Here is a 141,635-nt window from a genome sequence, read left to right as displayed (position 1 = left end):
TTCAGATTTACACTACCCTAATGGCAGGTACAGAAAGGTTACTCATATACAGCGGTATTCCTTCTCCCTTATGTACTATCCTTGTTATATACATTATGTCTCCTATGTCACCAGCCCCACGCCATCCCTCTAGGAGTGCTCCCTAGCAAGAAGGAAGGGGAGGGGAGGGAAGAGAGAACTGTCGATTAGATCTCCTGCCTCCCTCCAAAACTGTCCCAGACTCAAGAGCTAACCGCAACCCTCTCTCCAAAGAACCGAAGGAGGTCCTTGTCCCCCAGTCACCATGCACACAGCCCATACTGGCTCAGACAGGTCTGGGCTGCCAGTGCTCAAGACACCCTCCTTTAGGGCCTCAACCTGCGGCTACACTGTGCCCTTGTCCGAGGTTCCCCTTTGACATTGCAAATCCCTTTCCGATCACCCCCGTGCCTCAGATGGGAAAACAAAAACGTTCCCCCACCTCCGAGGCTGATTTGGAATATTAATAAATAACATTCATTGAGAGAGCATTTGCATGGATGTTTGCACTGAATCCCTCACGAAAAAGGGAATTGTCTTACGGATGAGAGGAATGAGGCTCTGGGAGGTTAAGTAACTGAACCAGGTAACATAGCTGGTAAGCGATAGAGCTGGACTTTGAACCCAGGTGGTTCCAGAGCCAACAGGTGTGATCACTCCCCCATGGGGCTCCCTGGAGGTGGTCTCTAGAGAACCCATTTTCTCCTGCCAGCAGTAAACGTTTAACATCTCTAAGAGGAAATCACCCTGTTTGTACCAATGCCAATTTCCACAGTGTAAGTACTCTCCCTGTTGCTGATTTCAAGCTGCAAATACGGTGTTGCCGAATGCAGCGTTGGCAAACCGGCACATAATCAGCTCTCCCAGGTTGGTGTGTCTCACTAGCCAGGCCAGACCGAAAGCCTGGGGCAGAGCCTGGGGCAGAGATGAACAGGAAGTGGGTGAGGGAGAATGGAGCGTCTTTAAAGAGAGGTTACCTGCTCACTGTTCACTGGGGCCTCCAGGGATGGGAAGCGCTGTGACTCCTGTCCTACAGATGAATACGCTGGGGCTCAGTGAGCCACGTGCATTGTCCAACAATTACTGAGCACACACCCTGAGTGGGTCCTGGCTGAAAAGGACTGGCCCTGGGGATACAGAGATGACACAGGCCAGGTTCTAGCCTGCCTGATGGAGCTTGTGGGCTGACAGCGGACACACAGATGTGGACCCATGGCTCCCACGGGGTTTCCGTTCAAGCGGGTAGCAGGACAGTTAAGAGGTTGGGTTCTGGTCCTAGACTCCTTGGCTTCAAGTCCAGGCTCTACCATTCACTGGCCGTGTGGTCACACAGACCTTGGGCTAGTTCCTTAACCTCTCAGTACCTCCGTTTCCCCATCTGTAACAACAGTACCTACCTCAAAGCATTTCTAGAAGGATGATGGGAATTAATGCAGGTAAAGGGCTCAGAACTTTATTTATTATTATGCATAATAAATGTTCCATAAATGGTAGCTATTTTTATTATGTAACTTCAGCAATGCAACTGTGTGTGCCCAGAGAGAGAGAGAAAGGAGAACAATGTACATAGCGTGGGTGATTCTGCCTGGACATAAGCCCAGCAGTGAGCAAGATGCAGGGGGTGTGGGCAGAATCCCGCACATCTGAGTGAGAGCTGAATGGAAAATCAGCGTTTGCAAACCTCTATGATCGCTGCCACACACTGCCTGTCTTTATGTCCAGTGCACTCATTACTGCAAAGGACTCATTCAGAAAACTGTACTTTGTGGGTGATATAAAAGATTTTTTGGAGTTTTAGAAAATGGTCTATTTTTATCATCTTCTCCTCACATTAGAACCTAATGTCCATGTTAAATGCTCTCCCTGCAGTGACTATATTCAAAATGATAAAGTCTAAAATAAATGGGTAAGGATTTTCCAAAGGTTGCTCTGCTGGTGGTTGGGAGAGCCAGAGTGAGATCCCAGCCTGGGGATTCCCAGTCTGGTGCCCTTCCTTCTTCAATCTGGGTCCTGGGGGACAGCCCTGACATTCTCCCCAGGACCCCAGCCTCAGCTCCTGGCTCCTCTCTAAGTAAGGGGAAGGGTAGGTCCAGAACTTGAACTCACCCTAGGAGGGTGTTTGGAGTGGGGGACAGGGGATGTGGATGTGAACCCCAGGTCCCCAGCTTCACAGCTGGTTCTGCATGACCTTCCTTGAGACTCAGTCTCTACAGAGAAAGGTTGACACCTACATTGGACACACACACACACACACACACACACACACACACACACACACACACACGCAGCCCATGCTCAAGAACATATTCCCTTCCCCTCAAGCAGGTGGTCGGCTCTGACTGCAATGCAGATTTTGGCCAGCAGGAGGAGCTGCAGCCCAAGAAGCGGAAATAACGGGGCAAGAAAGGGGTGTGCCTGGAAGGTGGATCTTTTGGGGTCCTGCAGAAGGGGGCGCCATTCAGAGTGGATATAAGAGTCCAGGCCACAGGAGTGTCTCCCCATGGCCACATAGGCAGCTGCCCAGAGGCTCCCATACCAACTTTGAACCTGAGGGAGGCCTTCCCAAATGGCATCTCCTTGAATCCTCACAACAGCCCTACCGAGAGTACCAATATGATCCCATTTCACAGGTGAGGAAACTGAGCCCAGAGAGACAGTCACCTGCGCTAGATCACACAGCATGTCTATGGCAGAGGTGGCATTTGATCTTTGCCCATAATAATATGAAGAACCAGCCATTATGTAAGTCCTGCGTGTGCTTATACTGTCCCAACCCTTCACGTATTAAGTCAGGAAATCCTCATCATGGCCCTGTGAGGTCTGTATGAGTATTTTTAGTCTCCTGTTATATAGAAAAGGCAATAGAGGCACTAAGAGGTTAGACAAATTGCCCGGGACCACACAGCCGGAACACGAGAGCGAGAGCCGTGCTCTAAACCACCGCACGCGCCCCACCCCGCCCCTCCCCACCCCTGCTGGGAATGCGCAGGGACACACCCCCTTCCCACATGGGCGCTTAGCAGGGCTCCAAACTGTAGGAAGTACAAGCCCCCCCCCCCTCCCGCGCTATGAAGTGACTCGGACCACGCCTGGCCTCCGCACCACCCTCTCTGCCCTGCACCCTCGGGAGCCACTCCTCCGTGTGGGGGAGAGGAGACCTCCCCTCAGAACGGCCCTAATAAACACCCCGTTTCCCCAAGGAGGCCTCCTCCTCAAATGCTCTTGTAGCCCCCCAGAAGCCACGGGGTCACCTCTCATGGCTGTGCCACCTATGCAGTGAGGGGCAGGAGGGAGGCAGGGAGACCAGCGGGGAGGCTTGGCAATGACCCGGGAGAGTACCGATGGTGGCCGTGGACCTGGGTGGTGGCTTTGGAGGTGGGAGGAAGTATTCGGATTCCAGACATGTGTTGAAGGGTGAGGTACCAGAACTGGATGAATCCGATGCGTGGGTGTGAGAGAAATTGTCATGAGATGTAGGAAAATGTATTATATACATTCCATGATAAGGTATTCGTTGTCAGGTGCTGTGTAACAAATTAATTCAAAATGTAATGACTTTCCCTGCAAATGAACACCCTGCAAGCTGAGGCAAGTCACCCCGTGTGGCTCTCCGCTCTCTCTCTTCCTTCTTCCGCTCCTGCTGAGCACAGCCCTATACGCTGGGGCTGCTGTGGGGAGCACACCCGAAGGTCCTTGCCCCGTAGAGCGCACCCCGTGGGGAACTGGACACGAACCTGGTATCAGATGGTGACAGAGCGGCTTCCACACCAGGGGACAGCCGCAGGCAGCCCCAGGCCCCACCCAGCCCTTAGGCCTGGCATGTTAGCTCCTCGCAGCCCATTCTAGAAGTCTGCAAGAGTCTCCAGCCCTTTAAAAAATGAGGAGACAACTTCAACATCTAGATTCACAGCGAGTTTAGAAAAATTGAAAGCCCTGACCACGTGGGCCTGCTTTCCCCCCTGGCGGATGTCCCCTGGATCAGGGCACCAGACCCCACATGCCTTCAGCGTGGGCTGCTGATGGTTCGGGGGAAGGGGCTGCTGCACCCAAGAATTCCCCTCCCCCACGGGCAGCCACTCCAAAGCCTGGTCAAGGCAGGGTGAAGAGGCCTGACCTCCCTGTCTCACAGTGTGACATCTCTGAAGGGCTGTTCCAGCTCCAGAGCTCCTGACGGGACTGACCGGGGCCTCTATGGCAAATGCCTGACCCTGCTTCCCTCACTCCCCGAAGATCCTAAGGGCCCCTCCTGGAAAGCCACCGGCACTCAAGCCTCTACCTGGCTGTTTCCTGCAGACCCCGACCTTCAAGGTGGGGACGTGCCTGCCAGCCCCCCAGCGCCCCCGTGTCGCCCAGCTGGCCCGCCTGGCCTTGGAGTTTTGCAGCGACGGTTATGGCCTGGCCTCCCCACAGTAGTAACGGAAGAAAGAGCTGACATTTCCCAGGCAGGGAACACACGTCTCGATGGGAGGCATCCTTCCGGGCAATATACTCCTTCAATCCTCGCAATCGGCATTAATGGCCAAGACAATTTTTTCATCTGACAATAGGAGGCGCTGGTGGGAACGCGAAATGCTGCGGTCCCGTTGGAAAGGTCCACCGGTCTCTTGTAGAATTATAAATATACTTACATCACGACCCGGTAATTCCACTGCTAGGTATCAACCCTAGAAAAAGGACAACTTATGTCCCCGCAAAGACCCGTGCGCACAGGTTCATATCAACATTATTTATAATCACCCCAAATTGGAAATGACCCAAATGCCTTCCAACTGGTGAATGATGAATGAGTCGCTGTGTATCCATTTGCGAGAACACTATGGGGCAGCGCAAAGGAGCAGACTTCTGAGAAACGTAACATGAATGAATCCCAAATGGCTTACGCCGAGTGAAAGAAGCCAGACCCGAAAGGATACATACCGTAGGATCCCATTTATCTCACATTCTTGCAAAGGCAACACTACACAGACAGAAAACAGGGCACGGCGGCCAAGCGTATTCACTCTTTAGAGCTCCTATAACAGAATACCACAACCTGGGCTAAAACAACAAAAATTTACTCTCCGACAGTTCCCAGGCCAAAAGTCCGAAATGAAGGTGTCTGCGGGCTGCAGTCCTTCGAAGGGTCCATGGGACAAGCTGTTCCTTGCCTCTTCCAGCTTCTGGTGGCCCCGGTCGGTCCTTGGCTTGTGGCCACATCCCTCACGCTCTGCCTCCATGGTCATCTGTCTCCCCCTCTGCAAGTTTGCCTCTCTGTCTCTCTGTCTTTTTAAAAGTAAGCTCTCTGCCCAATGTGGGGCTTGAACTCACGACCCCAAGATCAAGAGTTGCACACTCTTCCGACTGAGATGGCCGGGCGCCCCTGCCTCTCTCTCATAAGGACCCATGTGATGGCACTGAAGGTCCACCTGGATAATCCAGCCATCTCTTCACCTCAAGATCCTTCATTTAATCACACTTGCAAAGATCCTTTTTCCAAATAAGGTAACATTTACAAAACTCAGAGACTAGAATTCCCTGTCTTTGGATTTGGGAGGCCATTATTCAACCAGGGATTAGCGGAAAGGGTATTGACCCCAAAGGCACAGGAGGGAACTTTCTGGGGTGAGGGAAATGTTCTATATATCCGTTGTGGTGGTGGTTGCATAAGTGAGACATTTGTCGCGACTCCCCCAACGCACCCCAGTTCTCAGTGGCAGAACTGGGGATGAATGATCTAGGCTGGCGCCCAGGCTGCTCTCAAGGTCATCAACACACTAGTTATTATTGGGGGAGCACGTGAGGTGGGGGTGGGGGCTCGGGGTTCCGATGCTAATAATTAAGCAAAAAAGTTTGGAAGCAACAGGAATAAATGAGCTCCCCCTCCGCGGTGACATTTCACGATTCTGCGATTCTTTGACTTTCAGACTGTGCTTCAGAAGGCTGAAGATGCTGCCCACTTTGGAGCCCAGAGGGTAGTTGTCTGGGATGCTCTGGCTGGGAGGGGAGGGGACTGGAGGATGGGGACGGATGGAAATAACAGCAGGGGGGAGGGCTCTGACCCCTCTCCCCACAGAGTACTCACCCTGTCCCCAGGGACAAGGCCTCTGTCCCCTCCATTCACTCACCCCAGCTGATGCCACACGCCCCCACCAGAGGCCTGCCCACCTCCCCCTCATTGTGTGAAGGGCTCAGATGGAGGGGCAGCCCATTAACCCCTTCCTGGCCTCATTGCTTCACTCTGCAGCTGTCACACCCACGGCCTCAGGCCCAAGCAGGGAAGGGGACCCGGTAGTTAATCACAATTACAGCGCTGAGTGTCAGCTGTGAAGCTGACCTCCTCCATCGGCTGCCAGCCGGCCCGGCCCAGGGGTGACCTGCATCAGCCCCACAGCAGGTTCTGAGACCTCCAGAGGCAAAGACAGGACAGTCCCTTCATGCTTCAGTCCTGGGGACTTCCCCAAAGACCCCAGCAAGGTGTCTGCCATTGCAGGCCTGCATCCAGTAGCTTTCAAACCCGCCAAGCCTCGAGCCTGCCCCCAGCACCTCCGCCTGCTACTTACACGGTGGGGTCCTCATCTTGTCTGTCTCTACTGAAACATCACCTCCTCCAAGAGGCCCTCCCTGACCACCCTGGCTAAGGTGATGCTGTTCCCAGTCACTCCCTATCACAAGCCCTGTTTCCATGTTTTATTTTTCCAAAATACTCGTCGCTACCCGTAATTGTCTTAGGTGTTGACTGGTTTAGTGTATATAAAGTTTCCTAGGGATGAAGTCACACATTACTGCAAAGTGGGTGGTTTAAGGCAACAGAAATTTATTCTCTCCTAGTTCTGACACGGGAAGTCTGATATCGGGGTGTCGGCAGGGCCTTGCTCTCTCTCAGGGCTCCAGGGCAGGACACCTCCTAGCTCCTTGAGGGGATTGCCCGTGGTCCTTGGCGTGCATGGGCCTGTAGGCCCGTCACTCCGCTCTCTGCCCCCATCACCACACGGAGTCCTCCCTGGAAACGTCTGTGTCTGTGTCCAGATTTCCCTCTTCTCGCAAGGACACCAGCGCATGGATTAGGGCCCACAAGCACCCAGCACGACCTTATACTTTACATCTGCAAGGACCCCATTTCCAGAGGTCACATTCGCCGGAACCAGGGGTTAGGACTTGGACATATCACATAATCCCACAACGATGTGTTTTCCTACGTGTTCTAAAAGGCCCTGTTGGCCTTTGAAACGTATTCTCTGGGCAGTAAGCACTTACTTTTAAAACAACACATTTAACCAAGGGATCTGGCCTGGGGAGCGGAGACTGTCAGAATCCCTGGGCCGGAGAAGCCCTCTATCTGGTGGAGAAAAGACGTAGAAGCAGGTTTGTCTGTCCCTAAAGATGGCTCCCATCTGTCCCTGGGGACGCCGGGGCCAGCTCGCAGTCAGCACCACTAAACACGGTGGTCTGGATAGATGAGGAAGAGGTGGGGCAGAGTGCAGCAGAGCCATGAGGGACAGGGGAGCACACGCAGACTGGGGGCTGGGGAGAGCTTCACCAGCAGCTGAGCCTCATGGGAAAGGAGCGGCTGAGGGCACAGCATGGGCACAGAAGACTAAGAGAGCCTGGCACTGAGCTGTCTGTGGGTAGTGGCAAGTAACTGGAGAGGGTACTGCCTGGGGGGGGGGGGGGCAGGTGAGCCGGGAAGAGCGCAGAGTCTGAACTTTGCCCTGATGGCAAGGGGAACCATCCAGGGATTTAAAGCAGGGGCTTGTCAATGTCAAATTTGCTCATAACCGATCTCTTCCTTTTCAGTTTCTATTTACATAGTACATTGGCCTGTGTCTTGCAGGGTCAACAGGTGCTACAGGATATGGAGAAAGGTCTCCCTCTTTCCCAGCGCCAGCCACCAGCTCCCCTCCCATAGACAACCACTGTTACCAGCCTGTCCCAGAGTGTCTATGCAGATACAAGCAAATTTCTTTTCATTTTAAACATAAAGGATAGCGTGATTTACTCACTGTTCTGCACCTTGCTTTTTAAAAATACGGAGGTATAATTCGCATACGGAGATACGCATTTGTGTAAACAACACCCAATCGTGATACAGAACGTTTCCAGCTCCCCAACTTTGTTCATGCCCTTTCCCAGTCAAGCCCCCCATTCCCAGAGGAAGCCACTGATCTGGTTTCTGGCACCGTGGCTTGACTCATTTCACCTGTTCTGGAATTTGATCTAAATAGCATCTCATTGTAGCAAGTTGTGTTTTGTGTGCAGCTTGTTTTTGCTTACCATGCTTTGAGATGCTTCCTCTGTTGTTGCCTGTGTCTATAGTTCCCTCATTTATCCTGCAGTGTAGCGTCCCAAGATACGGATTCATCAGTAGGCTTATCCATTCACTAGCTGATGGACACTGGCTGTGACACAGCTATTGTCTATTACAAACAACTGTTACGAACATTTGCGTATAAGTCCTTGTGGGGACATACATTTTTATTTGGTGTGGGGGGAGCAAACACCTAGAAATGAAGTTGCTGGTCATGGGTAGGTGTATGTTTAACTTTATAAGAAACTGCCAAACTATTTTCCGAAGTGGGATATCTGAAATACCATTTCATATCAGTACATAGTCAGCTCGGTCATTTGTGTTCATGGCTGCACAGTGCTCCCTTGCACGGCCGTCCCTGGATTTGTTTAACAAGTCCCCTATTGAAGTTGTTTCCAGTTTTTTGCTGTCACCAACAATGCTGCAGTGAATAACCTTGTAGATATGTCACATGGCTGAGTGTACCTGTAAGACACACCCCTAGAAGGGGAACTCTTGAGTGTGACAGAGACAGAAGGTTATCTCCAATATCCAGGTTCCATTTTTTCCTTTGAAAGGGAACTCCAATTTTTATCTGGACACATGATGCCTGGAACCACACCGTATTTCTCAGCCTCTCTTCTAGCTTAGTGTGGCCATGTAATCAAGTTCTGACCAATCGAATATAAGTAAAAGGATCATATATGACTTCCCTCCCTTCTTGACCCCTTTCTCCTTTCTGATGACTGGAAGTCTGTCCATCTGGGATGCAGATGTGATGGCTGGTGTTTGAGCAGCCATTCTGGGCCATGAAATGGCAGTCAGTCACATACTGAGGATGGTACGAATTACAAGACAGGAAATAGTTCCCCAGACTATGGAGCACCATACCAGCCCTAGACTGCTTACCTTCAGACTTTATTTACATGAAAGAGAAATGTCTCTACTTTGTTTAAACAATTAGTATTAAGGGTTTTCTGTCACAGCCACTGGGTTATAAATCCTGTGCATTACTTTGAAAATTAGTGCCACATAGTTTTGCTTTCAGAAAGGTCGTTTTTGGGGAATAGAGTGCAGGCAGACTGAAGAGCAAATTGAAGGGAGACATGGAGACAACAGGACAGTGGTCATGGGGGGATAATGATAAGGTCTAAATCCATAAGGGAGCAATTTAGATGGGGGTGGGGGCAGCCAAATTCCCCCCAAACCTAAAGGAGAGAATGATAAACTGGAAATGATCTGACAGGTATTCCCAGGCCACGCCACCCACAGTCCACACTTTCATCTGACCCCAGCCCACTTATCTACCTCATTGCCCACCTCCACCCTTGCACAGTGCGTTTCAGAATCCTCTCCCAGCAAGCTGCTCTTCCCAGAGTGCGCCTTACTTGCTCTTTGTGCAACCGCTGGCCACCTGCTGAACCGTTTTCCGGCAAGGCCCTCATCTTCTATGCCCCTCCACTCCCTCACCTGGCTAATTTCCACTTGTCACAGGTCTTATCTGAAACTGGGCCTCCTCCAGTAAGCCCTCTGGGATTCCCTCCTCTCCCGAAGGTCCTCCTCTGGACCCCCCATCCCGCGATGCTGCCCTCACTCTAGCATTTGCTAGGCTGCATTATAATTGTCTATAAGTCGGCCTGCAGCACTAGGCTGAGAGCCTTTCGCTGGTGAGAATGGCAACCAGGAGGTGCCCGGCCCAGGACCGGGCATTTCTAAAAATGTGCCCCACTTGCCGCAGGGCCCTGTTCTCAGCACTTATGCCATTGCAATGCTCCACAGAGCAACACACTGAATGGGCGAGGGAGTGAATGAATGAATGGGGGAGGGAACGAATGAATGAGGTACCCACCAGGGGGCGATGGCGCTTTGCCACCGAGCCCCCGGCAGGCAGCCGAGACTGGGAAAAGCCGCTTTCCCACCGCCCCCTCCCTTTCGGGTCTCGCCACCCCACCCCAGCCCACCCCCAACCCCACGAGGGAATCGCCGGCCCCGCCCGCCCCCTTCCCGCCTCAGATAATTAACTCGAACCAATAAAACGCTGATTGCGGCGCCTTTGTACGCGCCGCCTTGGCATTGTCATGGAAAACGGGGTCCCCTCCCCATCCGGGCTGCCCGCCCCTCCCCGGCCCCCGCAGCTGGCCCGGAGTCGGTCGGAGCCACCTGGACGGGACCGGGGGACCCCGAGCCATCGGGCGCCCCGTCCATCTGCTCCCCGCCCCCACCCGCACCGTCACCTGCGGACCCGGCCCAGCCCGGGAGGCCGGCGAGAGCGTCCTGCGAAGCCAGCACCCCTTCCTCCCGCTCACCCCGCGGGACCCCAGAGGGGCTGGCGTCCCGGATCCCCGCCTGCAAGCCTGGGCTCTGTCCCCAGAGACGGCCGGGCCGGAGGGGTGTTCACGGTCCGAAATACTAACGATGACAAGAAGCCAAAGAGTACGGAGGGAACCGGAGGGAAAGCCCACCGCCATTCCTAGTACCTGGGACAAGCTTCCAGAATCTACCATACACTGTATACGTACATATATGACTATATTTTAGAGGGCATACAGGAAAAGAGTAAACAGGAAGACAAGTTGGGGGTCGCCAAGGTAAACAGTGCAGTGCGATCTACAGGACCGTTCCCCCTTCATCCTCACACCCCCACCCCCCACCCCTGCACTGTGACTGTTTGGGGGGGCAGGTATTTCTCCAGAGAACTTTGTCCACATGCACACTTATAAATCAGTGTATCTATACTTATATGTACAAACGCATTTATACTTATAAACGTATGCACACGCAAATGCACACACGCGCGTGTATGGGCTTACATGGGATCACCCCCTCTTCTCGTCTATGGGCTTTTACTTTACTTGACAAGCGATACGCTAGAGATCTTTCCATGGCACGGTTATTTCCACAACAAGGTGGACATAGGCCCCCTGTGCCGGCCCCCCCTTCAGCCTGGGTGGGATCTGCCGTCTGGCCAGTGTTGCCCCAGACTATCAGTTGTGGCCTAGGGCTCTGCCCTTGGTCCCTGTGTGAAGGGGACGGTGGGGTCTGTGTGTTCCTTCTAAGGAAACCGTGAGCTGCCTTTCAGCAGAGAGAAGCCAAATCATAATAATAGCAGTGGTAGCGGTGGTAATAACGGCTGTAAGGAAAATATCCAAAACAGAGGCGTTAGACAAAAGGAAGTCAGTGTGCCCTTTCGAGGTCATTCTAAGACACTGTCTGATCAGCCTGACTGGGTCACCTGACTCTCCAGGAGACGTACCTTTGTTTGACTTTGCTGTTTATTATCGATCAGTTTTCCCACTCGGTGAAGTTACACTTTAACTTGTAAAAGATGCGTAGTTGCAAATGATTTTTGTCCTGAACTAAAAATAAGGCTAAAGCTTATGGTTTTGTCACCCGGCAAGACATTAACCAGGTTTGTGCCTAATTTTGCCATCTTGCCCTCCACTGAAGGAGCTTGACCATCCTGCTGGTTCCCTCATTCATGAGTTAAAGAAACCCTTGACACACGTTCACTGTATCTGCCTAAGATTCAGGTTTTCAAACTTTCTGAAAGGAATACTTTGACTAAGTTAACCCTTCTGGAAGGCTCACTATGTGCCAGGTGCCATCCTCATCGCTTCACGTGGAAGGAGGGGCTGAAAAGGGCTCTGGGGTGAGACAGACCTGGGTGTGAATTCTTCCTTCTGCCGCTCACCCGCTGTGAGACTTCAAGCAAGCCTTTATTAAGCACCAACTGTGTATCAGTCCATTCACACTGTCATCTCGTATTCAACTCAAATTGCACAACGCTGCAAGATGAGATTTGCCTACGTTTCTCCAGTTTTGTGCATGTCCCTGGGGCACGTCCCTTTCCTCATGGAGCCTCGGGGTTTCCGGCTGTAAGATGGGGTTGGTAACAGCGGTCTGCCAGGCTGTGTGGCGAGGTAGTGCGACGATGCTTGAGAAGGCAGTTTCATCAGGAAAGCATCTTGTTTCTTGTGGTTCAGCTAACAGGATGCTCAGGGAGGGGGAGTCATGTACCCAAAGTCAGGAGGTCCCAAAGCCTGGGCCCTCACTCCTGCTGCTTTAGTCATGTAAAATCCCAGAGCCTCCATTTCCACATCTGTGCAATGGGAATCATAAAGCCAAGAGGAGCTGTGGCCAGAGGAAAGCAGATTGGCCCGGCAGCGGGGTCGGCTCCTGTGGCCGCTGCACTGTTCCCTTTGTGGTCGTGTGACACTCTCGAGTGTGCTGGTCTCACATCAGGGTCATTTGTTGAGACACATTTTTTGGTTCTTGCTTTTAGAACTGGCACCTGAGAGGAGAGGTACTTTTCTGTCTTCCGCCCCCAGTAAGGCGAGCGTTTGTGCCCCGAGATCTGGGCTCTTGCTGGGACATCCTTGGCAGCTTCTCTGTGTGTCCGGGGTTTCTCTCCTGAGATGGACCCTACCCAGGTGTAGAGTCAAGGTGGCAGATCTCAGACCTCAGGCTTGGCCGTCGCATTTGCTTTCTGGGGCTGTTGTAACAACGTACCACACACTGGCTTAAAACCACAGAAACTTACGCTCTCACAGTTCTGGAAGCTGGAGGTCTGAAATCAAGTGGGGCCCTGTGGGGGTGGCCGACAATCCCTGGTACTTGGGCTTGTAGGCCTGTCTCTCGGGTCTCTCCCAGTGGCCACATGGCGTCCTTCCTGGATGTCTGTGTCTGTGTCCAGATTTCCCTGTTCGCCTAAGGATGCCAGTCCTCAGACTAGGATCTACCCCCATCCTGGATGACCTCACCTTCACTTGATTGTGTCTGCAGAGACACTATTTCTAAATAAGGTTACATTCTGAGGTTTCAGGTGGACATGAGTCGGGGAGGGGAGGGACGTTATTCAATCCAGCAGCGACAGCGAGCGTCTCTCCCTGAGCTTCTGAAGGGAGTCAACCCGCCTCAGATTTTCTGGATTGCAAAAACCCCAGGACCCCCTCTGGATGAGCAGTATCAGGCACCTAGCCATCCTGTCCACGAGCAGCTAGGAGTCGCACTTCCTCTGATCAGACAATTAAAGCACCCACGTGCTGGGGGGCACTGGCGAGTGCCCATCACCCTTGTCTCTCCCCTCAAAGCCATGTGCAAAGGTGCCGGGCTCTGAGATGCCAGCGGGCCAACCTCCCCTCTCTGGTCCATACTTGACTCATCTGTCCAATGGACACAATGAGTACGATTGCACTTACATGAATTTTGAGAACAAGCAAAATTTGTGGCGATAAAAATCAGAGTAGTGTACAGCACAAACTGCCATAACATTGCGAGTCAACTCTACGTCAATAAAAAATATCAGAAGAGTGGCTCCGTGGGGGATGGGCAGGAGGGAGCGTGCTGGCGCCTGGGAATGTTCTTCGTCTTCATCTGGATGGTAGTCACACAGCTGTGTACGTGCATAAAAATTACTGAACTGCACACGTTTGATGTGTGCGCTCCAGGTACTTTATTGTATTTTCTATCTTACTTACAAGTCGGGTAGGCAGGCAGGTAGGAAGGAGGAGAAGCCAAGGGAAGGAAGAAAGAGGAGCACAGCGATCCCTGGCAGGCCTGGCTTCCAGCACGCGGCAAAAACGCCTGTGCCCAGGCCTTTCTGCAAATGGTGGGCAGAGGGGCACCGGGGTCTGGCGATGGCAGCAGAAACAGAACGGAGAGGTGGCGGCAGGCATGCCCCTGTCTTCGCCCTCCCACCCCAGGCCTCCACGTTGGGAGCCAGAAAAGTGGGACTTCAGAGTCACGTGTACTGGCTGTGTGACTTCAGGCACGGTCTTTGCCTTCTCTGGGCCTCAGGCTTCTCACCTGGAAAATGCGGGCCATCCTCTCAAAGAACCGTGAAGACTGAGACACTGGCTGCGCCGCCCTGAGCCCAGTGCCTGCTGCTCTTCCCAGCCTCGCCCCACATGAGGAGCCCCCCCGCCCCAGGTCTGAGCACCAGCCCTGTGGGCCTCCCGGCCGAGAGGTCCCAGCGGATCCCTGCCCTCACGTCTGTGGACCGGGACTCATCTTGCTTCCTCCTCAGTAAAACGCCTTCCCTCCTGCAGGTGTCCTTTCCTCCACCCAGCCCAGCTTGAGCGGTTTCCTCCATTTTTCGATGACTCAGTTTGCTCATCTCTAAAATGGGGAACGATCCAGGTCCCTGCCCTGTCCGGTGGCTGTAAAGATGCAAGGCATTTGCACTCACAGCGAGGACTGGAACAAAGCAAGGACTCAGGACAGCTGATAGGGCTGTCCATGCCTACCCGCTGCCTGCACTCCCACCGCACGCCGGGCCGGGCACCAGGGGGCCCTGTGGGGCTGGGCACACCCTTCATGCAGGGCCACGCAGGGGGATGACAAGGGCACCCCAGAGCACCCTGCCTCCCGAGGCCGCTGCCTGCCAGGCTGAGCGTCTCAGCTGTACCCGGGCCAGATGCATGGTTCTGCCAAATGCACCAAGAGAGGCTGTCACTCGGTGGCACAAAGGCAGCCCCTCGCACTCGTGGTGGGCGGGGCCCGGGGAAGAGCTCCAACCACCTGGCTCTGCAACTGCTCCTGGGGCGGCCTGGCCCCGAGCCTGGGCCCCCCTCCTCTCTGCGCAGTGAAAGGATGGGGCAGCGGGGAGGGCAGCAAGATGCCTGGTGGACAGGGTGTAAGCACAGGGCCACAGAGTCTGCAGGGGGGGGAGGGAAGGAGGCAGCATGGACAGTAAGGAGAAGAAAAGGAGGGAGGGAAGAGCATTAAGGGGGAGCAGCAGACACTTAGCACCCACAGGGACCCCGCCCTGGTCTAAGTTACTCCTCAGAGAAACCTCCAAGACAGATACTGTTAGGATCCCATTTTACAGCCCAGGAAACCAAAGCACAGAGAGATTATGTAACTTGCCTGAGGTCACACAGCCAGTAGGTGGCAGAGCTGAGATCTGAACCCAGGGTAGCCAGAATTCAGGCTCTTAATCATCATGAAGATGAAGAGGAGGGAGAGGAGAGGGGAAGGAAGAAAAAGACTACATCCAAAAAAAAAAAAAAAAAAAGCAAAAGGAAGAGAAAAGGGGAGAAAAAGGAGACGAAGGAGAAGAAGAGAAATGGAAGGAAAGAAAGCAAAGATGGAAGAAGAGAGACATGGTGGTGAGAATTAAGGAGGAGAGAAAGAAGTAAGCACCAGGGAGGGGGAAGGAGGCCGCCTCCTGTCCACCCTCTCCCCTCTCAGCCTCCCCACACCATCCCCCAGATGCATGAGCTGTTTCCTGAGTCACACACGGGGCTGGGGACAGCCCTGACCTCCACATCAGGGCAGGTTGGTCCTCTGGAATCTGGAAACAGCGGCTTCCCTGAGAGGGGCTGCTGGTCCAGCCGCTGCCCCAAGGCTGTGTTCTCAACCTCTAGCCTCCAGCTCCAGGCTCCCCTGGGAGGCTGAGCCCTCAGCTTCAGCAGCAGGCAGAGCTGGGCTGGAGGGTCGGCCTGCACACAACCAAAGGCCTCTCTCTTGCTCTTCCTCTTAAACCGGCCTCCCAGGCAGGGTGGCCCAAGGCCCACCAGCCTCGCGCCGGGTCAGCTTGCCGAGAGCACAGAGGAGAGGAGGGGAGAGCCCAGGCCCAGGACTCGGCCTCCACCAAGCCCTCCACACAGGCTACATTACCTACAGAAGCGAACAGCAGCTCAGAGGCTGGGGCACTGTTGACTCCTCACTGGGGCTACACGCCCATGGGGGCAGCTGACTCTTTGGAGTCTGGGGGCCTAAGGTCCGGTTTGGGTTGGCCTGGGATCCCTCTGAAATTGTGCCCCATTTAATTCTGTGCATTTCTGAGCTTCTCTGGAGGAGAGACTTTGGTTTCCATCAGGCTCTCAAAAGAGGTTAGGTCTCCCAGAAGTTCACTGTGAGACATTCAGCTCAAACAGTCAAACAGTGACTTAATGAATTTAGAAAATCACAGAACAGGGGGCCTGAAACTTGGGACTCTGAGGGTGGGAGCCTGATGTGTTATAACCTGTTTATCTCCATTGCCTGGCATACAGTCGATGTCCAGTAAATATTTGTGAATGAACAAATGAATGATTTACAGAAGGCAGAGTATCAGAAGGAGCCAAGAAAGGATGTGGAAAAGCCCTCCTGATTTGATACTGCAGAACAGATCACCCCAAAACTTAGTGAGTCATAACAAGAGTCACTTAGTAGGTCTCAGGATTTCTCTGGGTCAGGAATTTGGGACCCGTTTGGCTGGCTGGTTCTGGGGCTGCACTCATCTGAAGGTTTGACTGGGGCTGCAGGATGTGCTTCCAAGGTGGCTCATTCACAGGACAGGCAAGTCAGCCCCAGCTGGAGGTGGGACTTCAGTTCCTTGCTATACAGGCCCTTCCACAGGCTGCTCGAGTGACTCCACGGCCTGGCAGCTGGCTTCCCCAGTGTGATCGCACCCAACACCAACACAGAAGCTATAATACGTTTCATGACCCAGCCTTGGAAGTCATACTCTGCCATTTGCACAAAACCCTGCTGGTTACCCAGGTCCACTTTATTAGAATTGAACAGGGTTTGAAAATCAGAAGAGATCCTGGGGGCCCTCGCAGGGGCTCTAAGCCACAGAGGAGCCAGAGAAGCTAGAGGGAACCCAGGGAAGTCAGAGCCCTGGAGGGGACAGCTCTCCCGCAGACAGTAGCCCTGCCCTGCACAGAGCTGGGGTCAGGTTTCAAGTCCAGCGCTTGACCGCACTGGCCAGGCCAGACTTCTACTTTCCACCGCATTCCTGGCCACACCTTCCCCTACGATCTCAGCATCCAGACTTGCTGATTCCCCATCAATTCCCTAACAGCAATATGAATTCTCCCACCTGAAGGCTTTTGCTTCTGCTCCTTCCTCTGCCTTGAATGCCCTTTTCACTTCTTCTCCTCTCAGTCTACCTCCTCCAGGAAGCCTCCCCAAATGCATCCTGAAATGTGTCGGCCACCTCTCCCAATCCCCAGTGCAGCCCAATGTCTACGTAGACCTCCTGTACCATGCCTGCCTCCCCACTGCCCCATTAATGCCCTGGGTTGGAGGGTGGGCCCACAGGTGACCATCACTATGGGCCGAATGCGTGAATGATGGGTGGATACTTCCCACACACAACAGGGAGCCCCTTTAGGGCTCAGAGAGGCACTGAGGCATGGCTAGGCCTTGGTGTCTCCACTGGCGGATTGTTAGGGAGGCTCCTTCCAGGCCCCAGATTCTGCTATTATATCTTCCCGGAAACACTCAACAGATGGCACCTTGAAGTGAGAAGAGATGGGTGAGCTTACTTCACTTGCCTGATCAGGGAAATCATGGACCTTTCCATACCTGAGATCCCTCCATTGTAAAAGAGGCTAACGTTCTTCACCTTTCAGGGCAGTTGCAAGGGATGAACACTATGGCATGAGAGGGGTTCAGATCCTGGCTCCACTGCTGGGCTGATCACGTAATCTCCCAGTGCCTCATTTCCCTCATCTATTAAATGGGGCCAGCTATCTTTGAGTTCTCAGGTTGGGTCTGAAAGTGCATCATCCAGGTAAATGCTCCGCCCCGAGCCTGGCGCACAGAAGACACCTGTGGCAGCCATGGACGGGGCGCTCGGTCTCCCTTCCGGAAAGAACGCGTCCTTTAGCTACAGGGTCAGCAGCGAGCTGACAGCCTCCAGCGGCAGCACCTTAAGGATCGCCCTCTGCTTTTGAGCCAGGCCACGTCCTTCCCAGGCAATCCCAGCCGGTGTCCCCGCCAGCACGGGGACCAGGGCCTGGCCGTGGCTGCCTGACGCCCAGCTCCTATAGAGGAGCTCCCCGCTGGGTTCCCATCTCCAGCCCTGCACGGTGGCTGAGGCTCTCCCCCTCTGGCTTCCACAGGCGCTCTGGCCCAACAAGCCTCTGACCAGGCCAGCGCCATCTCAGCGTCTGCACCTAGGGGCACCCAAACAGACCGGGCACGCGATGCAGCGGTGGTTCTCAAAGTGGCAGCAGCAGCACCCCCTGACGACACACAAGTGCGGACTTTGAGCACTGCTCCAGTGGAGGGGAGCTACTGTTAAGACATCACCGCAGTGGGTGGCCAGGGCACGGCTGTGTTTTGTGGGAAGGGGAGAATGCTTTATCACAGTCTCACCCCCCCAGGTCCCTCCCTCCCCCAAATCCAGAGGGGAGAACCAACAGGCCCCCCTCCCCACCCCATTAAGAGGAAGGGTCCAGTCCCGGCCTCCAGCTGGAAACTTCACAGGCCCTGGGTTTGCAAGGCCGCACGCAGCCCTGCCTTCCTCCCTTCTGCTCCCCACCCCTCCTTCTCCCTTTCCTCCCCAGGGGCACCCCAGCCCTGCCCGCCTGCCTCCTCTTTGTCTGCCAATCTGTCTCCATCCCAAGATGAGCCCTGGGCCTCCGCCAGCCAGTCTGTGCTCCACCCCAGGACCTGGAGGGAGAGGCCTCCGTGCTCCCAACTGCCTCTCACTCACCCTGGAGAAAGGTCTGGAAATGGTTTGTGTTATTGGCCTCCCAGCCCCAGCCTCAGCCAACAATCCCCCATGATCTGGAGCCATACTCTCCCCTCTAGGGTGCTGAAAGCCTCATCGTGTGACAAGTAAGGAAACAGGGGACAGAGAGGTATAGAGGCTTGCCCGAAGTCACACAGCAAGAAGGGGGAGCAGCCAGGATTTGGATCTTGCTCTCTCTTTTCACCTCAGCACCCCCACTCCCGGGTCCCAGCAGGTGGCAGGTGACAAGAGTGAGGCGGTCATATGTGACAGGGATTTTGTTGGCCCAAAGGCCTTTGTGGGCTTGTCCTTCTCCCTGATGCCACAGCCCATCAGATAAGGCTCAGAGACGGGCAGACACGTCACACAGCTGCCTTTGTTTTTCTCACCCGGGAGGCGATGGGCTAGGGCCTCCCTTTATGGGTACCCAGCCTGTGCCCTGTCCAGCCCTGCCTCAGGGAACCCTGGAATGCGAGGGCCAGAATCACAGTGGCACTAAGGAAAGGCACGTCTCCTGAGCACTCACTATGCGGCCGGCCTGGTTGGCACGTTCTCTGCAGACACTGTCCTGTGGAACCCTCACCAGGATCCCATGATAGACATGCACCTATCCACAGAGTCAGTCCGAAGCCTCAGAGAGGCTAAGTGTCTTACCCCTAACGGTCTTAAGCTCACCCGTCCATTTCATAGATGGGAAAATTGGGGCCCAGAGCAGTGGCATGATTTCTCTAAGGACACACACCTCGTGAGTGTCAGAATCAGCCTTTCCCCGGCAGCTTACTTAGTGAGAACAGAGTCCATTCATACAGCATCATGGTTTGGGACTCTCATCTCCTCTCAGGAAGGCAAAGGTTTCTGTTGTTCGATGGTTATTTGGGGATTCTTATATGATGTGCCGGTATAGTTCTAGGAGCTTGATAAATATTTACTCATGTAACGCTCACAAATACCTTACAAGGTGGGAGCATTGGTTATCCTGACTTTGCAAATGAGGAAACTGAGGGAGCTAAGTAATCCGCCTAAGGTCACGCAGCCAGGATTCAAATTCGGGCTGCTTGGGGTTTCAAACACTATGATGTCCTGTCCTTCTTTGCAGCGGAACACCTGAGGCTCAGGGAGAGGACATGCCTTGCCTACGACCACAGAGCTAGAAAAGGGTGGTGGCTGGTCCCCTGTCTCCAGCCCAGGGCTGGCCCCCAACCCAGCAGTGTCCCTTCTCGTCCGCATTTGTCGATTAACAAACGCTGTCTGGGAACCTTCTTTGCAAGAACAACCACGGCAGCCGCCTTGCCCGAAACACACCCACAATACGGAGGGATGAACGGCACCAGGAGGGCACCAGAGGTAGCCATGGGGGCACCTGGCAGGACACTGGCCTACCCTGGGAATAAGGGACTTCCAGAAGTCTGATCCTTGAGTAGAGTCTCCAAGTTCAAGTGGAAACTTTGCCAGGGGGATAGGGAGGAACAAGGCAGCCCACACTGGGAAAGCAGCTCGTGCAAAGGCCAGCAGTGTGAGAGCGAATGCAAGTTGTCAGGAACAGTTCTGTTCGGTCCTGAGTGAGGGTTAGGGCGGGAAAGGCTGAACAAGGAGGATGGTAGAAGGCCCCTGAGGGAGGCAGGACACTGGAGTCCTGGCCACAAATCTGCCTGTGTCCCACAGTATGACCTCAGGATCCCATCCACGCAAGGGTGGAGGGCCCTGCCCGCTCCAGCTTTCAGCTGATGAAGTCAGGTTGGACTTGAACAGGAGGACTGTGTTGATGGGGGGCAGGAGGCAAGGAAAGAAGGGAATCCTAGACTGCCACAGGAACAAAGGTCCAGAGGAACGAAAGTGCAGGGCAGGTGTTGAAAAAGGACAGGAAATGGCTTTTACAGAGGTTCCCCGGGATGGTGTACATGAGGAAAGCATGCAAGGAAGTCATATCAGTCTGGACTCTCCAGTCGCAAGTGAAAGAAAGAAAAAAAAGAAATTATTGATTTATATAACTGAGAAGGCCAGGTTACTGGCTTCAGGCATGGCTGGATTCAGGTGCTGACATGTTTTTTTGTTTTGGGGGGTTTTTTAAAGATTTTATTTATTTGAGAGAGAGAGAGCACAGCCAGGGAGAGGGGCAGAGGGAGAGGGAGAAGCAGGATCCCTGCAGAGCAGGGAGCCGACGCCCAGCTCGATCCCAGGACCCCAAGATCATGACCTCAACCAAAGGCAGACGTTCAACCAACTGAACCACCCAGGCGCCCCCAGGAGCTGACATGTTATTGTGAGGACCCTGTCTCTCCTTCCATCTTGACTTTGATTTTTTTTTTTTTTACTTTATTTATTTATTTGAGAGAGAGAGTGCAGGCTCCACATCTGAGTGGGGCGAGGGGCAGAGGGAGAGAGAGACACTCAAGCAGACTCCCCGCTGAGGGCAGAGCCTGACATGGAGCTCAATCCCACAACCCTAAGATCATGACGTGAGCCCAAACCAAGAGTCAGAGGCTTAACTGACTGAGCCACCCAGGTGCCCCTTGACTTTGATATTTATTTGTTTGTTTGTTTGTTTGTTTGTTTGTTTATTTATTTATTTATGGGCATGGAGCCTAACATGGGGCTCAAACTCATGACCCTGATATTAAGACCTGAGCTGAGATCAAGAATCAGATGCTCAATTGACTAAGCCACCCAGGGGTCCTTTGACTTTGATTTCTTCATTGTTAGTTTCACTCCCAGGGAGACTCTAACCTCATGGAGGCAAAGGTGGCCCCCCATAGCTCAAAATCCATCACATTCTCTACACTGGTAAAAAAGAAAAGATTCTCAAACGCTCCCATGGCACTATCCTGGACCCTTTCCTTTCCCTCACATCTAACATTAGATTTATCCTCAAATCTTATTGGATCTACTTATAAAAGAGGCTCAGAAGCCACTCACTTCTTCCCACCTCCACTGACAACAGCCTGGTCATGCCACCCTTATCTCTCTATTTTATTTATTTTTTATTATTTTTTTTATGCAGGCTCCACACCCAGCACAGAGCCAAATGGGAGCTCAAACTCATGACCCTGAGATCATGACCTGAGCCAAAACCAAGAGTCAGTCGCTTAACTGACTGAGCCATTCAAGCGCCCCACATCTGTGTTCTTTTTTAAATTGAGGTATCATGTTCACGTAGATGAGACCACAACTGGACATGTACAACCAGATCCATGAATCTTCACACAGTGAGCACTTGATGTAACTGCCGCATAGACACAGAAGCAAGAGTGCACCCCAGAAGCTTCCCTCAAGCCCCCTCCTAGTTACTAACCCCCTTAATGGTATATCCCAGTCACCATCATCTGTTGCCTGGTTTAGCGCATCGGTTCCCAGCTGTCCCCAGCTTTCAGTCTTGCATCTCTCCATGAATTCAGTTACTTCAGTCAATTCAGAGATCCTGTAAAATGTAAGTCAAAAGATGTTTCTTCTCTTCTCAAAACCTTCCCATAGCTCCCATTTCATTTGGTATAAAAGCCAAAGTGCTTACCACAGCCTGTAAGATCTTACAAAAGCTGGCACCTCTTCCTCCTCTCACCCCCCACTCAGCATCCCCTGCTCCATCTATACTCACTTCCTTCTGTTCCTCAAACATTCTCAGGCACATACGCACAGAACTGTTGTACTTGCTGTTCCCACTGCCTAGAATCCTTTTCCTCCCCCAGCCCCCATATCGTCATGGTTCATTTCATCACCTCCTTCAATTCTGTGTTCAAATGTCCCCTTCTGACATCTGCTCCCACCCAAGATGGAGTATTGGGGGCTGGATTTACTCTCCCACTTGAAACAAACAAATAAGCAAACAGACAAACCAGGAAAAATAATATGGAATGATAGTTTTCAAGACACTGGGCATCAGGCAATAAAGGATAGTGATCTCTGACAGATGGGAAGCAAACAAGATAAGCCCTGTGATGGCCCCAGTGTATGGCCTGGGAGGAGTTTCCAGATCTTAGTGCAGGGAAGGGGAACCTAGGTGAAACCCAGAAGATTCCCTGAGTTAAAGAAATTCAGCTGAGAGTCCTGGAAGACCAAGGGGAACTGAGTTTGCAGGACAGAGTATCAGAGAGGAGAAAGCTGATGATCCCAGAAGTCTGCAGAAAGTCCCCCTGGGGTATTAGGCTAAGCCCTGGTTGGTGCTTTAGTCTGATAAAACCACTCTAGGTTGGGAAAAGAAAATGGGAGAAGACTAGAGAACAGTATCCAACAGTCACACAGGACCAAAAATAGAGCCAAATAGGAAAAAATCTTAACGCATGGGGCACTGGTTACAGTATTCAGGAAGGTCTTTTCTCAGTCTTGGTAAAGAATTAGCCTTCAACAGAGCACTGCTCTGAACCCACCCAACAAATCATACAAGCAAGACTTGAAAGCATCAAACTGTTTCCAGGTCACCTAACTGAATCTCAGAGCAAAATTCAAGAAGATATAGAAATATAAAAACATATAGCATCCAATAAAGGTAAAATTCATAGTGATTGGCATCCAAACAAAAATTATCAGGCATGCAAAGAAACAAGAAAACATGATCCATAATGAGGACAATAATGAATGAAAGGGAACTGACCCAGAACTGACACAGAACTTGTGAATGAGAACATTAAAAGAATTATTACAACTGTATTCTGTATGTTTAAAAGTTAAAGAGACACTTGTCTCTTTTAAGACATTAAAAAATCCAAGTGGAATTTCTAGAAATGAAAACTACAATGTCTGAAATGAAAAATATGCTGGGATTAATGGCTGACTAAACACAGCAGAAGAAAAGATGAATGAATTTGAAGACATAGCAAGTAGAAACTATCCAAAATGGAACACAGAGAGGGATAAAAATAATAATCATTAAAAATAAAAAAGAAGAGCATCAGGAGCTGTGGAACAACTTCAAGCAGCCTAATGTGTAACTGAAATCCCCAAAGGAAATATGTGAAAGAGAATAGCTGAGAGGTTCCAAATCTGATATAAGGTATAAACCTACAGATCCAAGGGGTTCAACAAATCACAAGCACAAGAGACAGGATGCGGGGCACCGGGGTGGCTCAGTCAGTTAAGCGTCTGCTTCAGCTCAGGTCATGATCTCAGCGTCCTGGGATAGAGCCCTGTATTGGGCTCCCTGCTCAGTGGGGAATCTGCTTCTCCCTCCTCCTGCTCTTGCTCTCTCACTCACACACTCTCTCTCTTGTGCTCTCTCTCTCCCCCTCATGTGAATAAATAAAATCTTTAAATAAAATTTTTTTAAAAATGTTTTTAAAAGAGACAGAAAGAAAATTATCCCTCATGATCAAATTGCTCAAAACCAGTGAAAAAGAGGAAAATATTTTAAAAACAGGAAAAAAGCTTGAAAATACACAGAAACAAAGATCAGGATGATGCCAGGTTTCTTGTTGGACACAAGATAGGGGAGAATATACTGGAGCAAATCTTTTAACTCAATGAAAGAAAAAATGTGTCAACGTAAAATTCTATACCCAGTTAAAATATCCTTCAAAAATGAAGGTGAAATAAAAATGTTTTCAGACATACAAAGTTGAAAGAATTCTTCACCAACAGATTTGCACTACAAGAAGTGATAAATGAAATTCCTTTAGACGGAAGAAAAATGATACCAGATGGAAATGCAGATCTATACAAATGAATAAAGAGCACCACAAATGTTAATTACGTGAGTAAATACGTAAGATTTTTCTTATTATTTTAATGTCTTTAGAAGATAATTTACTGGGTGCCTGGGTGGCTCAGTTGGTTAAACGTCTGCTTTTGGCTCAGGTCATGATCCCAGGGTCCTGGGACTGAGTCGTGCATCGGGCTCCCTGCTCAGCTGGTAGCCTGCTTCTCCTTCTCCCTCTGCCTGCCATTGTTCCCCTTGCTGGTGCTCTCTCTCTCTCTCTCTCTCTCTCTCTCTGTGTCTCACTCTTTCTCAAATACATAAATAAAATCTTTCTAAAAAGCTTTTTAAAAAAGAAGATAATTTACTGTTTCAATAACAATAATATTTTGTGAAGTTATAACATCTACATAACTAAAATATAGGACAATAAAACCAAAATCAGGAAGAAAGAAAGGGAAGTGTACTATTATAAGGTCCTTATACACACATGAAGTGATATAATATCACTTGATGATAGACTGAGGCCAGTTAGAAGTATACACTATAAATCCTCATGTAAACATTGAAATAACAAAATGAAGAATTACAGCTAATAAACCAACAAAGGAGACAAAATGGAATAATAAAAATGCTCAGTTAATCAAAAATAAGGCAGAAAAATAAGCAAAAGGAAATAAAGAGCAGTTAGGACAAGTGGAAAACAAATAGGAAGCAAATAAATAGGCTTAAATCTAACTATATCAATAATCACATTAAATGCAAATGGTCTAAACATGCCCAATTAAAAAGTAGAGATTGTCAGGTAGGATTTTTTTTAAGTTTTTTGTTTGTTTGTTTGTTTTTTATTTGACAGAGACAGACAGCCAGCGAGAGAAAACACAAGCAGGGGGAATGGGAGAGGAAGAAGCAGGCTCCCAGCAGAGCAGGGAGCCAGATGCGGGGCTCGATCCCAGGACCCTGGGATCATGACCTGAGCCGAAGGCAGATGCTTAACGGCTGAGCCACCCAGGCACCCCAGCCAGGTTGGACTTTTTAAAAAGACCCAAATATGTGCCACCTACAAAAAACAAAACAAAAGAACAACAACAACAACAAAAACACTTTAAATATAAAGACACAAGTTAAAAGTACAGGATGAAAAAATATACCATGCTAGCACTTATCAAAGAAAACAAAGTGGCTTAGACAACAGAAACCTATTTCCTCACATTTATGGAGGCTGGAAGTCCAAGATCAAAATATCAATAGGTTTATGTCTTCTAGAATCTCTCTTTTTGGCTTGCGGATGGCTGCCTTCTCACTGTGTCCTAATGTGGTCTTTCTTTTGTGTGCACACATTCCTTGTGTCAATTTGTGTCCAAATTTCCTCTTTTTTAAAAAACATTTTGTTTGTGTGTTTGTTTATTAGCGAAGAGCACTCTTGCGCTTGCATGCACGTGCAGGGAAAGGGCAGAGAGAGAGAGAGAGAGAGAGAGAGGGAATCATAAGCAAGCTCCACGCCCAGCACAAAGCCCGATGCAGGCTGGATCTCACCAGCCTTGAGATCATGACCTGAGCCAAAATCAAGAGTCAGATGCTTAACCAACTGAGCCACCCACGTTCCCCCCAAATTTCCTCTTGTAAGGACACCAGTCAGATTGGATTAGGGCCTATCCTAAAGGCTTCCTTTTAATTTATTTACCACAATAAAGGTCCTGTCAACAAAATATAGTCCCATTCTGAGGTAATGGGGGTTAGGCCTTCAACATATGAATTCTGGGGGTACACAATTCAGCTCATAACAGGAAGGGAAGGGAGAAAGGATGGGAAAAAAACCCAAACAAACCCACAAACACACTCAGAAAAAGAAAAGCTGACTTTGAATACCTAGTCTAGAGAAAGCCAATGTTAAATCATTGTGAACTTTTGATGATCCGACCCCTAAAAGGATCGGAATATATATTAAAAAAAAAAAAAAAAAGAACACTGGGTGGCTGTTTAGTATCAAACAAAGGTTCTTTCAGAGCAAAGAATCTTACGAGGGACAGATACAAGGTCATGTTATAATGAATAAGAGGTCAACTAATCAAAAGCATGTAACATTTTAAATGTTTATGTCCCTAATGGCAGAGATTCAAAACACATGAAGCAAAAACTGATAGACTTGCAAAGAGAAAGAAATCCACAATTACAGACTGAGATTTCAAATCTCAATATCTGAAAGAACAAATAGAAAATCAGATGTCACCTTCTTAGTGTGTCCTACCTTGGCCATCAATTTTAATTGCAACCCCTCACTCCCTACCCGTCTCTCTGTACACATCACCTTCTAACAAAATATTTATTTTCATTAATTTATTTGTATAATGCCTAGAACAGTGTCTGACACTGGTTTTTTTTTTGAGAAAATTCTCCAAAAAATCTGTTGAATTAAAACATGATTGAAAGACTGTTAATCGTTGTTATTATGACTAGTATTATGTGACTTTGCATGTGGTCTTGTTTTTTAAGGATTTTATTTATTTATTTTAGAGAGAGAAAGCAAGGGAGTGCGAGCGGGGGTGGGGGGCAGAGGGGGGAGGGAGAGGGAGAGGATCTCAAGCAGATTCCCAGCACAGAGCACACCACAGGGCTCAATCTCACAACCCAGAGATCGTTTCCTGAGTGGAAACCAAGAGACGGACACTTAACTGACTGACCCACGCAGGAGCGCCGTGACTTCAGTGGTTAGAATCCAACAAAGTCAATATTGGAGCCCCAGAATCCCTAGAACATAGGGGCAGAATTCCAGAATGTTTGAGTAAGATGCATAGAATGTCAATAGTGTAGAAAATCAAAAGCCTACGTTAGAATTTGGGGATGTTTAGAGCCAGAACATCAGAACCAGGGATGAGGGTTGACAAGGGATCTAAACCCGGCTGGGGGGCTGGGGAGTGTGGTTTGGAGGGAGGTTGTTCAGAGTTGAGCAGCGTTTTTTTTTATTCTTCTCTTCTGGTTCTGAGTGTCCCCTAATAGTATCCATAAAGAGGTGGAGACCCAGCAAACTCACTCAGCTCAGCAAAGGGAAGCTATCCACCCATGGCCTCAGGGGCTGTGGGAATGAGGGGAGTGAGGGGGGTGGGGCAGGGAATGAGGCTGTATTTCTTATTTCTCCATTTTAATTCAGCTCCTGCTCACCGGGCCCCTTCTGGACAGTGGGCCCGTGAGGCCTTTCAGTCACGCAAGACTGGAGGCTGTCATTATCAGAGGGAACCACCACTTCCATCTCCACGGGAAGAAGGGGGAGAGGCCACAGCCTACTGAGGCCTGCCCGTCATCCCAGGAAATCCTGCCCCACTGCCCCAGATTGGCTAGGGGAGCTGGGTCCTAGGGAGTGGGAGATACAGTGCAGAGGGTATACATCTCTAGGCCCAGGAGTAGAGCTTTCACTGCCCTGGCCATGGGGCCTTCTGCAGGGGTCGGGATGGGAGGGGTCCAGCAAGTGGAGACCGCACACATTCTCAGCTGTTCTGCTTTGTTCTTCTCTACAGCTCTGATCACCCACTGAACCTCACCTAGTGATGCAGCTGTTGGACTCTGCCCCCAGCAAGTGTTCCCTCCGTGTTGCTGGTGGACTACGTGGAGGAGGCTGCTTCTTCAGCCCCCATGCGCAGGGGTTCTTGGAACACGGGGTCACTGCCTCTGTGAGCACTAGTGAAGACTGTGACTTGTCCCCACACACTTGGCGTGCTGGTGCCGACGCTGCCGACGCCTCCCAAGGACCACAGACACTCCCCCCACCCCCCAGCTCTGCAGAGACCACAGATTCTGAGCCCATGCCCAGGCACCACTCTACCCCTCTGCCCAGGAGAGTGATGAAACTCGCGGGCCTCTTTCCAGCACCATGTTTCACCCACCAGTTTTCAACTGTGGCCCTGTGCCCATCCAGGGAAAACCACAGAAAATACCAAGAACCAACACTGGTGAGAACTTGCTGTGTGCCCAGTGCTGCACCAACGTGCTCCGCGCCCATCATCTCCACCACCCCTGGACACAGAGTCCTGCCCTGACACTCACACAGTCTCAGGTAGTGAGTGGGGAGCATTTTTCTGAACTCCATGCTGAACCCCTTGCCATGAGCCTCTACAATAGCCTTGGATTTACCCTCCATTGAGGACCCGGGTTCTCAACATTACCGCAATCAGGCTGCCTTTTTGAGGCTGGGTCAACCGCTGGCAAAACCCCAGGAAAATGCACAAAGAGGCAGGATTTATCAGGCAAATTCCCAGGGACTCTCCCTCCCAGCCCCCCACGCCCCCCACCCAGTCCACCACCACTCCAGCCATTGAAGCCTGCAGACCCCCAAGCCAAGAACCAGGCGTTACACACCTGGGGTACAGAGTGGGTGGCAGGGTCCCCTCTTTTTCGGACACTGCTGGGAAGCTCCCTCCCCATTCCTAAGACCGCTGCTGTGCTTCGCGGCCCCCCTTCTTAATTACTAGCGCGCTGCTTAATTGGGCGGCCCCATGAGCGTGTGCGTGTGTGTGCGTATGTATGTGTGTGTGTCGGGGGCTCGGGGGCGTCACTCCTCACACATGGGGCGGCCGAGTGGAGTGGGGGTGCTGGCTCCCTGCCCAGGAGCGAGACCCCTCCCCCAGCCCCCCGGCCGCTGGAGGATTGCGCAGCTCAAACAGATGGACCGAGCCGAAGGGGCGGGGGCGCGCTGACGGGGTGCGAGACGGCAGCGCGGCGGCCGGGCCTCCCGGCGCCCTGACAAAGGCGGGGGCCGGCGGCGCGGGGCGCCTTATCAGCGCGAGCAGACCGGGCGGCCGGGCGGGCGCCCGTGGCCGCCGTGCAGGCGCACAAAGGCCCGGGGCCGCGCGGGGGGGCGGGGGGCGCGAAGATTAATTGCCCAATCAAGTTGTCGGCGCGGGGCGGGGGCGGGGCCGCGGCCCCTGGGGACGCGGGGCGGCGCATAATGAAGTGTGCAAAAAGTTAATTTGCTCCGCGACTCGCTGCTCGCCACAATCAAAGGCGGGCGACGAGGAGGGGAGGAGTGAGGAGTGTGTCCCCCGCCCCAGCATGCGATGGGGGGGGCGGGCGGGGGAGGGGGGGACCGGGCACCCCCCAGCGCAGGAGGGGAGCGGAGGTCTCCAGACGTGCTTTCGACCCCCCACTTCCGCCTGCCGCGTGTCCCCCGCAGGCCCCGTCCAGTCCCCTCTCCTGCACGCACAATGGTTGACATTTCTGGAGCGCTCGCTCTGTGCCGGGCACCGCGCCAAGCGCTTCCTGGTGTGATCTTCTTTGGTCTCACAACCTGAGGAGGTAGGGCTAGTGAGCTGAGCATCCCGTGTTGCGGGGGAGGAGCCCGGGGCACAGAGATGCTAAGGAAGTGCTCCAAGGTCACACACAGGACCCTTACAGGGCCGGAGCCCTAAGTGGACAACGTCACTGTGGAAAGTGGCAAAAACAAAATACACCGGACAATGTGGGGGATGATTTTACTCAAGCCATTGCAGTTGGGAGGGCACCGGGGATCCCAAGATCAGGATGTCCAGGCAGAGGGCAGTTGTCTTAGACTTACAGGGAGGAGCACAGGGGTTACAGGTGGGGGATTTAGAGCTGGGATTGTCTTGCAATCAGGCTCCTTGGTCAGTTGAACAGGAAATGTTTGTTTCTCCTTTCAGATGGGACAAATAGTTCGGATCTCAGCGAATCAACCATGAGACAAAGAATGGGAAGAGGCAAGTCTTCGGCTTTAACAGCAGGTTCAGGTAAAAGAAGAAAGGTCACAGGCAAACAAGGGAATCGTCCAAGTCTTAGGAGAGTCATGAGAAAGATGGACAAGAGTCTTATCTAAGTCTGATGAGGAAGGTGGTTGCTTGTGGTAAGCTATTTCTCTGAACACAGAAGAGTAGTGGGATTTCAGAAAACAAAAGATTGGAGGGATTTCTTAACCATCACTGTTTTCTAGGAACACAGCAGGGCTTGGGTAAAGTTTAACATTGTCAAAAGCTTGGCTGATAGCATAGGTTGGGGCCTGGTCCCCTGTAACAGCAGCTTTGCTGAGTGGCTTGGAGCCACTGCCCGGTGAGGAACTCATCCTCGGTGAATATAAATGCCGTTTTAGCCATTCCCCTGGGCATGCGACCTTGGACAAGTCATTTAACCTCTCCTCCATAAAATGGGAGTGATAGTATCCCACTTTATAGGATACTATTACCAGGGACAGCATAAACAGCAAGCACAAAGCAAAGCCCCTGGAACGTGATAGGAGCTCAATTCATGTTAGCTATGAGTACTAGTGTTTTCCCCAGTAGTAGTGGTGTCAGGATTTGCATTCGAGCAGCGTGTGAGTTTCAGAGACTGCAAGCTCACGGCCAGGTACACTGGCCAGATCTCCACGTATTGACCTTGTCCTCAAACTCCAAACACATCCCAAACCTGTGGCCCTGGTACCGGGGCGTCCTGAGAAGTAAAGGAAAGACCCGGCCCACCCTGGACAGCTGATCCAGTGAGGCAGGTCAGCCCTAAATGGCCAGGGGCACAGAAGACACGGTGGCCGTGAGAGCTCAAGGGAAGCACCAAACCTGGGTGTGGGGACAGTCTGGGGGTCCTGGAGGTTTTATCCCAAATGTCCACAGACTGGTTGGCACAGAGGAGCGGCGGAACCAGCCCCCAGTCTCTTCTGGCTCCTCAAATAGTGGCTTCCAGGATGGGTTCACCGCCTGGTACTGACTGGTGGCTCCTGAGTGCTGGTTCTCTGACCCACTGCCCAGGTCTGTCTCTGGGCCCAGCCAGGATCGGGGGATTAGGGAGGGAGCCTGTGAGGGTGACAGGAGCCAGGCTTGCAGGAAAGAAGAGGCAGGGTTACAACCAAACCAAGATTTATGGGTCCGGATCATAATAATGAAAGAAAGAAAGAAAAAAGGGACGCGTGTTCGGCAATGCCCAGGGACCAGGACTGCTGCCCTGTTACCAAAAATGTCGAAGCTCTCGACTCTGCAAATTAGCATAAAACATGCTGTTTTGCATCGATTTGCATGTCATTTGCATGCTAATGACTTGACGCCACAATGCACCCAGTCCCCTAAGCAGCTTCTGGTCCTTGCTTTTCTCCTAGTCCCTGCCCCTTGTCTTGCATTGAGAAAGCCAGGAAATCTGGATTCTAAGCTAGGCTGGGCGACTCACTCCCTGTGGGGCCTGGGCTAGTCCCTACCTCTCTCTGAGTCTCAGTTTCCCTGACTGTGAGCTGAAGGAGACAAACTGAGCAAGGGTTTTCAAATTATGCTCCAGTAGCCCCCTTGGGGGCTGCAGACACAGAGACGGGGGAGCAGGTGGGGCAGGCACCCCCCCTTCCATCCCTTCCGAACAGCTGGGGCTCTGAGTAAAATTTCTCTTCAGTAATGCAGAGCTTCTCTGTTAAAAACAAAGACCAAAAGTTTACAAACAAACGGACTTAGTTATCTCCAGCAAGTCTTTCTAGCACAACATTCTCTAAAGACTTGAACAGCAGTAACAATCGGAGGTAAAATATATAGCACTCAGCATGTGGCAGGCCCCGCTCCAAGCAACAGCTACACTTAATTCTATCTTGACACAACCCTGGAAATACATACTATTATTATACCCCCATTTTATAGGTGGGTAAAATGAGGCGCCAAAAGGCTGAGTAACTTAGCTACGTCTAAACAGTTCACGGTCAGACAGTCTGGCTCTAGAATTTACACGATGAGTTTAGCCAGGTCAGCTCTTCATTATACAGGTGACATTGAGGCTCAGAGAGGGAGAGAGAATTTCTAAGCAGAGCAACCAAACTGGCACTTGAACCTTGCTTGCTGCCTGAGCCCCAGGTTCTTTGCCAGGGGAAGGATGGCCAGAGAAGGGAGACCCGGGATTTCAAAGATGCTCAGGACACCTCTCTCTTGGTCTAATGGACTTGCCAGGATGAGGATTGGTTTCTTCCCTGGCCACCCCCAGAGCCTGCATCCTCCTCCTCAGCCAGCCTAGTTCCAGCTGGTAGACTTCAGGGAACAGGCTCCAGAACCAGCCAGGACGAGCCCCTAAATCAAGGCGGCCAGCAGGCTAGTGAGAGCACCAGGTGTGCCCGTCGGAGCCGGCACACAAAGCCCTGCCCGGCTGCGCAGGTGGGGGCGCCGCCGAGGGGGGCTCCGCTGCAGGGGGCTGGGGGGCCGTATCTCTGCGGAGGCGGGAGTGCCAGGCCAGCAGGTGCTTAGCCCCCACCCCTTGGGGATCTGGCTGGGAAACCCCCAGATGCAGAGCTGACTGGCCTCCCTGAGCGGGGCCCTGTAGGGGGCCAGTCATCCCTCTCTCTATTCAGTGCCCCTGGATGGCACCCTGGCCTTTCTCAAGCCCCTTCCCTCCCGCCAACCTCTCCCTCTGATCTGCCCCCTCCCACCCTGCTCCAACCACCCAGGCCTTCTCTCAGCTCCTCCCACTCCCCAAGCTCTGTCCTGCCTCTGCACCTTGGCGTGTGCTGTTCCCTCTACCTGGAACACCCTGCTTGGCCCCTTCATGCCCTTCGGGCCTCAGCTCAGGAGCCACTTTCTCGGAGGGGCCCTCACCTGATCACCCCAGCTAAAGTTAACTCCCACCGCCCCCTACTCCTCCCTCCCTGGCACTTAGCCTTGTTTTCTTCTCAGCCATTATTACAATCTGAATCTATCTGGTTTATTCATGGGCCTCCTCAGGTAGTGCCCGTCTCCACTGCTAGACTCTCACTCCAGGAGAGTCAGGACTGTGTCTGTCTTACAGAAATATAGTTCTCAATACATATTTGTGAAAGGAATGAAAAAAGAGGGAAAACAGTAGCTGCCGCTGATTTGTTTGGTGAGTGTAGGTCTCCCCCTCCCCCACCCCGCCCCAGACCCGCAGCTCCACAGGAGACAGGGATTTATGTCCCTTTTCTTCATGGCTGTGATCCCAGAAGCTAGCACAGTGCCTGGTACACAGTAGGTGCTCGATAAATATCCATTGCATGAATGAGCCAAGTGTGCAGAAGACCTTGGTCCCTTCCCAGCAAGCCACTGATGGGGTGTAGGACTCTGGGCAAGTTCCTTCCCTCCAGGGATTTCGGTTGCCCCATCTGAAAGCTGGACTCTGGAATCCCTGCCACGGTCACCAGGACTGCAGAGGGTTGGGTGCGCCCCCCCCCTCACTCCCCAGGGGAGGCATAGCGGGCAGATACCAGGAGGCAAGGGACAGGCAAACCCGGATTCTGATCGAGACATGGCTACCAGGTGGCTTTGTGACCTTGGGAAAGTCACCGTCCGTCTCTGAGCCTCCATTTCCTCATAGGCAAAAGGGGCACGGTCGCTGTGAGGACAACATGGGACAACGGAAGGAAAAGTGTTGTGCCAACTATAAAGTGCCATATGCCTGAGCAAGTCACTTCCCATCAGCCAGGCCACAAGGCAGCCTGGTCGCTACGTGGCTCCACCCAGCACAGGCTCTGTTTGCTTATCTGTACACGGGGCTCCCAATAGTACTGGCCTCCGCCAGGGCCGCTGTGAGGATTAAAATGAGAAAATGCCTGTATGGACCCGGCACATAGTAGGGGTTTTAGAACCACAGCCCTACTAACTGCCTCTGTAGCTAATCCTGTCCGGGTATTTGGATTTCCCAAATACTCAGGGCACAAGGGAGACCCAGGGTGAGGGTGGGGGTGCACATGGTTGGAGTTCAGTGTTGGGGGCAGGCCCAGGAGGATGAGGTGGGCCAGGGTGAGCTCAGGCAGCCAGCCCTGGGAACTGAATGGAGATGTAACCTCTGTGGCAGGAGCAGAGGGAGTTACAGAATGATTTTACACAGCAAAGTAAAATGATCTGATCTGAGTTTCAAAACACTCCCTCTGGCTGCCAGGTTGCCACGCATGGCTGGTAGTTGGTTTCCCACACTCACTACCTCCTTTTCCGTCAGTCTTAGAGCCCCTAGATATAGCCAGGCACGTGGGCCCCCAGACCAGAGACCACAGTTCCTAGCCTCTCGCAGTTAGGTGTGGCCATGTGTCTCCATTCCACCCAGAAGGAGGTAAGGAAACTACCACCTACAATTTCTGGGAGAGGTCTCTGAGGAGAGGGAGTACATTCTTTGCCTCTTCTTCCTTCCCTTTAGCTGGAATGTGGACATGGTAGCTGGAGAATATGCAGCCATTTTGGACCAAGGTGTTGAAGGTGGTAGAACAACAAGATAGAAGGAGCCTGGGTCTCTGAGGATTGAGGAGCCATCTTGTCAGCCTAGGGCTGCCTGCCTCCAGACTCTTCATAAGAAAGAGAAACCAGTGTTTGTCTCCTTTAAGTCACTCTTCTTTTGGGCTCTCTGCCACGCACGGCCAACTCCAAAACAAAGGGGTCCAGTGAGCACAGGTGATCTTGGAGCTGTGTGGTCTACCTTGAGGTGTATGGGGCAGAGGGCTCTGCTGATCTACTTCCTGCTCACACTAGCCCTGAAGCTGCTGGCCCAGGCTGCCCAGTTCAGCCCCACTGAGGGCACAGCCCAGCTCAGCCCCACTGGCTGGCATCCCCGGCTAGACTCGGCTCTGACAGGTGCAGAGCTCCCGGGGGCCTGAGACCAGGGATCTCACTGCTGTCCTCGCAGCTTTGAGGGGCAGGGCAGAGAGGACAAGGACAAATGGCAGGATGGCACTGTCTGTCCTTGTGGGCCACCTCCAGCCCCTTGTTACCTACCCTCTACATGACACCCAAGAGAGCTTCTTAGTGTCCTCTCCTGATCCCAAAAATTCTACTTTGGTGCCTTCCCGTGGCCCCCCAGGACCTTCGAGATGATGCCCAGTCACCTCTCTGGCCCACCGGGTTTTGTAGGATGTGGCCCGATTCTGCAGCACAGAGCTGCAAGTCAGAGTCAAGCACAAATCCCAGCTCTGCCTCTTCCGAGCTCTGTGACTTCGGGCAACTTGCTGGAGCATTTTGGGTCTTACTTCCCTTATCTCCGAAAGGGAGATGATTTGACAGCTGCTTCCTACTGTTGTGGAACTTCAGTGAGTCAGTGTGGCGGTTCCAGGCATCCACTGCTGCGTAACGAACCACCCCAAACACAGTGTTGTAGTCAAGCTCCTTGTGCTCACGGATTCTGAGGGCTCAGGAATCCAGACAGAGCACTTTGGAGATGGTTTCCTTCTGTTCTACAGTATCTGGGATCTCAGCTGGAGAGAGCTGATGTTTGGGAGCCAGAATCATCTAGAAGTGTCTTCCCAGAATCATCCAGAGGTGTCTTCCCAGACATGTCTGGCAATCAAGACTAGTTCCCCTGAAGCTATTGGCCAGAACACCTCAGTATGGCCTCTCCTTGGGTCCTGGACTTCCTCACAGCATGGCGGCTGGATTCCAAGACTGAGTGTCCCCTGAGACCCAAGCAGAAGTGACATGGCCACTTCCAATCTGTCCTCAGAAGTCGTACAGTGTTACTTCTGCCACATTTTTTCCTGGAAACAATCACAGGAAGAACATAGACCCCACTTCTTGATGAGAGGAGTATCAAGGAATTTGGAACAGTGATTTCAAACGGCTTACACAATGCCTGCCTCATCATAAGCACCCAGTAAATGTTATAATAACATCAGGGTCTGGTGCTATATGTGTTGAAACAGTCGTATCAGGTGATGCTAGGCATAAAGGGGTTAATGCAGGAGGCACCATGAGAGGTCTCTGGAACCTGACAGCCCCACTAGGCCAGAACGGGCGCTGAAAGATAGAGCTTGGATAATACGAGCTAACATGTCTTGGGTGCTTACTAGATGTCAGGCACTGAGCCAAGCACTCTCCATGCATGATCTTATGTAATGCACAAAGCAATCCAAGGGGTAGTTCCTATCATTATGCGCATTTATTGATGAAGAATCAGAGGCTCAGAGAGGCAAAGGGTCTTGCCCAAGGCCGCACAGCTAGGAAGAGGCCCCAGCAGGATTTGAACTCAGGCAGCATGTTGTCAGAGCTGGTCCTCCCTTCCCGAGACGAAGCTGGGCAACAGCCAGCCTGCCAGGTGGGACAGGCCGTCCTGACTGTTTGGTGACAGACAGGGAGGGCTTGTGCTGCTGGACGGAGAGCCAGGACCAGGAGGCTTGTCAGCTGTAAGCCCACAGTCACAGGCTGGGGGAATGGGGCCAAGACCTCCGTCTGGAGGGATGGAGGAGGGAGGGAGTGAAGAGAACCCAAAGAACAAGGCAGAGCCCCCCTCCAGAGGCAGCAAAGAACGAAGGGCTGGAGATAAAGCCCCAGTCACTGGAGCTGAGCCCCAGAATCACGTGGGGCCTTGACCTCTGCTCCTTGGAGCCCCCACCAGTCCAACACTGGTCCCCCACCTGGAGCAGAGCTCCACCGACTACTGGAGGTCAGGAGGCCTCAGCTGCAGAGGAGGAGCAGGAAGGTGGGGAGGGGAACACCACTCAATGCGACAGCCAGGAAAGGTCACAGAGGGGACTGCCAACAGCGCTGGGTCTGTAATGGCAACCAGCACACCTGCAGGGGCTCCAGACGGCTCTGCCTGGCGCCCTCTGGCCTTGACTTTTCTTCTCTTCTTGACTACTCCCTATCCCTCCCTTCTCTCCTTATTTCCATCCACCCCCCACTTCCATTTCTTCCTTCTTTCCTTCTATCCCTTCTTCTGTTCCTTTCTTTCATACTTCTCTCCCTTCCTCCCTCTTTCCTATTTCCTTCCTTCTCTCCTTGCCTACACTCCTTACCCATTATGAGATCGCCCAGGGAGAAGCTCCCGCAAAGGCAGGGAGAAACCTGGGCTTGACCTAGTCATGACCATGGACTTCACCATAAAATGAAACATGACTCCTAAGCCATCACGAAACCAGTCCTATCAGTGCCACGGGTCTGTGATGATCTCCCTTGTCTCTCCCAAAATCAGATGAGGGATGTCAACTCCTCCCCTCCCCAAAGTCAGGGGGGTTGTCTGCCAGCGCACCTGAGTGTCCTGAGTATTACCAGGATGTGGCTTCCAGGGGCACCGGATCATGAGCCTGTTCACCTTGGGCTAACTGCAAGGCCCTCTGAGCCTTGGGTTTCTTGGCTGAAGCAACCTCATGGGTTGAGAAGAGGGTAAGACGGACACCACCCACTTGCACTCAGTCATGGGAGTGCTTCCGCCCTGCCCGGTGCCTTGCTGGCACGGGCCTCTGACCTTTCTCCCAGGCCCGTGGGGCAGAGCCAACTCCCAGCTGATGTTGGCAAGTGGCTGGGAGGGTGGACCGGCAGGCTGTCAGGGCCGGCCTTGTGCCCAGAGAACCTTCTGTGCCACTGTTCCTCGGCCAGGCAGGCCCACCCACCGGCCACTTCCCGTGCCCCTGGCAGGACAGGGCTGTAGGCCCCTCCCCTCTTGCATCTCGCTCAGCTGACCACAGTGGCCACCCTCCACCCTCCCAGGCCCTGGAACCAGAAGTCTCCAATATAAATGCAAATTCACCGCAGTCCCCAGTCTCAGGCTCGAAGCTCCAGCAGGTGCTGCAGGCTGGGGACAGGAGCTGACACTGGCCCAGAGGAGATAAGGCCCTTCTGGGCCACCCCCACCCCTGGCCCTGCCTACTCCGCAGCCTGTCAGCTCCACAAACACCCCTGGGAGCCCAGCTTTTCCTCTCTACTGCCCCATAAGGCTTGTGATGAGCATGCAAAGCCCCCCCCCCCTTTCTGCCATCAAGGAGGACCACTGCCGTGCTCAAATCGTGACCATGTTCCAGCCTCCTGCCCTCTCAGGAAGCAGGCTGGAGAAAGCATAGGTGACACGGGGGCTAATTTCTACCACCATCCTCCACCCGACTGGGGGCCACCACTAGCCCATAGCATTCCTTTATGTGAGTTAGAAATAGGCAGCCTTTCTTCCTGGTGAAAGGCAGCCCCTCCACAGGGTTCTAGCAGCCTCTCAGTCCCCAGCGGGGCACCCCTGAGCCCAGCACAACCCGCATGGCCACAAGCCACAGCTCTTAGCTAGACCCATCTCCTCTTTGGGACATGGTTTCCCCTCTGGCCAGGAGAATCACCTAGGGAGACCTCCAAGTGTTGCACAGATCCACTTGGGTTGAGCCCCCGGAACTGGACAGTGCAGCCCCTTGGGTAAGAGCTCTTCTGGCTCCAATATCCTCTCATCCTCCCATTCCTAGGTTCTAGACATTCTGACCCATAAGCCACAACTTCAAGAATGCTTAACAAGGGAGCAAGGCATCTCTCTGGTAGAGCATTCTATGATCCTCCCAGCTATGAGACCAAAGTTGGGGTAGGCTTTGGGTCATGAGCAGGGCTCTCAAATGCCCCAGGATTCAAATCCAGTACATTCTGGCTCCAGCTCTAACGTCGCCTCCTCAGAGAAGCCTCCGCCAATCGTCTCATACGGGGCAGAACCTTCCCTACCTCCACAGACTATATCATGCTGCCTGGTGGTTTTCTTCACGGCATTTATCATTATGTGAAATTGTCTCATTCACTTATGCCTTCCGTGGTTATTTTGGCTCCCCTCTCCCTTATTAGAATTCAAGTTTCTACAAGAGCAGGCCCCGCGTATCAATAACTCCTTCCTCGACACTATCTGGGGGGGATCATGACGGATCCCCTGACATAGGGTTAGTGTAAGGTGTTCATCGAGACAGCCCAAGGTGCTTAGCGAGAGCCAGCAAACAGTAAGCGCTCAATAAACGCTAATGGCTATTGTTAGTGTTATCATGAGAGGGCTGTGGGTGTCCTGGTCCCAGAATTTCCAAGTCCTGACACACCCTCCCACAAATCCCAAACCCAGCACTGGGGCCAAGTCACCCTCGCCCATGTACTCACCCCATGACCACAGGCAAACGGCTGCTTCTCTCTATTGCTCAGTTTCCCGGTGCACAGTGATGTTGCACTGCAGGGACCTCTCAAGGTTGCTGTGTCTAGTGACATCAAGAGGGAAACGTGCTTTTTAGTCCTAAATATGATTTCAATACTATGAAAAACTCTGCAGGCCCCTCCAGATTCCCCAGCCTCTGAATGTGACAGCCACATCCTCCAGAGCCCCCCAGCACCCTCTGCCTAGAATCCCAAGGCCCCGATCTCCCCGACCCCACCCACCCATGTCTTAGGCTTCTTCGAAGTTCCATTAAGGCAGAGTTTCTCGAAGTTTGGACCTTCCCAGCCCCCACTGGCATTCTGTCTGTATTTCATACAATTTCTTAACATTTTTTCTTTAAATTGCCTCATGAAAAAAATAAAAACAATTCATGCTCATGGGAAACTATCCATTAATAAAAATCAGCATCAATTATTATAAAAAGAGGATATACGTTGATAATCGCTAAAATAAATGCTCAAGTTTTAGAAGTCTGATACCCCCAGCAAGATGGAAGTCCTGATCTAAGGTCTTCAAGTTCACAAGGTGAGAGTTCTCTGGGGGACTTTTTTTTTTTAATTCCTTTGTTCAGCGGACAAACGTTTCCTGAGAACCTTACGTGCCCAGCCCAGATCGCAGCAGCTTTAGGAGACAGCCTGTCCAGCCCCCAACACACAAAGGGGGCAGCAACTTGCACCCTTCGAAATACAATTAAGTAGCAGAGAATCATCACCCAGAGAATCATCACCCACGCTGGCCTCACTGGGGCATTTCCTGGCTCTTTTCTCTCAACACCACCTAACAAAGGTGTCTTACCTGCGGAGGTGTGGGAAGGAAGAGAGTGAGTCAAGTCTGTATTTGCCAGGGTGACCATGTCCAAGCCTGCCATCGCAATCAACATGCCCGCTAACTACTCCCGCTCAAAATGCAGTCTCCTGGACCCCCTACCCAGTGCCATCCGTTCCCCTACTTTGCTGATTTTACACTCTTGGGATGGGCAGTTTAACACAGTGGCATCTCGTTTTCGGGAAAGGAATCAAAAGTGAGACTTCTGGCAAATTTGATAAAGTGTATCCTGTAACTGGACGGGCAATTTCTATCCTAGGACTTTATCTAGAAGAAATCGTCGTGAATGTGGACCACAACTGCAGGATGCTCTTGGCAGCATTGTGGATAAGGGCGAAAAGTGGCAAACAAAGTGAATGTTCATCAATAGGGGATTCAGTAAATAGATAGGATGGTCCATGTGATGGGAAACTACGCAACCATTTACCGATGATGCTGTACAAATGTTCATGCTATATTATTAAGTAGAAAAATAGCTACAAAATAGAATGCACAGTATGTCCCTTTTTAAATATATATACATATGCATTGTAGAAAGATTGGGACGGATTCGGGCTGGAGAGGATTTTTTTTTTTTTTAAAGATTTTATTTATTTATTCGACAGAGATAGAGACAGCCAGCGAGAGAGGGAACACAAGCAGGGGGAGTGGGAGAGGAAGAAGCAGGCTCATAGCAGAGGAGCCTGATGTGGGGCTCGGTCCCATAACGCCGGGATCACGCCCTGAGCCGAAGGCAGACGCTTAACGACTGCGCCACCCAGGCGCCCCTGGAGAGGATTTCTTAAACAAGAAACAAAAAGTCCAAACCATAAAGGCAAATATTAATACATTCATCTGCGTTAGGATGAATACTCTGTTCAAAATTCACAATAAAAAAAGTGAAACAATAAGCCACAAGCTGGGAAAAGTCTGTAACAGTCTGATGGACAAAGATTAGTATCCAAAATATATAAAGAGCTCCTACAAATCAGTAAGACAAAGACAATCAAAAAGAAAAACAGGCTAAAGATTTGAACAGATATAAAGAATAGAAAACATAACAGCCAATAAACACAAAGATATTCAACGTCTTAGTAACCAGCGAAATCCTGACAAAGAGTTCGTTTTGTGTCCACGAGATTGGCAAAACTTACAAAGTGGGACAAATCCAAATTCGATCACTTATGGGGAACGAGGATTCCCTGGCACTGGTGACAGGGGGTCAATTTGTACACGCAGTTTGAAGAACAGCTTAGCATTATTTTGCACTTACTCTGCAGCTCAGTAATCCCATTCCTGGTGACGTTCTAGAGAAACCTGTATGTGTGCACAGGGGATGTGGGTAACAAGGCTCAAACTGGCCGGACTAAGCCCTTCCCCTCCGCCCCCTGCCCTTGGGCGCCTGATAAATTCTTCTTCCTTCTGCCCTGTCTTCTGACTTTCTGTGGTCAACATGCTTGCCCTAGGGCTGGGGCTTTAACTCTCCCACACTGCTCGGCGCTGTGACCCAGCCCTGTTGGCCAGTCACTGTGCAAGCCAGATCCCATGCTCACCAGCTGAGGGGAAGCAGCAGGATGAGCTAGAATATAGTGACTGTCCTGGGGACCAGGGAGAGGCCAAGAGCTCTCAGGGTGTTAGGAAAACAGGTGGCAGGGTGACAATTCATCCAAATAATAGACTCTTCTGCTGCAGTACAAAGAACGGGCAGCTCCATAGGAGCCCATTGGAAGCATCCAAGATACATCGCCAAGGGGAAGAAAGCAGGCAGAGCAGCTACCGTTTTGAAAAGGGGGAAGTAAGGTGCGTCTGTACTTGATCACGTGTATGTGCATAAAATGCTTCTGAGAACAGCAACTTGGCCTTGGGGGAGGGGAAGGGGTGGTTGGGGTCAAGTGTGGGGAGAGGCTTCACTGCATCCCCTTTTGTACATTTTTATTTTGTACATTGCACATGATCCTACAGAAAACAAATAGAGTAAAAAATGGAAACAAGTTGCAGTCACAGGAAATACAACACATATGTACCAATTACGAGAGTTGAATTAGTTACCGATCATCAGGTGACGTAATGGTACTTCTGGACGATTAAATCGATTGCTCGCACTTCAGTGAAGTTTTTTTTTCCTTTTAAAAAAATTTTCCAGCCACGTTTTTTTAGTTTCAGACTTTTCCATGGACCCTTGAAGAGCCTGTGGCTTCTTGCATTGTGCCTGCTGGGCAAAATGTACAGAGTAGATCCACTCATCACCCACGCCCAGCAGCCCACGGTTCCCCAAGGGCTACCTGTAGCTACACACTCCTTTGACTTATATCATCTATCGGGTTCTACCCTGGGGTTGCTCTTTAGGTTGAGTGAGTCCTAGGGGAATTGGCATGACTGTCCCCTTACACAGAAGCCAAAATGCACAAGGTCACTTTCTAGACCTCAGTTTCTCATCGGGCCACATGGTGTATACGTGTCTCTCCACCTAAGCTATTCTGCTCTGTCCTACCTGTCACCCCCTTGCTCACTCTTCTCCAGCCACACTGATTCCTTGTTCTTCAAACCCCCCATTGTGGTCAGTAGAATTCCAAGATGTCCCCCAAGATTTCCAGCTCTCCTCCCCACCCCCTGCAGGTGTCTAGTCCAGCAGAGTGCCTTGGACTGTGGTTGTGACGGCATTTACTCCCGTGATCAGGTCATGATACACAGCACAGGTAGTCAGACCAGTGACTTACAGAACTGTGAGCTAGACTGGTATTGATTTCAGCCACGAAGTTTATGGTAATTTGTTACAGGATAATAGAAATTAATACACACACCAGGCTGGTTCCACTCTGGCCTTCTGTCCGATGGGTCCCTCAGTCTGGAAGGCTCTCCCCACAAATCTCCACAGGGCTCAATCCCTCCCTTCCCCCAGGTCTCTGTTCAAACATCCCCTCCCCGACAGTCTGGCCTGATCACACCATCTAGAGAAGAACTGTCCCCTCATTCGCTATTCCTCCCTCCTGCTTTATTTTTCTGCATGTCACTTATCACTACCTGACATTATATGGCTTCAGTGTCATCTGAATAAGTTTTTTTTAACTTTTTAATTTGAAATAATTTAAAACTTATAGAACAGTCGCAAACATTGTACAAAGAATTCCTGCATATCCTTCATCCAGAACCCCCAAATGTTGACTTTTTTGTTTTTCTTTTATTAGAGAGGGAGAGCGAGGGGTTAGTGGGGAGGGAGACAGAGAATCTTAAGCAGGCTCCACGCCCAGCACAGAACCCAACGCAGGGCTTGATCTCACGACCTTGAGATCATGACCTGAGCCGAAATCAAGAGTCAGATGCTTAACCGACTGAGCCACCCAGGAGCCCCCCAAATAGTGACATTTAAACGCGTTTGCTTTATCATTCTGTCTTTGTATAGAGAGATTTTTTTTTTCCTGAACTGTCTGAGAGTAAGCTGTTGACCCGATTCCACCACTGCCCCCAAATACTTTTAGTCTGTAGTTCCTACAGACAAAGGCATCGTCCTGCACACGCACAGCAAAATCGTCAAGATCGGGACACTGACACCGACACATTACTACCGTGGGATCTTCAGATCCCAGTCAAATACTATCAATTGTCCCAGTAATAACATCTTTTACAAAAAGCTGAAGATTCATCCAGAAATACTCACTGTATTTAGTCGTCTTATCTCTTCCGCCTCCTTTCATCTAGAACAGTCCCTCAGTTTCCCTTTCCCTGCCATTATCTTGACACTCACCAAGACTGCAGGCCAGTTATCTCCTAGAAGGTTCCTGAGTTGCAGTTTATCCAACGCTTCTCCTGGTCATATTTAGGCTTCGTATCTTTGACGGGAACACCGCCGAAGTGACGGGGGCTCCTCTCTGCGTCTCACCTGGAGGCATACGCTAGTTTGTCCCTTCACAGGCCATGGCGCTTTGATCCCTGATTAAGATACTCTCTGCCCTGTTTCTCACCAGAAAGTTCCTCTCCTTCTCTCTGTAATGAATACATTATCTTGTGCGGAGATATTTGAAGACGATGTAAATACCTGATTCCCAACAAATTTTCCCGGAGTTTTCATTTTCGCACCCAGCAATGATTCTGCCAGAGTCAATTATACCCTAATATTTCCATCCTTCCTTCTGCTTTTGTTATTAGACTTTCTACTGTGAGAAAGAGCTCTTCACGCGTGTGTATGTATGTATGTATGTATGTAGATGGTATCCGTGGAGAGCCACAGAGGCCTGTTTTTAGTCAATGGGTTATTATCTGCTATTGTCATTATTTATTATGATGCTCAAATTGTCCTAGATTTGGCCAGCCGCTCCTATGCTCTTCTGACATGTTCCCAGCATTACTTGAGCCCTTCTACTCACTTTCTAGCACCAGGAGATGTTTCGGGGTCACTGTCTACCTTCCAGGCCCCAGCCCTCAAATCAGCCTTCTTTCCAGGGAGCCCTGGTTTCTTGCAGTGGAGAATGCCATCCTAACACACCAAGATCTGGGTGCTGGGAGCGCTCCTTGCTACATGGGGTGTGAGTGCTCCTGGGCTCTCTTTGCAGACAGAGCTGGGAAATACACGGACTGCAGGATGCCCCCCACGCACACATGCACACATGTGACCCTCTGCTGATCGGTCTATATGTGTCCAAAGCCATGAGTTTACCCTGATCCCTCGAACGTCATTCCAGCGCCATAGGGGTCCCCGTAGCCTTTGCTGTTTCCATGTTTGTAATTCCCTTCTCCGACAGTGAGAAACCGAGCTCTCGTTTTCTCAATATATTACTTATGTGTTCAGTCCCCCATCCCACGGAGCCATGGCCTCACTCAGCTGCCTTCCCTGCTTGGCCCCACCCCCAACCCTTCACCTCCAACAAATACTGGGACATGGAAGGAGGAAGGGGGTAAGAGGAAGCTGAATTTGTTTTGAACTAGTAATACATTCACTTGGTATAAAATAAAAACCAGAGAAAAGTATACAACGAAGAGTCTCCCTGCCTGCCCTGGCTCTCATTCCAATCTTACTTCTTTCCATAGGACCCAAGTGTTATTGGTGTGTTATATATACAGGCTAATATAAAGCTATTTTTCAGTTCTCCTCTTTTGCACAAGATATTCCTCGTCTTCCTTTTCCTTGTCAATACTTCTTGGAGGGGCGCCTGGGTGGCTCAGTCATTAAGTGTCTGCCTTCAGCTCAGGGAGTGATCCCGGGGTCCTGGGATCGAGCCCTGCGTTGGGCTCCCTGCTCCGCTGGGACCCTGCTTCTCCCTCTCCCACTCCCCCTGCTTGTGTTCCCTCTCTCACTGGCTGTCTTTCTCTCTGTCAAATAAACAAATAAAATTAAAAAAAAAAAAAAACTTCTTGGAGAGCTTTCTGTATTCACACATAACGAGCGGTCTCATCCTTTTTGTGGCTGTGTAATATTCTTCTGGCCACTCCATTTATTGAATCAGTTTGCCAATAACAGACCTTTGGACCGCATCTAAGATTTGGTTAGGCCAAACAAGACTGTAGTAAGGAAACTTGAATGCATTCATTTCACATGTGTCTAAACACATCTGTAAAATAAATGTCCAAGAGTGGGATCATTGATGTGATCTTACATGTTTATGTTTAGCGCTTTAAGGTCTGTCTCCCCTCTTAGAAGAGGAAAGGGACTCTGTTCCGGTCACAGCTGTTTTCCCAGCACCAGGAGGCACTCGAATACGGTAGGCACCCAAGAAATATGTGTTCAATAAATGAATGAATGACCAATGCCCTCGGATTCTGCAGCTGTCTCTAGAATGTGTGGAGCACTCGCCGTGTGGCATCCTTGTGCCCATCCTCCAAACTTCCCTGTGATGGAGGGACAGCTCTGACAGCCCCACTTTACAGATGAGAGTTCAGAGGCCCAGAGAGGGAGCACGGCTAAGCTGATGTCACACAGCTAGTCAACAGCCAAGCCACAGTTCCTTCCCAGTGAGCCAGACTCTGGAGCCACTAACAACCTTCCTGATGGCTCTCAGTATGTCTCTTCTCTCCCCACACATAGCTCAGTCGCCCAGTCCCACATGAATGCCTCGTCTTGCCTCACGTGCTTCCCTGGACCTATCTACTTCTTCTCAGCCTCATCCCCAGTCAAAGGCGTCTGCTCCCTACCCTCAGCCAACACAGGACAGGACCGAGGAGAGGAGCTGTCATTTCCATACAGCTGTCCCTGGGAGCCAGCCCTGCCTGAGCCCCCCCATTTTCCCTGAAAAGGCTGAATTGTCTTGGCCATTTGGGGGGCACCCTCGGCACAGGCCGGGCTGCCTGGGCAGGGCCTGGCTGGGCTATTATCCTACATTATCTCACTCCTCTGCTCCTGAAAAGAGCCAGTGACTGCTCGCCCCCCTCAGCCCTCCCCTGTTCGCTCCTGTCTTTTACACTTAATTACCTCACTCATTACCCCGCAGCCTGCAGAGGCCGGACCACAACTGGGGCGTGAGTAATCCCCGCATCACACACCCAGCCAGCCGGCCAGCAAGGAGCAAATTGCTCACACAGCCCATAAATAAAGGAACAGGGCCCACTCAGGCCTTCAGAGCAGAAGGACTTCGTGGCTGCTGCCGTGAGGGGCAGGCATTGGCCCCAGCTTCCCAGTTGGCCTTTGCCAGCCCTGGTGAGATGGTCTCCACCTCCCCCACCCCAGACGGTGACCTTGAACTTCCCCAGGCCACTGAAGACACAGCTCAGTGCCTCTGACAGATGAGACAGCAGGGGCCCACACCCCTTCCTCACCACAGCCAGGAAACTGTCCAAGCCCCGCTTCCAAGCTTCCTATGGGATGTGACCCCTCCAGCCATGCCTCACCACCTCCACCCCCAGCCGTGAATACTCTGTAGGTCCCCCGTGTCCTCCTTCTCCCCCAGCTCCTTTGCACATGCTACCCCTCCTGCTTCCCGAACACTCTTCCTGAGCACCCAAGGGCCTCCTTAATTCCTACTTTCTTGAAAGGTCACCTCCTCTGGAGAGCCTTCCCTGATTCCTCTGGGCTAGGTTAGGGACCTCATGGACTTCTCCCGTCGAAGCATCAAGCCATGACATTGTCATTGTCTTTTTGCTTGTGTCTTGGACGGAAGGACTGAGTCTTCTCCATCTTTTTATCTAGTGCCCAGCTCAGGTCCTGACACATGACTGGGCCAACTACTAGGCACTACGTAAACATGAGTGAGTGATTGAGTGAATGAGCGAGTGAAGGAATAAGTGAATGAATGAGGTGACGAATGGTGAGCTGCACATGCTGAACAAAGGGGCTGGGCCCCTGGCCCTGTGGTGTGGCCTCCTCCTTCCAACGCCACAGGCTCCTGCTGTCCAGGGCCTCTGAGCGCATCAGGATGGGTGAGCCAGGACCTCTCTGGGGCTGAAATGTCCTTCGCTCAGACTTCTTCCCTCAGATCACCTTGGAAAATACCAGCTTCTCCCCTCTGGCATGAGCTAGTCCAGGCTTGGCCCAGAAGGAACCTGCACAACCTCTTCTCCATCAGTTTAGAAGCTGCGGCCGATTCACCGCGTCCTACATCACCCCGGGGAGCCTGGCACAGGAGCTGGCTGTGTGGTAGACTTCTCCTGTCTGCAGGACTTCACCTCCTCCTCCAGCTTCCCTCCCAGATCCAGGATAAGGGAGGGAACCTGGGAAGGTGGCAGGGAGGGAGTTCCCAAAACCTGAGTGGCCAGTGTTCCTGGAACCCTTTGATACCTGGTAAATTCTATGGACCCTTTCTCGGAATAATGTCTTTAAATTAATAAAATAAAACACATAGTATTACAAAGGAAACCAATTACATTGAAACAGTTATCAAAATATGAAAAATAAGTTTGCATTACAGTAATTTATGTATTTCTTTATTACACATTATAACACAAGATCTAGCAAATAACTATTGTAATTTCCAAGCCATGATGAGTGTAAATGATATTTCAAGATATCTGGAACATCTGTAGGGTGATAAGAAAATATCTATGGTTTCTATTAGTGACAGAGTCACTGGTCCTGCTAATACCACTGCATTCATCCCTGAAGGAATGGTAAGTTTCAGATAAAGGCTGGTGGAATTAAAGACGTAATACTTCTCCTATCCAAGCTCATGACAGAATTCAGAATTCCTATCCAAGCTCCTGAATTCTTTCTATGGAGCCCAGGTTAGGAGCAACCGTGACAGAGAATGACAAGTATGTCAGGCGCATGCTAGCACTTCCCCTCCTGCATCCTGGCAGACATCCTTAATCAATTTCATCAGTCTTTCCCACTAAAGCCAAGCTCAGTTCCAGAATCTATTGCAACACCAGACTCCAGATAACTGCTACCAACCAAAGTGGCCACTTGAGCTGTCATCAACCGGTCATTCCTTGGGGGGGGGGGGGGGGGCAGTGCTCTTGGAAGCAGGAGACGGAGGGAGAAGGGGTAGTGACAGGAGGGTTAGCAACCACTCAGGGAGGGGGCTTGATGGCAGCCACGTAGTGGTTCATGTCATGAACGTGTACTGAGACTTCTCTCTGAGCCACATTGTGCTAGGAGCTGGGAACACAAATGGGAACAACCCCAGACCCCCGCCCTTAGAGTGAGGACAGTGGCAAGAACTGAGTGTCTGCATATCCCCGAGGGGCCATCCCAGGCCGGAAGGATGGAGTCTGTGGGATTTCACTCAACCTGAGAAAAACTTTACTACTGGAGTTTCCAGACAGTGATGGGCTGCTGAGTCATGCAGGATCCATGGCAGCAAACATGCTTGAACAATCTCCCAAGAGGGTCAGAAACCAGGACTGAAGGCTTCAGAACAAGGAAAACAAACAAACAAACAAACAAACAAAAACACCCCCAGGGTGTCTGGGTGGCTCGGTCAGTTAAGCATCTGCCTTCAGCTCAGGTCGAGATCCTGGAGTCCCAGGATGGAGCCCCGTGAGCAGGGAGTCTGCTTCTCCCTCTCCCTCTGCTCCTCCCCCAACCTCGTGTGCTCTCTCTCTCCCTCACTCACTCTCAAATAAATAAATAAAAATCTTAAAAAAAAAAAAAAAGCCCCAAATTGGATCAAAGCCCTGGTCTGAGGGAGACTTCACTGCTAACAACAGTAGTGGGCGGGAGGGGGCGCAGAAGGTGGAAGGCGACCTTGAGGCCAGAGCTCACCTGCTGACTCTGACATCGGAAGCTGACACTCAGACCTTTGCTCCTGCTGCTTTTGGACACTCAATGTAGAGGCTGCCACACTCCAGCCAGAACAGCAAGGGGCTGGCCTGGCCCACATGCTTGCCCCTGGCTGCAGAGGAAGTGAGCAAGTCCAGTAGGAACCTCACTAGTGGAAGGAGGGGGCTCATAAGGCAGGGTGCTGGAAGGTGCTGGGCGGCTGAAAGGAAGGTCACCTGTCCACTCCAGACAGCAAGGATCACGTGCTTCTGGGGCCCAGCTCTGGCTCAGGCCTTCCTACGGACCCTGTTAATCATCTCAGCTCTCTGGTAGGCATGGGCTGTGTTTATCAATGCCTTTTTTACAGATGAGAAAGGTGACGCTTGGAGAATTTAAGTCATTTACACTTTGCACCATTCTTTGCACTGCTCCACCGAGGTGGGCCAGCTGGGTTAGGAGGAGATCATTACCCACTTTGAAGGTGACCAAGACAACTGAGCTCTAGTGCCACCAGCCCTGGGATCTCTCAGATTCCAGACTGAACCTGCCACAGCATGGCTAGAATGGGTTCCCTGTGTCCCGAGCAAGCTCCTGCTGCATTCTGGACTCTACACGAAAGGCATTTCCTCAGAGAGGTTTTCTGTGACCAGCCCTCCTAAAACAGCCCCCACCCCATTCTGTCTTTGCCCCACGTCACTTGTCTTCTTAGTGTTTTGTGGACAGGAAGCTGGCGTATCTGCCCCCTTGTTTATAATAGGATGCGAGCTGCATGAAAGCAGGTGTGTCTTGTTCGCTGCTACGTCCCCAGCCCTTAGCACAGTGCCAGGCACATAGCAGGTGCTCAGTAAGCCTCTGCAGACTTACTAGCTGTGAGCCCTCAGGCAATTTCTTAACCTCTCTGTGCCCAGTGTCCTCCTTTATAAAATGGCCCTGAACATACGGTGTACCTCCAAAAGTGGCTGTGAGGGTTCCATAAGCTCACGTGCTATTGCAGCCAAGCGGACGTTCCAGGCAGGTCCGTACCGTGCACCAGGTGAGCAGGACTTCACTGCAGGGCCTCGGCTGATAGAGCCACGGAGTCTGAGAGAAGATGCTCCTTGGGGCTGGAAGAGAACGGACCTGGAATTAACAAGGGCTGACATGACTGAGCACCAACTCTGTACAAACTGGCATCGTAAACACCTCACTCATTTCCCACCTGCTCTGTGAGGCAGGTCCCCCCGGTATCAACATCTCCATTTGACAGCCAAAGAAACTGAGGTACAAAGAAGATAGGTGAGTCATTCGGTTAACTTGCCAGTAAGTAGCAGCCATGTGATTTGACCCCAGGCCATCCAAGCTTTTAACCACTCTGCTCCCCAGCCCTCCTGCAGCTGGGGCGAGATGGAGGGAGGCTGGGAAGGTGTGCACTAGGGGCATGTGGATGTTCCGAATCCTTACGAGTCTGTCCCCCACCAAGTCTGGGGTCAGGCACCGGTCAATATTGAAAGCCCCTGACCTCTGCGCACCTGGGCCACCTCCTGGCTTTCTCCAGAAGCTGATGGATCCCAGCTGGTGTATGAGCAGAGGCAGGGAGCAGGAAGGCAGACCCGGGGGTGCTGAGAATGGTCGATTCCTCTGTGCCAGGAGCCCTGGGAGCCTGGAAATGCCAACTCGGCAGATCCAACAGCAGCCTCAGCATCTGCCACGGATGGTTCTGGGCTCGGCTGGTGGGGAAGAGAGGGAGGCACGAGAGGCCACCGTAGGGTGAGGGAGGCAGCCTTGAGCTGGTTGGCAGGAGCCTGAAAGTCCCGGAAAAGGAACTTCCCTGTCCCCTGCTTCAGTTTTTTCCAACTTTTAAATAGGGGTGGTGAAGGGATCATGCTGTTATCCCAAAGCCTACTCAAGTAGAGCTTCCTGTCATGCTCCAGGCCTCATACAACCCTATTTAATAGGTGTTATCATTGGCCTCAGTTTGCAGAGGTGAAATAGAGGCACAGAGAGGCAAAGTGACTTGCCCAAAGTAACACAGCTTGACGAGGCAAAGCTGGGATTAAAACTTGGCTCAGGGTGACCCGGGCCCAAACTCTGAACCACCTCACTTGCTTGAATGTGGGGCTTGGGTATAGGGGTCTCTTAGCCACTCCACCCCCTTTCTAGAGGTTTCACAGAGCCACTTAAGGTGTGACCTTGTCAGGGACAGAGGTCAGCATATTCAGGAACATCCGCAACTTCAAAGGAAAGACACCAGAATGAGAGAATTGCAAGGCCTGTGATAGGATAGGGACTCGATTATCCGGAAAGGCAAAAGGAAATATTGAGAGTTGACAAATCAACTCAAACTCAGGGCGAAGAGACTAAGGTGAGTGGGGTCACAGGGAGTTTTTCACACAATAGTTTATTCATTCATTCAAGAGATATATTCATTGAGCACTTTTATTTGCCCTGCACTCTGTAGGTGATGGGGTGTGGCAAATGGAGCAGATCTGACTCCCATTTCGGGAGCATTCACCCTGGCAGGGAGAGGAGGAAGGAGAACCCCGTTGTAGAGGGCCCTTCCCTACCTACCCCAGCATTGGCACCTTTGGCCCTCTTAGGGAGAAGGGCTCTATGGTTTAAAATCAGGGCTTTGCAGCCAGATCAGCCTGGTTTAAATCCTGACACCTAGCTGGGTCTCCTTGGGCAAGCATCTTGCCTCCTCTGAGCCTTGGTTTCCCCTTCTGTAAAATGGGGATATCAGTAGGGCCCCACCTGGCAGGTTGTGGTGATGGTGAAATGAGGTAATCCCTGCCAAGGGCTGGATTTGGTTCCCGGCACATAATAAGTGCTCAGTGAATGCCAGCTAGCATTATGATCATCTGAGACTCCAAAACGTGCCCCTTCCCGCCACATATCATGTCTGTCCTGGGCTAGATCCTAGGGTCAAGCGGAAGGGCGGGGGGGAGGGGTGATAGGAGAAAGGGTGACTAGCCAGGAGGGAGGAAAGAGGGCTCTAGGCAGCAGGAACGGGCCTGCACAGGCCTTGAGGTGGGACGCTTTGAGGGAAGAGGGTAGAAAAGCTTCAGGAGGGTCTGTGACCCGGCCGCACTCCTGACCCCTCCAGTTGGCCCCTTCCTGGAGTCTGCTGCGGCTCTGAGCCCCTGAGCCGATGAGGAATGAAAATGGAAGGCTGCCAGGGCCTTCCTTCGCAGGGGGAGAGGAGGCCGTGGGGCAGACCGTGCTGGCTGCAATGCCTCCAGCAAGTTACTGAGACCCTCTGGGCTCCGTTTCCTCCTCTGTAAAATGGGGCTCACAGTCTCGTCGGCCTGAAAAGGCAAGTGCGAGGACTAGGTAGTACTTGGCAAGAGTACAGATCAGCACCTGGCACAGGCCCCGAGCTGTAAGCGTCTATTAAATGAATAAAGTAAAGAAAAACATGTGCCAGCCACTCGGCCCTCCTCTGGACCGCAGTCACTAAGAGCGGGGAGCCGGGGCCTGGCCGTTCTGCCCAGTGCGGGGCTCCCCTGCAGAAAATCTTCGCACTGGAATTGCCTGCTGGCTGCCAGACTGCCCCGGACCTGCGCCCCTGCCTGACGCTCCGGCTCCACCATCTTCCTTTCTCCCTTCTCTCCCTTCACCCCGGCTCAAGGCACCACACCCCTCTTCTCTCCACAGGTTGTATCTCCCATAAAATTCTGTCCTTTCACCGCCATGTTCACACCTGCTTCCCAGGGAACCCAAGTGGCCCGAGAGAAAACCCCACACCTATCCAATTCTGGGGGACCCACCAGGTGCCCTTAGGCAAGATCGCCTTTATAAGTCTTGGTGTACAGAGCTTCACCCTTCTCCTACCTTCTCCTCTCTGGCCCCAGAGGACGAGGGCCTGGCTAAACCACGCTGGAGAAGCAGGGCAGCATAAGTGAAGCTTACCAGAGAAAAGAGCCCCATCAGCGTGGAGTGGATGCATTTGTGGCCGCTCTCCTCCTTGGAATTCATACAGAATTCCATTATCAGCTCTGGACAGCAGCTCAGGGACCATCTTGTCCCATGCCCATTTGACAGACGAGAAAGCTGGAGCTCAGAATAGGGAGCAGAGGGAGCGGAGCCGGGGCTAGAATCGGGCTCCCGACTCTCAGAGCACTGCTCCTTCCTAACTACAGGCAGTGAGCCCTGCAAATATGGTGCCTCGTTCCGTCTACAGAGGTGCAGACTGAGGGGCAGGCACGGGGCAATTCTGCCAGCCACCTGGACCAACACAGCACTGAGACCCACACCCAGACACTAGCAGCTACCCTCCTTCCTGACGCGCAGAGCAAGCCTGAAATGTGTGGGAAACCAGAGCAGGCTAAGGAGGGCAGGAGGGCCGAGCCTGCCGTCCCCACTAGCGTTATATCAAGCCTAGGGCTCCTGGGGAGGCAGGCAGTGGGCCACATGGATCTGCGACACTTCCCAGCTCCTCCACACGGTGACCTTGTGGTCTTGAACCAGTCATTTCAGCCCCGTTTGTAGAATGGGGCATAACAGAATCTTCTCCCGTGAGGCCGTGGTGAGGCTTAGACGAGTGAAGATGTGTAAATTAAAATAGTGAACAATTATCAAGTCAAGTTACTGTGCGCCAGGCACTGCTCGAAACACTTTATGGGTACGTTATCATTTAATCATCACGGCACCCTTGTGAGACAGGCCCAATTAATGCCCCCATTTTACAGATGAGGAAACAGGCACCGAGAACCACACAGCTGGGAAGTGGCAGAACACGGATTTGAACTGAAAACAGGCTGACTCTGAATCCCTCCAGCTAAAGCCCCTGGTGAGGCCAGCATCTGTGGAGGGTAAGTGTTTAGAACAGTGCCAGGCACGCAGAGCTGCTCAGTAATGGTGCTGTTGATAGAACAATAATTATTATTGTCGCTGGGGAAACTTGCCACCAGCAGTGCTGTCTTCCCAAAAGTCAGAAGAATGACTATCCTGACGTGTTTTACAAAATATATCAGTTCTTCTCTTTAGAAGGAAGGGAGTAGTTAGCAAGCGCTCGAGATAAGCGCTTGTGGAACCGAAACATTTTATGGTCATTTTAGAAACCATGAGAAGAAGGGGGGAGAAAACCCATAGGCCTCCAGTCCTTCTTTCACTTTCCTAGGCATGTTTATTTTTATTTTGGTTCCTAGTTGCCAACATGCCAGGAGAAATTTCTGGATTCTACATCCTTCATTTAACATAGTTCCACAAGCCCTTTCCTTGTACGATGATTTTTAATGACTATACAATAGTCCATCAAGCCGGTGTCTTCTTCATAGCCCCCTCTCCATTGTCTCCAGTTTGGGGTTTTATTCCAGTCTCTGCTGCGGCAGCAAACATCCCTGAGATTAAACTTCTTTACTGATCTGATGTGATGTGGACTTCCTGGAACCAGGAAGCCAGTGTTAGCCGTGGTTTAGGGGACAGAAGGCCCTTCTTAGTGTCCCTGTGATGAAGCTGTGCCAGCCGTTGTGTATTTCATCATGCTTCAGGTCTCCCCACCCAGTAGGTATTCTTGAACCTCACTTTCTGGGCCAAAGGTTTCTTCTTATCTGCTAAACGTGCCCATGCCACCTTCCAACTGGAGGACAGAGACCTGGGGTCTTATGCTCAACTTGGCACTGGTGGTCTGCAGGACTTTGGATGTGTCACTTCTGGGGTGGATGACCTCTCCATCCTACCCAGTGAGAAGCCCTGATGACAGACAGCCCAGTCCCCAGCTCTGTCCCTAAGCTACCATGAACTCTCTGTGTCTTGGGAAGCCCTCTGGGCTCAGTTTCACTGACTCCTTGTAGGCGATGGGGGTGGTAGAACCTTCAGGCAGGCAGAGGTGACCTCATGGGCTCCCAGGCGTCTTTTTTTTTTTTTTTTGAAGATTTTAGTTATTAATTTGAGACAGAGCATGAGAGAGAGGGAGAGAGCATGAACAGGGGGGAGGGACTGAGGGAGGGGAAGAAGCAGACTCCCCACTGAGCAGGGAGCCCCAATTCAGGGCTCAATCCCAGGACTCTGGGATCATGACTGGGCCGAAGGCAGATGCTTAACTAACTGAGCCACCCAGGCGCCCCTCACCCATGTGTCTTATCCACCCCACTGGACTAAGCACCCCTCGCAGAAGTCTCAGCTCAGATGTCACCTCTTCCAGGAGACCCTTGCTGGCCACCCTAGCTAGGCACCATCATTCTCCATCCCCTCACCCACTTTTATGTTCCTCACAGCACTGAACAACTATTTGAAAGGATATTGTTGATATCAGCGTTTCCTTCTTCAGTATCCAGCCATGGTCCCTTGAATGTCACCTCCAAGACAGCAGGGACTAGGACTGTCACCGCTTATTCCACGGAACCCCACAAATATGTGGGGGTACTCCAGGCATAACTGTACATATAGAAGCCACATGTATTGAGCACCTACTATATGCCGGGCATCATTCCAAGCCTTTTATATATAGCAACTCTGGTAGCGCTGCCGAGCCCCTGGGCTGACAGAAGTTACCATTCCCATTTTATGAAGGGGGGAAGTGAGGCACAGAGCAGTTGAATAACTTGCCCATGGTTCCACAGCTAGTAAGTAGGGGAGCCAAGATGTCCCCCTGCACATTGTAAGAGTATACTGAGCCAAACATGGGACACAGTCTCTGTCCCCATGAAGGTCAGGGGCTAAAGGGCAAGCTGGGCTACTCCACAATGTAGGAAGTCAGGATACTTCCTAAGTGAAGTGATCCCTCAGCTAAGCCCTGAGGACAAATAGGGGTGTGCTAGGATGAAGTAGACGGAGGAACAGTCTGAAGAGAGAAAACACTGTGGAGGCCAATAGATAAACCAGTGAGCACCAAGCCTGAAGAACTAGAAGCCATTTGTGTGGCTGGAGTCGGGAATACAGGGGTGTGCCATGAGTCAAGGGGTATGATCATCTCAACCCTCAGTGACTGAGGTTAAAAAAAAAAAGTCCCAGAGGGCAAAATAAGAGGCAATATAGCTGGGAAGATGGGCAATGCCCACCCCACCCCCAAGATCATGCAGGGCCTTGCCAAGCTCAAGGGCCCAAATTTTATTCCAACATTCAACATCATACCTCAAGGACTGTGTGAGCCCCTCACTCAGTGGTGCCCAAAGGTCACACAAGGGTTTCTGGAAATTTCTGCTGACTCACTGTGGGACTTCAGGCACCTCCACACCCTCTCTGGGTCTTACTATCCCAACTGGTATTGAATGACCCAGTCTCAAAAGCACATCCCCACTCCATCAGCCTGGCATCCCATAAACAAAATGCTGTCGACCAATGAGATCCTGGCATTCCTGGAGTCCAGTTCTGGGACTCTTGTGCACTGGCCATCCCATACTTGCTGAGGCCAGCCCACCACCACGGCACTTTGCCAAGCAGTCTCTGGGCAGGGGGTTGAGTTCTCCTGCTCCTCGGTCCTCCAAGATATAGGAGCTCCCCCAGGTTTTGGTCGGATGGTGGTGGTGGTGGGGGGTTTGCTCAGATCCTCCTGGAGACAAAGGAGCTGACCTGCAAAGAGTTCCAGCGGGAGCCCCGCTCCCCCTCCCTTCCCCCCTCTCCCTTCCCAGTCCACGTGTCTCTATTGTCTGCTCCCCGCTTCAGGGAAAGACACAGCCTCGGATGTGTCAAAACCACCACCCCCCGGCAGCAGGGAAATTAATTACTGGACGATTTTCACTTCCTCTTGCAGCGCCTGCCTGAGCTAGGCACCGGAACAGGACTGGCTCAGCGGGGCCGGCATCCGCATGGGGGACTTGCTGCCCCCACCAGTTCTGGGAGAAGAAAGTTGAACCCCAAACCCAACAGGGGGCTTCAGTGGGAAGTCAAGCTAGGGTGGGGGTGACGACTTCCTCTAGTTAAAGCTAAGTGTCCACACTGGCCACTTCTAAATTGGGGGAAAGGGAGAGGACTCGAGGCAGGAGGGTCGTGGCTGGCGAGCTCACACTCTTTTCTTTGCATCCCCTTCTCTGTGTCCCCATGAGCCTGAACCTCGCCTGCTCGGACCACTCTCTGCCCTCTCCCCTCGGTTTCTCCCTCTATCTTACACTTTTCTTTCCCTTTCTTTGCATCCCTGAGTGGCTTTCTTTTTGTGTTTCTGGATCTCTCTTTCTCTCCCCTGGGTGTGTGAGCGTGTGTTGCTACTTCTTTCCATCTCTGTTTTCCTTCTCTGTGTGTTTCTCTCTTGTGTCTTTTTGTCCTTATCTCGGTCTCTATTTCTACCTCTTTCAGTGTGTGTGTGTGTGTGTGTGTGTGTGTGTGTGTGTCTTTCTCTGTATGTCTCTTTCTGTCTTTCTCTGCGTATCTCCTCTCTCCTCTCTCTCATCCTCTCTCTCTCCCTCCCCCCCCCCACTCCTCTTTCTCCGTCTCTCTGTATCTCTGCGCCTTTCTCGCCCTCACTTTCTCCCCTCCTGCCTGCCCGCTGCTCCCTGCGCCTGGTCTGCCCCCACCGCTGCCGGTTCAGGGGAACGTGTGCGGAGCGATTGTCCTGGGGGACATTTGATGGATTAGAGCGCTGAACAGTTCCATTGCTAGGGGACCACCTGATCTCCTCCAGCCTGCGTCCCATATAAAGCCGGCAGCCGGAGTGCTGAGCACAGCTCCAGCGATCGCCTGTCTGCGCGCCGCCGCCGCCAAGCCCGAGCGGGAGCCCGAGCCAGAGCCGGGGCCGCCGCCACCGGTGCCGGCTCCGCGCTGCCGCCCGCCCGCCCGCTGGGAGCTGTCCAGTGCTGAAACCCCGCGCAGACAGCCAATCGCGCCCGGCTGGCCGCCTCCCCCCACCGGGGCCCCACGCAAGTGCCCCCGCCGAGCCCCCCGCCAGTCGCACCATGCCGCGCTCCTTCCTGGTAAAGAAGATCAAAGGGGACGGCTTCCAGTGCAGCGGGGTGCCGGCCCCCACCTACCACCCCTTGGAGACCGCCTACGTGCTGCCTGGCGCCCGGGGGCCGCCCGGGGACAACGGTGAGTAGGACCCGGCGGGGGGGTGGGGGGGAGAGGGAGGGGAGTTCGGGCCCTCCCCAACTCGGGCCACGAGGAGGGGTGCGCGCGGCAGGGAACCCCGGGAGGAGATTTCCCTGGCTGTGTGCGCCTCCCGGGCTTCCCGAGGGCCGGGCGGGCGGGGCAGGGGCTAGGTCCCTACAAAGGGAAAGTCGCAGGGTCGATCCATCCCATAGCCACGCGCCAGTCCGGACTTTGAAAGTTGTGGCCCTAGAACGGGGCTGGAGTGAGGGGTGGCGAGAGAATGGAAAGAGAGAAAGGCACCCATGAAGGGCTAATACTGGGGGGCTAATGCACAAGGCAGCCTGAGGGTCCCCTCTCCCTGGTGGAGGGAAGGAGGCTGGCTGCCTGAGTGTACTGCCCTGGTGGGGAAGATAAGCGAGACAGGACTACCAGTCCCTGGGGAGACAGGGCTGGCTCCTTGGGTGTAGCTGGGGCACCCTCCTTTCCCTTCAAGCCTGCTCCCCCTGGCGATGCCAGACAAGTGTTCCCAGGCCCCCTCTCTCAGCAACTCTTTTGTTACCCTCAGCCACATGCCTGCCAAAGGCTGGGCCTGTCCCGGGGCTGCAAGGAAGAGGGGATTTCTAGGAGGGGTTCCCCCAAAGTGGTCCTGGTCCCCTGGGCTGCACTCCCTCCCCACTCCAGCTTCTCAACCCCCTCCAGAGCCAGCCCTGCTGTTCCTTGTAAGTCCCCCACCCCCACACACTCCATCTCTTCTCAGAGCAAGTTCCTGCAGGGACAAGGGTTTGAGGGACAAGAGAGGTCATTCAGCCTCAGAAGGGGGTGAGCTCTGAAGGGTGTGGAGAAGAATCAGAGACTGCTTCTGTAGACCCCATCCCCCATCAAGGGGATCACAAAAGGTTTCTCCTCTCATGGCCCATACCAGGCAGGTGTCTGGAGAAGAGGCATCCCTTTGGCAGTAAGAAATCTAACATCACATGTGGCATCAGCTTTGGGGTGTGTGGGGAGGGGGTGATGAGGGAGAAGAGGAGAGGAGAGGGGAGGGGAGAAAAAGAAGAGAAGAAAGGGCTGAGGATGGTGGGGGGGAGCTGAGGTGGTGAAGGCAGCAGCCCAGGAGGGAGGGTGGGAGTTTCTCCCTTAGGGATTTCCAAGCACTTCACCCACATTCCATCACTCTGTCAAACCAGGTAACAAGAGGGCGCTGGGCAAAGAGCTCTGTGACCTCATCAAGGTCAAAGAAATTAGGGAGTGATCAGGGATACAGTTATAGCCCCTCAGCCTCAAGCCTCCCCCAGATCCCCCAGAGAACCAACCCCTTTTTCCTTTACCCATATGTCCCTTATTCTACTGTCCTCTTTTCTTGACCCCAGGGCCTCTTGGGGTTGAGGACAGAGGCCCAGGGATATGGCTGGGCTTGTCTGAGTGCTGGCAAGACAGAGGGTGGACCTGGGACCATGCCAGGGCTGGGGAGTGTATGTGCTAGTATCTGGGTAGAAATTGAAATGCCTGCAAGACTAGGATGTGGATCCCTTGGGGGACTGACACAAAGCCCTGGGCTCCCACCCCCTAAGGCCCCTGTGGTCCTGCCCCCAGGGCAGTTGAGGAAACCCAGAGAAGCTTAGAGAATTTCTCATGCACAGCCCAAACTGCAAACTACTCCTCAGGATGGAGGCAGGAGTGCCTTGCTTTGAATTTAGTCCCAAAAAAGCTTTGAAAGGAGCCCCTGAGTGAATGGTGGGGTCAGGGCAAAAGTTGGGGCAAAGCTATCAGCAGGGTTGTTCCTGTGGGGGTTCCACGGGGTTTGACACCCTAGAACCATCCCTGTCTTTGGCCCTTTCCCCAAAGGGCTCTAGACCAGTTCCCTGGCCTCCAGAGAATCCTGAGGCTGTCCTGATAGTATGATATCTGGCCTGGAACTCTAGGAGACTAGGTCTCTGACTCGCTGTGTGACCTTGGGCAAGCGCCTTCCCTTCTCTGGTCCTCTGTCTCCCCAGCAGTGAAAGAGTTTGGAAGGCTGAACTAAGTATCCTTCCAACTTTGACAACCTCAGCTTTTGTGAAGGTCAAGTGTGGGATGGAAGGCACTGGAAATGTCTGGATGAGGGTCTAACAGAGTGCGGGGGGCCATTGTCAGGGTTTCTGTAGGATTCTGTTTACCATCCAATGCCTGGCTGAGGGTAGCAGAGTTTCTGAGACCAGATATTTCTTGGCTTCATTCTCTGCAGGATGCCCCACGGTGAGGACAGGCACCCTGGCTTAGCTGCTTTGGTGGTGTCTGCAGTAAAGGGTTAGTGCTGGAGCTCGGGGCGGGGGGGGGGGGTGACCCTTCAAGCCTGGGTATGGCTGGGAAACATAGGGTCTGCCTCATCCTGTTTTCAGGGGCCTCTCCTATCCCTGGGGTGTGGCTAGGCTGGATACTGAAGGCTCCCTCATTCCATGGGTGGGCAGGGTGCTGGGGGCCCTCAGAGAGCCTGCCGGCTCCTAGTGGCCCGTTGTCTCCACTCTGCCGGAAATAACCTTGCTGAGCGTTTGAGGGAAGTGTGAAAAATTGCTGAGCCGACCTTTTTCTCTCCCAGCGTGTGTAAGTGTGCTGGGTAAACAAGGAGAAAGAGAGGAGGGGGGGAGGTGAGGAGATTGAGGGAGGGAAGGAGGGAGGGAGGAGAAGGGAGGGGGAAGGGGGAAGGGCCTGGGGCTGGAGATAGTTCCAGTTATTAGAAAGATCCTCTTACAAGCCATTCCTGCAGCAATGGCTACAGGGTCAGGATGAGGCTGGTGGGAGGGGAAGCTGGGGAGGGGTGTGGGGAGGGGGCCTGTGCACGTGGAAGTCAGGAGAACCACAGCTCCTAACTGATGGGAGACGCAGGGCCCCAAATAAAAGAGGTGTACTCCCAGCTCAGGGAATGCCTGGGAGTGCTGAGGATTCCTGGAGGACTCCTCCTACACACACACACACACACACACACACACACACACACACACACACACACAAGCGATGCTCTTCTTTGCCTCCCTACTCCCTCCCTTTTCAGCCTCTGAGGGCTGAGCAAAGGGTGCAGCAGGTGTGTCTGGGCTCCAGGCCTCCCCCCCCCCGCCCCCAGCCCAAAGAACCCCTAAATGAGGAAGGGGAAGCCTCCCAAATGGAAAAATCTCCAGGCCTTTCTGCAGAGCTCCCCAAAGAAGGGAGCCAGATTTAATTCCACCACCCTGTCCAATACAATGCCTTGTTTCTCCCCCTCCCTCCCTTCTTGCTCCTCCACTGTTTTCTGCCTCAGTGCAGCCTCCCCTTCCCCTCCTCTTCCCTGAGTGATTCCAAACACAGATTCAGTCTTGTGAGATGTCAACTCACACTCCTAACCCTCTCACACCCTACCCTCCAACGCCACCAAGCCCACGGCTTTGCAGGCCTTGGGCCCCCACCCTGGGGAGATGCTGGGGACTCAGCCATCCCAGAGCAGGCTGCTGCTCACCTGTCTGCACGGCAGCAGTCTCCGGGGCCCCAGCAGAAGACAGTTTCACTGCCTACCCCCTCACACCCTCACACCCTGACTTGCGACTCCAGCCGGGCTCCCTGTCCCCCTTTCTCTGTACCCCCGGCCTAGTCCTGCCCCCATACTCCTTCAGAGTGCATCTGACCCAGGCAGATGAGGGATCAATGCCAATCCAATAACACCGCTGTCTGCCCTCCACAGCTACATTAAGCCTCCCCAGCAGGCTGAGGAAGCACTCCTACTCTTGCCCATGGGCTTATCTAGTTGACCACATTATACCAGCGCCCACTTCCTCTCACTCCCTCTGATGGCGCCAGGGAGTCGCTCCAGGACAGGCCTGGAAGTCCGGCTGAAAGTCCCCAACACATCCACCCCACACCTCAGAAAGTCCATATTGAGAGCAGGGATGCAAAAGGGCTGCCCCAATCCCTTAGCCGAGGGAGCCCAGAGAAGCCTGGGGAGGTGCCCAAGGACACACAGCAGGCCCATCTGGCTCTTCTTTAACTACCACTTCCCCTGGCATCTCAGTCTTGGTATAGGTCCAAGATCCAAGTTAGAGACATGTCAGAGGTCCAGGTTCAAAGTCCAGGTCCGATGTCCAGTCTAACGTCCAGGTCCAGATCTGAGATCCAAGCCCAACATCCATCTCCAACCTCAAGTCTAGGACCAGGTCCAAGATCTAGGTCCAAGGTCAATGTCTGAGGTTACACATCCAGTCCAATATTCAGAACAAATTCATGCCCAAGTTCAAGTTTCAATGTCTAAAATCAAGTCCAGGTCAATGTTCAGGGTCCAGGATTAAGATTCAGGTCAAATTTCTAGTCCAAGGTCATGTTCAGGTCCATTCTCGAGGCTTCCCAGGTTCAAGTCGTAGACCCACCATTAGCTTTCTCTGTGGCCTGGACTAATCTTCCCCTACCTCAGCCTCAGTTTCCCTTTTATGAACTCAAGCACTTGAACTTGATCTCTTTCAGCTCTGACCTTCTAGGGATCCAGAAATCTGACTTTCCTAAGAATTAGTCAGTGAGAGTGTGGAATAACAGAGCCTGTGTGGGATATAGAATCTGGGGCCCATGGCCTCCCCGAAAGCTTGGGGTCACAAGGGGGACATGAAGGGCTGGAGCTGAGCATCCACTCTTCAAACAGTCTCAGTTTGTGGTTCCTGAGGGACAGCAGAAGAGTATATCAAGTCCCTATGTCAGCACAGCAATTTACACATCCCAAAGACTCCCGGCACTCTCCCCCAACCCCCCCCCCCCCCACACACACACACTGTGGGCAAAGGGCAGTAAACACAGGGGAGGATTAGCTCCAACCTACAAAGGCAAATGAGGCCAGGGAGGCCCATCACTAGCATGAGGTCACAAGGGCATAAATGGTGGACCCTGTCACACCTCCCTGGTGAGTGCTTCGTCTACATGTTCTAGGGACTATCCCAGCCTACAGGCCCCCTGGGGGGCACAGTGAGAGAGATGAGGCCCTCTGGGGGGCACTGCTGAGGAGAGGGGGCCCCCAGAGTCCCTGACCTCTCTCCCAGCTGTCTCCAGCTGCCAGCCTTTGGGTAGAAAGGGAGGTTGGAACCAGCCCTCTGGTTGCACCCTTCTGGAGCAGATAGAGGGCAGGACAGAAATCAGGAGGCTTGGAGAACCTGCATGCATGGTGAAAGGGCCTGCTGAGACTCCCCCAAGGGGGCAGGAGGCCTCTCCACCAGCCAGTGCTGGGCAATTCAAGACCCTTAGCCACCTACTCCTATCTCCACAACCTCTTGAAAAAGCTTTCCTATTGATTCCTGCAGAGCTGTGGACCTCCCTATGGGCCACAGGAATTGGGTCACAGTCAGGAAAAAACAGAATATGTGGGATTTCTGGAGGGGGGGGAAGGTGGGGAGGAACTCTGGAATCCTCTAGACCCTCCCTGGGCCTGGGTCAGTGGGCATCAGCCCCACACCCTACAGCCATGGTCACATTGGACCAGACCTCATTCTGTCCCCTGATCCTCTGGACTCAGGGACCCCCTCCCCAGTGGGCAGGTGTAGCAGCTGCCAGGCCCTTGGAGGAGGTGGGTGTCATTTCTGGTCCAGTGCCCAGGGAACAGCTAACAAAGATGCTATAATAAGGGGAGGGGGAGGTACCAGCCCCTTTGCCCAGCTCTGTGAGCAGACAGGAGAAACTATTTTTATCCCGCTTTGCTGCTGACAGACCTGGCTTTCTGCTCAGCTGGCTGGAGCTGATTCTCGAGGCCCGAGGCCCTGGCACAGCAAGAAGCAGCTCTAAATATACCCATGCAGCAGCCCCTCCAGCTCCCACCACCAAGCAGGGCTGGGCCCTCCTCAGGAAAGTGGGCCACCTGGAAAGCTGGCCCACCACCAGGCCCCTCTCTTTTTCTGCCCATCTCAAGGCAGGGAAGTGGGACTGGGGCTGGAAATTCCCTTGAGGAACTTTGGGACCCTAGGAATCTGGGAGAGACCGGGAAAAGGAGTCCAGGATAAAGAGGCAGGAGGCTGGCCTAGCTCTTGTGTGAACTTGCTCTGTGACCTGAGGTGGGTCAAGGCCCCTCTCTGGGCCTCAGCTTCTGTAGGGCACTGGAGGAAGTGACTATCATGTTCCCTTAGATAGGAGCTAATGTGCACAAAGCACTGAGCAGGGTGCCTTGTACACAGTGAGTGCTCAATAAGTGTCCATCACTACTTTTATTACTTTTATGTGCAAAAATTTACAAGGGGCTGGAACATTTTCTCAAGCAGCTTTTACCCAGCCCCAACACCCCATCATCCATCAGACACAGGCCAACTAGGTGATGGTATCTGAAAAAACCCACTGCCTCTTTTCCCCACTGATTGTAAACTTCCCATCCCCAGCAGTCTCCATCCAGTTTGGGTGTTTTGGAAAGAATACAGGCTCTGGAAGGTTGCAAGCCTAACTCCTCTGCCAGCGACCTTGGGCAAACCTTCTCCCCTCTCTGGGCCTCTGGGCCTCTGGGCGTAGCATAGTGCCTGGCACACAGGGAGGCCCAGGGGAAACAGTGGTAGGTAGGAGTCGTGGTACTTATGGGAGATGTCCCCACCCTCACCCCAAGGGGCCAGACAGTTGGATGAGACCGTGTCTGTCTTAATCTTCATAAAATTCCCTTCCCACCACTCCTTTGGGTGCAGGATTTTTTATTTTTTAATGGATTCTGGACCTTCCATCTAAGGTATCAAGACTCATAGGCAGAGAACACCAAAAGTTTTTCTCAGATGACGTGCATGATATCTCCGTATTTCCAAAGTGTCCCTCCAAGTGGCAGGGTCCCAAATAGGGGATTTGAGCCCAGAGAGCCTGTGTGACTTGCCCAAGGTCACACAGCTAGGATATGGGTAGAAGAGCCAGGATGAGAGCATCCCTGGCCTTCTCTCTGGGTCCCTGACCTTTCCTGCCTCTTATCGGGACCCAAACAGGAGAGCCCTGTCTCACCCTATCAGGTGGAAGACAGGCAGCTCAGCCATCTCTGGTCACCTGTGCAGCAGAGGAAAGCACCTAAAACCCATCTGGGTTCCATGCACAGTTAGAGCACAACTTAAAGTGTCCAGAAGGATTCTCCAGGGTTGAGGCCCAGAGAGGTGAGGTGGTTTGCCCAAGGTCACACAGCAGCCTGAGACACCGATGTGTGTCTCCTTCTACTCCTGGTAGATTAGAAGGATATCACCAGGAAATGTAGGGATGATAATGATGACAATAATAAAAGCAGCTTGAGAGGCTATGGTGTGCCAACCATTGTACTAAGCACTTTATATGCATTAATTCATTTAATGCTATTATGAGCTCCCTTATACATATGTGGCACAAGAAGGTTAAATAACTTGCCAAGGTCACATAGACAAGGAGAGGTCTAGGCTGATCTGACGAGGATGAGGTAGAGTTGAGGGGGGGGGGGGTTGGGGATCTGTGTGGAGGACAGGAAAATGGGCATCCCTGAGTATCTATTCAGCCACGGTGCAGAAAGAGTCTTTAAACCATACCAGTCAACCTTTTTCCTATACAGACCAAATCCAGAGAGGTTAAGTAACCTGGCCAAGGTCACAAAGCAAGTTAGAACCACCTCGTCCTACTCATGCATGACCATGCAAACTCTCATATAACCCCAACTCCACCCCACCCCCACCACCCATGCTGAGCTCCACAGCTGCTGGGAATCAGGTCTGGCCTGCAATGCCTGTCCTGAAGGCAGTTCTGCATCCATCCCTAGGCAGAGAAGCAGCCTTTGTTTGAGGCACCCCTATTTCTACGTAAAGAGCCCCCCAGCGACAGGAGTAAGCTGCTGCAGTGCTACAGGCTGCCACCAGAGGGCACCACGGGCAGGAAGCCCAATTTGGGTGAGGACTTGCCTGGTTCATTGAACTCATTTGACCCACCAAGTTTCCTCACCCGAACATGATGTAGAAATTACACATCCTGAGGAAACAGAGGCCCAGAGAAGAACATCAAGATGTGTCTTGGCAAGTGCCAGGAAAACTGCAGCACAGAAATCCATCTGGGGAGATTATTATTACTCACAATAACAGCACACATGTATTGGGGGTTTGCAACGTGCCCAACACTGGGCTGGGATCCTGGCTCTAAATTACTTGCTGAGCACGTTACTTAATTACCTTGTGTCTAAATTTCTAATCTGTAAGATGGTACCAACTGGAGTCATGAGGAGGGAAAGCATTCATGTATATAAAGCCCTTAAAATAGCATCTAACACGTTAAGTGCTCTAGGATGTTCATTTTTTGTTCATTTTCACTTACTGTTTGTTTACGCATAGACTCCTTCCTACAACTGTATACATGCTTACATTACCCCCCATTTTACAGCTGGGGAAAGAGAGGCACAGAGAGATCAAGTAGTTTGTCTAAGGTCACACAGTTGGGCACGGTTGGGCATGGAGTTGGAACTCCATCCAGGCAGCGCGGCACCAAGGTGCTGCTCTTAACCAGTATGCCATCCTTATTTCAGAACAGAACATGCGAGGCACTGGTCACATGATCAGTGATTGCCTGCAAACGGATCCTATACTATTTATCCCCTGAGGCACAGAGAGGTGCATGACTTGCTCAAGGTCACCCAGACTCTCTGCCAGGAATCAAGATGTCCCAAGACCAGGTAGACAGAATGGCCTGTAGCAGATCCTGCTGGGCTGGGGAGTGAGGTTGGCCTGGCAAATCTTTATCACCATTTATCACCCACAGCCACTTTCTCCAGGACCTCTGGGGGTGTGGAAAACAAGGGGAGCAGTGCGGTGGGCTCCAATTCTTGCTCCATCCCTTGAGCAAGTACCATCACCACTCCATACTTCCATTTCCTTAGCTGAATGAAAGTGGTTTTTGTGATATTTGTTCAGGTGATGGGAGTGAAGCGCTTAGCACAGAGCCTGGCACGCAGTAAGTGCTCAGTAATATTAGCTATTACTATCATTATTCTCAGCAGTTACAATGGGAAGAAATATAGCAGAGAGAGGAGGTCTGGGAGTCTCTGACAGGTATTTAACTTAGTGTGAAACAATACTCCCTGAATGTTTTGGGGACTGAGTAGGAGCCCTGATTCCTGGAGTGGGAGGTGGGGGAACCTCCAGACCAAAGGCAGACAGGAGGGGAGGAACCGGGTGCTGAGAGGCTGGGCAACCTTCCCTCCCCAATTAAAAAACTGCCAGCACCACTGCCTTCTCTGCAACCAGAGCCCCTCCTTACTGAGTCATCCACCCCCACAATCCCCAACCACTTCTGTGTGCACAGGGTCCCGTGCCAACATCTGAAGGGAAAGGAGAAAAAAAAGGGGGCCTAACCTTGCCTTCCGGGCTGGGGCACAGTCTGCACAGACTTCACTCTGTCACCATCCCGGATTCCAGATGAGAGGAAAAGGTACAGAGGCTGAATGAGGCAGGCTGTTTCAAAGAAGGAAGGCTCTGAATCCAGTTCCCTGCTTACGAAGTCCTCTTCTACCTGCTTTCTTGAGTGGGGGAGGCTGGAGATGGGGTGTGGGGAAAGCAGGTCTCAAGGTCAGAAGGAGAGGGTCAAATCTCCTGCTTTCCCACTCCCCAGCTTGAAACCTACGAAAGGGGCCTAATCTTCATTGTTCTCCCGGAATCAAAAGACAATGGAAACACAACCTTGGTGCCAGGTTGATAAGTTTGTGCTTATCTGCCAGAAATTCTCCTGGGAGTCCAGACCCCAGGGTCCTCAGGGAGGGTGCTAGGACCAGGCTATGCCCTGGGAGGGAGAGACAAATCAGGGTGCCCCCTGCAGTTGGGAAGCCTCTGTGGAATCCCCTGGGAAAGCCTCAGCCTGCCTACCCACCAATCACACAAACCCAAGGTAGACAGGATTTCTGGTCCAACCCTGAAGAGGAGGGAAGAAGAGGGGGAGGTGAATTCTCACAGGGAGACTCCAGAATGCTTCTAGTGGAGCTGGGAGCAAAACAGCCTTGGGAGAAAGTATAAGGAAGTCCCCTTCCTGGACCACCTATTACATGCCCCACACTTGACCTCTTAAATACTCTAGCAACCCTGGAAGGTGGGACTAGCAGGATTTTTAATTCATTTATGCAACATCTACTCATTGCACACCTTTTTTGAGCCAGGCACATGCTGGGCGCACAGATCCCGCCCTTGGAAGCTCATAGTCGGGTGGGGGAGGCAGACAATTAAATAATCTTCAGTGAAGTCACTTTTTTAAGCAAGTAAAAAGCGTAATTATAATAGCTAACATTTATATAGCAATTACTGTGTGCTCTCTCCCTCTCTCTCTCTTTCCCGATTTCTTTACATGGAAAATGGGGATGATAACAGTACCTACTTTGCACCGTCTGTAAGGGTTGAATGAGTTAACATACATAAAGCACTGAGGCTGAGCCCGGTGCACGCTTAACACACGCTTCTTTTCATCACTTAACTCTGCCCTTCCAAAGACTCTGGGAGGGAGTGTCCAATTGTAAGCTCCATTTTGTAAACGAGAAAACAGATTCAGAGAAGTTATAGCAAGCACCAGAACAGCAGAATGTTGTTAGAATAAAGACAGCACGGCCTTTGGCGTCAGCCTGCTAAGGTCTGAATCATGGCTCCTCACTGACTAGCTGCGAGTTTAGGCTCTTTATGTCCTATCTGTAAAGTGGGTGTAATAACAGTAAGACCTTCACTGCGTGGCTGTGAGCACTTAAGAAGATAATGAACGCAACGTCAGTAGAACCATGGGGGCAAAGTGCTCCAAGAGGGTGGAGTAGGAGTCGTTTTCCCCGTGGCCCATGGAGGAAGGATCTGTACCCAGCCAGGGCGGAGGTGCACGACAGGGACCACTGTCTCACCAGCAGCCAACGTCTCCCAAGAGCGAGCACGGGGACGCCGCGCTGCAGGGCCCGAGGAGTGACCCGCCCTCGGCGGCGCCTCACCTTCGTCCCCGCTCCTTCCCGCCCCTGCAGGTTACGTCCCGCACTGCCTGCCCCCCAGCAGCTACGATGCGGACCAGAAGCCGGGCCTGGAGCTGGCGCCGGCCGAGCCCGCCTACCCGCCGGCGGCGCCGGAGGAGTACAGCGACCCCGAGAGCCCGCAGTCCAGCCTGTCGGCGCGCTACTTCCGCGGAGAGGCGGCCGTGACCGACAGCTACTCCATGGACGCCTTCTTCATTTCGGACGGGCGCTCGCGGCGGCGGCGCGGCGGGGGCGGCGGGGACGCGGGCGGCGCGGGGGACGCCGGGAGCGCCGGGGGACGCGCGGGGCGCGCGGGGGCGCCGGCGGGCGGCGGGCACCGGCACGCGTGCGCCGAGTGCGGCAAGACGTACGCCACGTCGTCGAACCTGAGCCGCCACAAGCAGACGCACCGCAGCCTGGACAGCCAGCTGGCGCGCAAGTGCCCGACGTGCGGCAAGGCGTACGTGTCCATGCCCGCGCTGGCCATGCACGTGCTCACGCACAACCTGCGCCACAAGTGCGGCGTGTGCGGCAAGGCCTTCTCGCGGCCCTGGCTCCTGCAGGGCCACATGCGCTCGCACACCGGCGAGAAGCCGTTCGGCTGCGCGCACTGCGGCAAGGCCTTCGCCGATCGCTCCAACCTGCGCGCGCACATGCAGACGCACTCGGCCTTCAAGCACTACCGCTGCCGCCAGTGCGACAAGAGCTTCGCGCTCAAGTCCTACCTCCACAAGCACTGCGAGGCAGCCTGCGTCAAGGGGGCCGAGCCGCCCCCGCCGCCCCCCGCCGGCCCCGCCAGCTGAGCCGTACGCCACCCTCGGGCCCCCCACCTCCACCTCCATTCTCTCCGCGCCCCAGCAGCGTTTCCCTAACCACGCCCCTCGTGGGGACCCCGCTTCCAGGCCGGAACTTTTCTCTCCCGCCCCCAGACTCACCACTCACCTCCGGCACTGGCTTCCCCAGCGCACCCCGACCACATCGTCCTTTCAGGTCCCGAGACTCGGGCCTTGACCCCCTCTCCCTGCCCTCAAGGCTCCCAACTCAGGCACCAGGTCCGCACCTCTCCCGGGCCACAGAGCCGGATGTTTCTCCCGCCCAGACTCCGCACCTCTCCCCTTCCAACTTTCAGACCTTTCCTCTCACTTCTAGCTGAGTCTCTCCTACCATTCCTCTATTGGAACCCCAGTCAAAGGCCCAAACCTACCTTTGACTCTCCCGCCTGTCCTCGTTTCCCGTCCACACCGGTACGCAGGCCCTGCAGCTCCCAGGCCACATTCCAACCCCAGACTGTCCTTCTGGCCTCTGCCGAGTCTTGCTGTATGTGTGCCCATCTAGGGATCTAATCCTCACCTCTCTTGGGAGTCCCCAGTCTGTCCCTGATCCCCTCTGTACCCCCGGCCTTAGGTCCAGCCCTTCACAACCCCCTACACTATGCTCACATACATTTCCTATTCTCTTCCGTCCTGGGGCCTTCTCAACCACTCCCACGCCCTACTCTCTCCAGACCCCCTCATCCCTCCAGCAACTCTCACCCCTTTGAGTTCACTTGACCTGGGGCAGACTTGAGGGGCAGTTCAGGCCCTGCCCCCTACCGTAGTCCTCCTCTCACCCCAGGACAGCCCCTCCCTGGGCTTCCAGCCTTCAGCTGCCCTCTCCCCAGATTCTCTGAGCACTTTCCCCCACCCCCAGGACTACAGGTACCCCTCCTTATTTGTTGGAGGGAGTCTGGGGCACCTCACAAATGCCCTTCCCCCTGTCTGGCTGGGCCTCTCCAATTATTTATTTGTTTATTTATTATCTATTTATTATTATATTTAATCTCTTGGCCTCACCCAGGGATGGTCTGGCTTCCCCAGCTGGACTGGGAGGTCAGGGAGCCAGGCAAGGAGAGGGACAGCAAAGGCCATAGAAGGCTGTCCCCCCCCACACACACCCCCTCTTGGGGAGTGAGGGAGAAGCCTCACCCTCATCAGAGCCTGAATTCGCTGGGGAAGGGGACACAAGAATGGGAGGGATAGCCTGCTGACCCTCAATTTGGGGGGTGAGGGGTATGAGGAGGTCCAGTCATGGGGCAGGTCCCCACCCTCCTGAGCCTTCCACTCCCACTCCTGGGAGACCGGAGAGAGGAGCCTCCTCGATTTGTTTCCTGTTTATTCCTCTTCTCAAGGGACCCCAGGTTCCAGGGACCGACTGAGCCCCGGACCCCGCTGGGGCCTCCGGCCCGCTCTGCTCCGGGAGGAGCGCTCCCACCCAGCCACGTCTATGCAACTCTCCCGGGCAGAGGGGCCGGGGCTGCCAGCTGCCCCACCGTTGGCCGCCACTACCTCCCCCGCCGCGCTTTTGCATGCCCGGGCGAGGACCGAAGCACACACCTCCACGCTCACGGGCCCTGGCCCCCTCTGCTTTAATTAAGCACACGCCTCTGCCCCATCACTAGGCGCCCAGCTATGGGGGAAGGAGTCCTGGACTCTCCGACCCTCCCTCTCTCCCCCCAGTCACAAAGGAGGGTGGAGACTGGAGGGGCCGCTGGAGCAGGGGCACTTCTCTAGGGCTTCTCAGCTCCAGGCCCGCCCGGGGAAGGGAGGCAGCAGGGATGGGGGGAGGGAGAGGGGTCGCAGAAGCAATTACGGAGGGTGTTGACCCTGTAAATAGGAACTTCCGACAGCAATAATTTTCCATGCATGCTAATAAGCCTTTTGGCCATATTTTGTATGAGCGCTTGGCGCTCCCCCTTCCTACTCCTCCCCCATCTCGTACCCCAGACCCCCGTCCCTTCCTCACCTCCAGCAGTATTACTTGTAACGCAATTCAGGGATATTAAAGGGACTTTGGCCACTCACCAGTGCCTCGAGACCTTGTCATTGGGGAGGGGTGTGGGCAGGGGCAGCATCTGAGAGGCAGCTGGATTTTTTTTCTTTTTTCCTTTTTACGTTTTTTAAACATATTAATCTTGTTTCTTTGTTTCATATTAATCTGGTTGACTGCAGCTAGATTTTTTTTTACTCCATTTTCCTCCCTCTGGCCTGACCACCCTGTAGCTGCCACCAGGGGTCCCAAGCTCCAGGGGGTGGGGAGGGTGGGGGGAGCATGTCCTTTGACATCCAGAGTCCCAGGCATCCTCAGTCCTAAATATTCCTCAAATACTGGGGTTGCAAACTCCAAGACTTTAAGAGCAAGATTAACAGCATGAATGAAGCAAGTTCCTTTAATACATTAGGGAATGTTGGAACCTGTGACTAACAGGAAAGAGTGTGTCTCCCCTTAAAGAATTCAAGTTCACTATACCGCCAAACAAATAAACCGTGAGCCAGATTTGTCCCTTGACAGCCAGTTTACAACTCCTATTTCTTCCCTACTTCATCCCTTGCTGCTCTGACAGAGTTTCTGGCCAGCCCTATCGGTCACACCTGAGCAAGTACATGCAAGCAAAAAGGTCAACTTTGGCTCAGCAGGCAAAGTTGTCCCAAAACAGTAAGCTGCCCCTAGAGCCAGTGAACGACTGTCTTCAAAAGTGTTCAGGAAGATGTTGAACCACCAATCCATCCTCCTAGCCAGTGCCTTGGTGACCTTTCAAAATACAAATAGGTCCTTGCCTTACTAAAAACCTCACTGGGGACCATCACGCCATGCCACTTAACTCCACCCCCCAGCATGGACCCACTGGGAGGTGAGGTCCCCGTGCTTTGAGGGCTGGGTGCCAGGCTGCAGGCTGGAAGTCCATCTCCCCTGGGGCCACCTTTTGGGATTCCTCCTTTTGTGAGCAATATACTCACCTTTTAGACCTTCAACCTGGTGCCTGTTTGCTTTTCTCTTCACATACCCCTGGACAGGCGGCTATAATCTGAGCAATGTGCACGGGGCTTTGAGGGGCCCAGGCACCTGTTGCCTCCCCTCGCCAGCCACGCACAGTCCCCTGTGGCTACACACTGCTTCTGACCTGAGGTTGCGTCACCTACATCTGCTTCAGATCCAGGGGGCAGAGCCCGCTCTAGGCCCACACTTTATAAACATCTAATTCCCTGTATTAAATCCCCTTAAAGCAGCAAGTGTTTAATGTGGGGAACTGGCTGCTGACAAAATTGCTGGAAGGATTGAAGGGGCGAGCCCTCAGCTGGACCCCTCAGAACATCCCCACAAAACTGGCCCACCCGGGGGGGGGGGGGGCTGCCACCTCTTCCAAAACCAGATAGGGGGCATCAGGCAGCTCGCAGGAAAAACTGTGTTCAGGAACACCGCACTATCTGTGGGACCCACGAAACAGGAGGCCCCTGCCACTGCCTTTCAAACTGTCTCCTGTCTCCCGCTGTGCTGGCATCTCAACACTGGAACACCGTTATAGAAAACTTGGGGCTCCATGACCACCTTGCCAGCAGCCAGAGACAAGGCACTAAGAAAATGGTGCCTGCCCACTTCCACCGCCCGAATTCCACAGGAGTGCATCGAACTGGCTGAGCCCAATTCACTGTCATTATCCTTGCTGCAGGAAAGTCTGAGAAATGTAGGTTTTACCTCTGTGACATACAATACAGAAGGCCCCCCAAGAGGGAGGTGGGAATGGCTGCTGGGTACCCACTATCTATCTCCCTTCCTTCCCTCCTTGATTGGCAGCCATGCAATTGGGGAACTGAACATCAGCTTAAGGGGTGGTCTGGACTGGTGGAAGAGGCATCCCTTCCCCCGTGGGCTGATAAATGGGTCTATGACTCAATTCTGGCCGGTGAAGCCAAAGGAAAGGTTCACTGTAAGCTTTCAGGAAAGTTCGCTTCTCCCTCCCCTTTAAGAGAAAGGAAGCCAAGTCTCTCTTCTCCCTGAACGTGAACAGGGAAGCATATCGTCTTGTGACCATGAAGGGAACCAGCCTTAGCCTGATGCCCACACCCTGAAGAGCGAAGTGGAGGGATGGAAAAAGCCCACATCCCCGATGACATCAGGGAGTGACGATAAAACCGCCCTAAAGCCCACTCAGTGTGCTGCCTCTGGACTTCATGGCATGTGACATGAGGGACTTTATTTGTTTCAGTCCGCTGAATCAGGACCCTTTCCTGCAGCCCTCAGCACCTCAACTGGCCAAATAGTCCAAGCTGCTTTTCACAGTTGTCTCAAAGGAAGACCTCCAAGACTAACTCTGGTTCTCCTCATACCTGCCTGGCTGCTCCACCTAGCGACTTGGCGGACTCATGTTCCTATACCCAAGGAAGGAACCCGGTTCCCGTTCCCTTTTGTATGTGCTCTGTGTTCCACAAGGTTCTCCTAGACTTTCCTCCTCTCACTGCACTCTCGTGAAACCCATGGCTTCAATTTCCACTCACAGGCAGATTTGCAGATTTACATTTCCAATTCCAGCCTCCTCTCCAAGCTGCAAACCCGCATCTGCCCGCGGGCCACCTCCACTCCAATATCCCAACAGCACAGACCAGCCAGGTCTGAAGCGACCATGTGCTTCTCCCCCAGGGTTCCCCCACCTCCATGGATGCCACCAGCACCCATCCAGTCTTGTAGCCAAAAAACCCAGAAGTCATCTCTCCCACCTCTGTCTCCCCATCCTAGCATCCAGGCCAACACCAGCTTCTGGTGAATGATACTTTCCATGTTCTCAGTCCCCACCCTAGTCCATAGTTACCATCATCTCTTCCCTGGACTGGCCTTCTCCCTGGTCTCTCTGGATCCATTCCGTCTCCCCACCTCCCTTCCTCTCTTCACAGGGTTCTTTTCAAAAATGCAGGATCTTTTCTGATCCTGCTGTCACTATCTGATCCTCCTGTCACTACCACCACCATCCCCACTTCCCTGCTTAAAACACTTCAATGACTTCCTCTGGGGGGGAGAGAGGGAGTGGAACGTGCTTAGGGTGACTTTCAAAGCCTTCTCTGGTGTGGCGCTTTCCATTGTTCCAGCTGAATCTTCAACTATGTGACCAGCTGCCTCTTTTCAGCAATTTTGCTCTCTCCTGCCACAGGGCCTTTGCATAAACTGTTGTCTCCACCAGTAATGCACGCCATCTACCCCGCTATCACTACCATCCTTACTAGTTAATGCCTTTTCCATCCTTCATCTCCCAGCTGCGTCGTCACTTGCTCAGGGGCCCCATGCCCCCATTTACAGCACTTACATCACTGTACACTTTTCCGTTCTCCTCTGCTAGACTATAAACTTCATGAGACTGAGAATGAAGTGTCTTTTTGCTCATCGCTAAGTCCCCTAGGTCTAGCACAATGCCTAGCCGATAGCAGATGAATGATAATTATTTTTTAATGAACTACATACATTTAAGTTATAATAATGGTGGCTTACGCCTTAAGAAAAAAAAGTCTCAGTCCCTCATGGCCATAGTGATTGGTTCAAATGTGGGCATCTGACTAGAATTTGGAAATTTCCTCTCTCCGTCTCTCTGAGTCATAAGACCAGCTAGCTACTTATCATTATCCCTTCTCTCTCTCCTTAGTAAGAGCGCTCCAATTTTAGCTGAGCACAGTGCCACACGGAATGAAGACTACATATCCCAGCCGCCCTTGTGGCCAGAGGTGGCCATGGGACCAACTTCTAATCAAACACATGCCAGGGAAAGTGTTATATGGGACTTGTGCGACAGTCCCCCAAAAAGGAGGGGGTCATGTTCTTTTGCCTTTCCACTTCTCTACCTCCTTTCAGGCTGTCACTTCAATCTTACCCAGAAGGTGACTTTGAGAATAAAAGCTCGACTCTAAAAGGATGGAGTGGACAGATAGAAAGGGTCTTTGCCCCTTGCAACCATGGAGCTGTCACCCCAGCCCGATTTCCTCTTTCCAGACTCTTTTCCACAAAAGGTTATGCTTTAGTGTGCTTTAAACCTCTCTCGTCAGGCTTCTCTTGGTAATAGCCAAACAGTCTCCACTGAAAGCCACGTTCCTGTCATGCAGAGGTAATCCCTCTGCCAAGTGAGAGACAAAGTCTCTGAACCCACTTTTCCCGAAGGCCCAGCTTCACCCCACTGTCAAGGGAGCCAAAGGTCCCCACTTTCATTAAGCTAATTCACACTGGCTTTCCTCACTTGCAAACAAGAATCTTGGCTAATACACTGAGTCGAGTCTGGAAGTGCAAGTACGGAGAGACCTTCAAGATCTATTATTAATTCAAAATGTAATCAAACAGCTCATATTTATTGAGCACTTACAGTGGGTTGGGCACTGTTCTAAGGACTTTACCTACATCATCTCTTTTCATTCTTCCACAACCCTACGAATTAGGTGTCGTTATTATGGCCATTTTGCAGGTTGGGAAACTGAGGTACAGATAGGTGACTGGCCCCAGGTCACACATCCAGCAAGCGATGTGTAATGTTAACCCAGACAAGGGGTAGAACTACTGGGGATGACCTATAAAATTGCCCCTTTGCCTTAGTTTTGCCCCCTCCCCACCCCCGCCCCTGGCAGCAGAGCCAGAGACTTGAGTGCATGTAGTTTCTCTGGGAGGTGATTCCAGGAACCAGGAGTGGGAGGCAAGAAGAACAAGACAGAGGGGGTGGTAGTGAGCTCACTGCTGCAACAACACGGCTGGGTACTGCTGGTCTCTAAAAAGGGTCTGGAAAGTTCCAAATGGTCTGGAACACCTCTCACAATTGTCCACCTGTGACAATGGAAGACTGGTTTTTACTTACCAGCTCTTGTCCCCATCAGCGAACACCCTAACATCTCCAGGATGTGCTTGTGAATGAGCAAATCTCCCACAGAGGTGGAAAATGTGGATGACACAGGGAGCTTGGGCCGAGAAGCTGGCAGTGCTTACACAAAACCTCCCACCACAACTTCTGTTGAAATCAAAGGTGGGCCAAGAGGACCGGACACTGACACCCAGGCTTTTACCCCCCACCCTCCTCATCAACAAATCTTACATCTGTCAGACATCCACCCATCACTGAGCCCCTCTGGGTGGCTCAAAGGAGGCTGACCTCAGGGGTGTGGCTGACTGGTCTCCTCTGGGCCAATCCCAGTCATCCCAGTGGGTGACAGGCTCCAGCACCCATGCTTAAACAGCTCACACATGGCCTGTCCCTGAAGAACATTATCAATCCTGACTCAAGCTAGCCCAATCAGACCAGAGAGAAAAGCTTTAATTCCATCATCGCTGGAGAGAGGGAGGGGTCTCTCTCTCTCTCTTCTGGATGTGAACTGCTATGGACTGAGTTTGTGTCCCCCTAAATTTCATATGTGGAAGCCTAATCCTCACTGTGACGGCATGCGGAGGTGGGGCTTGTGGGAGGCTCATGAATGTGATGAGGGTCCCCACAGGCAGAGAGCCCAGAGAGCTCCCTCACCCCTTCCACCACAGGAGAACACAGAAGAAGACAGCAGTCCGTGAACTAGGAAGAGGTTCACCACTCCTTGATCCCGGACTTCCAGCCCCCAGGACTGTGGGAAATACATGTGTATTGTGTAAGCCACCCCAGTCTATCATATTTCGGTATAGCGACCTGAACTAAGACATAAGCTAAGAAGGAGGTTGCCCCGGTTGGCGCCGGCAGCCGCCTCGGGACTATGAGAAGCAGGTGAGGTGTGAAGCTCTCTCAAGACCCCACGGAGATGGGGGTTCTTCAGCAGGCACGGAAGCTGCAGAAGACAGAGGCAAACTTTTTGCCTAAAATAAGAACAGGAAACTCAGGGGTTGGTAGAAGTGACAAAGAGAAGATGGAAAGGAAAACAGAGAGAATGTGACCAAGCAGCATGGCAGGATCCTGGACGTAGAAATGGACAAGAGCACTTCAGGGGTTGGGGAATCTAAAATTTAATATTCCTTTTATGGCACAGAACTCCTTTCCTCTTCCCAAACACTCAGAAAAGTCCTCTGTAGACCCAAATGCCTGGTGTATGAGATTCTTGGTCAAAAATGAAAGAGAAGGGGAGGAGTAGAGAGCCTAGGAGCAGGACGGGGAGAATAGGTAGTCAGAGACTTTGGCTGCAGACAACAAACCTAGACTCTGGCTGGTTTGGACAGAAAAGGAATCTATCTCTGTCTTGCCCCTAATTCCCTTGGACCACCGCTGAGGTCATACTCTAAGCCGGCAGCTTCATCCTCTGGGTGCTCAGATGCTTGCCTCGTGTGAGTACAGAGCAGCCAGCAATGGCAAAAATGTAACATCCTCAGGCCACCCTCAACCAGTGAGGGACAGGAGTCAGTGAACAAATACCCAGCCCCCGTCCCTCAGAGGGACAGTTCTGATGCATAATGCATAAAGCGTCTTCAGAGAGTCCCTAGCAGGAGTGAGCCCCACTTGCCCACCAAGTTAACCTGCTCATCAGCGTACCCTTTATTGGCATTTCTCCCTTCCCCAGTACTTCCTGGCATCGCCTCCTCCAGTAGATGTGTGTTCCAAAGATGGCCACAACAACACCTCCCACCCACAAGCTCTTTTAGAACCTTGCTATTCCTTCCATCAAGAGACAGAGTCTCTGTCCCCTTCCCTTGAGCCGGCGGGGGGGGGGGGGGGCGGGGGGAACACTTGTGACAGCTCCCGCAAATAGAACACTGCAGAAATGATGCTATATGACTTCCAAGACTAGATTGGAAAAGGCCATGAAGTTTCTGTCAGGTTCTCTTAGGACACTCATGCTTAGAAGCCAGCCGCCATGCTATGAGGAAGCCCAGGCCACATGGAGAGGCCACATGTAGGTGTCCCAGCTGACAGGCAGTACCATTCAACAGATGTGTAATGGAAGTCACCTCCAGATGATTTCAGCCCCAGCCATCAAGTCACTCCCCACTCTTGAGTCACCTGGATGATGGCCCAGACACTGTGGAGAAGAGACTAGCAGTCCCTGTGGTGCCCTGTCTGAATTCTTGACCCACAGACTCTGTGAGGATAGTAAAGCGGTTATCTCATGCCACGACGTTCTGGAGTGGTTTGTTTTGCACGGTAATAACTAGAACATTTCCCAAATAAACTACCCGCACACAGGTCTCAGCGTCCACACAAGGATATTGTGTAGATGCCAGAACCTGTCCAACTTCCAGTTCAGGGCTTCCGTCGGCCCCAGTGGAAGGTCCTTCATCTTACTTCCAACAAGAGGCTTGTCTCCATCTCATTGGTTTAAGGACAGATGGGCCAATATAATGGCATTGCTGATTGGGCAGATCTGGTCAGATCCTCTCTCCTCCATCTACCCTACCACGGCACCTGCCACCACCCCAGTTCTTAGAGTGGGGAAAGAAGGTTCCCCACAGGAAAACTAGGTTATAGCTACCGGGCCTTGCTAGTTTTCTTTTTTTCTTTCTTTCTTTCTTTCTTTCTTTCTTTCTTTCTTTCTTTCTTTCTTTCAGATTTATTTATTTATTTGAGAGAGAGCCTGAATGTGCATGGGGGGAGGGGCAGAGGGAGAGAAAGAGAATCCCAAGCAGACTCCCCACTGAGCATGGAGTCTGACGTGGGACTGGGTCTCATGATCCTGAGATTATAACCTGAGCCAAAATCAAGAGTCGGACGCTTAACTGACTGAGCCAGGTGCCCTGAGACCTTGCTAGTTCTGTTCCCCAGTCAGGGGCCATGAACTTCAGGGGACAGTAGACCCTCCTGAGCCCAGAGGTTAGTGCCAGTTAAGCTAAGCCAATCATGGTAATTCCACTCTCGTTGCCAAGGATTGGTTTGGGCACAGACGTGCGATAGGATTCTTGCCAATGAGGTATGAGGAAAGGGCTCATGGGCAGGCAGTGGAGGGGTAAGGAATGGTTAGTAGAGCTTTCTTCACTCTTAAAAAGAAGCACAAATGGATGTCCTAAGTTCTGCCTTTGAAAGTTGTTGTATAGTGATGTGATGCTTGGTGCTACAGCAGCCATCTTGGGACTGCAGGGGGGCAAGCAGGAGGATTAAAAACCAGAACACAGAGGATGAAAAGCTAAGAACCTGCTGCCTACAATGGCAAAATGGGGCATTATGCAACACGCGGAGCACGTAAGTGAACCCTCACAATTCATACCCATGAGAACTTTGAGTGACGGGCAGTGTTACTCATCGGAAAGGGTAACGAGTTCAGGTACGGAGAGTGTCAGTAACTAGCCCATGCAGCAGCCTCTCCTCCCCACAGTGGGTCCTGTCTCTGGTTTTCTCCAGCTAACAGGGTGACACGCATTCCCCATGCAGATGCCAACCAGCGTGAAGAGGAGGACAACCAAACCCGATAAGCCTGTATTTACGAGATATGCCTGCGTTCAACCAGGTCTGAGACTGGCCAACCTCCCCGCTTTTGCTCGAGCTGTGCCTGTGGCTGGAATGTCCTTCAAGTCTACCCTCCACTCAATACTGCTTGTGCCAAGAGCTTTCTAAACACTTCATGTGTTACTCTCATTTACTCTCCCTGGCAATCCAGAGAAGAAACTGAGGCAAGAGAAGAAGGTGAGTTACCCCCCGCCCCCAGCAAACACACACATACCCTCAAGTCACATGACTTAGTAGGTGGCGGAGCCAGGATTCCAATCCACGCCACTCAAGTGACTGCAAAGCCTACACCTGCTTCTTCCCTCTCCCTCCCCAGGACCAAGCCACTTTCCAGTTCGAATGCCTCTGCCCCAGGGAGCTGGTCCTGATGCTCTCAGTCAAATAGGGCCTCTCCTTCAGCATTCTGGGTGTTCGTGATAAAACCAGTCACTTTCCTTGGTTACTGCTGTGGAAACACTGATTTGCCCCCCACTCTGCCCTCCATCAGACATTATCTCGAAATGTTCCCACAGTCTTCCCATAACCATTTTAACAGAAGAGAACATTGAGGCTCAGAGAGGTTAAGCAACTTGCCTGACACCACACAGCTAGGAAGTGGCCAAGTGGGATCCAAACCCAGGCAAATCTGTGCCAAAGTCCTAATGTTGCCATTGGTGCTGATAAACACCTGGAATTTAAACTAGGAGCCTCTGCCTATGTGCCCCCGGCCCCAGAGGACGCTGGGTGCTGAACCTCGGCCTCAGAGGACAGAGGACTTTGAATGAGAGAGAGTGGGGCTGGCACTCAGCATGTCTGGACCCAAGTCATCACCACCCCCACCACCACCCCACCCCACCCCCTCTGCACCCTCAGGGTCCACATCTGTAAGCAGGTGTTGGGGGTTAAGTGGTCCTGGGCTATAGGCTCAGACGACTTTCATTTTCAGCTGCCCTGCCTTGCACAAGCAGTTCAATAATTCTGTCCCTAACATCTACGTCTTAGTGGTGCTATGAGGATGCGAGGAGACAGTGTGCATGTTTAGGGCAGTGCCCACACATTGTCAGCAGCATTCCAGAACGCTCCTTGTGACAGTTACTTTGGCTGAACACAGGCAGCCTGCAGAGAGGTACAGACTGTACTCTGGAGTGAGACAGCCTGGATTTGAACCCTGCCTGGCTCAGTCACTTACTAGCTCCGTGACCTTGGGCGAATCACTTAAAGCTCGCTGTGCCTCAGTCTTCTCATCTGTAAAAAGGGAATAATAATCACACTTCTCTTGCGGGGTTGTTTGGAGACTGAAATAAGTTAATATACATGCGAAGTGTTCCGAACAGCGCCTGACAGCACCAGATTCCTAGTTTTACTCTTGTCGGTATTAGTATCACCTCCTTGGCCATTCGGGCTACGGCTCCGGCCCGGGAAGCCGAGCACAGCGGGTTTTGCCGACTCATCCTCGCTCGGCAGGTCCGGCCGCCCCCCTCGTCCCCGCCCCGCCCCCGCCGCGGGCCTGAGTCACCCGGGCCTCTGCGTCAGCCGCGCCCCTCCCGCCCCACGACCTGCAGACTCACCCTGAGTCAGCCCGCCCGGGCGCTTCCACTCCGGGACGCGGTGCGGCGGAGGGGAGGCTGCGGGGCGCCCCCCGGTGGACGGCCCGAGTCCGGCGCCGGCGCCGCGCGCAGCCAGCGGGGCGCGCGGGGCCGGACCACTTCCGGGCGGGGGAGACACGCGCTCGCCCCGCCGGCCGCCCCCGCCGCCTGCGCGGAGTGGTACGGCCCGGCCGGGGTTAAAGCTCGCGGGCGGTGCGGCGGCGGCGGCGGCAGCGGGCGGCGGTGGAGCCATGGGGATGCGTGCGGGAGGAGCACTGGGCAGGGCCGGGGCTGGGGTCGGCCGGGGGGCGCCTGGGGGATCCGGGCCGAGCGGCGGCGCGCAGGGTGGCAGCATCCACTCGGGCTGCATCGCCGCGGTGCACAACGTGCCGCTGAGCGTCCTCATCCGGCCACTGCCGTCTGTGCTGAACCCGGCCAAGGTGCAGAGCCTCGTGGACACGATCCGGGTGAGGCTCGGGGAGGCGGGCCGGAGGGAGGGCTTCTTGGGGGGGGGGGGGTCACACTGGACGCGAGACGGGACCGGTTCCAGGCGCTCCGCTGGAGCCGACTGTTTGCTGTGTGACCTTGAGCAAGGGGCTGGGCCTCTCTGGGCCTCTGTTTCCTCGCTTGAGCAAGCAGGAGACTGGAGGAGATAATTAAAATACCGATCTCGAACTCTGTTTATAAAGATAGCACTTGCAGTGCCCAGGAGCTGTTTCAAGTGCCTAAGCTTCATGCCAACCCTGTGAGGTAGCTGCTACTACTGTCCTCTTTTACAGACGAGGAAACTGAGGCACAGGAGGACTTTTTTTTTTTTTTTGCAAATAACTTGTCCAAGGTCAGGCACTTTGAAAGTGGCGCAGACTGGCTCCAGGGCCCAGCGGCTTGGCCACCACACTCTGGAGTTAAGCCATGCTGTCATTTCTGGCTGTCACAGTCAGTGGCAGTGGGACTGGACATGTGATGTCTGCTGGGAGCCCCTTGGTTGAACTGGATCTGGGAGAGGACAGGGGTCAGCCCCATCACTGAGGGAGGGTGTTGATGAATGGGGAAGTGATCCTGGCAGGAACTTTCTGAGGCGAAGGGAACATGTGTGTCAGGTTAGGCCTGCGTGGCATCGTGTCACCTTTTCCCATTGGACCCTTGGAAGGTGACCCCGTGAGACTCCAAGTCCCCACCAGACCCCTCTACAGCTCCCCAGTATGGCATTCAACCTTAGAGTTTGTACCACTGTGCCTTTTACCAGGAACTGCTTCCCCAGATAGCCACAAGGCCTGCTCCCTCTCTCGGTTCAGGCCTCTGCCCCCTCTCTGCCCTTGCTAACACTGCCCTGGCCTCTCAAGATTTCCCCCTTAACCCGAGGTATTTCTCCATAAAGCACTTCTGTCCACCTGACTTACATTATACATTTGTTTGTGTTCTATTGTCTGCCCCACCTCAGGACAACTGCACATGAGCAGGGACTTTGGTCATATCCTGGCTGTTTGCTCAACACTAGCATGGTGCCCGGCTGTGGAGGATCTAGCCATGGATGCGCTCTCCCACCCCTGGGCCTTTGCACAGGCTTCTTCTCCCCCTGCCGGGAACTCTTCCATCTCTTCTTTACTGTTTCTAACTCCTTCTTGGTTTTACTGTCCCAGTGTCAGTGTCTTCCCTGATGCCCCCTACTGGGTTAGTGGCCTCCTGTGGGCCCCCAGACACCTGCATGTTCACCAGCATAGCTTTGATCCCACTGGGTTTTTTTTGTTTTGTTTTGTTTTTAAAGATTTTATTTATTTATTTAACAGAGATAGAGACAGCCAGCGAGAGAGGGAACACAAGCAGGGGGAGTGGGAGAGGAAGAAGCAGGCTCCCAGTGGAGGAGCCTGACGTGGGGCTCGATCCTGTAACGCCGGGATCACGCCCTGAGCCGAAGGCAGATGCTTAACCGCTGTGCCACCCAGGCGCCCCCCCCCCCCCCACTGGGTTTTAATGGCCTGTTTAGACACCTGTCTTCCATGCTAGAACCATATGCTCTGTGAGGGCAAGAACCAAGCCTGTCTTTGCTTACCGTCTGTATTCATTTCCTACGGCAACTGTAACAAATTACCAGGAACTAGTGGCTTAAAACAATACAAGTTTATTATTTCATAGTTCCATAGTTCAGAAGTCCAAAATGGGGTCTCAGTGGGCTAAAATCAAGGTGTCAGCAGGGCCGCATTCCTTCTGGAGGCTCTTGGGGAGAATCCCTTTCCTTGCCTTTCCCAGCTTCTAGAGGGCCACCCACATTCTTTGGCTCGTGGCTTCTTTCCCCCATCTTCAAAGCCAGCAACATCAGACCTCTTCCTTTGCCTTTTCTACTTTCAAGGACGCCAGTGATTACATTCAACCCATCTGGATAACCCAGAATAATCTCTCCATCTCAGGATCCTTAACTTCATTCCATCTGCAAAGTCCCCTTTGCCTTCACAGGCTCCAGAGATTAGGACGTGGACATTGTTGGAGGCCGTGACCCCGCCCCGGTGCCCAGCACAAGGCCTGTCCAGCATCCTGCCCCTCATTCGTGCCCCACTGCCAGACAGGCTGTGCTCGGCACCTCACATGCGTCAGCTCTGTGACTCTTCACCTGTAGCCCCATAGAGCAGCCACTCCCATTTTACAGATGAGGAACTGAGGCCATTTGCTCCAGGTCCCCCAGCAGCTCGGTGGGGGGGCTGACATTCAGGTTCAGGTTTTTGGGGTTCCAGAGCCCCCACGTGTCACTGCTGGGCCTTACTGCTTACTAATCATTTCTGGAATAAATGGATAAATGAATCCATCAAATAAGCATAATAAAAGAGAACCCGTGGGCCAGTGGCGGGAGGCCTTCTAGGCAGCTCACACCTAATGTGGTCTCCCCACTATGCTCCACCCCCCTACCCCACCCTGCCTCAGGCTTTCCCTACTTAGAGGACCACCCACTCTGCAGCTGGCTACTCAGGCCCCTAACAGGAAGTCAACCTAGATTCTCTTCTTTCCCTTCTCCTCACGTTCAGCCCTTCTGCCAGTCTCCTCAGAGCTGCCCCCATGTCACAAACCTGTCTGCCTCTCCCGGTCCCACCCACGTTCTCATCCAGACCAGCATCTTCCGCTGGATGCCTGCTAAGGCCTCACCTCGGTTTCCCCTCTGTCCACTCCACCAAGGCTGCTGTCTCATGACCACTTTCTAGAAGGGTCATCAAATCATCAACAGCTCTATGAGGTGGGTCTCTTGTCTTCATCCCTAGTCGATAGACGGGACAGCTGAGGCACAGAGATCAACTGTCCAAGATCGCAGTTACGTAGCAGAGTGGAGATTTGAACCTAGGTAGTGAGGCTCTGACTGAACCATTCTACCTGTCTCTCTTCCCAAGCCGACTCCTCTGTGTTCAGTCTCTGCTCCTTTGTCACCTCAGAGAGGCCTCGTGGACGCCCAGCCCTGGCCTGTAACGTGTGTTACTGTCCTCATAGCACAGATCACTCCAGCTCTCACTTTGCGTTCCATCTGGCCCGCCGGACCGGGGTCCCGTGAAGGCAGGGGCTGTGCCTGTCACAGTCTGGCTGTACTTGATCCCCAGAGCCCAGAACAGGGCCAGACCGACAGTGTGTATGTGGTATAATAAACGGATACATGTTGAACAGCCTGGTCTCTAGGGGAAAAGCCCGATTTGTAGCATCTGCTCATTTCCCCGATGTAGATCACCGTGGCTGATTTTCAAGCCACCAAGTCGATGACAACCGGCTCACAAAATTCCTGAAGCTTTAACAGTTGTCTCTCACAGGCCAGCGTGAGCCAGCGTGAGTTCCCTGTGGGAGCTCAGCGCAGGTTAGCAGTCTGCGCCGCCGGCTGCCAGGCCTTGTGCCATGCTCGCTGACGCTGTGCCCTCTTCTCCAGGAGGATCCAGACAGCGTCCCCCCTATTGACGTCCTCTGGATCAAAGGGGCCCAGGGTGGTGACTACTTCTACTCCTTTGGGGGCTGCCACCGCTATGCGGCGTACCAGCAGCTGCAGCGAGAGACCATCCCTGCCAAGCTTGTCCAGTCCACCCTGTCGGACCTCAGGGTGTACCTCGGCGCCTCCACGCCAGACTTACAATAGCAGCCTCGGTGCCTCCCAACACTCCCAAGAGCCCAGAAGACACGCCTGGCCTCCAGGGGGCTGGGCCGTGCAGAAAGCGATCAGGGGCGCATTCTCTGTGCCTAGGGGGAGGTCTGACTCTGAGCACCTGTTCCGCTAGCTGCAAGACCGTGGACTCCTTACTGAACAATGGGGGAGCCCCAGATCCCACTGCTGCGGACATGGCGGCGTGTCTTTGCTCTTGAGGTGTTCTTGAGAGAATGAAATGGAAAAGGAGATGGATTTGGAGAGCCACCTGTTCCTGGCTCCAGATTCCCAAGGACAAGTCTCTTTCTACATTTTTGTTTGTGTATTTTCCATTATGTGGAACGCATTCACCTGCAAGTAAAGGAAAGCCTGGCTTACAGTGGCTTAAACAACAAGAAGTCTGTCCACGTAGCGTGAATTCTGGAGACAGGTGGTATTGGTGCAGCCCCCCGGCGAAGGTAGGGCTCGCATCTCTGATTCCTTTTGGCCTTTCCCTCATTGCTTGTAACTTCATGGTCAAAGGTGGCTACTGTACCTCCAGGAATCGTGGCTGTGTTCAAGGAAGAAAGGTGTGGGGGAGGAGGAAGGGCCAAGCCAGCTGTCGACTTCTATCTTGAAGTCAGACCTTTTTCAGATGCCTGTTTCCTGTTCTGTCCCCCTGCATATTTCTACTTAGGGCTCTTTGGCCCAAACCAGCTATCGTTGCCACCCCCAGCTGCTTAGAAAACTAAGATGGCAGGGAACACAATTGTTATAATTAGTAGGCCACTCATATCACATCTCCTGGGACTGGCACACCACTTCCTGAAATAAAACCGGAATCCCATTACCAGGAGAGAAATCAGGAATTGTGTATCAGTTAGTCTTTGCTGTGTAACGGATGGTCCCCCAACTTGACAGCTGAAAGCACATCGTTCATTTGCCTACAGTTCCGCAGGTTTGCAATTTGGGCTGGGCACATGGGGACAGTTCTGCTGGTCTTGCCCCAAGTCACTCCAAAGGGTACATGCAGTCACTAGTCACTATTGCCTCGGAGAGGGCTGGATGGTCTAAGATGGCCCTACTCACTTGTCTGGCGTTCGGCAGGCCGACGGCTGGGTGACTTGGTCCTTGTCCATGCGGTCTCTCCAGCAGGGTAGCTCAGGCTTACTGACATGGCTTCAGAGTGTCATGAGACTGAAAGTAGAGCTGCAAGACTTCTTGAGTCCTAGGCCCAGAATTGGTACAACATCTCTTCCGCAAAGTTCTTTTGGTCAGAGCAACTCATACGGCTGGCCTGGGTTCAAGGGGTGGCAAAACAGACTACACCTCTTCCTGGGAGAAACTGCAAAGAATTGGTGACATTTTTCATCAACCACAAATGGTTGCATTTAGGCAAATAACTGTTTCTTTTTTGCACAGGGCCTTGATCTGACTGAGCTGAAGTCACTAAGACATTGTCCTGGCCCTGAAATCTAGGGGAAGAGGTGATGGGGCAGGTGGCTCTCTCCCAGCGCTGGGCCTGCTCTGCTAGGGGCATCTGTCATGGTCTGCATGATGGGATGGGGGTAGGCCAGATGGGACATTCCAAAGGGGCTTCTGAAAACAAGAGTCCTGGGTGAAGGGAAGAGGGGCAGGAAGAGTGCAGAGTGAGGCAGGCCTTGCTGTCACTGTTCTGCTAAGGGAACTTGGTCCCTGGGTGTTTTCAAGCCTCAGTTTCCCCAGCTCAGTAACCAAGACAGCAGCTTTCCCACCCATTCTCTCTGTCCCAGAGAAAGGTGACTGAGGTGACCAATTTAAATGTAAAATGAATGCGGTCCTAAATGCAGTGTAATATCCTGGAACCAAAAAAGGACATTGGTGGAAAAACTAGGGATCTGAATAAGGTCTGGGTTTTACTTAATAATAACATACCAGTGTCAGTCTCTTAGTTTTGACAAATGTACATGTAAAATGTCAGGTGATGGTGGGACAGGCTGGGTGCAGCATATAGGGGAGCTCTTTGCTCTTTTTGCAACTTTTCTGTAAGTCAAAAATCATTCCCAAATAAAAGCTTATTTAATAAAAATGAGGGGGTGTAATTGCTCTGCACTGCCGGTTTAGGTTCTCAGATGGGTTTGCTAAAACACAGATTGCTGGGCCCTGACTTAGCAGGTCTGGAGTGAGGCCTGCGGATTTGCTCTTCTAAGTTCCTGGTGCTGCTGCTGCTGCTGTTCAGGAACCACAAGCTGAGACCACCGATCCAGGCTGAGACAATGATTTTCGAATATGGTGACACCCCCTCCACCCACATTGGGCTGAGTCCCAGGAGCCCATGTTATGGGATTAGCTGTGCATCGATTCACCGTAGGGCATTGGACAAGCCCCTCCCTGGAGGTTTATTCCAAGCTGTCAAATGGACCGTCTACCCTTGAGATTTGTACCAAGGGTCAGTAAGCTGAGGGCGGGTTTTGTAAACTGCTATCATGAGATGCCACTGGTTCATGTGAGTCATCACCTCCTCCTGACCCCACTGCTCTCGGGTACCAGAATGCCCTTAATGAAAAAGCTTTTCCTTCTTGCAGGTAAAACCCAAGCAGGCAGCGCTAGGGGCCCTGTGTCTAGACACTGGGCGGCCGTCGTGGAGCAGGCTTGAAGTGGGAGGGACTGGTCATTCTTTTTTTTTGTTTTGTTTTTTCATTTAAATTCAATTCGCCAACATAGAGTACATCATTAGTTTCAGATGCAGAGTGCAGTTATTCGTCAGTTGCACACAGCACCCAGTGCTCATCACATCAAGTGCCCTTAATGCCCATCACCCAGTTACCCCATCCTCCCACCCACCTCCCCTCTGGCAACCTGTTTGTTTCCTAGAGTTCAGAGTCTCTCATGGTTTGTCTCCCTCTCTGATTTCTTCCCACGGAAGAGGAGCTGGGTTTTGAAACCGGCTGGGTGCTCTCAGTGAAGGCCGAGGGCTGCATTTTTCTCTTGCGCCAGCAGGTGGCGCTGCGTTCTGGCCTGCCAGAGCAGGGCGGGGCCTCTAGCCGGCAGAGCAAGTTCTGTGGGAAGAGTGTGGAGGGAGGGGCCTGGCTGGGAGGGAGGTGCGTCAGGTGCCCAGAGAAGCCAACTGCTTCAGGCTGGGGAGACCTGGCTGGGAGTTTCAGGTTCTATTTACACTGTCCACTCCTGCTCTGTGGTCTTACACACATCATGGCCTCTCCTCTAGTCTACACTGGGGAGTGCTGAGCCAGATGTCTCAAGCTCAGCGAAGGTGGTGCCTCTTGGAAGAAACTTCTGGATACTTCAGGCTGAGCCACGTGCCTCTTCTGGGCTCCCCAGTCTAAGTGTGTGTCCCCTCCCCAGGCAAGAACTTGGGTCCAGTGAAAGTGTGTAGGGACCCCTTAGGACCCTCGCTGCCCTGGAACCCACCCCCAGTCACCACGGAAGATTTAAAATGGTTTTTAATTTCACAAGTTAGATGTGCGTAATTCACCTTTTAAACATTAAGACATTAAAATTCTTTTTTTTTTTTTAAAGATTTTATTTATTTATTCGACAGAGATAGAGACAGCCAGCGAGAGAGGGAACACAATCAGGGGGAGTGGGAGAGGAAGAAGCAGGCTCATAGCGGAAGAGCCTGACATGGGGCTCGATCCCGGAACGCCGGGATCACGCCCTGAGCCGAAGGCAGACGCTTAACCGCTGTGCCACCCAGGCGCCCCAAGACATTAAAATTCTAAATAATTAAAAATTAAAATAGGAGAGGCAAGCTGAACCGCACTGTGAGTCCTAGTCCCGGTGGTCCCTTTGCCCTCCCCACTTTGGGGACAGTTGCCTTCATGACTCTGGCATATACCCTTCCAGACCTTTGTAGTAGTGTAGTGTGTAAAGTATAAGTAAAGCAGGCTTTTCCTTTTTACATTATTTTGCAGATTGCATTTCTACCCCAGCACTGTGCCATTCACCTCATTATTTGCCACTCACCCCCTTAATTGTCTTTGCTCTTCTCCCAGAGTCACCCTCGTTCTGGTCACTTTCTCAGAGGGGCCTCCCCTGACCATTCCGTAAAACAGTCCCCGTCCCCCATCATTCTGCCACCTTACTCAGCTTTACTTTCTTTGTGGCATTTATCACATTCTCTGAAATTATCTTCTGTGTCTGTTTCTGTCTGTCTCACCAGCTAGAAAACATTCTCCAGGCAAGACTGGATCTGTCTTATCGCTGTGGGCCCACCGCCCAAAACATAGTAAGTGGTCAATAAATACTGGTTGGATGAATAAATTCCGTGTAGGTCTGACTCATTCTTTTCATCGCTATGCGGCATTCCAGGGTCTGAATACCACCATCTCCTAGTCATTCTCCTGTTCATGGACGTTTGAGCTTTCCAGTGTTGATGTTACGAACAACCTCCGATGTCACTCTCCGTGTTCCCTCAACTGTATCCCTGGGAGGGGGACTGCCTGGCTGACCCATAGCTCAGTCTCTGACTTCTGAGGTCTGAGCAGATTGCTCTGCAGGGTGGCTGTTCCAAGTGCCTTTTCCTCTAGCAGAGTCTGGAGGGGCTGCTTTCCTTCCCTGCACTCCTACCAGCGCTTCTTAACCTTTTTTGGGTTATGAACACGATTGAGAATCCAAAGAAAGCCACAAGCCCTTTCTCCAGAAACACACACAAATATTTTGGGCCATTTCTGGGGCTCCGTGGACTTGATGGCCTCATCCCCTGGGGGACCCTGTATGGAATGTTTAGAAGCCTCATGATCTGATTGTATGGATGGGAACACTGAGGCACACACAGATGGGGGTGTGAATGAATGAATAGATGGGATGTAGTTTTGTGGGGGTAGAGAAAAGTGTTCAGACCTGATCAGCCTCAGTCAGAAAAACACTTACTGGGGCGAGAGGGGGGAATGGGCTCTAAGGGTCTAGGCAGCTCCACCTGTCAGCCCTGGCCAAAGGCAGGCTCAATCTGGCCTCCAGGGCCAAAGTGGGGAAGCAGGCAGAGGCCCTGACTGCCCTGGGCCAGAAGAGGCTGCAAGGCTTTCATCCCTGCCGCCTCTACACGCGCGTTTGCTGCCCTGCCGGCTCTGCCCCTGCGGCTGGTCCTGACTCCCGCGTTCCCACAGAGCGGGAAGGTAGGGAGAGCTCATCGCAGAAGGACCATCAACAGAATCACGCCTTCCACACTTGACACCGTAGTCCCGACAGGTGGACAGGCCAGACATTCCCTTCCCTGTGGGACAGATGGGTAAACTGAGGCCGAAGCGGCGCGGCGATCGCCCCCGCCCTCAGCCGTTAACCGCCCGGCCTCACACACGGACCCCCGCCGGCCATCCGCCCGGCCCTCCCTCGCGGCCCCTTCCCCGGGCCTGACCCCCGGCGCTGCCTGACAGATGACCTCAGCTGCCGCCAATCCATTGGTTCCAGCTCCCGGGGGGCGCGCAGAACAAAGCGCGCTTTGTGGCGGGGCCGTCCCCTCGCCTGGCGCGTCCGCCGCCGGGACCCCCTCCGGAACTCCGAGCGACGCCCCCCGGCCGACAGCCGTGTAATGTCTTCCAGGCCGTGCGGCTCCTTCCAGAGCCCAACGGCCACGCTCGCCTCCCCCGGGGAGGTCCCCGGGCCGCCCAGGGGCCCCGCTAGGCCCCCCAGGCGGCTGGATTGGGAGCGCCCCCAGCGGTAGGCCATGCTGGCCGCCAACCTGTGCGTGCGAAGGGGGGGGGGGCAGGAGGGCTCGGCGCCCGTGGCCCTGGCTGTGGCTGCAGGGCAGGTGCGGTCACCTGATAGCCTTCTGCTCTAACCCCTGGAGCGACCATATGGGGTGGAAAAGGCTGTTAAAGGTGGTGGTGTCCTTGTTGCCATGACTATTACTGTCATTGTTTCGCGGTTGTGGGGGGGTTGGTTGCTTTAGATTCACACAGACCTAGGTTTGAACCTTGACTTTGCCACCTGCTGGCTGTGGATAGGCTCACCGGTAGCAGTCAGCATTTTCTGAGCACCTACTGTGTGCTAGACACCACTAAGTGCTTTAAAGGCTTTCTTTAATTCATTTAATCCTCCAACGACCTTAGGAGGGAAGAGCTATTACCCTCCTTTTACAGAGGAGGGAACCGTGGCCCCAGCTGTCTTGGAGACAGATGCACTGCCCTGAGCCTCAGTCTTCTTGTCTGTACAATAGACTCGCAGGGGTCGTCCACTCTCATCACTTACCTCCTGCCAGATGAGGACACAGGGGCTGGGAGCAGGGTGACCAGGAACATCCAGCATATTCCGCCCCTAAGGCCCTCTCTCTTTTGAGGATTTTCCATGGAAGGTACAGCTGATGTGGCCGTGACTCCCCACAGGCTTGTAGGGGAGGGAGAAGTAGGAGGAGGGTCTGCCCGCAGCTGGACATCTTTCCCAAGAGGCAAGTTTCACTGTCTTGTTCTGCCCTTGAGGGGTGAGGGGGTCATGGCAGAAAGAGAAGGAAACCACGTCCAGAGAGGGAACCAAGGGGCCACAGAGAAAGCTAGGCAAGACTGGGGCTCACTGCCCCCCCTTCACACACTTCCCTGGACTTGCACCCTCGGACACACACACCAGGCACTGTTCCAGGTGCTGGGGTCATCAGAGAACAAAACAGATGGAAATCCCTGTCGTCTTGAGGTCCATTCAGGGGAGATGGGCAAGAAACACACACAAAGCATGTATGAAGTATAAAATGCAGTATCTAGTAGTGATAAGTGCTATGAGAGAAGAGCAGAGGAAAGAGAAAGAATGAGATGGAAAATACTGACTGTTACAGTGGTTGGCCTCTCTGAGGTGGGGGCATTGACCTGAACGGAGAGGAAAGAAGCCCTGCAGATGTCAGAGGGAAGCAGATTGCAAGCAGAAGGAACAGCATGTGCAAAGGCCCTGAGGTAGGAACCTGCTTGGAGTGCCTAGAAACAGCAAGAAGGTCACTGTGGTGGGGGGTTGGGGGGGCAGCCTGGCTGGGACAAAGGCTGGGGCTGGACAGGTGAGGAGGTCAGCTTGGGAAGGGTGTCATAGGTGGTGAAGACTTCGGTTTTTCCTCCAAGTGATCTGGGAGCCATGTGAGGCTCTGAGCAGAGGGGAGACCTGGGCTGGCTCTGGCTGCTGAGCGGAGCAGAGATGGGAAGGGGTTGGAGGGGGAGTCTGCTGCTGTCACCAGGGCTGAGGTGGTGGTTGGTAGACCGGACCTGGGTGCAGAGGAGGGATCAGAATCCAGATGTAATAGGAAGACGGAGTCCCAGAATTTTTCAGTGGATGGAACTGGATTTGAGGGATGAGAGAGGAAGGACCTCAGGAACCCCCCAAATTTGGGAGTCCACCAGCCCTTTCCAGAATCTTTACTGCAGACCAGAATGCAGACAGAATTTCCAGGGTGAATCCCGTTCTTCTGCTGGTGCCCCGGTGGACTTGGCCAAGCACAGAACACACAGTAGGTCCTGTGGTTCCCCAAGAGCACAGTGAGGAGGGGAGATTAGAAAAACATCTGTCAAAACCCATCAAGAGCCTCCTCCACAGTATGGGCCACTTGGGACAGGCGGGCTTCATCCCACCGTTAGGGACCATTGTTTTTGAATCATTAAATCTATTTGGTTTTGTTGTACTTAAAAAAAAATTTTTTAAAGGAAACTTGAGATAACCAGACTAAATGGAAAATTGGTAGCACGTGACATAAAGAAATGTGGCTGTCCATATAAACGATGTAAACACAACACCCTTACCGACTCCTCCAGATCTAGGGGCGGCTGCTCTCTCTTTGTAGCAAGTATCTGAAAGACCCACCCCCACCGACCCCACAGGGCTCTCTTCTTGCTGGAGTCAGAAGTGAAGGAGAATGAGAAAGGATTCAACATCTTGCTTTCTGTATCCTCACCTGTTTCTGGTTTTATTAAACAAACAGAAAGCACTTATGATATTATTTAAATGATTCCCCAATATGAAGCCAAGTAACACTCACAACAACCCCATGATGTTACCCCAATTTGCAAATAAAGAAACTGAGGCCCCTTGCCCACAGTCACACAGCACAAATGAGGCAGAGCCAAGACTCAAACGCTCCTCCCATTGTGGAGGCCATTCATTTGACTACCACGGGTTTGTCTCTCTCTCTTTTTTTTTTTTTTTAAAGATTTTATTTATTTATTCGACAGAGATAGAGACAGCCAGCGAGAGAGGGAACCCAAGCAGGGGGAGTAGGAGAGGAAGAAGCAGGCTCATAGCGGAGGAGCCTGATGTGAGGCTCGATCCCAGAACGCCAGGATCACGTCCTGAGCGAAGGCAGACGCTTAACCGCTGTGCCACCCAGGCGCCCCCACGTGTTTGTCTCTTGAAGACATTTTGTTATCACTTTGGAAGCGCGGAACTACTGGAACTAGAAAAGCCCTCAGTTAATTTTAACTCAGTAAAACTGTCTACTAAAATATAAGTATATCGTATCACCCCTCACTTAAAAGTGTTTGAGAACTGAATTTAAAAACAATTCCAGGGGCGCCTTGGTGGTACAGCGGTTAAGCGTCTGCCTTCGGCTCAGGGCTTGATCCCAGCGTTACTGGATCGAGCCCCACATCAGGCTCCTCCACTGTGAGCCTGCTTCTTCCTCTCCCACTCCCCCTGCTTGTGTTCCCTCTCTCGCTGGCTATCTCTATCCTCTCGAATAAATAAATAAAATCTTAAAAAAAAAAAAAAAAAACAATTCCAGGGGTGCCTGGGTAGCGCAGTCGTTAAGCGTCTGCCTTCGGCTCAGGGCATGATCCCAGCGTTATGGGATCGAGTCCCACATCGGGCTCCTCCGCTGGGAGCCTGCTTCTTCCTCTCCCACTCCCCTGCTTGTGTTCCCTCTCTCGCTGGCTGTCTGTCACATAAATAAATAAAATCTTTTTAAAAAAGGTAAATAAAAAAATAATAATAAATAAAAACAATTCCAGACTCCTCACCATCAATGCCCTGAATGACCTCCCTGTGCTCAGTTCATCCCACTCCAGCCAGGCTGACTGCCTTTGTTCCCAAGCGCTTTCTGATCTCAGGGCCTTTGCACTTGCTCTTGCTGCAGCCTGAAATGCCCTTTCTCTGGTTCTCCTGGCTCCTTGACATCCTTCAGGACTCAGCTCAAATGTCAACTCCTTAGAGAGGCTTTCCTGTTTCCTCATGCTTCCATAGTCTCCCCAATATTCTCACCCTGTTCTTACCTTTGCAGCTTGTAATTATTTTATTTGCCTGTGTACTTCTTCTTTTTCCTGCTGCCCCACCATGATGTAAGCCCTGTGCAAGCGGAATCTGGTGGGCACAGTAGCTCGGCAGCTGAGACAAAGCACTCGGAGTAGAGCAGATTGATGGCAGTTGCACTGTCCCCAGATAGGAGAGTAGATGTGTCTGTAGAGTACAAAGGGCAGAGGACCATCGGGAAAATGAACTTAATATGAAAAAGGTCTTTCACACAGTCCTAGTGTTCAGGCAATGGAAAGGACCATGTCATGAGGTAGTGAGCGTCCCATCACAAGAGCTATGCAATTGAAATAGGACAACCTTTGATCATGACCGCCTGATACATGGGGATTGTGTAGAATGAAATCATTATCATACATGGGGTAGATAATCGTTCACTTGCTCATTTACTCATTCATTCTCTCATTCATTCATTCATTCATTCATTCTGTCTGTCTCCTATCTATCCATTTATTCATTGACTCCACGTTTCCCCAACTTTACTGTGTGTTGAACAATCTTCATGACTTCAGCCACACCCACAGAGCATCTGTACTTAATATCTTAAGTACATATATCTTATGTACATAATATCTCCAGTCAGCCTTGGGAATTCTATGTGTCCTTAAATCAACTTTATTGAGGTATAATGTACATAAAACAAAATGGGTTCATTTAAAGCATACAGTGCAGTGCTTTTTGACAAACATACACACACCCGTGTAGCCACCACCTCAATCCAGACACAGAACATTTCCACCACCACCACGAGTTCCCTTGTGCCCCTTTGCCGTCAGGGCCCCCCGTTGCCACCCTGGTCCCAGACCATCACTATATCAGAAAGTGCCAAACACTTCAGAGTTTCTCCAGAACTAGCTAAGCACCATCCTTCCGGCAATATCCAAACAAAAATGAAAAATCAGAATCCCTTCTCACAAATAAAAAGTAACCGACCAAAAGGAATAAAATGGAAATGAAACAATATTCTCAAAGTCTAGCTGGTACAGTTGCCTGCAAAGCTCCTGGCCCCAGACTAGCTTTCTCCAGGTTACAAAAAGAAAGAGATAGCGAGACAGAGAGAGAGAAACCCACGGGCGTTAGAAAGGTGTTCTTGGCATCCCTGGAGATGCTTCTTGGCCCAGGGGAAGGCCTGGCAGACTTTCTCACCGTGGATTTGTTATTTGAGACCCCGCTGCTGTTCATTCATACCACCTTCTGTCCACTCCCACCCTCACCACAGTGATGCACATTCCGCATTTGGGACACACGGCAACTCCTCGTCTCCTCTTTCAGCCACACTCCCATTCGTGTATTCACATGACAAGTGTCGAGTAGCTACTCTGGGCCAGCTGCTGGAGCTACAGACAAAAACTATGTTCTGGGCACCATGTCAGCCTCGAAGGTGTCGTAGTGCCTGCACATAGCAGATGCCGGACAAATCTGTTGAACGGGTTGCTGTGAGATGAAAGACACAAATACTCGTATTCTTTCTGATACTCTAGGCTGTTGCTCTAACAAAATCTGCATGGAGCAATCAAGGAGGACTTCCTTGAGGAGCTGGCCTTTGAACCAAAACTTGACCACCTCCTTCCACTCATTCTCCTTCCACTCATTTGACAGGTGCAGAAATGGAGACACGGAGGTAAAATGACTTGCTCAAAGCTACACAGGAAAAGAGAGGCAAGTGATAGACGGGACGGGCAGAATGTAGGACTCAGAACCCCAGCCTACCATTTCCCGCAAGCTCTGTACCAGGTCCCAGACCGACAGATAGGACAGCAGGCTTGGGGAGGGGGCTTCTAGGCCCTGAGTCTGGAATCCATTTGCTCCGGCCCCGTAATGTTTTCCCAGGGAGAAGTGGGAGGCCTGGCCCTGCCCCTCTCTGTACTTCCCCCTCCCCACCATCTGCTCCCTGTTTATTTATTCATACTTAAGTCTCACCTCCCAACCCTGCCGGGGGCACCAAACATACCCGGCATCCCTGCAGAGAGGCGAATGAGGGGGAGAAAGGCAGTGTCAGCCCCCATGGCCTGGGGAAGCCCGAGTCTGAGAGCTTCCCAGCCCTATTGCCCCTACCGGGATCACCCAGGATCACTGGGTTCGAATCCCAGCTAGTGGGGCTTCCTGGCTGTGTCACTGCTCTGTGCTTCCACCTCCGCATTCATAAAGCGGGGTTAACAAAAGTACTCACTCCGTGGGGTTAGTAGTGAGCCTTCAGTAACGGGCTGTGGACAGGGTCTGGCACGGACATACGCGACGAGTGTCTGTGTCGTATTGTGTGACCTTGAGTAACAAACTATCCCTCTGGCCTGTTCCCTCGTCTCTGCAATGGGCAGCTAGCCACTCCATCTAAGGAGCTCCAATGCCATGTCCCGGGATTTGTGAGGGCTACAAACCCTGTCCCCTCCCCAGAACCCGCACCCCTGCTGTTGGGATAATTGAGGCCAGCCCCCCTGCCTCCTGTCCATATTGCCCTCCAACAATATGCTCATTTGCAGGGAAGGCAAACCGGCACCTTCCCTAGCCCGGCGCGGGGCCAGGCAGCCCTTCCAGCCATCTACCTCAGCTCCCTGAACGGCGCCCTCTGGAAGGCCAGCGCTCCTCAGAGGTGCTGACATGCCGGCGCGGCCGGCTGCGAGTCCCAGGAAAGTGCACCCAGGGCTCCTTAAGGACCATCAGCTCAGGGTCTGTCTCCCGGGCTGCTCTCCGGGGCTCCGTTCTGGGCCACCCTCCATGGGAACAGCCTCCTCTTCCTTGAGCCACCGTGGCCTGCGTGCATTCGTCCCTCTCTCTGTGACTATTCTGCTGTCTGAGCCTTTATCACCCCCTGCCCTGTCCCCATTCCCCTCGCTGAGTCTCCAGCCTGCCATCTGAGCCCCAGCCTCCCTCTGCTCTGCCAGCTCCCTCTCTGCGCCCCCAGCCTCCCTCAGAGATCCTGTCTCCCTCACGGAGTCCCAGTCTATTTCACTGAACCTCGTTCCTCTCTCTGTCACATCTCCTCTGCATGTCCTCTTCCCTCACTCAGCCCTACTCCTCTACCCCCCCCAGCCCCCATGTGCCCATACCCCCCCCACCCCCTTCACACCACACAATGCTTGGGAGCCCACTCACGATGCGCATGCCATCTAAAGGCCTTTCGGGGGTCCCAGGGCATCTGGGCTGACTCCCCATTCTGGGGACCACACCGCCCTGAAAAAGCCACAGGGGGGCAGATTTCTGCAAGAGGGAAAGGAGAACTGACCAGGCAGAGCTCAGGGGTCACCTTGCTAGGGAGTGAGCACCCATTATCCGAGGAATAGGGGCAGAGACCAACCCATGGCTGTGCCGAGGCTCTTCCAGCATGGAACGCAGAAGCTCCAGGCATCCCATTCTAGAAGCCCCATTGGGTCAACAAGCCTGACCCCAAGTGCCATGTTCCTTCTGGGGTGGGGAGAGTCAGGGAAGATGGGTAGGGGCTTCATTAACCAGAGAGGGACCAAGCAATGTGAGTGTTAAGAGGCCAGTGAAGGGCCCTGGAGACATATACTGGCCATGCTCCACTGCCTGCTAGACCCATGTGAAGCCTGTTTCCTCCTCATCGCCCCAGGGAAACTGAGGCTCAGGAAGAGATATCATCTGCCTGACTCTCACAGGAGGCCCTGGGCTGCCATCAAACCAAGCAGGGTGCATTTCATATCTTAACTTCTCTCTGCTACACGCCAGGCCTCCTGGGCCAAGAGAAAGGAGAGGACATGGATCAGCCCCACCCCACATGAGGGTGGGAGCGGGGGGGGGGGGGAGCCAAAGTTCCAAGGAGGGAAGGAATGGTGGGGGAAGGGGAGAGGAGGCAGGTGTCTGTGGGATCCTCTATCCTCCCCTTCCTCAGTCGTCTATCCCCCACCCAAGTGGGCCCCTGACCCCCACCCCTGTTCTCATCTGGCCTCCATGTGCTCGGCCTGCACCTGAATACACACTCCCCAACGATCTGTCTTGGGCTGTCAGAGGATCAATGGGGCTCCCGAGGCCTGGCCCAGCAGGGAGCTGAAGGGAAGTCCCTAACAAGAGCTAAGAAGGGGACCCCGGGGGTTGGGGAGGCAGTGGGGAGAAGCCAGGCTGGGAACAGAGACATGAGCTTGGGCCTGGCATCTTGTTGGGGCAGGCTCTGGAAGGCCTGGTTCCCCAGTGGTGAGAACTATCAGCTCCCTTGTGCGGGGGTCCTGGACTGGTTTCCAAGTCTGTTTTGCCTTCTGACTTTGGGGACCCGGCCCTTCTTCAGTCTGGGCCTCAGTTTCCTTATTTGTGAACATAGAAGGGACTGCATCTCAGGTGGACATAAGGTTGTAAAATCAGCAAGGGATCTCTCTTCATGAGCAAAAGAAAATGGCCTCCAAAATTTTAGGTGAAATAAAGCAGGACGCAGAGCAATGTGTATCTTCACCTACCTTCTGTGTGCATATCACTCTAAACGAGGATACAGGATGCACGTGAGTATCAGACTGTGCATAGAACAATCTGGAAGGACGCAGGAAACAGCAGGAAGAAGGATGGCTCAGGGAGAGGACCTGGGTGGCTGGGGCGAGAGTAGGAGGGAGACTTGCCTTACACTTTTTTATACTGTTGAATTATTGATCCATACTCATGTATTCCTTGGCCAAATAATAAATATATTTAATACAAAATATATCATCCCGCTAGGAAGGATGTGGGTAGGAAGTATGACGAGAAGCAGAATATTTGCATAGTCTCATTGTGTCTCCCCCACAGATACTTATTAATTACAAAGAGAAAAATAGTGCCTCGACTGCAGAGAAAACGGGCAGACAGCACCTTAACCAAGTGACCAAGGCAAACATCACTAGCAGGGGGCAAATCGACATCATGTCCCTGATAGGACACGCTGCAAAGTACAGGGCATCACTGCTGCGGTCTTGTAGCCCGAAGTGCCTGATCTGAGTCTAATCATAAGGAAATAACAGAAAAACCCGACTAGGGGGACCGACTACAAAACAACGGGTCTATGCACGTGAACAAATGTCAAGTTCATAAAAGTAAAACAAAAACAAAACCAGAAAAACTGAGGAAGTCTTCCAGATAAAAGGAGACTAAAGAGACACGAAAACTAAATGTAACGAGTATCCTGGATTGGATACTGAATCAGGAAAAAAAAGTTTTTGTTTGTTTGCTATGAAGGATGTTAGTGGAACAATTGGCAACATTTCATGAAGTCTATAATGTAGACAACAGCACCACACGATGTTAATGTCCTGATTTTCGTATCATCCAGTTCTTGTGGAACATAAAAAATGTTCTTGTGTTTAGAAAATATACCCGATGGGGCGCCTGGGTAGCGCAGTGGTTAAGCATCTGCCTTCGCCTCAGGGTGTGATCCCAGCGTTCTGGGTTGGAGCCCCCCATCAGGCTCCTCCACTAAGAGCCTGCTTCTTCCTCTCCCGCTCCCCCTGCTTGTGTTCCCTCTCTCGCTGGCTGTCTCTGTCAAATAAATAAATAAAATCTTAAAAAAAAAAAGAAAATATACCCGGAATAATTAAGAGGTAAAGAGGCATCCTGTCTGCAATTTACTCCTAGACAGACAGAAATGGAAGCAGAGATTGAATGATAAAGCAAGGGGAGTAAAATGTGAACATTTGAGGGATCTGGATGAAGGTACGGAGGAATTCTTTGTACTATGTTTGCAACCTTTCTGTAAATCTGAAATTGTTTCAAAATAAGAAGTCCAAGTATAGACAGAGGTCACTGGCGTAGCCAACATCTTGTAGGTTTTCATGGTGTCCAGGTGCTATCACAGGTGCGAGGATGAAATTGACCATGTGTGCCAAGCACTTAGATAGCACACCTGCCTACTAAATGGTAGTGTTGTATATTAATATAATGGAATATTATAACATAATATCATGTTATCAAAATAATGGAATATTATAATATTGTCATTACTATAATGGCATATCATATTATGTTATTAATATAATGGAATATTATAATATAATATTATGTTATTAATATAATGGAATATTATATTAGTGAAAAAGAACTGCGGCTGCCTGCCTCAACACAGATGGCTCTTCAAAGCATATTGTGGAAGAAAAAAGCAAGTAAGATAGGATACGCATTAGAAAGACAAATGTATATATTATATTATGGGCATTCTATACTTCTCAGAATGAAACACAGTCCTATATATTGTGTAAGGATTTCTATGTATGTAGTAAAGTTAGAACATTCACGGGAATAATAAATAATCAGGAAAGTGGTTTCAGGGGTGGGGAGGAGGATTCCTATTGGGAAGGGCTGCAGGGCCCTTCTCTATCCTGTGTAACAACACCGCAGCATGACACTTTAAAACAGCGACACTGATTCTATCTCACAGTGTCTGAGGGTCAGGAATTTGGGAGGGGTTTAGCGGGGCAGCTCTAGTCCTCGGGAGCTTGCATTCAGATGACATCTGACAGCCTGGCTGGGGCTGGAGAATCTGCCGCCCAGGGAGGTCACCTGCGTGGCTGGCAAGTTGGCGCTGGTTGTTGGCTAGGGGCAGAGGGCAGGAGAGAGGAGAGGGACTCGGTTCCTTTCCACATGGGCCTCTCCATGGGACCTGGATTCCATCACATCATGGTGACTGGATTCCAGAAGTGAGCACTGACACGGGTGCCTGGCCCCTCTGAAGCTCTCCCAGCCATTCCTGTCCCCTCACACCTGCCTCTTAACCCCAGAAGCATCCACTTGGATTAGTTTCTGGAATATTCTTCCACAAAGATACCACTTGTTTATAAATGTATATGCAGGGGCACCTGGGTGGCTCAGTTGACTGAGCGTCTGACTCTTGGTTTCTACTTGGGTCATGATCTCAGGGTCGTGATCTCAGGGTCATGATCTCAGGGTCATGAGCTCAAGCCTCGCAACGGGCTCCACGCTCAGCAGGGAGTCTGCTTGAGATTCTCTCCCTCTCCCTCTGCCCCTCCCCCTGCTCACGTCCACGATCTCTCTTTCTCTCTCTAAAATAAATGAATTTTTTAAAAGATAAAAAATAAACATATATGCAAATGCATACACTTTTATTTCCCCCCTAAATGGATGCCTATTATATAACCCTTCTACATCATTTCTGCGCCCCCCATGCAAATACACTTTGCAGAATCTTACGTATTCATACAGAGAAAACTTCAACATTTGTCTTCATGGCTTAATAAGTATGCCACCGTGTGGATGTGTGGTCATGTATTCAACAACCCCCTACTTAGGGACATTCATTTTGTTTACCTTTGTTATTACCTTTTAAGCTTCAAATGTAGAGAGTTGAGTTAAAAAAAAAAAACAGTCCTCAGTTCATGGCAGACTATCATCAGTGACCCCTTTGTGCCCCTCCTCTGTTTTATTTTTCTCTCTCTATTCTCTTTTACCCCATTTCTTCTTCCGATTTTCTGCTCCTCCATAGAGCCATTGTGATGGGTCCCATGTGTTCCTTGGTGTGTCAGTCTTCCTGAAGAACACTGTATGCTTGTATGGGTATTGTTGCTTTCTGGATATGCATTTTGATTTATTTTTGCTCTAGTGCTCATTCCCTGTTTAACAACGGTCTGGGTTGCGGCTTGACTTATGGCTTCTAGATGTTGACTAGAACTCCTTGGTTGGCAGCCACATGTTCTCCTCTCTCCTACCCCAGGAATGGGCACCTGGGTGGTCTCTAAGTCTCTGCCACGACACTGTCATTACACTGGCATGTCCTTGTCTGGGCTGGCATGAGAATCTTATCTGGACAAAGAGTCAGGCTTACAATTGGTGGGTGATAGGGTGTATGTATTCCGGTTATCTTTTGCACTACAATCAATCACCCTCAATTTAGAAGCTTAAAACAGCACTTTGTTTTATTCATGATTTTGTGGGTCAGGAATTCAGGAAGGGCTTGGCAGGGCCGCTCATCTCTGAACTATGCGGTGTCCTCTGAGACAGCAGGGGTTGGAAGCTCCCTTCCAAGATGGCTGGCTTCTTCACTCATGTCTGCAGGCTTGATGGACCTGGTCTTTCTCTCTCTGTCTCTGTCTCTGTCTCCCTCCCATGGTGTCTCATCCTAGAGGACACCTCTCCATTCCTAGCTAGACATCCTCACAGCATGGCAGTCTCAGGGTGGTTGGATTTCCTTCACGGCAGCTGGCTTCTCTCCAAGCGATCATTCCAAGAAAAAGGAAGTAGAAGCTGCTAGTCTTTTCTTTTTTTTCTTTTTTCTTTATTTTTTTTTTTAAATATGGAACACTTCACAAATTTGCATGTCATCCTTGCGCAAGGGCCATGCTAATCTTCTCTGGCTCGTTCCTATTTTAGCATATGGGCTGCTGAAGTGAGCACAGAAGCTGCTAGTCTTTTAAGATCTGGGCCGGGAAGCTGCCACAGCATCACTTTTGCCATAGCTTGGTCCAAGGAGTCCCAGAGCAGCCCGGATTCCGAGAGTAGTGCATAGACCTCACCTGTTGCTGGGAAGACGATCCGAGGATTGGTGGTCATCTTCTAATCACTCCCATGGATATTTAACGTGACAGCTGGCACTCCAGATGGCAGCTCCTGTCCCCACTTCCGCAGCACTACCTCCACGTCCCCACCCACACTTGGCTCCAACCAGCCTGTTCGGTTCCCTCTTCGCACAGCAAGAAGCATCCCTGTATCTGGGTCATCTCACACATGCGCAAATATAACTGTAGGATAAAGCCCCAGAGGCAGATACGCTAGGTGAATGGGCATGTGCACTGGCGGCTTCGACAGATACTGCCCACTCTTCAGTCACCTCCGAGCTCCACCGCTCCGTGACAGATGGAGAGTCTCAGCACCCCTCCCCACCTCTACCACCCCACGCCGGAACAAGTCACCATCCCCAGGCTCCCAGGTTTGCTCTGGACCTCACAGTCCATTTTCCACGTGCCCCCAGACAGGGTCCCCTTCAAACCTAGGTCAGAACCTGTCCCTCCTCTGCTCAGAAGCCTCCGATGATCTCCCACAGGACTCAGAGTAAAACGTTCTTAAGACAGCTCTGAAGCCCTGTGTGTCTGACCCTGTGACCTCTCTCACCTGTTCCTTCTGTCCTCCCCTTCTCTGTCCCACCCGGGGCTCCTGGCAAGAGTTTGAACCCGCCACGCATGCTCCCATCTCAGGGCCTTCCACTTAACGTCCCTCCACCTAAAAAGTTCTCTCCCTCCGTGTCCCCATCCTCACTCCATTTGTGCCTCCAACCAAACACCACCTCTCCCCATGCAGGCTCTTCTCTGCACCCTGCTTTGCTTTCTTCTGAACAGTTCTTCCCCAACGTGGGGTCGATCCAGTTGTATATTCGCTTATTGTCCCTCTCCTTTCCAGATCGTAAGCGCGGGGCAGAGGGATTTGGTTGGATTTACTCACTGCAAACCTCCACACCGGCACGACACCTTTCTTTTAGGCTCTACAAATGTGCCTTGAATATTTGTGGAATTCAATCACTGTGCCAATTTGCACCCCCTCCCCGAGCCATGTCCGGACCTCGGGAACATAAATGAACCCAAACACACTGCCAGATTCCTATCCCTTAAGCTCGTGCTTCCCCTGCCCAAGAGCCTTCAAGGACTTTCTATTACTTTGCTTAGCACATCTCACACTGGAACCCAAGACCTTTTAATACAGGGCTCAGTGTTTCCCCAGCTTTCTGAAAAGAAGTTCGTGCATGAGATTTCCCCAAGGTTAAGTTTTCCCCTTATCCATTTTCTCTAACCATATTGGCATGGACTCCCACTTACCCAAAAAATCCACTAAGGGATGAAAGGAGATAACTCACAAACAGCGAGTTCACTGGCTGGGGCTTCTACTGGTGTGAAGAAACTAATCCCAGCTCTGGGACAATAAATGTGACAACTGCTAACTTGAACCAAGTTCTTTCTCCTGGCTAAGCCTCAGTTTACCTATTGGTGGAATGAAGATAGTAACACTCTTCCGTATGATAGGCTTGCTACTTGCTAAGTGCCAGGCACAGTGCCAGGCACTGGGCACATTTTAATTCACTCAATCCTCATGGCAACTATAAGAGGCCAGAGCTATTATTATTCTCCTTTCTCAGAAAAGGAAACTGAGGCACAGAGCAATTAGCATGTTTAAGTTTCTACAGCTTGGGAGTGGTAGGGCCCACATTTGAACTCCCGACACATCCACTCCCAGGCTGGCTTCAAGGCCAGGTATTTATTCCTGTGGCATATTTTAGGGAAGAAGTGTGCTCACAGGTATGACTTGCCGGAGGCAGTGGGAGGAGGTGACCTTGTGTGTGAGAGAGAGTCTCTAGGACCAAACTGAAAGGTCCACAAAAGGCACAGGGCTGAAGTTGTGCTGTGTGGAGCCCACGGTCATGGTCCCCTCTGGGGTGTGAACTGAGACTCCTGGGCTCCCAGATGGCTTCTCAATAACATTTTATTCTCTACCATTAATAGAATAATTACCATGAATAAAAGCAAACAACCGTTGCATGTTTACTGCGTGCTAAGAATTTCCTTTGCGTGTTGAATCTCTCAACAGCCCTAGGACATTAGTGACTCGCATCCACCCCATTTTGCAGGCAATGAGACTGAGCTTGGTGGCAGAGCTAGATTGGTTTCTTGTGCCTTTACCTCTTAATGGGTCCATGGGACACCTCCATTTCCCAAGGACTTTCATTCATTATTTCATTCAACTTCAGAGGCATACCTTGAAATCCATTCCCATTTTGCTGACAAGAAAACTGAGGTGCAGTGTGCTGCTCAGGGCCGCCCACAGTTCTTTGCAACACATCTGTCCTGCCTCACCTCCCCCAGCAGCATCCAGGATGTCACAGATGGAAGGGGCCCGATTTATAGCACAGGAAGGAGCGAGTCAAGGCCTCTGGGGCAGTGGGCAGGTTTCTCAGGCAGTTGCCCAGAGATCCTGTTTACTGGCAGGGCCGGAGGCACACAAGACCCAGGAGGAAAGCCCCGGGAGACGCCCCATGTTTGCATCTTCAAAGCCTTGCCCTCTTACTCTCCCATCCTCGGGGTTCCGGCGGGGGGGGGGGGGGGCAGCAAGCTGTCACTTCTATGGAATGTCCTCCAGCCCTGGTGCACTGGCTTAGCTGAGCCTCTCCACTCCTGCTCTTTCCTGACCCCCATCTGCCTCCCCACCTGGACAGCCCCACGTCCGGGCTCCTGCAGCCCATTCATTCAGCAAAGCATCACAGAATGTCAGGTGCTATTTTAGGCACCGGGGTTACATTTGAGAATGAACAGTGATCCCTGCCCTGTAGTGTTGATATTCTGCAGCAGGGAAGAAACAATAAATAATAAATACACTAAGAAAAGTATATAGGGTGTTAGACAGTTATAAGGGCCAGGGCAAAATAAAAAATAAAGCAAGACAAGTGGCTTGGGAGAGGAGGAGGGCTCATGGGGTTAAACAGGGCAGGCCTCACTGAGAGGGTGACACCCAAGCAGGGACTTGAACAAGATGAGGCAGTGAACCGGGCAATACCTAGAGGAAGAGTGTTCCAGCAGGGGAGTGCCATCCACAAGTGCAAGGGTCCTGAGGCAGAGTGTCTGGTGTATGAAGAGTAGCAAGGAGACCAGTGTGGCTGGAGAGGAGTCAGTAAGGGGAGAGGGTGGGAAATAGGACAGAGGGGTAATAGGGTGGCTGAGAGGGCAGGTCACATGTGGGTCATCATAAGGATCTGGCTTTTACTCGGAGTGAACTGGGAGCCAAGGGAGGGTTTTGTACAGAAGAGGGACATTATCTCATCTGTGCGCTGCAGGGCTTGTCTGACTTGCCGAGAATACACTGCAGGGGAACCAGGGAGGGAAATGGAGAGATCAAGGAGCCCTGTGGGGAGACTGTTGCAATAATCCTGGTAAGAAATCAAAGTGACTTGCCCGGGATGGTAGTAGTGCTCTCGTTAGTACTGCTGTGTAATAAACCACCTCAAAACTCAGTGACTTAATGCCACGACCATTATATGGCGCTCGTGAATTCGGACCAATTGTGGTGGGGATGGCTGGTCTCTGCTCGGTGGCGTCCCGAGCCTCCGCTGGAAGACTCCGAGGCTGGGTGTGAATCAACCGCTGAGGCCGGAATCATCTGGAGGACACCGCTGGACCTCTCGGGGTGGCCTGGGCTTCCTCCAAGGATGGTGGTCTCGGAGCGTTTGGACTTCGTTCACAGAAGCTCGGGGCTCCAAGCACAGGTGTCGTAGCGAACGAGGTGGAGCTGCACCCCTGCTTCCCCTGTGACAACTCAGCCTCAGAAGTCTCGGGGAAGCTCCGCCAGCCTCCGGTGATGACGCAGTCGTGAGCCCACCCAGACTCAAGTGGAATGCACGTGGACCCCGGCTCTCAGTGGGGCCGTGTTCTAAAGCTGCTACGAGCACCTAGAATCTTCAAGGCAAGTGGAAAGTTTCCTTTGTTGGCTGATGCAGGAGGCACAGGGAAGAATTAGAAGTGGCTCTGGTCACCCAGGACTCCCAGCCCAGTAACCAAAACAGTTACCTCCCAGGCAAATAGGCAGCCAGCAAAGAGCGCCAGTCTGGCTTGGCTAGTCAGGGCAGGCTTCCTGGAGGAAGAAATGCATGAGCTGAGTCTTAAACAGTGAGGGATCAACGAACAGAAATGGGAGAGAGGGCACCCGAGGACAAGGAGAATCGGGGTCACTCACATTGGGAGGCAGAAGGACGAACGCTTGAGAGGTGGGTTCTGGCACCAACTGCCCGGGTTTGAATTGTGCTCTGCGCCTTCAAGTGGGCGACATTGGGCTGGCCACTCACCTCTCTGAGCCTCAGTTTACTGTAAAATCGGAGTGACGATAATTGCACTGCCTTCAGGGGAGGAAATGCAAGCAAGGTGCCTGCTAGCTAGAAAAAAGCCTCAAACTGTCGGCTCTGACTAGGAAATTACATATGGTGGTCATCTCGCTCAGGCTCCCTGGGTTCTCAGATGAGGAGATGGGAAGAGACTTGGCCAACACCACCAAGTGTAGAAAGGGTGGACCTGAATCATACCCTACTGACCTGTCACGGCCAGACCCCTCCCTGCTTAGGCTCACTCCTCACCCCCAAGTTCACTTAGGGGAAGGGGTGTCCTTCTTCCTTGTACATGCCCTCATCCAAGAAATCCTGTGAGGCCTCCAGAGGGGATCCCCTGACCCAGAGGCGGAGCCTCGAAGATGGAGTGCTCTCTGCCCTGATAAGGGCTTCCCCCCCGCCTGCATTCTCCATGTCCCCGTTGAGCAGGAATTCCTCAGTTCAGCATGGAGTTCCGGTAGATTTTATGGGCCAGCCACAGCAGACAAATGGAGAAGAAAAACATCCCTCTGGAGCTCTGCTCGGCTCTCAAAATCTGATTTCCGCTCAGCCGGAAGGAGGCTGGGCTGCTTTAACCCTCTGTGGGAGGGGACCACGGGGTCTGATTCTAGATCCTCCTAGCTCCCTGCCCTGCCTTCCCCCCATACAGGCTCTTTTCCTTCCCAATGGCTCCTACTCTGCCCCCCAACCCTGCCTGGGGCTCAGCCTCCCCTCTCCCTTTACAGAACTGCCCCAAAGACCCCAGATCCCAGTTTAGGGTCAGCAGCAAAGCATCCACTTACTGTGAACACACTCTATGCCAGGGGACTTACAAACGGGGGCTCTGGACCAGCCTGGAGCAGTGTGGGAAAGGACATGTGTGTGTGGGACTCAGACAGAAATGGAATCCAGCTTTGTCTGGTCTAGTTGGTAAGATGTGGGGCGAAGTCTCTTAACCTGGCTGCAGTTGAGTTTCCTCGTCTGTAAAATGGGCTTAATGATAGGATCTGTCTCATAAGGGTTGTGGTGAGGAGTTAAGGAGAATAGGCATGTCAAGTGTTCAGCACATAGCCCTCCAGAAATAACAGTTGATGTTATTGCTATCACTCCCTCCCTCCACAAACCGGACGGGGTAGGCGTCATCACCCACACTTCACAAATGACAAAAGCAAGGCTCTTGGGATGCCCCTTTATCTACTCTGTGCCTCTCACTTCCTCCAGTTATTAACCAGGACTGCAAGTCCTGAACGTATTAAATAATACTGTCAAGCCTTATTATTCAAAGTCTCCGCATTAACGAATCTGCCTACTCGCTGAAATGTATCTGTAACCCCCAAACAAAGACTCCCCGGTGCTTCCACGGCCATCCCCGCTCTGAGTCTCCGGACACACGTTCCCAGCTGAGGTGGATAAGCGGTCCACCTTCTTGGGTCCCCTCTCATTCTGTAAATGGGAGTCCATTTCTGTGGTCTATTTAGTGCCACACGTGACACATCCGTGTGCTTTCTGTTGGTGACGTCACTGTCTAACACGGCCCCAAGCATCGTTCTGAAATGCTGCCTAGGGTTCGTAAACTCGAGAAAGCTGCGATGTGCCTTAAGGAGAAAAGACACGTGTTAGATAAGCTCAGTTCAGGCACGAGTTACACATTGTCCAGGATTCAAGGTTCATGCATCAACAGTATATATGAAATAAGGCGTCCTTCAGCAGAAGCACCCAAACACCAGGGGAGGGATTGATCAGTTGATGAAAATATTATGACCCGAGGCTCCAAGGATCCTCACCCTGTATTCTCCCCCGAGGAGCTCTCATTCGGTTAACCAGTAATTCAGGGTTTGCAGTGACCTTACAGAATATAATTACAGCGAATGATAAAAAAAAATCAACTGTACTTTCAGGCTTGTGGTGCTTCCAGGTGTGAAGATATTTGGGAGGCACCGCAGTGAGCTAGTTACAATCAGTGTGGCTGTGGGACAAATTACCCCGCAACTTGGTGTCTTAAAACAACCATTTTCTTATGCTTACAGATTCTGTAATTCAGGATTCGTCATAATGGGCACAGCAGGGAAGGCTTGTCTCTGCTTCCTGATGTCTGAGGCTTCAGCTGGGAAGACTTACCAGCTGGGGCTGGCATCCTATGAAGGCGTCTTTCCTCACCTATCTCTCCCCTGGGCTGGGAGGACTGGAAGAATAGTACAACCCATCAGAGACATGTTTGTGCGGCCCCCTCCATGGGGCCGGGGCTTCCTCCCAGCATGGTGGTCTCAGGGCATTTGAACTTGTCACATGGCAACTCTGAGCTCCAAGCAAGAGTGGGTTCCAGTGAACCAGGCAGTAAGTGCATCACCTTTTATGACCCAGCTTCCAAAGTCACAGGTCACGTCCAAAGTCACTTCTGCCAAATTCAACAGGTCGAAGCAGCCACACGCCTGCCCAGACTCAAGGGGAGAGGACGTCGACCCCAGCTCCAGACGGGAAGAGTGAAGGTCATGTTTTTAAACCACTATAGCTATGAACCCAGACTTCAGAAAATTAGAGACTTGGGTCCAAATCTTGATCCTGCTGCTCTCCTAGCTGGGCCATCTTGGGCAAGTTTAATTCCTCAGAGCCCTAATGTCCCTTCCTGTAACATGCTGCCAATTACAGCGCCCAGCCTGTAGGATGGTGAGGCTGAAATGAGACAAGGGGTATGGAGCAGTTCGTTCTGTGCCTGGCACAGTGCACTATAGATGGTAGTGTTATGGGGATCATTCGTTATGAGACCTGGATGCATTGATTATGTATTTGGCTGAGTGTAACAGAAAACCAATATATAGGGGCTTCACCAAATAAGAGGGCTTTTTTTTTTTTTAATATTTCAAGAGGTAAGGGACTAGTGTAGCTTCTCAAAGAAATCATCAAGGACCCAGCCACTCTGGATTTCCATTCTGCCATCCTTAGCATGTGACTCTTGTCCTCATGGCGCCAGGTTGGCTGCTATGCCTCCAGGAATTGCATCTCCATTCCAGGCAGGAAGAGGCTGAAGGTAAAGGGCAAACCTTCTTGGGAAACTCTGTAGTTTCGTTTAAGGCAATAGGCCTTTCCCTAAGAATTTCTATCTTTATCTCATTGGCCAAAATGAGCCACATGGCTGCCCCAGCTGCAAGGAAGGCTGAGAGGGGGAACATTTATAGCTAGACCCACTGCTGCCCCAGACAAATTGGGGTTCTGCTGAGGGAAGGGGGAGGGGTTGGGTATCGTGTAGGCAGATAGCAGTGTCTGCATGTCAACCTAGGAGAGCATCCTGCAAATGCACCTGTTGTGCGAGCATCACCATTGACCACTGAGGATGGACCAAAGCACATCTTGGGATCTCCATTTAAGGTAGCTGAGACCCCCTAGACTTGATCCAGGAAGCCTTTCCAGACTGCTCTAGGTCTCTGATTTTGTTCTTCTCTGAAATCCTATTATCTGAGCAGAGCTACTGAAACTGGAATGGGGGTAATACGATCTGCTGGTGTCAGAGTTCTCTGGGGGCCACTCCCCAACCTGTCCCTCCCCCACTATCTAGCTTGCAGAGGGGAGGAGAATTGCCAAGGGCACGTCAGCAGCTGCGTTCAGGATGGGCCCCTGTCCCGACACCTGGCCTCGAGGATCTTCAACGGGGCTCCTTGAATTTTCAAGACTCCTTAAATGGTGGTTTCTTTTAGCACCATCTTGCTCTTTGACGTCATCTTGGTGACTGTCACCTGACACAGGTATGAGGGCCAACTTGAGCTCGGTAGGGACCTGGGAAGGCTAAATTATTCAGCACTTCCTTCAACCTTATGGTCTTTAAGTATCCACCCAACATTTCTTTGGAGGGATGGAGCTGAAGGAGGGCACCCAGGGCTGCATCAGCTTCCCTTCAATTACTGCAACTCCACTCTGTCCCCAAACTTGCATCCCCTACTCAACAAGATCAGCTAACAGGCCCTTTCTCCCTAGAGCAGAGTGTTGTGAGTATCTAGACTTAAACTACCCTGAAGTGGGGCTCTTCCCTCCTCACCCTCACCACAAGCAATTTATCAAAAAATTCCTGTCCACTCCCTAGCTGTGTGACCTTAAGCAAGTTACTTAACCTCTCTGTTCCTTAGTCAACTCCACTGTAAAATGGGAATATTTATAGTACTTTGTCCATGGGTCTGTTCTGAGGGTTAAATGAGAAAATGTGGCGCACCTAGGTGGCTGGGTTGGTCAGGTGTCTGACTCTTGATTTCGGCTCAGGTCATGATCTCAGGGTTGTGAGATTGAGCCCTGTGTTGGGTTCTTCACTGGGCATGGAGTCTGCTTGAGATTCTGTCTCTCTCTCTCCCTCTGCCTCCCCACTCTATCTCTCTCCCTCTAAAAAAAAAAAAAAAAAACGGAGAGAGAAAAGGCACCCAAGAAGAGTGTGCCTGGCATACAGCAATCCAATAATAATAATAACAACAACAATAATAATAACAATGTTTTAATTTTCATTGCACTTCCCTTCACAGAAGTGTCAGGAAACACATTTTTTCTCCCCACCATGTTACATTTCCAATGTCGTTTTAGTGTCCCTCAGAGAGTAGGGCTCCAGGAAAATGCCTGAAAGTCCCCCTCTTAACCCCGCTCTGCCTCGTAACCAGTGCCCCCTACTCCTTCCCCCCTCGCTCCTAGCAGGCATGCTCTCAAGAACGAGGAGGATACCCACTCACATTGAGGTGGACATCACTGATAACAGCCTGGAGAAATGTCCGCTAGACCGTATTCTCTATTAGGTGTCTGGTGCGGGTGGGGGGTTAGGTAGGAGGGTCTGTGGTCAAATAAGCCTATTTGTGGTCAAAAGCAGATTGGAATGAAGCCTGATGAGTTGACTCGCTGCAGGATTTCTCAGAGCCTTTAACATGTGAAAGTGCTATACCTCTCTAGAAGAGGGATGCCAAATGCAGCTTCCCAGACTTTTAAATCAGGGACCACTGGGCACCTTGCAGAACAATATCTCCCAGGAATTCACTCTTGAAAATGATGGCCTGGAGGGTCCTTGAAGGACTGAGCTCTAGTGGTGGAATCAAAGACACCAGCCCCAGGCCAGAGGAACCCCATGACCAAGGTCAATGGAGCCTGAACAGCTCAACAGAACAAAACGAAACCTGGCATCTCTATGGAAGGACAGTCCAAACGTTTATTTAACACACTCATGCAATAGATATTTCTGGATGCTTATTACGTGCCGAGTACTGACCTGGGTCTTGGGGGCAACTGCTATCACGCCAAATTCTGCTTCCCTCACTTAGTAACCGTGTGACCTTGAGAAAACACCTTGTAAAGATGAACTAATGATAAGAGTTAGCACTTACACAGCACACACCGTGTGCCAGGATGGCCTCGCTTCCTCCTCACAACCACACTCTGCAGGCTGGCTCTAGGAGGATCCCTGTTTTACAGATGAGGAAACTGAGGCACGGAGAAACTCAGTCAAATGTTCCGGATCATATCGCTTTGGTAAGCGGTAAAGGGAAACCCAGGCAGTCAGGCTCCCCCGGCTGCAGACTCAGCCACGTGACGCTGTACTATTTCCAGAGACAGCACCTACAGCGGGCATTCCTAGCTGTTTCCTGGTATCCAGTCTTCCCCTCTTCTCTCCTGATAGAAACCCAGTATTCGGCCGGGTGCGTGGCCTCCTGCAGTGAAGACTACATTTCCCAGCCTCCTTTTCAGTAGTATGGCGGCCAAATAACGAGGTCTGGTCAACGGGACAAAAGCAGAAGTGAGGTTATAACTCCCAGACAAGTGTCCTCGACGGGTGACGTGCGCCCTTCCTCCTTCCTCTTCTTTCTCCTTTTTGCCGGTCAGAAAGCGGACAGAATGGCCCCTGCAGCCATTCTGGTCCAAGAGGCAGCTTAGAGGGTGGAGGGAAGGGGGCAAAAAGATGGACAGAGCCTGGATCCCTGACACCATCCGCTTTAGTTGTCTAGGGTTGCACAACAAAAAGCGCTAAACTGAGGGGCTTACGACACCAATCATTATTTATTATCTTTGTCTTTGCCTTCCTTTATTATCTTTGCTATTTTTCACAGTTCCTTTGGGTCGGGAATTCAGGATCCACAACCAAGGAGGCTTACTCACATGGCTGGCCAGTTGGTGCTGCCTGTAGGCTGGGGACCTCTTCAAAAGGGCCTCTCCCCAGGACAAGTGAGGTATCCTCAGCCCAGGGCGGCTGCTGTCCGCAGAGGGGGCGATTCAAGAGATCAAGGCAGAAGCTCAGTGCTTTTATCAGCCAGGTTCAGAAGGCACCTGCTATACCTTCTGCCAGATTCTTTTGGTCACACAAGTCAGAAGTGATTCAGTGGGGGAAGGGTCTACACAAGGGGGTGGACAGAGGGAGACGAGGGTCCCTGGGGGCCATCTTCGAGGCCGGATCCCACAGCACAGAGTGCCAGACCTACAAATGCTTTGACTATGACACAGAAATATATTTTCATCTTGCCTGACCAAACTTAAGATGGCGAGTAACACCTCTATGAGTTCTTGACACAAAATAGGCCCTCAATAAATACTATCATTAGTCTGCTTCTCCAAGCAGATGGATGTGTAGGACTTTGTCCTTCCGGTGTGTCCCTCATCTGTGCACAGGCATATAAACATGTGGTACCACCATCTAGGGACCAAGTAGGTGTGGGACGCTGGCTATCAGCCTTTTCATGCCTTCATTTATTCAACAAGTATTCATTATTGCCCACAGTGTGCCAAGTGCTGGCCTAGGATCCTAGGATACATCCCGTGCCCTGGAGAACTCCCAGTCTCGTGGAGGAGGCAAGCATAATGAGATGGAAAACAACCCATTTCTCTGTCAACAGAGAAATGCAGATTAAAATAAAAAATCAGACAATTTCATGTGCCAGGGATGATGTGGGGAAGGTGGTCCCTCAAGCGCACTGGGCATGTGGACTGCAGCACCCATTCTGGAGTGCCATCAGACTGCTTATGCTAACTATGCGTACTCTCTTGACCCCGGGAGTCCTGCCCTTGGGTGTACATCCCAGAGAAACACACACAGGAGTCCATGCGTGTCATGCACCAGAGGTCCACCACAGCTTTGCTTGGAGAGGCGGAAGTTAGTAGTAGCCATAGTACCCATCCCTAAGGCAATGGAAAAGGAGGCGTGCGAGGTGCAAGGGAACCGTACGTACTAAGCAGGAGTTAGAAGCAGGAGATGTGAGCTAGATGCAGCCCACGGAGCAGTGTCGAGTAAACAAAACAACCTAACAAAGACCGACAGGAACTACCACTTGTGTTCGTTAATAACCTACTCACACAAATCAGCCCCGCATATTTTATGAGGATGCAGGCATATTCAAAGACACGCGTCGACAATATCAGTGGACTCAGAACAGCCAACACGATACTGAAGGAGAAGAATAAGGCTGGAGACTGATTCTACCCAACTTCAAGACTTAACGATAAAACTACAGTAATCAACACAGCATTGTAATAGCAGAATAATAGACAAAAAGATCAACGGAACAGAACAGAGAGCCCAGAAATAGACCCTCGTAAATACAGTCAGCAGACCTTTGAGAGGAGCAAAGGGGATACAATGGAGCAAAAACGGTCCTCCAACACATGTTGCTGGAGCAACTGGACTCTGGGCAAAAACATGAAGCTAGACACGGACCTTACACCTTTCACAAAGTTTAACTCAACATGGACCACAGACCTAAATATAAAACACAACACTATAAAATGCCTAGAACACAGCATAGGAGAAAACTTAATGACCTTGGATGTGGTGATGACTTTTTAGATCCAAACCCAAAGACATCATGATCCATCAAAGAAATAATTGATAAGCTGGACTTCATCAAAATCAGAAGCTTCTTCTCTGTAGAAGACATCGTCAAGAGAATGACAAGACAAGCCACAGACTGGAAGAAAATATTTGCAAAAGACACATCCAATTAAGGGCTGTTATTCAAACTATACAAAGAACTCTTAAAATTCAACAATGAGAAAACAAACACATTTAAAAAATGGGCCAAAAACCTGACCAGACACCTGGCCAAGGAAGATACGCAGATGGCAAATAAGCACATAAAAAGACGCTTCACATCATATGTCATCAGGAAAATGCCAATTAAAACAATAAGGTACCACTACACACCCATCAGAAGGGTGAAAATCCAAACACTGACAACACCAAATGCTGATAAGGCCATGAAGCAACAAGAACTCTCGTTTATTGGGGCGGAATGCAAGAAAGAGCAGGCACTTTGGAAGACAGTTTGATGGCTTCTTATAATGCTAAACATACTCCTATCATACGATCCAGCAGTCATGCTCCAACGGAGCTGGAAACTTACGTTTACACAAAAACCTGCACACAATGTTACAGCAGCTTCTTCATAAAAGCCAAACTTTGGAAGCAACCCAGATGTCTTCAGTCGGTGGACAGACAAGCAAGTTGTGATACATCCAGACAATGGAATATTATTCAATGCTTAAAAAATGCGTTCTCAAGCCACAACAAGACGTGGAGGATACTTAAGCGCCTATTTCTAAGAGAAAGACATCAGTCTGAAAAGGCTATGTATGTACTGTATGATTCAACCATAGGACATTCTGGAAAAGACAAAACTACAGAGACAAAAGATCAGCGGTGGCAGGGATGGGATGCAGATGAACAGGCAGGGTCCAGAGGATTTTTAGGGCAGTGAAAATTGTATGATACCATAATGATGGTATGATAATGATGTCGTTATAAACATTTGTCCAAACCCACAGAATATACAATACCAGGAGTGAATCCTAAAGTCACCTGTGGACTCTGGGTGATAACGATGTGTCAGTGTAGGTCCGTCAGTTGTAACAGATGTACCAGTCTGGTGAGTGGCATTGATAATGGGGAGGCTATTTATGGGAAACCTCTGTGCCTTCTGAATTCTGTTGAAAACCTGCGGAAATACTGCTTTTTTTTAAAAAAATGAAGTCTTTAAAAAAATATATTAGAGCAGGTGCCCTGTAAGGAGAGGGAGAGGAGAGTGGGGAGTCAGGGACAAAGGGAGAGAAGTCAAAATACAGCGTGATCAACATGCCAGACCGCCAGACCAGACCGCACCAGGGAGAAGAGCAGCAGCAAAGCGGGCTTCACCAAGAAGCTGCTCCTGCGTCTGGGGAGGGTGGCGTTGCTGGGAAGAGCCGAAGGGATGAGCACTCCAGGCAGGGAGGGCAGCTGCGGCAAAGGCTCAGCGATGTGCAAAGCTGGTGGCTCGGAGGAACTCCAAGTGTTTCAGGGGGACGGACAGACGCCCAAGGTGCCCTGGTCAGGAAGGCAGGGGCCAGAGGCTGTTCTCTCAACCTGTAAGACTCTCTTCCTCTTACCTGACGGACTCCTACTCAGCCCTCCCACATGTCCGGGCTGCCAGAGAGGCTGTGTGGCTGGGTCAGGAGTGTAACTGACCTGAGCTCCCCTCGGGCCCATGGTGCAACCTCAGGCAAGTCACTCCGAGCTCTTAGGACCTCAGTTTCTTCATCTGTGAATTGGGAATAATAACAACACCTACCCTGGAAGGTTGTGATACAGAGGAAACGAGATGAGCAAAATATAGTGTCCTTGTCCCAGGACGCTTATATTCTAGTGGAGGGAGACAACTAATTATGTAGTATGTTCACTGCTATAGTCCCCAGACCCAGAACGGTGCCTGGCACATACTAGGTGCTCAATTAATATTTGCAGATGAATGAATAAAAGCAGTACGCATGCTCTGGAAAGAAGGAAAGCAGGGTGAGGCAGAGACAGAGAGCCGTCAGGGTGCTGGAGGAGATGAGTAGGTAGGGGCAGTGGAGGGGGAACGCCTCCCTGAAGAGGTGAGATTTAAGGGAAGATTGGAAGGAAGGGAGGGACTTAGCTAAGGGGATATCCAGGTGGGGTGCATACCCGGCAGAGGTGGGCTCCCCAGGCAGCGAGGAGGCCAGTGTCTCTGGAGCAGAGAGACAGAGGACAGGGGATGGGAGGAGCTGAGCCCCTCCTGTGGGTGAAGGGTAAACTGAGAATGTGACAAGAGCCTCATTCCCACTCCCAGGGTTGGGGCTGAGAACAGAGTCAAAGCTGCTCAGCCCTTGCAGGCCATGGGTCCTTCCTCCAGCTGGGGCCAGCCCCTAAGAACTTCAGCACAAGCTCCTCTTATGTATTGAGTGCTTGAAAGGTGCCGGGCCCTGGCTTTACCAGCGTGCACTCTCAGAACCATCACCAGCCCTAGGAAGGGGTGCTATTATTATCCCAGTTTTCAGAGCAGGAAACCGAGAAACCGAGAGTCCACGAGGCAGCTACCCTCCGGCTGGACCGGGGCTCTTGGATGCAGGCGCACGGCTGGCTCCTACCACATTGTCCTGGAGTTCTTTGTTTACAGCTTGCCTTCCCCTCCGGGCTGCAGAAGGCCCGACTCAGTCTCATTCATGGTTTTATTTTACTCCCAGGGTCCCGTGTGTCAAAGCCTGCCTGAGGAGCGAGTGAATGAATGAGCCTACCAAGTGAGCCCTCCCCGGCTTCCGGGCCCAGGGCCTGCCCTGGTTGGCTTCTCCAACCGGGGGCTGGAATGGGGAGGGGGCCCGGACAGAGGGATCTCAAGCTTCCAGAGGACTGAGAGCAAAAGAGAAGGGGAGAAGGGGGAGAAAGCGAAAGTGAAGGGAGCCGGGAGCCCCTGCGAGGAGGCGCAGACAGGGAAGGAAATCTCCCGGTAATAACTCATCGGCTCAGGAAGCAGCAGCCTGGCCTGGGGCTGCGTGTGGGACTAGCCCTGTGGGGAGGGGGCCGCACAGGCTCCTTCTCCTCTTCCCCAAAGCCCAGCCTGGCTGGGGTCACGGTCAAATGAGGAGGGGTGGGGGAGCCAGGTGTGGGAACAGAACTTCCCACAGACCCTGGGGCCCGAAGACATCAGGGGCTGCTCTGCAGGAGCCAAGGGAAACCATCTAGCTCCCCTCCCCCATTCGGGCGTGGATGGGGGAAGCCAGGAAAGGAGTGTGGCAGAGCTGGGAGGCATCTTCAAGAAAACTGAGGCCCAGAAAGGAAAACAAGCCAAAGACACATCTAGAAACCCTTCAGCTTCACTCCCTGTGTCCTCTCTACCACATAGATACGTTCAGGTTGAAGAGAATGTTATTTTCAAAGCCTAGGGATACAGGTTGGGCCAGTCCCCAGGATGGAGCTGGGGGACTCCAGCCGCCATCAACAGCTCAGTAATTCTTCCCAGGGCCCTCGAGAAGGAGAACATGTCAGACTCAACAGTCTAAGGTTTCCGGAAGGAAGGAAGGAAGGAAGGAAGGCAGGCAATGAGGAAAGACAGTCACACCTCTCTCTCTCTCTCTCTCTCTCTCTCTCTCTCTCTGTGGTGGCATTCTGAGGACGGAGGGGGATATGGATTTGGAGCCAGGGTGGGATTGGGGAGAGTACAGGAAAGCAATTTGTGTTTTATTGATGGTGGAGGTCAGTAGGACACAGGTGATAGTGAAGCAAACAGGCTGGGGCTGATGCCTCCACTCACCTCTTGCAAGACTGAAGGCTAGAGCTCTCTCATCTGTAAATCGGGGATACTCCCCCACGACTTCAGCAAGGAGCAGTTAAGATCAGTAAAGTATTCAGCACGGTGGCCGGCACACAGTAGGACCTCAACCAAAATGTCAATTCCATGAGGGCAAAGAGTTTGTCACCTTTTTATTCTCAGACCTGAAACCATTCCTGACATAGCAGGGACCCAAGAAATATTTGTTGAATGAATAAACGAATGAATGAAGTACTGGTATGTGTGTGTGTGCGTGTGTGTGTATGTTGTTTTTGTTTCGCCTTTTTTTTTTTTTTTTTTAAGTTTGCTGTTGAGGATGTGACACTGTGGAATCCTTATTTGGAAAGATTATAGTGCTTCTCTAAGCCTTCTCCATGGACACCATCCTAATGCAGATTCCCGGGCCCCATTCCAGACCTGCTGAATTAGAACGGGAGGAACCGGGAATCTGTCATGCCAACAGGCCCCTTCCCCAATTCCTGCACACAAGAGAGCTGCAGAACCACGGTATCAGAACGTGGGGGCGGGAAACCCCCGACCTGGTTCCACTGCAATCCTCTTTCTAAACGAGGAAACTGAAGCCATGAGAGTCCCCCTGCGGGTCTAGACCGAGGATAAAGAGTCCGGATCTGGACACACCCCACCCCGGCCACCCAGACCCCCAAACACTTGCCCGGCTCGCCTGCGGAGACTGGAGCCTTCAGGGCGGGCCACTTAGCTCCCGGGCTGCTTTCAACCTGGGGAACGGGGGCGGCGGGCGCTTCGCCATTGGCCGGGGCGCGAAGGGCGCCTCCCCATTGGCCAGGGCGGCGGCCCCCGCCCCCGCCGGGGCGGCCTCGTGATTGGCCCCTCCCCGGCTATAAGGCGGCGGCCGGCCGGGCCGTGGGAGCGCGCGGGAGCGCACGGCGGGGCGCGGCAGACGCTGGGACGCGGCGCACGGAGGGACGCGGCCGGGCGCCCATGGCGTTCGCGCTGCTGCGCCCCGTCGGCGCGCACGTGCTGTACCCGGACGTGCGGCTGCTGAGCGAGGACGAGGAGAACCGCAGCGAGAGCGACGCGTCCGACCAGTCGTTCGGCTGCTGCGAGGGCCTGGAGGCGGCGCGGCGCGGCCCGGGCCCCGGGGGCGGGCGGCGGGCGGGCGGCGGCGGCGCGGGCCCCGTGGTGGTGGTGCGACAGCGGCAGGCGGCCAACGCGCGGGAGCGGGACCGCACGCAGAGCGTGAACACGGCCTTCACGGCGCTGCGCACGCTCATCCCCACCGAGCCGGTGGACCGCAAGCTGTCCAAGATCGAGACGCTACGCCTGGCGTCCAGCTACATCGCGCACCTGGCCAACGTGCTGCTGCTGGGCGACGCGGCCGACGACGGGCAGCCGTGCTTCCGTGCGGCCGGCAGTGCCAAGAGCGCGGTCCCCGCCGCCCCCGACGGCGGCCGCCAGCCGCGCTCCATCTGCACCTTCTGCCTCAGCAACCAGCGCAAAGGGGTGAGTGCGCGGAGCCCCGGGGCTGTAGCCGCGGGTCGGGGGTTGGTGGGGGACGGGGCCTCCTAGGGAAGCAGAACAGGAGCAGGGACGCCAGTGAAGAGAGGGGGAAGCGACAGGAAGTTCGTCGGGGGCTGCGGCGCTCCAAGCCCAGGGTTTGGTGTGGAACAGAACCACTCACTCACAGGACCCGCAAACAGAAGCGGTGCGGGAAAGCCCAGAGAACGGAGATTGCTCACGGAAGGACACCCCTTTAACTGAAGGTGTGCAGGGGAAAGAGCGTGAGGAAGTAGTTAGAAAGGCCATCATTTTATTAAGCGCTTCCCCTGCGCGAGGTGCATTCCTCCACCTCTTCTACCCTCACAAGAACTTCCAGATAGTTATTCTGCCCATTTTATCGCTGATGAGGATCTGAGGCTCAGGAGGGTGTGATCGCATGCCCCCATCTGCTCAATTGGGAAGCCACAATGCAGGTCCTGTGGCTTGCTGGTCCGCGTTGCCACCAACTACCCCTACCAGTAAACTAATTGTCCGCGGTCCTAAGACTTGACCCAAAGGCAGGAGACGGAGAAGAAAACAAGACACAGATCCCCAACTAAAAGTCTGAGCTAGCCAGCCAATGAGCAGTAGGAGTGAAGAAGGGGGTCTCCCCAAAAGGGGGGAAGCGTGGGGGCGAGGTCACTGTTGAGTCAGCTGGACTGAGCTGGAGTTGAGCTCCTGGGGTGTCCCAGATAAGGATGAGATCCGGCTGGGTGGGGTGGATGGGACTGGGAAGCTGCAGAGGTAGCAAGGGGAGTCTGCTGGTTGGAAGCGGGTTCTCCTCTTGCTTAGGCCCCAAGGAGCCTGCTTCACCCCCACCTTTCCCTCTCTTGTCCTGACCTTCTCCTACAATCGGGAAGCCGGTCTCCGTGACACCTTTGGATTCCAGCAGCTAGCATTTTCATCTGGAGGTACTGAGACGGGGAGAGTCACTGACTCTCATAGCCTTTTGGAAAGTGAAAGGACATGGGGGATTGGAGTCAGGTCTCTGAGTCCCCCATTCTTTGGTTCTTACAGCTGTTCTACACCCCCTGCTTCACTCTGTCCTGGGGAAGCCTCTGTGTCCTGGCCCCAGACCATCCTCTTCTGACTCATCAGACTCCCAGCCTGGCCTCTCGCCCCCATGGCTGCTTCAGATTCCCTGAGTCAGTCGTCTTAGGCTCTGTCTGACTTGTACCCTGCCACTCCAAACTGCGGGTCCTGGCCAGTGTTCCAGGCAGGGTGGGGAACCCAGGAGGGCCTTCACGCATCCAGCCTGGGATGTGAAGGGCTGGCTGGGCCCTCGGTGATAACCCTCTCAGTGCCCTTCACCTGTTCCTTCAGTTCAGCCAAACTTATCTACCCAATAATTGCCTTTTGTTGGCTCTGAGAACATTCCCAGAGAAGCAGGTTGTGGGGCCGCACCCACCACAGGCAGAACTCCAGGGCCAGGGCAAGGGGTTGGGGCTGAAGACAGGGATGCCTCACTCTCATGGTGGGAAGGCAGAGCACCGAGGGACTGTGGGAGCTCAGAGGAAGCCCCCAGCCAGGGGCTGAATTTCTGACACATGCTTGGGAGCAGAGGCAGGCAGATGAGTGGGTAAGCAAAGGTGTTCTAGGCGCAGGGCACCCCAAGAGTTGGCTTCAGGAAACATGATAGAGAGAAGGAAAGGGGAAGACGTTGAAGGTGGCAAGCACCGAGTGGAGGCAGGCTTGCTGGGCACCGATTTCCTAAGCACTCTTCACACATGCTGGTTAAACCCCCTCGGCGGCACGGGAAAGAGGTGCTCTGGTGACCCCCACCTGCTTAAAGATGCTGTCGCTGGTTCAGAGGCGCTGTCCATGATGAAGTGAGAGTTGGAACTCAGGCCTGCCTGACTGGAAAGTGGGAAAGGTTATTGGTGGGGAGGAAGGGTGGGGGGCCGGGGAGCTGCAACTGCAGGCCTGGGGGAGAAGGTGCGTCTGCCATGCGCCCACACCCGCAGCGGGGCAGGGTGCGGGGCCCTCTCTGCTGGTTTCAGCCTGTCCCGTGGATCACAGGGACTTACTCGCCTGGGTCTGGCTGTTTCCCTGCGATCTGTCTACAGGACCAAGAACCTAGCCAAATTTGGCTGCAGAAGCCATGCTCAACCCCACAGGCTCCTCTGGGAACAAGCGAGAGGGGCGATCCTGGCCAGCTCTGGCCCCTCGAAGACTCAACTGAAACAAAACTGACTCTCTTATGGAGCCACTGCAGGGGCCCCCTTCTGAGCTTTGGGGGCCAGAGATTTCCAAGGCCCAGACTCTACTGCTTTACTCTGAGCCACCCCCTCCCTCCCGCATGGCTGGTCTGAGGACGGGGTCACCAGGGACCACCATGCTCTCTGTAGTATCTTTCTGTTTAAGGAGGGGTAAGTGTGCTCCTCTGTGGGAGGTGGAAAGAGGGGCTTCTTGTCTCTACCACTTCCCGCTTGGTCACCCGGGGGTAGGGTTGGATAGGATCATCTTGTAAGGCCCTCCCCAGTTGGCGCACACAGCCCAGGAGCGGACGTGGCACGGGGCGGAGGGGGCGGGGGGGCAAGGAGGTACCGTTAGCCGATGATGCCAATAATAATACTTGTGAACATCTATTGAATGCTTACGACGTGGCTGACACGATGCTAAGGGCTTTAGCGAGGTGAACGCCACTTTCACACATGCGGAGACAGGCTCAGTGAGGTAAAGTCATGGACCCGAGGTCTGACGGGTAGTCTGCAGCAAAGCAGGGATCGAAGCCCAGATCTGTTTCACTCAGGCCTGAGTAATCCTAATCAGGGTGCTTCCCAGAGCCCTGGGCGCTGAGTTCCTAGGGGACGGAGAAGCTGGGGCCTAGTCAGGGCCCCTTCTAAGTGCTTTTGGCAGTCTGCAAGCCTCTTGCACAGCTGCATTTGCAATGGCCTGCACCCTGGGGTGGCAGTAGAGTCATGTTGTCCCCATTTCATAGATGAGGACACTGAAGCTCAGGGAGGGGAACAGTCCCAGCATTAGCATAAGACCGGGGTCTCCCCATGACTGCCAGACTTGGTGGAGAGGGGGCTCCCCCTGTCTCTGAGGTCATCGAGTGAAAGAGGGGGAGGTGGAGTTTTTATCCCCCAACACTACACCCCCTTCCCCCCCATGCCTGTCCCCCCTTCTCAGCCATTCCTGCCAGATTTGTCTGAGAAGCCTAAGCCCCAGGCTCTGCTGGGACTGTGGCCTCAGCCCTCAAAATAGCCCTGCCTGTGAATGAACACGTTGTCCCCGGGCCCAGAGAGCCTCGAGGGAGGCTGGGCTCACATCTGGATGGATCTGCCCCAACCTGGGCCCAGGGCGGAGGGGGTAGGGGGCAGAGCTCCCAGATGGTTGGCTATTTCTCTAGATGGCTGAGAAAGAGGCCTGTCCTATCATCTCCTAGCCAGGCTCGGTGGGGCAAGCATTGACAGTGGGATTTCAGACACCAGCAGGTCCTGGAAGCAGAACAGGCTGTTGGACGACACGGATTTCTAGCCTAGCTTTTTTACCGACAACATTCAGCGGCTGGAGGCCTCAACAGAGGGGGTGCTCTAATGTCTGCGACCTCGCTGGCTTCCAGTGAGGATGATGCCCCTACGTCAAACCTCAGAACACCGGGTAGGGATGGTCCCTGCAGGGTGAGGAACAGATGGCTTCAGGGGCTGCCACCATGAGCTCATCTCCCAGCAGGCACCACAGATTCAAGCAGCAGTCGGCACCGGCTCCATGTCGGGCTCAGGGCTGCAACCCGGACACAGAGTGAAGAACTTTTCGCTACGCCTCCCTCAGCTCCCAGCCTGTTGGGGGAACAAAAAGAGACTCTGTCTTCCCCTTCTAAGTTTCCTCCTGGTGAAATGTCCCCGGAAGTGCTGGGTAATAGCAGGAATAGAGAAACCTTCCTGGGGAGACGGGACCAGAGCACATATTCCTGGCAGAGAGAACACCCTGAATGAGGGCAGGAGACCAGAAATCCAGTCTACTTTCGAAGGTTGATGAGTAAGCCCCTGGGCCTACGGTCAGGAAGTGGGGTTCATGTGGGGTTCGTTTGGTTTGCCCTTGAATATAAAATACTATGACTTAAAATGTATTGGATTTTTTTTAAAAAAAAGCAACAAATTACATGAAATGAAATTACAAGAAATGAAAAAGGTAAAAAAGTATATAGCATTAAAAAAAAAAAAGCCTCCCTCCCACCCTTCATGCCTCCTCCTCGTGCAGTCCCTGTCCTCTGAGGAAGCCCATTAGCAATTTCCCACGTGCCCTTCTCTCCAGACATCTCAGCACACAGGAACATTTACTCAGTTCTTGCTTTTGGCCTTAAATGCAGTTATCTCTCCATCATTCCCTGTCAGTCCTGAATAGTCTCTTCCGCCTTCTGCTGTGGAGAACTTTATGGTGTGGCTGTGATTTATTTATCAAGTCCTCTATTGCTGGACATAAAGATTAGTTTCAGTGTTTGTGGTGACCTGATCGAACTTTCTCTTTCTTTCCTCTTGCAGGGTGGCCGTCGTGACCTGGCGGGCAGCTGCTTGAAGGTGAGGGGGGTGGCCCCCCTCCGAGTGCCACGGAGATGAGCCTAGACCCCTGTGGCATTTGTTCCAAGCAGGACCCTGGAGAAGGAAGCCACAGGCCAGCCACTGGTTAAACAGGGGAGAAGACCCCAGATCCAAACCTCTTTCACGTTTGGATCAGGGGACAACGGTCTGGGCCCATGACCCTGTGGGCAAGCTCCCTGGGACATCTCCACCACACCCCAGAGAGCTAAGAAGACCCAGCCAGCCAGCCCCAGCCCCGGCGGGTCAGAGACAAGGCTGAACTTTTGGAAAAACAAAGACTGTTGGTGACAGAGGACGCGTGCATATCTGTGAATGAATGTCAGTCGGTGTGTGTGTGTGTGTGTGTGTGTGTGAGAGAGAGAGAGAGAATTGGTGAGTTTAAAATAAAAAAGTATTTTTAAATAAAAGATGTTCCCAGCTGAAGAACGGGGGAGGGAGGGGACTAGGGACATCAGAGGTCAGAGGTGGCCCCTCTCCTAAACTTGGCAGAGGCCCAGATGTCACAGGTGCTGCCCTCTGCCCTGGAGGGGGTGGGGCTGGGGGGAAGGCAGGAGGACTGGTCTCCGGAAGTCAAGATAACCAGACTTCACAGTCTTCTTGAATAGCCCTTAGCTGTCTGGTGTGGTTGGTCAAGAAATCTTAATTTTATTTATTTTTGAATAATGAATGTATTTATCCACATGGTTCAAACTTCAACAGGTACAAGAGGAAATATGGTGACACTTCCCTCCTTGGTGCCCTCCAGCCACCAGCTCTCCCTGCAGGCTGCCTCAGCCACCAGATTTTGTGATCTGTCCCATTCCCAGATTTTGACCCATTCCTTATGAATAACCAAGCAAGGACAGAAACATGTATATGTTAACTTTCTCCTACTCTTTACACAACCAATAGCGTGTTGTCCATGCTTTCTACCCCTTGCACGTCTCTCCCTGACCTAGGTCGGCTGTCATCCCAAGTCAGCACACAAAGGTAAAGGGTGGCCTCATCGCTTTAGCGGCTGTTCCGCTTGGAGAATGTTCTGTACTGTAACCCGTCCCTTCTCCGTGTTTTCCCAGACGGGGCTGTGTAGGCACGCAGTTCCCACATGTGCAAGTGAGTGCGCTAACAGAATGTTCTTACCCGTTTTAGCTGAGAGGATTTGGAGGAGCAGTGATCCCCAAAGGCGCGTAGCAGGATGATGAGGTGAGGTCTGTCCACCCCCAAAGCCTCCTCTTGCCCCAGAGATGCCCACTGGAGTGCCAGCCCCCCCCCCCAAGGCTCCTGTTCTTCTCCAGCAGGCCTGCGAGGTGAGGGCTGGTGTTTCCCCATCTCACAGACTCAGCCACGATGGTGATGGGGACAGCTGGGCAGTGCGGCCGAGTGCCCTTGGCTCTCCGGCTGGGACGGTCCTGGTGAGGCCAGGATCAGAGAGGCTCAGGAGTCTGGAGGGAAGGCAAGGCAGAGACAGGGGCCAGGTGAGGCGCAGAGCCGGGCAGCCACCCTTGCCTCCAGGTACACTCATGCCTATTTGAAAATGAAGTTAACAAACACTTTTAATTAGTGTTTACTGACAGACGCCTGGCCAGAGTCCATGCTTGTATCTACTCTGCTCTGCATTTGGCTTTTCGACTGAGCCTGAACTGGGGCTGCCCGTTTGGCAGGTCAGCAGAGTACCGAGCACACTCTCATGCCAGGCGCTGTGCCAGACCCACAGCGGTGAGCCGGACCCACCCCGTCTGCCTCGCAGACGAAAACCGAGGCCCCGGGAGAATAAGGGGGTCAGTGTAGGTTGGAGTGGCCATGAAACCACCACATTTAACCTCTTTGGCATGAGAAGTGGAGGAAGGAGGGCCCCAAGGGGTTGAGGTCCAGCCTGGGAGAGCCTTCCACGCACCCTGTACCTCGTGTCCCCAGTGTTCCAGGGACACCGGGCTTGCCTATCCTGTCCCAGTGTAGTCGTGCTTCCCCCTGGGGGAGCTAATTAGGAAAGCACATTGTACTCCCTGTGTCTGCCCAGGACCAGGCAGCCCCTGGCAAAGCCATAGGAAAGGACTGTGACTTGTCAATGGCAGGAAACCCGGGAGTGGGGACAGAGCAGACACTTGGGTGCTTGGGGCTGGAGGCCCACTTCTGCCACCATATTTGCTGGGTGAGCCCAGAGAAATCACTCAACCTCCACCCTGGGCCTCCCTGGGCCAGTCTCTAACCAGCAAGAATAGCTGGGACAGAATGATAATTATTTGTTTTGCCTTGTTAAATAGTTTTTAACAGACCATTTCTGCACGGGGTAAGTAATCCCATACCTCCCTCCGGCTCCTCCCCAAAGGCAGTAGCTGGTAGCACTTTCCTCTGTGTCCTTCCAGAAGTGCTCTATCCTGATTTCTAGTTCTGAAGAAGCATCTATCGGTTTCTCTGCTTCTGTTTTCATTGTGAAACATTTAAACGCTGCAAGACCCTAGAAATAGCACCCATCCCAAAGACAACCACAGTTAACACTGTAATCCTACAGAGTTGTTGTAAAACGGATCCTGAAACAAGCTTTTACAGCCTACACTACGTTACAGCTTTCCCTCCAGGTATAACTCACGTGCAGGCAAGTGCACCTGCCAGTAAGTGCACAGCTCAGTGAATTTGCACAAGCTGCACACACTCGTGTACCCAGCATGCAGATCAGGAGAGCATCTGGGAGCCCCTCTTGCACTCCTGTTCACGCCGGGTTCTTCCCATTTTATTTCCTTTGAAATGGATACACTTACAGAGTCCCCAGCTCGAGCGATACAGAAGAGAATAAAGCAACAGTACATCTCCTTCCTTCCTAGCCACTCGGTTCCCGTTCTTCCGGGCAATGACTGTTCATCAGGGTCTTGGGAATTCCTGCAGGAACAGTCTTTGCATACATAGGCAAGCCGTGGAGGCATTGTTTTCCCACACACGCGGCAGCCTTGCACACGCTGTTCGGCACAAAAATGCCTTCCGTGTTTAGAGCCACTTTGGACTCGTTCACACCTGCGTCGTGCTCTGTCTCGTGCACTTTGCAGCTTACAGGCTTCCTCCAGCCTCATTCCTGGCTGCACACAGTTCATGTCCGAGCCTGGGTGAGCTGAGAGGCCAGCCCGACACACGTGACTTGGGAGAGGCATAGCCTTGGACCGGTATCTCTCTGGGGGCAATTGCTCAATATCCCTGCCCCCCAACGCCTGTGCTTCCCATCTTCAGGGTGGGCCAGCTCAGCCAGGCTCCCCAAGGTTCCCTGAGTGAGGGCCACCTTGGAGCCAGAGGAGTAAAAGGAGCTCAGGGAGAAGAAACGCAGGGCTGGGGGTGGTGACCAGCTTCAGCCAGGCCACCTGGGAGCCTGAAGGGGAGGCTTAAATCTTAGGTCGCGCTCTCCACCCAAAACTTCTTAGACACTAGGAGCATCGCACAAAAATGATCTCCGAGGCCACCACTTCATAGTGAGGGGACTGAGCCAATCCAGAGGAAGCAGCCTTCCTCGGGTCTCCCAGTGAGTCCCTGGCCCTCCTGGGGCACTAGGAACCCAGGTATCCCCCCTTGACACACAGGGTTCTCTTCCCTAATTTCACAATTGCAGATGGAAGACCTCAGAGGTTGCCCGTGGCAATGAGGGACATCAAAGCCCAGAGGAGAACAACGGTGGGCCCTGGGTGCGCAGTGCTTGGATCTGAGCAGGACCAAGAATGCAGCACCCTTTCCTCCAGCCAGGGCTCCCCCACTGCACTAAGCTCCCCTTATTGGTCCAGCCGCTTCCATTTTATGAGGCTCCTGTTAGATTAAAAAGCACCACAAAACAGAATTCCAAAAATGTGTGGTATATTTAGCAGGTTAACTCTTAAGCACCCACATACGGTCACAAATACAAGGCATTATCACAAGAACTTTACACAGAGGATGACAGGGCGCCTGGGTGGCTCAGTCGGTGAAGCGTCCGCCTTCAGCTCAGGTCATGATTGCGGGGTCCTGGGATCGAGCCCCACAGTGGGCTGCCTGCTCAGCAGGGAGTCTGCTTCTCCCTCTGCTCCTCCCCCTGCTTGTGCTCTCTCTGTCTCGCTCTCTCTCAAATAAAATCATTTTTGAAATATATAAATAAATAGAGGATTTACCAAACTATCAATTTATGAGGCATACGTGTGAAGTTGAGCGTCTGCCTCTCCTGCGGCTGTGTTTTACCCCATGTGGGTATGATAGCCAAAGTTGAGGCCAGGACAACAAAATGCAGGACATGACTCCGAACTGGAGTCCATAGCGCGGGGGTGGGGGGTGGGATATGCTAGAGACGACAGTTGACAAAATCAGCGTAAGAACAATAGATCGGATAAAGGCACTGTAGCAATGTTCCATTTTCCGAATTTGCTAACAGTATGGTTACGTAAGAGGATATCCTTGTGCTTAAGAAATACACCCCAAAGTATCATTGAGGGGTACAGGAACATGACGTGGGGGCCATAGTCTGGAATGATTCAGGAAAAACCTGTGTGAGCAAGAGAAGGATCCTGCCCATGTGGCGAGCCGCTTGAACTTGGCGAATCCAGGTAAAGGGTGTATTGGGTTCTCTGCCCCGCTTTTCACTTCTCTGGAAGTTTGGAAATGATTGCAGAATGAAAAGTTAGAGCAAAGTCGAGACTTTGGCCCGAGAGGATGTGAGGCCTGCCAAATGGTCTCCTGGCCCCTCTGACTCGCCCTCGCTACAGCTGCTCCAACCGAGGACTGAGAATACCCCTGGTGGACCCAGGCGTCCCTGCCCGTGACTCCCAGGCCCCCGTGCCCTTTGGGAGGCTAGGGTGGTCCCAGTCCCTGAGCCTCCTGCCGCCATGATTTATGTCCCTGTGAGCCTCAGCAGCTGCAAGCACGGGTCCGCCCGGCAGCCTGCTGAGGGGGCCAGCGTTTGCTCCTCAGCGTATCTAATCCAGACCAGACTTGCAGACCCCACGGGCCTGGGATCAGGCTCCCAGGGGGCCAGGGTCAGAGGGCAGGCCGGCAGGGCCTGGAAACCGGGGAGGTGCTGAGGGTGAACTGGCTGGAAAGCAGGAGCCCTAGCCTGGGCTAGCTTGGCTGCTGCTCCTGTGTGACCCAGGCTGGGTATCTTCCCCTCTCTGGGCCTTGGTTTTCCTCATCTCAGCAGTCGGCTCATGGTGGACCGGAGGGCTTTGTAGACAGGGATGGACTGGCCTTGTAGGAGGGAAGGCTGATAGAATTTAGGAGTTGTTGTTTCTTAATGCCCAGAGCCTCTAAGCTTGGAAAAATGCCTCACTTTCTGCAAGCCTGCTGTGTCCATGCATTTTTCATAAGTTGATCAATATAGCCTACTCGACAAGTCTGTACTATTATTGCCCCATTTTTTTTTAAAGATTTTATTTATTTATTTGACAGAGACAGAGACAGCCAGCGAGAGAGGGAACACAGCAGGGGGAGTGGGAGAGGAAGAAGCAGGCTCCCAGCGGAGGAGCCTGATGTGGGGCTCGATCCCCGAACGCCAGGATCACGCCCTGAGCCGAAGGCGGACGCCTAACGACTGCGCCACCCAGGCGCCCCTATTGCCCCATTTTTAAATAAAGAGTTTGTTTATTTGTCCGAGAGAGAGCACAAGCAGGAGGAGTGGCCGGCAGAGGGAGAAGCAAGCTCCCAACTGAGCAGGGAATATGACTCGGGATTTGATCCTAGGACCCTGGGATCATGACCTGAGCCGAAGGCAGATGCTTAAGCGACTGAGCCACCCAGGTGTCCCTCTTGCCCCATCTTGTAGATAAGAAACTGAGGTATGGGGAAGTTAATGAATCCGCTCAAGGTCACAGGGAAGCTGGTAAGCGAGTGCATTTGAACCAGGTGTCCTGTCTGCCCCGCACAACCTCATCAGGTGTGTGTCTGGTCCCATAGGACCCCAAGTGAACCTGGGCTTCCAGAACAAGACAGAAAAGGGCATTGCACAGCCCAGGTTGCACTCCTGCCTCAGTGTGCCCAGAGGAGTCCAGGGCCCAGCCTGCACTGAAGAAGTCAGAGTCTGGGGATGGGTCCCAAAGCCTGCATCTTCCACGCTCCGTGACATTGCCGATGCTCCCAGAACTGGAGAGGTTCAAACACAGACTCCTGGAGGCTCTCCGTGGAGTGGCCTCTGGAGCTTATCTCCTTGGAGCCCTTCAGGTCACCAATGGGGAAACTGAGGCCCAGAGCAGGCGAGGCACATCCCCAATGTCCCAGCGAGTCAGAGATGAGCCAGAACCAGATTCCATGTGTCCCAGTCACTGTTTTCATTGCCTGGTGACACATTCCAGAGCAGAGATAAGCATGAGAGGAAGTGACCTTGAGGGGACTCACCAGTCAGAGGCACTGCTCCCAGGGCCTTACACACACGGCCTCGCTTAATCTAGGCAACAGCCTGCCTAGCTGGGTTCTCTCGTCATCCACACCTCACCATCTAGAAAACCAAGTCCAAGGCCACCCAGCTAGGTGATGGCATAGCCGTGATGTAAATCCAGGGACTCTGGCTCCAGCTCCCATGGCCTGAGCCACAGAGAGGAGGTTAAACCCATCAGGAGGCAGAGGATAGAATTTAACATCATAGACCAGCTTTAGGTAGGTGGCTTGGCCTGTCAGTCAGTCAGTCAACAAACATGTGTTGAACTGCTCTGTGGACCATGCAAGGCTCTAGGGATGTCAGAGCATAAGACAGGTGTGGTGCCCACCCTCATGGAGGCCACCGTCTATCAAAAAAGCAGGTTCTGAGCACATAAAAATGTGACAGATGCTTCCAAGGCATGGCGGGGGCGTGTGTCTGGGAGAGAGTGCAGGAAACAGGGGCGATGCTCTGAGGCCAGAGAAGGCTCTGCCGAGTATGAAAGACTCTGCAAAGTGGTCTCGCCCGCCCTGCACCAGACGAACGATGGGGCACCTGACCGTCCCTGACGCACCTCCCCGAGCCCCCAGAGCAGCGCTGTGAAGGAGCCCAACACGGCGGCGGCAGCGAGCTCCGCTGGGCGGAGGAGAGCACGAAGAGGTGAGTGCCGGACGGTCTGAGCGCCGTAACCCGTTTACTGCTCCCCACCCCAGCAACGCAGGGGCTGGTAGCATCCTCGCGGCTCCCCCAGGTCACACAGGGTCCAGAGCCCACCCTCTCCGCCTCCTTCCTTTCCTGCCCAGGGGCTAACTCACAGCTGAGGTTCTGAGGGAGAAGGCAACTCTCCCCGGGCTCGGCCCACCACCCCCGCGGCCTGCCACCTGCCACCGTGCCGCCAGCATCCCCAGTGCAGGACGCAGCGCCAGCACAGTCTGACTCAGCCTGCACACCATACTGCGAGGTTCATTTTACCCATGTCACAGATGGGGTTCGTAAAGAAGCAGTGGCTGTCCTGAGGTCACCCAGCTAGGAGTGCAGTCATGCCTCGAACCCAGCTCTGTGCTTCATCCCGTCTGCAGGAAACCCACGCGGCCTGGAAGCTCAGAAGCTCCTGGCAACAAGCCTTTAACCAAAGAGGAGAGCGGGATGGGCCCAGAGCTTAGGGAGGAGGAAAAGCGCTGACCAGCTGGGAACTCCGTGGGAACGTCTCTTGCCCCCCAACCCCACCCCACCCCAGTTGGTCCCCCAGGCAGCAGCCAGGGCAGGGGGAGGATGGGGTCAGGGAGGCGGGCCTTGGATTCCCAAGGAACACACCCCCTCCCACCCCCTGTGGGATGGGTAAGGAGCCACTGAGCTGGCCCCGTCTTTCGCTCTCGCTACTCACTTGGCTCCTGGAGGCAGCCTCCCCCACCCTTGTCCCCCTCCCCCTGCCTCTCCCTCCCTTTCAGCCCAGGCCCACCGCCCCTCTCACCCCCAGCCCCGAGTCTCAGAAAGCCCTGGAAAGGCTGCTTTCTTTGAGACAGGAAGGTGTCCTCAAGTCTCAGGAAGGAAAAACAGTCAAGCTGAACCCACCAAGACCGTCTCCAAGGGGCCGGGGCTGGCGCCTGGCCAGGACTGACATCACCTGGGAACCGCCGAGGCCCAGGCCCGCAGCTGCAACACGCCTCCTGGGGGGACGTGCTTTGGCTATTTAAAAAAAAAAATAATAATAATATAAAAAAACGTTTCCAGTCTGGTGTTTTTAAATGTGCTTTTTATAGTGGGCCCTGGGGCGTGGGTGTTTTGGTGTCCCCCCTCCCCTTTTTCCTCTCGTCTTGATTTTCACACCACACAATGTAGCCTTTGACCAATTCCAGCTAATTCCCGGGGATTCTGGGCGGGACCTCCTTCCAGTCTCTGACACCGCCGGATTATCTTTTATCTATCCAGATATATTTAATTTTAGCTATAAAAAAATATTGCAATGTTTGCCTGTGGTACCAGATTCAAAAGGCGCCTAAGAGCATTGGGTGAAAAGTAAATGCCTTCCCAGCCCCAAGTCACTCCTTCCATCCCCTGAGGTGGCCCCTCTCTTATTTTATCCCACAAAATCTCCTCCAGCGCGTATTAGGTACCAGGCACTCTTCGGAGCAATTATATAATATTAACTAATTTCATCTTCATAAAACCCATATGATTGGCTATTTTCTTGTGAATGTTGCCAGAGATCTGTGCCTAGAGAAGCAAACCTAGATCTATACTCTTGCCCCCTCCCTTTAAAAAAACGCAAATAGAAGCTTTTTATGCAGACCGGTCCGCATTCTGCTTCATTTACTCAAAAATATATCTTGGCCTCGTTCCCTATCGGTGCATAAAGAGAGTCGTCCTTCGTCCTTATGGCTGCATCGTGTTCCCTTCTGTGGACGGTTGTGCCACAGCGTGATTAACGTGGCCACTCTTGGTGAACATTAAGGATGTTTCCAGTATTTTCTCTTATGAATAATGTTGCAACGAATAGCCAAAGTAATTTTTCTAAAAGCATAGCTTGGGGGCGCCTGGGTGGCTCAGCCGTTAGGCGTCTGCCTTTGGCTCAGGTCATGATCCCAGGGTTCTGGGATCGAGCCCGGCATCGGGCTCCCTGCTCAGTGGGAGTTTGCTTCTTCCTCTCTCCCACTCCCCTTGCTTGTGTTCCCTCTCTCGCTGTCTCTGTCAAATAAATAAATAAAATCTTTAAAAAAAATAAAAATAAAAAAATAAAAGCACAACTTGGACCTCATCAGTCCAATATTCAAAAACTCTCCATCTTTCTCCATTGTATGCACAAGGGCACCTTCAATGTAGGGATTATTAAGAACCCCCCTGGGACTATGATGAAAGCAATGAACCCGCTCTCCCCACCCCAAAAAAAAAATACTCATGGACGACCGAGCTTCATGTGGGGTTCAGGGACTCCCAGAAACCCCACCCATGGATGCAATAATGCCAAGACACCTCTCCCAGCTCTGGTGTGCCTGTGGCTTGGGGCTGGACATTGCGGACCGCCAGCTCCGCTGCTTCTGAGGGGCAGGGCCTTGGGAAAACTCATGTCCCTCCCCTGCCCAACCCTGAACCGGCTTCCCACTGCCCTTACCACCCATCCAAGGTTGTCTCTGGCATGCCAGCTCCTGCACCCACCCCTGCAACCTCATCTCCCTCCCTCTCCCAGCTTGCTCTCTGGGCTCCAGGCACACCCGTATCTTTTCAGTCCTTAGAACACACTCCAGCCTCATGGCCTTTGCGTCTGCTTCCCTTCACCTAGAATGCTCTCCCCACCGTATCCTCAAGGCTTGCTAATTCCCTTCATTTGTCTCTGCTCAAATGCCACCTCCTCCGGGAGGCCTGTCTTGACCACCCTAGCTACAATAGCATGCCTCCACCAATCTTTTTTATTTTTATTGTGGTAAAATACACATAACATTAAAATTCACCATCTTCGTCATGTTTAAATGTACAATTCAGTGGTACTAAGCACATTCCCAACATTGTGCATCACCACCAGGAGCATTCCGAACTTTTTCATCATCCCGAAAAACTCTTTACCAATCTTTATGCCCTTTACTTGCCTTAGTTTTTCTTCACAAGTTCTTGCTACCTGACACTATGATATTTATTTCTGTATTCATCATGTTTCCTGCCCGCCGTCTTCGACTAGAATGGAAGCTACGAAGAGGACAGGGACTTGGCCTGTATTGTCTACTACTCTCTCACCAGCCCTTTAAGAGTGACAGGGACATAGTAGGTGCTCAGGAAATGATTATGGATAAATGCACTGATGAAGGGCGCTCCTGTAGAAAAAGAGAATTCAGGAAGAGACTAACTCTGCACAGTTCGGGCCAGCCTCTCCTCCCCCCACTTGTCTACCCCTCCTTCTTCCTCCAGCCACACTGATTTTGCTGTTCCCTGCAGTGTTTCCCTGCCCAGCCTCTGCCCGAGCTGCTCCCCTCGCTGGAAAGAATGTTTTTTCTTCATGTATTAAAAACTTCTTCATTTTTCAAAACCCTGTTCCAATCTCGTCTCCACAGGCAAGGATTCCCCAAAAAAGCATCACCCCAACGGCTCTTGCTTTCCAACTCGCCCATGACACTGTTCCTGCCTGGAATTGGCCAGGTCTTTTGTGGTTGTAGGTAACGGAGCTCAGCCAGCTCAAAGTGGCTAATAGGGAAGGAAAAAAAAAAAGGTAAGTTATTGGCTTCCAGAGCTGAGTTCAGGGCACTGATCTCGGGGCTGAATGCGGGTTATCCTAGGATGTCAGCAGAACGCTCTCCATGCCTCATCCCTGCTTTCCTCAACGTCAGCTTTATTCTCGGGCAGCCTCTCCTCTGGTGACGGCAAAGATGGCGGCCGGCGATTCTGGATCACGACTCACCCTTTTAGAAACGCCTTCGGATTGGGCCCTTTCCCTAGCAGTTCCCGCGAAAGGTCCCAGGGAAGGCGCCCCCGGCTTGGCTCGGGCGACTTGGCCAACCTCGTGCCAAGCCCCGCGGCAGAGGGGTGAAGCGTTCTGATGGCCGGCCCGGTGGCGTGCTCACCTCTGCAGTGGACGCGGCTTTGCCCGGCCCGAGCTACGAGAACCAAGAGTGGAGGAGGGTGGCTTCCCAAAAGAAAATGGGGACGTGGCCCTTGGGCAGGCAAGAGCCTCAGACGTGGGCGCCGGTGTCAGTGTTGGAGCCTTTGCCCCACTGCCGCCAGGAGCTGGAGCTGGTTTCGTAGCACGCGTCTTCCCTCTGAGTCTGCGAGCTCCCTCGAGGCGAGGTCCAGCCGCCGCGCGGAGTCTAGCGCACGGAGAGCCCTTGCTGAACACCCCGCAGCGTCCCTCCTCTCCCTCAGGACACACAGGCCTTTCTTCGCTCGGTCTGTGACTCGGCCCTGCCCTGCCGCTCTGGCACATGCCGTCCCCACCGCCGGCGGATCAGGAGGTCCCCTTCTTGGTCCGTGTCATTGGAGTGACCTTGAGAAAGTCTGGATGGTTCCCCGCCCCCCCCCCCCCAATCCCACTAAGCGGTCCCTTCTGTTAAATACGGGCTGAGAGAGGAATTTGACCTGAGAGGCATATTCTCCTTTTCAGCCCCTCCTGTCCCTCTTGGTAATGTTTTCCATGTCTGGGTACCACCTGTGTTGCCAGTTACATAATATTTTTTTTTCTTTAAATGGATCCTCTTTTAAATACATAAATATATTCATTTCAAAAGGGAACTTTAGATCCCTCCATAAATGGAAAACCAGTATCTCGTGCCATAAATAGAAGGTAACCATAAAAATAAGTACAATGAAAACAAAACAATGTCATTAAATTCTTGCCAGATCCGGCTGCCTGCCGAGGCCTTGGAGGTGGAGGCCCGCTCTCTGTTAAAAAGGGAAGTAAGTGTCGAGAGAGGTGTTAAAAACACACCAGCATTCAACAGACTTTCTCCTTAATAATAAGTTGAAGGAAAACTGGAAAGGGAGGAAGGTTCTGGCTCTGGGCTTTTGTGGCCCTTTAGTGAGGTCTGACTCCAACAAGCAGCAGCTCAGGCGGACCGGTCGCACCCAACCCACTCTCAGGAAGCCTCGGACCTGGCTGTCCCATCCCATCAGGGGAATACAATATGCATTTTCATTTGCATACATTTGCATGAAGAGCCTCTGAAAAGATCAGAAATGAATAAACATGATGAGAAACAAACAGATAGGAAATACAGTAGGAATACATTTCACCCTTTTTATATTTTTTGAAAATTATTAATATATTACTCAAATTTTAAATAATGAAAACAAATATGTATTAGCCCCTGTTCTGTAAGAAGACTTGATGCTAGGGGTGCCTGGGTGGCTCAGTCGGTTAAGCTCAGGGCATGGTCCCAGCATTCTGGGATGGAGCCCTGCATCAGGCTCCTCCGCTGGGAGCCTGCTTCTTCCTCTCCCACTCCCCCTGCTTGTGTTCCCTCTCTCTCTCTGGCTTTCTCTCTCTCTGTCAAATAAATAAATAAAATCTCTGAAAAAAAAAAAGAAGACTTGATGCTAGGCATCATGAGTTCATTCATTCACTCTTTTATTTACTTATTTATTTATTATTTACTTATTTATTATTTTTTGAGAGAGTAAGCAAGAGTGCAAGCAGGTGGAGGGGCAGATGGAGAGGGAGAGAGAGAATCTCAAGCAGACTCTGTACTGAGCAGGGAGCCCGAGCTGGGGCTCAGTCCCACGACCCTGAGATCATGACCTGAGCCGAAATCAAGAGTCGGATGCTTAACCGACTGAGCCACCCAGGCGCCCCATTCACTCTTTTATGACTAATCAGTTCAATGAGCATTAGCACAAACCATGGATTGAGAGCCCTATGCTAGGCGCTTGGGTTTACTTGTTCATTCGGTCAGCTGATGATCATCAGGACTCTGACTTTGTTCACGCACGTGGCAATGGTTCACTGGTAAGTCCTGCCCTCAACACGATCACGGTTTAGAGGGGAAGCAGGTGGCCTGACAGACAAGCAAGTTGCCAAGAGACCAGATGGCGAGCGCGACTTGAGCAAGGGTGGGAGACCACAGATTCCCGGGGCTCTGCGGCAGAACCTTGCACATCCTCCTGGGTGGGGTGGGGGGAAGGGAGGCAACGGCAGGAGCAGGGAGAATGAGGCCAGCGGGGTTATGGGGGCCCCCTCATTAAGGACCCCAGGAGAGGAGCTCAGACATTCAGCAGCAGGAGATGGGCAGAAAGGTTGTCTCAGATGCTGAGATGAATCCCTGCCGCCCTACAGAAAAGCCGGAAGCCATTCTCTCCATTTCCAGTACCATCTTTGCCTTCTGCTTTCCTCTCTTGCCGAAATGCCTACTCTAGCCTCCTTGCTAGTCTCACCCCTCTATCTTGTCCCAGCCTCTGCCGACATCACTGACCTCATCCTCTACCACACTCTCCCTCAGTCACTGCACTTCAGCCACTGGTCCCTTTACTGTTCCCCAGACACACCAGTCTTTTCTACCTCAGGGCCTTTGTGCATCCTGTCCTCTCTGCTTAGAATGCCAGCTTTTATACTTCAGGTTTCATCTTAAATATCTTCTCAGGAAAGCCTTACATGACCTATTTATTTAAAGCAGGGATCAGCAAACAATGGCCCACATTCCAAATCTGGCCCACCACCTACTGTTGTAAATAAAGTTTTATTGGAACACAACCGTATGCATTCACATACACATGGTCTATGGTTGCTTTCCCACTATAACGGCTGAGCCTAGAGCTCTGACAAAGACCGGACGCCGCTCAAAGCCTAAAATACTTACTATCTGGTCCCTTACAGAAAAAGTGTGCTGACCCCGATCTCAAGCAACCCTTCCGTCTTCCCCAGTGCATCTCTGTTGTAGCTTTCCACTTACTTACTTCACGCCACTTACCACAATCTTAAATTACCTCAGTTGTTGTGTGTGTTCAGTTGTTGTTATCTCAAGAAAATTCGGAGATAACAGCATTTAGAACTCAAACAAAAGTTTACCTGAAAATAAGTTTTACAACATGCTCCAACTTTTAGAACCATAAATCACCAAATAAAAAATACAACAGATTTTTTGAGGGAAAACAAATTACCATGGATCAGTCTGTCCAAAGTAGACAGAAGAGCAAGTTTCTCTTCTGATTATTATATCTGCAAAGGTAATCACATATTTTCAGACATAGTTTTGCAGAAGCAAGAAATAAAGTTGTTTTGTTAAGGAGTCAGTAACTCACAGGAAAAGCTCAGGCTTCAGTTATTTGGGGATTTAGAACCAGACAGAGGGGCCCCGGTTGTTCTCAGCCTACAAAGTGCTTCTGTAATCTGACTGTTGGACAAAAATGGGAAAGACCCAGTTTGGCTTCTAGCTGCTGTCTGTTCCCCAGCCCTCCAGCCCCACTATTAGAACAGAAGGGAATAGTGTAACCCCAGAGGGACATTCTGGGTGTGTATGGCTTACCAGCACCCAGCAGGGGTCCGTATTATCAGCACCCAGCACCCAGCACAGGTCTGCCTCGCATCAGGGAAAATTATAAAAGAGTCTGAAATGGGGAAGAAAAAAAAAAAGATGACTGGATGTCCTATGGGATGCTAGACATTGCCTTCACCTCATTTCGGGTTAACTGATTCTGTGATAGTCCCTGCCTGCCACTGTCTCTGAGCTAGAGCACATCTCTGTAAGTTGTAACGAGACTGACAGTAATACAAATAATTCTTGTCCAAAGAGGTGCAAATAGATTGGATATGCTCGAGGTACAATTGACCTGCGTCCCTCCCAGCCCTCTTGGAAGAAACTAGTTTTATATCTTCAGCAAATTAATTTCAGCATCCTTCATTGACGTGTGTGTGTGTGTGAGAGAGAGAGAGAGAGAGTGTGTGTGTGTTTTCTCTTTGGATTCTCCTTTGAACTAGTTCTTAGTACTGGTTCCCTCATAAATTAATGATTTAAATCAAAACTTTGGGGGCGCCTGGGTGGCTCAGTCGTTAAGCGTCTGCCTTCGGCTTAGAGCGTGATCCCGGCATTCTGGGATCGAGTCCCACATCAGGCTCCTCTGCTGGGAGCCTGCTTCTTCCTCTCCCACTCCCCCTGCTGTGTTCCCTCTCTCGCTGGCTGTCTCTCTGTCACATAAATAAATAAAATCTTAAAAAAAAACAAAAACAAAAAAAACTTTGAAACATGTTCATATTATACTTGAATAAGAGGCATAATTTTATTCTTTTGTAAAAATGATCTTCTAACGCATATAATCTCTCATTACATATTTGTATAACGAATGCTGGGGTTATTAGTGAATGTGCTTTCATTGCATTCTGTCCTTCCCGTAGCACTAATATAATAATTATCTGTGGGTTATCTGTCTCACCTCAAGCTCCGTGAGGGCAAGGACCTTGTCTGAGCTGCTCTCCACTGTGTTCCCCAGAGACCGGCATGGTACCTCCTGGCACACAGCAGGTGGCTGTACATACATATACATGTATGCATGTGTGGGTATATACGCATGTACATACGCATGTATGTTTATGTGTACACACACACACACACACACACACACACACACACACAGAATGGGTTGTGTTCTGCCCAGTTTAGAACAGGCCTGGACACCTCTTCGAAGCTCCCAGTATACAATGGAATCCCTTCTGGAAGAAGGATTCAAATTTCTGGGGCAAATTTAATAAACAAAGGAGGAAAGAAAGAAAGGGAGAGGGAGTGAAGGAGAAAGGATGGAAGGAAGAAGGAAACCCGTAATGGTTCCCTCTGACAGAACGGTGGTGGAGGCACTGAAGTTGCACCCCATCCCCCACCCCATCCCCCACCCCGCCCCCCAGCCTCAGGCACCACCTATCCTCACCAATGAGGTAACAGAGGCCAACATGCCGAGCAGACTGCTGAGCATTCTACTGAGGGACAGTTGTGATCACTGAGCCATCCCTTCCTCCCGCCACACTGCCCCCTCCTTTCCAGACTCCTCTGCCCCTTCACCCAATCCAGCCCTCTTGCAAGTGACCTTCCTGCGTTGCTCCAGCGGTCGCTGGCTGCCTCTCAGACGCCCAGCCTGACCTTTAGTCCTCTCCACCTTGATCATGACCAGGCAAAAACCCTCTAACCGACTTGTTCTGATGCCATCAAATCATCAAATCTCTATCCAGGATCTGAGAGGTCATCTTCCTTAAGTGTATGCTAGAAGCTGCCAGAAACATCAGGGTGATTAAAATAGCCCCGTAAGGGCCTAATGGGAGAGATGATGTCTGTCCCTGTGGAGTCTTCACACAATGGAGGATACTGGTGCCCACACATCTTCTTCTCATCTGTGGCAGAGACAACCAGTTGCCCTTCATGTCCGTTCTCCCCTTCACCTATAGAATTAAAACCTCTGACTTTTGGCTGGGCGCTTAACCCCACAGAACGAAGACTACATTTCCCAGCCTTGCCCCTGCAGCTGTTATAGCCATGTGACCAAACTCTGACCAATGGTATGCAAACAGAAGTGATGTGCGAATCGTCTAAAGT

The 141,635-nt window shown here is 52.3% G+C and overlaps 3 protein-coding genes, 1 long non-coding RNA gene and 1 other non-coding gene across 6 annotated transcripts; 3 read left to right on the top strand and 2 right to left on the bottom strand.

Moving 5' to 3' along the window:
• Positions 1–21,735: 21,735 nt before the first annotated feature.
• On the bottom strand, positions 21,736–81,712 carry LOC113258438 (uncharacterized). The gene is made up of 4 exons (XR_003317233.4): positions 81,666–81,712; positions 50,044–50,199; positions 39,117–39,211; positions 21,736–22,146 (listed from the first exon to the last, which is right to left on the bottom strand). It is a non-coding gene; the product is annotated as an uncharacterized LOC113258438 (long non-coding RNA).
• Positions 57,901–69,739, top strand: SCRT2 (scratch family transcriptional repressor 2). The gene is made up of 2 exons (XM_048222364.1): positions 57,901–58,033; positions 68,949–69,739. The coding sequence occupies exons 1-2, from the start codon at positions 57,901–57,903 to the stop codon at positions 69,737–69,739; spliced, it is 924 nt and encodes a 307-aa protein (XP_048078321.1).
• Positions 81,713–81,919: 207 nt separating the features above from the next.
• On the top strand, positions 81,920–90,033 carry SRXN1 (sulfiredoxin 1). Of its 2 annotated transcripts, XR_007190717.2 has the most exons (3): positions 81,920–82,150; positions 85,576–86,243; positions 89,924–90,033. XR_007190717.2 is itself a non-coding variant. In XM_026503204.4 (2 exons), the coding sequence occupies exons 1-2, from the start codon at positions 81,935–81,937 to the stop codon at positions 85,777–85,779; spliced, it is 420 nt and encodes a 139-aa protein (XP_026358989.2). In that variant the 5' UTR covers positions 81,920–81,934; the 3' UTR covers positions 85,780–87,832. The 2 variants fall into 2 exon arrangements, 1 of the variants encoding a protein (XP_026358989.2); XM_026503204.4 differs by lacking the exon at positions 89,924–90,033 and having other exon boundaries at positions 85,576–87,832.
• A 13,141-nt stretch (positions 90,034–103,174) lies between these two features.
• Positions 103,175–103,281, bottom strand: LOC113258837 (U6 spliceosomal RNA). Its single transcript, XR_003317360.1, has one exon. It is a non-coding gene; the product is annotated as a U6 spliceosomal RNA (small nuclear RNA).
• Positions 103,282–120,164: 16,883 nt separating this feature from the next.
• Positions 120,165–125,733, top strand: TCF15 (transcription factor 15). The gene is made up of 2 exons (XM_026503205.4): positions 120,165–120,741; positions 125,265–125,733. Exons 1-2 carry the CDS (start codon positions 120,220–120,222, stop codon positions 125,337–125,339), a joined length of 597 nt encoding a protein of 198 aa, XP_026358990.1. The 5' UTR covers positions 120,165–120,219; the 3' UTR covers positions 125,340–125,733.
• The last annotated feature ends 15,902 nt before the right edge of the window (positions 125,734–141,635 follow it).

This window comes from Ursus arctos, unplaced genomic scaffold (genome assembly GCF_023065955.2).
Source record: "Ursus arctos isolate Adak ecotype North America unplaced genomic scaffold, UrsArc2.0 scaffold_16, whole genome shotgun sequence".
NCBI classification, from domain to species: Eukaryota; Metazoa; Chordata; class Mammalia; order Carnivora; family Ursidae; genus Ursus; species Ursus arctos.
The sequence above is the reverse complement of the archived record's forward strand: the minus strand, read 5'-3'. Positions and strand labels throughout refer to the sequence as shown.

What these genes read in the sequence shown, in the direction of transcription:
- SCRT2 (XM_048222364.1), top strand. Translation starts at nt 57,901, where the DNA reads ATGCCGCGCTCCTTCCTGGTAAAGAAGATCAAAGGGGACGGCTTCCAG. An exon ending in GGGGCCGCCCGGGGACAACG is followed by an intron (nt 58,034 to 68,948) that starts GTGAGTAGGACC and finishes CCGCCCCTGCAG; the next exon opens with GTTACGTCCCGCACTGCCTG.
- TCF15 (XM_026503205.4), top strand. Translation starts at nt 120,220, where the DNA reads ATGGCGTTCGCGCTGCTGCGCCCCGTCGGCGCGCACGTGCTGTACCCG. An exon ending in TCAGCAACCAGCGCAAAGGG is followed by an intron (nt 120,742 to 125,264) that starts GTGAGTGCGCGG and finishes TTCCTCTTGCAG; the next exon opens with GGTGGCCGTCGTGACCTGGC.
- SRXN1 (XM_026503204.4), top strand. Translation starts at nt 81,935, where the DNA reads ATGGGGATGCGTGCGGGAGGAGCACTGGGCAGGGCCGGGGCTGGGGTC. An exon ending in GCCTCGTGGACACGATCCGG is followed by an intron (nt 82,151 to 85,575) that starts GTGAGGCTCGGG and finishes CCTCTTCTCCAG; the next exon opens with GAGGATCCAGACAGCGTCCC.